Genomic DNA, 144,179 nt, shown 5'->3' with positions numbered 1-144,179 from the left:
CTGCGCCGGGCAGTGCGGCGTGGGGTGCTCGGCCCGCTCGCTGCATCAGAGCCGCCGACACACCGCAACGCGGTCACAGGGATGCACGGCGGCTCGCCGGCCTCCTGGCGAGCGCAAGAGCTAAGAAATAAATAAATAAAATTAAGAGAGGGAGAGAAGACAGGAACACGGAGACAAGCAGCAGCCCTCGGCAACGAAACCAGTGGGGGTGTTCAAACCCCCGCCACCCCCTGCCCGAGCTGCGCGTCCCTCGCCGCTCTCCGCGGTGCGGGGCCGGCCGGAGGGAGGCGTGCAGCCCCCCCGCACCACGAGGGTGGGAGGGCGGGCTGGGCAGCTTCGCCGCCCCCGGCTTCGCCGGGGGTCGCACTCTCCCCCCGCCACCCGCGGCGGCCCGGCGGGCCGCCCCCTCCGTCCCCCCGCCCGCCGCGGCTTCCATCCATAATTAATCGCCTCCCCGCAGCCGCCGCGATAAGAGAGGGCGGGCGGGGACGAGGAGGCGGCGGCGACCGGGAGGCGGTGGGGGGAGCGTTGCGCGCTCGCCGCGCCCGGCTCACTGCGGCCGGCAGCTGCCTGCCGTGCGGAGCGGAGCGGAGCGCAGCCGCCCCGTCGGGGAGCGCCGCGCTCGCATGGCCGCGCCGCGCCGCGCCGCCGCCGCCGCGGGGCCGGGGGGGGCCGCGGGAGGAGGATGAGGCGGACGGCGGGGCGGCGGCGGCGGCGGCGGCGCGGAGGATGAAGTGGAGCGTGCGGGGAGCCTGCGCCGCGCTCTCCAGCTGCCTCCTGCTCGCCTGCGCCCTCAGCGCCGCCGCCGTGGGCCTCAAGTGCTTCTCGCTGGGCTCCGAGCTCAAAGGCGAGCCCTTCCGCCTGGGCACCGCCGCCGGCGCCTTCTACTCGGGGCTGCTGCTGGCCGCCGGCCTTTCTCTGCTCGCCGCTGCGCTGCTCTGCTGTCGCCCGCCCGACGAGGCGCCCGTGGCGCCGGCTCCGGCACCGGCCTCAGCACCGGCACCGGCCTCTGCTTTGGCCCCGGCCGGGGACCCGGACCCGGCGAGCGGCGGCCCCGGCGGGGCGGAGGCGGCGGCCGCGCCGTCGGGGCCGGTGGAGAAGGCGTCGCCCGGGGGGCGGCAGAACTTCCTGCTTCTGGGGGTGCTGGTGTTCATGCTGGGCGTGCTGAGCGCCTTCGCCGGCGCCGTCATCGACGGCGACACCGTGTCGCTGGTGGAGAGGAAGTACTCGCACTATTGCCTGCTGCAGCCCGGCGGCGCGGCCCGCCCGCGGAGCGGACCCGCGGCCCCCGACGGCTCCGCCGCCGCGCTCCGCTGCCAGAAGCTGCGGGACTACCAGCAAGGCTTGGTGCTCTCCACCGTTTTCAACGCGCTGGAGTGCCTCCTGGGCCTGCTCAACCTGCTCCTTGTCAAGAACTACAAGGCCGCGCAGCAGCGCGGACGGAGGCGGCGGCGGCGGCGAGCGGCCCCGGCGGCGGCGGCGGCGGGCGGGCGGCGGCGGCGGCGAAGGGGCGGCGGCGGCGGGCGACGGGCGCCGCGCCAGAGCCAGGGCTCCCTCTTCTCCGGCGGCGAGCCCGAACTCAGCCCCGGGGATTGCCCCTTCCAGGCCGTCTCCTACATCAACGTGGGCGTCTTCCACGTCTTCGACGAGGCCGGCGTGGAGGTGCACTGCGGAGGACATCCCTCCGTCGAGCTGCCCGGCTATTCGCCCATGGACCCCGAGCTCAACGCCTCCTACCCCTACTGCTACCCTCTGCCCAGCGAGCAGCCCCCCGCCTACGAGGAGATCTACCCCGGGGAGCCCTGCGCTCACGGCACCTAGCGCCAACCTCCAGCGGGACGCCCAGCTCCCCGCCTGGCCCCCGGATCGCCGTGACAGCCGGGAGCGGGCCCGCCAGCACTTCGCAGACACGGGGTTCGGGGACAGTTCTCGCACTACCGACGGGATGGTCCCGCCGCGGCGGGCGCAGCGGGACACGGGCGGCGTGCCGCCGTGCCTCTGGCTCTGCGGAAGCTTCTCCTTCCTCCCTCCCTGCTTTCCCCTTCCTTCCCCCCCTTGCCTCCCCCACACCGACCCTTCGTCCGCCGGCAGCTGAATTTTCCGAAGGCTGCGCAAGAAACGCCTAAGGGTTGGTTCCTCCCGTCGCCTCTCCTCTGTAGCCAAGTTTAGTTCCCTTCAAGTGATTCATCAGTCTCCAGCTTTAGCAGTCCAGAGTTACCCATTTATGATAACCAGCCAGTGTAAGGAAAAGGTGTCATGAAGCTTCTTTACCTCTCAAAAGAGCTAAATTTCTAAACAACGCAGAGACATTTGTGTCACGTTTACTAGAGGTGTATTGGGGATCTTTAACGTTTACACTACTCCTTGGGAGAATTGAGTTCTGTTTTAAGATTTAGTGAGTTAAAACATTCGTTGGTCTTGTAAGATGCACATTGAGAAAAACCTGCACTTTGAAAAAGAAACAGGAAAAAAAATCAACAACGTTTTTGTACACTAACGTGCCTGCTTTTGTTGATAACTTCTTACTGTAAAAGCTTTCAGAAGTCTATAGTGAAAATGTTTGGTAAATTCACTGCAGTTTAAAAATCGATGATTAGTTCCTTTACTAAAATAACTGAGATGTTGCTAGGATATGGCAGTTAAAAAGGAAGTCCAAATGTAGTACACATTCCTTTTTGTAAACAGGTTCTGTGTTTTTAATGCAAGGCAGGATTTCTTTTTGTTTTGCACAGGTGAAGGGTATAATTCTATTTTGTACAACTACATGGTTTACCTTGTAAAGAGATCCATTTTACCTGTTACAGTTCATCAATCTGGTAAGCTTGAATATTAAAAGTTTTGTTTGAAAAATACATATATTGTAAACAGCCTTAACTGGTGCAGTAGTCACAGTTTTAAAGGATTAAAAAAAAAAAAAAAAAGGAAAAAAAAAGATAAACCCTCCTGGAAGACATCTGCCAAATGTGTCTTCAAAACAGTATTTATACTCCTATTTTAAAGCAAAGATTTGTTTGTTTGTTTGTTTTGTTTGTTTAAAGAAAGGCCAGTCTAATTTCTGAAAAGGGGGAGGGGATCGTAATGGGATCGTAAGCTGTTAACTCTTCATGAACTTCGAGGTATTAAAAAGGGTTTCTGCACAGAGAAAAAGTGCTAAATCCTCATTTTGGATTCTGCTGTGGAATGCCAGTACCAGATACTGTAAAAAAGTGCTAATTAAAGAGAAGCAGATTTTATTATACCATTTGGAGAACAGGCAAAGGCGTGATTTCATGTTGCAGGAAGAACCAAAAAGCAACTCTCCTGGTTGCATTTGGCTCAATACCCCCTCCTCCAGTTAAGGCATATTGAAACGAAGTATTACAAAATAACCTTTTTGTTAATCCTGTGTTTGGAGCCTGCTGCATAATGCCAGTGTATCAGCTACCCAGGGGCTGGGGGGTGGGGGGAAGGTGGAAGAGGAGGGGAGACAGAGTGGAGGGAGAGTTAAGAGTATGCAAAGTTACAGTCTGTTTCTGTGGTTCATGGAAAATTATTTTGAACTTTTTAGCTGCAGAGAGGCTGACGTAATTTGCAGCCTTAGAACTGGAGAGAGAGATTTGATTCTAAAATATTCAAATATCTCTGCACTGTTGTTTTCTAAAATGTTTTGACTTGCACACTTTGTGTAATTTAAAATGCAGAATGCCTGAGAAGTCTTAAAGTTGCAAAATGATGTCTGTGAAGCTCACAATTAAAGCTCTAATCTAGAGAAGAGCGAAAAGCAGCAGTTGCCAATTTGTCAAGTAGTTCTAAGTAGCAGAAATTTAAAATAGAGCTCCTTTTGGCCAGCAGATTTCCTGGTGTGGAATGCCAGTCTAAAACATATGCCCTAGCTAAGTCCCATTTTAGTGCTGAAGATTGGTTTTATGCTGCCTCTCTGCAGATGCACCTTCTTAACCCCTTATGGGAAAGTGAGAAGTCTGTAATCTTTGCCTGTAACATTGATTTAGGCACAAGACCAATCCCATAACTTACTGTATTGCTTACACAAACGAGATTTTCCAAAATGAGTAACTAAAGCAGGGAGGCTAAATCATTATGTAGGTCTCCAATTGAATGAGTTTATGAGACAGCATAGTACCTGATACTGAATTAAACGGGAACTGCTAGACTGCAGGGTGACTTTGAAAAACAGATGAACCAGGTAGGTGCCTAAATACAGATGCAGATGTGTAATAATAGTTGTTGGTTTTTAAAAAATTTGGCTATATACATTGTAGTTCATGGAAGTTGTATCCTAGTTTTACTTAGGGAATTGATTTTTGTCATAAAAAGGCAGCATTTTACTTAAGATAATTATTTTAGGAATTATGAACTAGACAATTCTGAAATTCCAGATGTTCCAAAGATCAGTGCTCAGGGAAATAAATGGAAAGTCAAGAAAGCTACCTATTATACTCAATTGTTTAAATGTAAACAATTTTAGACTACGGATTTTTAAGATTGTTAAAGTCATAACTTTTTTTTGTATGTATGTGTGTGTACACACCTGTGTAAGTGTGTTTGTGTTTTATTTAAGTCTTTTCAGGATGCCATTGAATTAGAATATTTATTTGCGGCTGGTTTAGTTCCCAAATTCTACTTTTCTTCATTTGGGCTTTTATCCCCTGGAATAGTTTAATTTAATGGTGGACAGATTGCCAGAATAATGTCCAAGTCAGACTCCCACAGAAGCCAGTAGGCGTCGTTTCATTGACTTCAGTGGATCTGGGCACAAATGATATGTAACACCTACTCTAAATAATCTTCAAAGTAATCTTGATCTTCTGGCATGACAGAATGCAGCAGTAGCATATTATTTCTCAGTTATTAGTGATTTGTATGGACAGCAGTATTAAGGGAGGTCACCTATGGTATTATACATATGTTTTTAAATGCAGGGAAAAGAATTGGCAGGCAGATTGACCAAACAAGCCATGTTTTCTTAAAGATGGTACATCAGTGTTTCAGGTATCTGGTGACTAACTTTTCTGATAAAACACAAAACACCACACAAATTTATTTCTCAGTGAGAAGAAACTTATAAACACAGGATACAAGATGAAGCTTCACAGGCATGATTGCAGTATTGTGAAGCTGTTTTTAGTAAACCTGAATCATCATTCTATCTTCTGAGCAATAATGTTAGAGTGTATAAACTATACTGTGCCGAAATTGAAAATAGGCTGGTGTGGGAAGCATTGGAGCTTTGGTTAATTACCTGAGAGGACTCATGCTGTCCCTTTATTTCCCATTCTCCATCACAGGATTGTCAAGGTGAATGCAAACCTGATCAGTTCATGTCACTGAAGGGTGGTAACTGCCAGGCTTCTGCCTTAAGTAGTAAAACCAGGGAGAATGGAAGAGGAACATGTATGTGCTATCAAATCTCCATTTTGCCTACCTGAAGAAATGACAAGACTTCTTTTTGCCCTATGGCTTGTTTTAATTTGTGAGCTTTACTCGCATCTGTTCAAAGGAAGGGAAGAATAGGTGCAATACTACTGTTTTGGTCACAGTGGAGTACTGATTTAGTAGCAGACTGCTCTCAGCTTTCGTGTCCCTTCTGCAGGTAATAGTGGCTAGTCAAGGGATGAAGCAGCGGAAAATCAAGTCTGCTGTCTTTGATGAGACAGCATTTGCCTTCATGTGGAAAAAATGTATTCCCACCAGCCTATTAGCAATTCACATGAATTATTTTCACACTCCAACATCCTTGCTTAAATCTTACTTATACTTTGCATTGTAATTGACAGACAGAATATACATGGATCTAAAAACAGGAAAAATTATGTTAGAGGGAAATTGTATTAAGGTAGTACAGATTTTACTCAAAGTTTGATTTCACTGTAGGACTTCTTTGGTTCACCAAAAAGCGCTATGGCGGCTGGTATAACTTAGATATATTTCAGACATACTGTTTAATAATCAGAAAAGGTTTCTGAATGTTCACATGAGAACGGCAATCTGTTTCTGCTTTTGGATATAGTACATATGAAAACCTTTTCTTCATTTTGCCATTTAATCCAAGATTGATCCTCAAGAAAATGTCAGTAATTGATCTTGTAACTTTAGGATCAATAAAATAAGTTTTAAAGCACAGCATATCCTATAAGAAAAGCCTAATGCTCTTCATTTCATATTCTTTATTGTCTTAGGTGAATGTCTAATAGTACAACTGAAACTAGTATTTAATTACCACTTTCATTACAAAAACTTGGTTTTCAGAGAGTTACAAGTGCTACAAGTGGAACCAAGATATATAATTCCAGGTTTTACTGTGAAGTTTCCATAAGTCAGGTATTTCTCAGTTACAAGATGCTCAAATATTTTAGATAAATTCTGCTGGCAAATATCTGTTCATTTCATTTTATGGCACTCTATATGTGTGTTAGAGTTACCTCTTCTTAATACAGGCTCATATTTCCAATTAAAATGCATAAGGGTAGGATTCGAATTCCTCATAATCACTGTCCAGTTTTTAAATTTCTTCATTGTCTCTCTGTAATTAATGGCATGGGACTAGGGCTCGGTATATGTTCCAGAATCAGCAAAAGATCATCTAGTAACAGTTTAGCAGATAACAGATGGACTTCAAGAAATCCACAGGCTGATGGAGTGCTGGGGGGCAACACTTCAATTACCTGTTGCAACAATTCAGCATACAGTGTTTCCTGCCACAAAGGAGGCCCAAACAAAATAACTAGCAGAAATCTGAGTTTTAAGTTGGGTGCATTATATGTTCTTATTCTTATCAGTTCTGAAATTCTTTCCTTGTGTAGCTTTTGAAAAGTGAAATCCTTAAACTGGTCTTCTAAAAATATGATTCAGGTAGCTTCCTCACTTTCCACTGACCAGGTGTGCCATGTACTTTCTAGCCAATGTTCAGGTGCAGGGTGAAGTTTAGTTGAAGTTTATGGCTGTGTCCCTGATGTCATCCTAGATAGTCTGTAATTGAAGATCAAGTCATCTAAGAAGCCATAAGACTTTCTTAGGTGTATTTCCTTTACAGAGGAAAGTCCTGCTGTCCTCTTTCATTCCTTCTTCAGACCCAGAAGCCTTAAACTTCAGTGAATTTACCTTGAGGTAGGAGTGGAGATGACATTACATTTTGCCACTACTTTGGTCGTGGAATTTTAGGTATCTGGAAGACCTCCATATGCTTTGTGGAAGGAAACACTTCTAGTGAAAAACACGTACTGACACCAGATCACAGAAAAGTCAAGTGTAGATGTATTCCCACAGCAATACAACACTACAGAAGTTCCCAGGGTTTCACTTATGGATTACTTCTGGCATGGGTCTCTCTGATGGGAAAGTTCATTTCATGGTCTTTGCAAATGAATCATTTGTTTCACTTCAGCAGGTAGGATTTAAACACATACTGAATACCTCAAGCATCCTTACCAGTTTGTCTCCTCTGTGGCCATTGTTAGCAGAGGATAAAGTGAAGTGTGGGAGGAGAGAAAGCTTATCATGATCCTCTTAATGGGTTCAGAGGACTAAAAGTTCCAAAGCATTCATTGGTTTTATATTAAGATGTGAGAATGGAAGAATACCTATAATATCTAGAAGGATTATTTTCCAGGGTTTATATTTTTGGAAACCTAATACTTAGGTTTAGAGAAGATTCTTTCAGAATTTGCTTTTTCTCCCAGGTTCTACATTTTAAATGAAAGCTCATCTCACAAAAATAGTGAAATCTCCAGGCATTTAAATTATTAAATTTAGGGAGATTAAGTAGAGCTGTCCTACAAATTACTGAGTGCCATCAATTCCTGTAGAGGTCATATAACGAATTTGACACATGGTGTGGGTGAGGTCTTATTTGCCAACGTTCACATTCTGGCATTTCCTCACAGATGAATGATGCAACAGCACAAAGTTGTGCTACAGAAAAGAAAGTTCCAGACAATCAGACAGTCATGGATTTTGGATGAGGTATGTGCAGTCTCAAGGTCTATGCAGCTGCCATCCATTCATGATAAAAATGTATGCCCTCACAAGAGATTGTCAGTTGTGGATCTGCATAGAGGCTGATCTTGCTACGTCTATGTCCAATGGCTCCTAGAAACGTGGAAAAGTCCTGCCAAAAGAAGCTCATACTTTCGCTGGAAAGGAAAGAGCCACTGAGAAATTTCTATTTCCTTGCATTTTGGAATATTTACCATTTCCTGAATGACAGAGAAGCTACCAGTATATGCAGATCATCTAAATTAGACTCCTGGGAATATAGGAAATGGAAATGTAAGTGCTGGAAACTGCTTAATCTGCCCAAAATCTTTTGATGTGTAATCAAAAATTACGTTAATTCCAGTAGCATATTCCAGTAGCATATCCTGACCTGGGCACTCAAAATCACCAGTGTTAAAAAAACTACTATGACCAAAATAAGATTGGAAGATTGAAAAAAAAAAATCATGTACTGCTTTCTGATTCATCTTTTGCTCTAAATCAAAAAGAAAGAAATTCTGATACAGCTCTTTGTGAAGCTGTTGCTAAGAAATATGGTTTGTTATCCTGAAGGGAACATAAGGGTGCTTCTCTTAACAAACTGGGAGAAGATAGCTGCACAGAAATGCATTCGACTAGCATAGAGACTTCCTTTCCAGTGAAGTCCTTGGAGAGCTACCAGAAATATGTTGAAAGGCACCGTTATCATCCAGGTTTACCTGGACCATTGTTTAGTTCATTGATCTTCATGTTCCCCTAAGCAATGGACTTGTCTTGTCAGTGGGAACAAGCAGCTGTCTCTTGTGACAGCATCAATCCAGGAGCAGAATATATGCAGGGAGCTTCCAAGCCCCTGAGAGTCAGTGTGCTGTGGCACTATTCTGTGCTTGTGTGAGAGCAGGTAAGGTGGCATGTGCTGCAGCCCAGGTGAAACGCTGCTCTGTGTCACAACAATGAGGAAGACAGTTTGCTGTCACAATGCCCAGGCTCCAGACTTGTTACTCAGTGGCCCTGGGGTGCAGCAGGACCTTGGCTGCATTTGGGGAACTGCTTCTGGGTCATTTCTGCTAAAGCAAGTTGTTCAAGTCAAGTGGAACGGGGAGAATAATAAATGTCTTTATTGCTGCCCCCTCCCTCCCCCTCCAACAAAACGGAAGTGATCAAACCACAGACCTTCACAACAGAAGTATTAAGTTGTGTCTTGTGTTCAGTATTTTTCCTCTGCTCCCTCTAGCAGCTTCTCCAAAGGAACAGCTCATGAATGCGAAGTGCACACTGCTTTCTCTGTGCTTAGGGGGAGAGCCTGTTAATGGTGTACTGAATTACTCAATCAGCTGGTGGGGCAATAAATAGAAATGAGCAACAAAGGATGTTTGGCACATTACAAGAACTATAAGCTGCTCTGGGCTGTCCTTCACTGAAGGGCTGCAGCAATTCTTATCTGCTTAAGGTCTGCAAGATCCAGAGGTCCTAGAATGAGGATCCCTGTTGGAAATTTTCCTGGACAAATTTATCTCAAAAGTCAAAAAGCAACTGTTCCCATGTTTCAGTAAATGCCTCTTGGCATCCAAGCATGAAAAGGAAAAAAGCATAAACAGGGCAGAACTGTTGATTCATTCATAGTTCATTAATTTTTCATCAAGGGCAGCAAAAAGACAAACATTAGTGTCAACATCTCAGATTCAGAGAATTGCTTCATTGTAAGAGGTTTTGAAGCTGACTGATAAGGAAGCAGCAGAAAGTACACCAAAAGAAAATTGATATTTCACAATGCTACTGTCAGACCATTCATAATGTTAGCAAAGGCTAACAAGAACATGAATTTCAGGTTACCTTATACATTCAGTTGGAAGTGCTGCAAGTCTCCAGATGATATTCAAAAACTTCTATACATTACTAGACTAGACTTGCAGTCCAGTAGCTTCTGTGTTCATTGCTACATGTTGGGAGTTTTCAGTTGTGTGTGTGTGTGTGTCTGCTGGCTGCGGACAGATGGCCATCTTCATCTTCCCTACTGCCACTGCAGAGCCAAGCTCATCCATTCTGTTTGGCACTGCAGCAGAACATCAGAGCACCCCCGCTCAGCCACTAAATCTCAACAGAAGTGCAGGCACTTCCAGCGTCATGAAGCCAAACCTGACTCTTCCGCCATCACACTCCATGCGGGGCCCCGGTGGAACCTGCAGGTCTGCGGGCAGGAAGATAGCACCACAGTTTTTCTCAAGAGAAAAAAGGCAAGCTGGTTACTCTTCAGATCTTCAGCTTCTCACTTTACGCTGCAGGCCCCTGAGAGCCTCAGCAACAGAGAGCCTCTGTGCACCCAGAGGTGTGCGCATCAGGTCAGGTGCCAAAAGAAATGCCTTTCTTCACTAGAGGAGGAATAACTGTCACAAGAACACACAGAAAAGGAACTAAAGCACTGCTGCCCCTAACTTACAGAGTTGTGTAGTTTGAGATAGAGAGGGCCGTGGTGCTGTCCTGTGATCCCCAGCCCCTACAGCTTATCACCTGGTGCACACTGACACATGGGGAAGCAGGGGGAGCGGAATGACAATTGCATTTAACCAGTTAAATACTGGTGGACCAGCCAAGGGGCAGATACAGAGTTAAAATACACAGAGGCAACCTAATCCTCATCCTACCCTCTTATGGGCACATACCTGGTATTGGGTAGGGATTTTGTGAGAGGAAGATGTAGTTGCATGAAGTGGAAAGAAGACCCCTGTCTACAGTGGAAATACCAGGGTATTTCCCTCCCCCAAATGGTCACCTTGTTACCGCAATATGGAAACCCACAAGAAATTCCCAGGAAAGGTAATTCAAATGGAGAAATCCAGCTAAAACCCACGTAAACAGAGTAGAAACTGATCTCTTAAAATTTCACACCTCTTCTTCCTTTTGGAACAGTACTGTCATTTTGTTCTTTACGTTTTCAGCTCCAGCTCTCAGGAAAGATAGAAGCTGGTAGGAGGCAGACACTGATAAAGGCTGTACTGGCAAAGTGTCAGGTAAAGGGAAACCATTTTTACATTTCTGCTCTGACAAGAGAGGACAATATATTCTAGCCTGAAAGCTTCGATGGCAGAAGCAGCAGTGATTAATTGCTCTAATTAGGGCTCCAAATAGGAAAGAGCGAGTTTCCTGAGCTATTGCGTGCTAAATTTCCTCGCTTCTATGAATAACTGTATTGCTCAGAGGAGATGGGCATCAGAGTACATCATCAGAACAAACATTTACCCACTTCAACTTAGAAATACCACTACAAGCTCAACACAAATAACTAATGCAAAGAGACAACAGTCCGTTTTGGCACCTGGGAGGCAGCATAACAGTCCAGTTCATCTTCTTCCCTAAAGAGATCGTAAGTCAGAGAATCACAGTATCATGGAATGGCCTGAGTTGGAAGGTACCTTAAAGACCAACTAGTTCCAACACCCCTGCCATGGACAGGGACACCTTTCACTAAACCCAGTTGCTCGGAACTCCATCCAACCTGGCCTTGAACACTTCAAGGGATGGAGCAGCCACAACTTCTCTGTTTCAGTGCCTCACCACCCTCATAGTAAAGCATTTTTTCCTTATATCTAATCTAAACCTACCCTCTTTCAGTTTGAAGTCATTCCTCCTTGCCCTGTCACTACATGATCTTGGAAATATCCCTCCCTTTCTTTCTTGTAGGTTCCCTTCTGTTACTGAAAGGCCACAATTAAGTCACCTTGAAGCTGCCTCTTCTCCAGGCTGAAAAATCCCAATTCTCTTAGCCTTTCCTCATAGGAAAGACGCTTCATTACTCTGATCATCTTGGTGGCCTCCTCTGGACTTGCTCCAACAGGTCCATGTCCTTCCTGTGCTGGGAACCCCAGAGTTGGATGCAGTGTTCAGGTATTCAAATGCGTGCGTGAGCAACCGCACTGAAAATGGGTGAGTTGCTGGCCTGCCACACCACCACTTGCTGGCTTCAGTGAACTATGAATTTCTGCTGGCCACCAAAACATTAACAGGAGATTTTTCTGTAACAGCGCTGGTATCTTAATCCTTTTGTGTTCTTCACTGATGTTTATACCCTTCTACCTGCACCTGCCTTTCAGCCACCAGTGGATAAATGTCAGGTCCTGATTCTGACCTCTCTGATGTGGACAAATGGAAATAAAATCACTACAGTCAATAGAATTACACAAAAAACTACCTCATATCACCAGAAGGAGAGAAGATCACATAAAGTGCTGACTGTCAGCTTTGCAAAATGCATTATGGGAAATTCTGAGTACATTTCTTCAAAAAAAAAAGCTGGAAAGTGTTTAGCAAAAAAACCCCCACAACATTATTGTTGGAATATATCCTACACAGCCCGGGAGTCAGCCAACTTTAGCAACACTCTTCTGTCATATGCAGGAAAAAGCTTTTGCTTCAGCTGAGTCCAGCTGCTTCTTATTGACAATCAGATGTACTGGCACAGAGAGCATCTAATCTGGATTGTGGCCATCTACAAGTAGCTAGAAGCACACAAATAATAATGGCTCATCATTGCACACTGATTTATATGAGGAGGACAGTGAGATGCGTATGCCCATTATTTTTCTTTCAGTCTTTGTTTGAACTCCTCACTCGCCTGACTAATAAAATGCACTGATAGAGGCCACCAGGGAAGAGGAGCTTAGCATAGGTGCGTGCCAGCAGCACCTCATATTCAGTAAGTACAAGGCTCCTTTCACTGCCTGTGCCTGTCAGAGGAGTTTCTACAGTGCTACATCACCAGAGAGCCCGCCATCAGGGCTGCAGAGGAGTGCAGGCTGGTCTGAGAAATGTTCCTGCTGGTGAAGCAAAGCAGAGCAGAAATACGCAAAGCAAGCCTCACTGCTGATTGTACCCTCTCATTTGTATGCTTGACACTCTTCCAGTAATGAATCATCAGCCCAAGTTCTGCTCAGCTCACCATGGCTAGAAATGCTGCAATAGCACCAAACTGGGTGGTGGGACACAGATTCATCTCCAAATAACTGAGCAGAGGAGATGGTGGATGCCTATGAAGCCGGCAAAATCATACCCTGCTGATGTTGAAAGTGTCATAATATACAGGTATCCATAGCAGAGTTGAATAGAGGAGAGATGCACCATGACAAGGTGTCTGCAGTGCATCAGTGGTGAAGTAAATGTTATTCCCCTTTAGTCAGAGTACTCTAGAGAAGAGAAAAATTACACGGCTCTGTCCATGCTTCCTTTAGTGAGGAAAACTTTTCATGTCAAGACAGGGGAAAGCAATGTATGCAATGTATGGGGAAAGGGAGTACTCCATCCCTTTCCAATCATCCAAACAATCTAGGGAAAAACCACAATGTTTTAGACAAAATGCTTCATACATTCCCAACCAGAAAGGCACACTCTGTTCCAAGTATCTGCAGCTCTTACCTTAACATGGTGCCTAGAAATTACACCCTGGTGAGAAACAGAAGGGAACTACCAGTCCCATGGACACCTGGGACCACCTTTGAACTTCTTCCTAGCGATCCCATCTCTGGAAAAAGATGCACCTGTGCCTCCCAAGAACAAAGCTTACACTAGGAGAAAACAGAGCAACAAACCAGCTTTTTTCAAGATTTTTTGATGAGAGGGTGAGGGAGTTTTTTGTTAACAGCTCAGTTTCAGCTACAGAGGTTTATGTGTCAACCTAGCCAGGTGGAACAAAGCAGAGAGCTGGAAGAACTAGAGGGACACACCAGGTCTCAAGTACTGCCTTTAGCTAAAGTTGAACTCATGCAAAATTCATCCTGTCTTGGTGCGTTTCAGGGGAATAGCATCAGGTGAAAAAATCCCAAATACAGAGGAAATTAAAGATGCACTGATGCCCTATATAATAAAGGGGAGACACGTCTAAGCACAATTTCAAAATTAAAAAATCTGAAATCCATCTTCCAAGGTGACATTTCGACATGGAGCCATTTGTCTCCAGTGTCAATGGCCTCTAAGTTCCTAGAGGATCTTAGTACCTTCTTGTTTTAGAGGACTACATTAGGCCTTTGAAAGCTTTGTAATCAAGGAAATTTGGGATCTATTATGAAGCCAGTCCTGAGAGAACATAGATAGTATGGTTTCCTGTTTTGTCATGATCCACTTACAGTAGAGCAGTAAGAGGAACAACAGCAGGATCACATATGTCATCTTCAGAAACAAGGAAGTATTAGATTTGGATAAATGGATGATTAAATGGTGATTGAAAACGAGGAAAGGAACTTGAAAAGGTGGATTTTTAGGAGACCAGGGGGAATGCAGAGGTCACAACATCTTTATTCTATAGAATATACAGACTGGCCATGCTTCTCAATTAATGACCAGAGAAGTTATTTCCTTCCTCATGGATCGACCATGGGGCTCCTTAGACTATGTCTGCTCCTCTTCCACTCTCTCAGTTCCAGAAATTTCTGCCTTTGACATTTTTGCTGCCTGGCAGTTCCGTGGAAGGAGGTGGCAGGTCTCCATGCCATTACAACCAGGACAGATAGTGCCCACAGGCCAATAGCCTTGCACAAACACATTAGCTCCAGGAATTAAGAACACTTCCTTTTCCTGCTATATTGTTGCTAGGGAGCTCCTGAGGTTCCCCTGGATACCATGCAAGGGATAATAAAATGCTGTCATCTGTCTGAACTGAACAGTAACTGCTACCAACAGTTTCTCTTGTGTTCTCTCCTTTTTTTGTTTGCTTTACCCCTCATTTGTCCCCAAAACCAAGGTATTGCCTAGGATTGGTTTGGCACAGCCAAGAGAGCAATAAAACCACGTGCATTCAGCCTTGCTTATTGTGCAGACACTGAAGCAACACTGAAGCTGCTGTGCATGTCAGCAGCTTAGTCCAAACCTGCTGGGAGAGGCAGGGATGTGTTCAAGGCTGTGACCTCAGGCTTACGTCCAGCCCTGGTCCTCATTACACAAGACATCAGCATTTCCAGGGTGCATCCACAGCACATCCTTGCCTCTTAGTCACCCTCCTTGCTTGCCTGAGGTATCTGCTGATGTGCACCTCAAAATCCATGCAGCAAATTAGCTTGTGAGTTGAAGCCAAAGAAATAAACGCCTTCTTGTGAACCACTGTGACCCATGTGTTGCCTGTGAGGATGCAGGCTGGGGAACAGCAGGCCTGAAGCAGAAGAAGAAATGTCAGATTGGCTGGAATTTGGAAGTAAAGCCAGAAAGGGAAAAGTGCGCCAAGTACAGCTGTGATTCCTCTGCCAGCAAAATTTGAAGAAGATGGTTTCATCTGTTGGATTTCCAAATGAGCCAAGATTCAAACATGAAGCATCACTGAAGTCTTGCTCATGTACCTTTCAGCCTCCTGAAAATTTCATTGTTTTTCTATACCCCCAGTATTTCATGTTCAAATCACAGCACAGATCCTATCTGCAGAATCTGCACAATGAAAAAAGCTGCACGACCAGAACAGTAGGTACAGACAGTCACTGTATCAGATCTAGCTGAGACCAGGTACCAACAGTGATTCATCATGTCAGCTTAAGCAATAATAAAAAAAATCTGCCCAAGGCTCTCAATGGCCTAACACATCTCAAGTATACTATAATCTCAGCAATATTAAAATAACTGTACCAGCCAGCTCCAAAACCTCCTCAATAATCATCCATTGTTACTGGGGCCACCTACAGCCCTTTCATGAAGGCAAATAAGAACATCTCCAGCCTTTCAGTGAGAGGAGTACTGCCTATTCTCAGCAGGTATTACTACTGGCATCCCTACTGAAAACTAATATCCTGGCTCCCTTCCAGGAAAAGTGAGCCTTGGAGTCCCCAAGATCAGCCGGAGGATAGCGGGGGGACCAAGGTGGTGTGTCTTCTCATTGGGCATATTTTTAAAAATCAAGGCAGAGATGCTGAGTGACTGATACTTGAGCATTTGTTTTCCTCTGCTTTTCATATGCTTTTCCTTCACCTGTGAGAGGAGTTCCTGTGGTTCTCCTTTTGCAGCAACTTGTCCTGCAGAGGAATGACATCAATCCCCACCTTGGGACTGCACAGAGCCCTTGGAGCAGAAGTGGGATGCAGCAGAAGGTCGTGTGCCCAGCTTCTGTCTAGTTATTAACTACTGGCCATAACACCGCTAAGCTGCCGCTGGTGCTCCAGAGGTGCAGGCTGGCTCGTCTGGTGCAGAAGGAAGGGAGTACAAGGTCAGAGATCCTAGCCGGTCCTGAGATGATGGTGTCTCTCAGCAATAAAAAGCAGCTGCTACAGCAAGATTACAAGCTCAGAAGGGTGTGTGGGGTGATACCCTTCCTCCTCAGAGCCAGCAGGTAGACAGCAGCTCTGAGCTCAGCAGGAGGTATCTACCTGCTGCACTCAGGTCTGCCTCAGTCGCTGCCAGTTGAAAGACCCAGAGCAGCAACTGGATAAATTGTCCAAATCCAGCTCAGCAGTTAGCCAAAAGCCAAGGGAGATATTGGGGGGATGTCTTGACTCTGACAAAGGCAAAGAGGCCCCATAGGGAGACGTAACAAATAACAGGGCTGCGCAATCACCAACTGTATGATGTTTAAGAAGGGAAGGTGCTGACTCTACACGTGGGGCTGGGCAACCCTGGATGTACGGACAGATTGAGGCACAAGAGGCTGGAGAGCAGTGCCATGGAAAGGGCCCTGGGGGTCCTGGTCAGTGTCAAGTTGAACATGAGTCAGCAGTGGCCTGGCAGCCAGGAGAGACACCTGTGTCCTGGGGGCATCAGGCTCAGCATCATCAGGAGGGCAAGGGAGGGGATTTTCCAGCTCTGCTGTAACTCAGCACCAGCTTATCCTTCGTCCCTTCAGATGGCTTCTGGGCTGAGCATTTGTTTTCACCATAAACCATACATACCCACAAGTGTAAACTACACAGGGACACCAGATACAGCAGGACGAGACGGGTTATTCTGTCACCACAGGTGCCCTGTGATGCTGAAAGGGCCCGCTCTTATTACAATCTGCCCTTTTAGGTTGTGGTCACCACATTCGAACCACTCTTAATCTGTAGGGGATGAATCAGCTCTGCCGCCTCCTAGGGCACCACCAGCAACAGTGCAATAACCCATGCTTGGCAAACCATGCAGGCCCAGCAAAGCCTGGCTTTTCATAGGCACAAGTTGAACTGCAAGGGATTATCTCAATAGAGAGACATGAAATCCCCATCCTTTGTGGCCCCCTTGTGTCCACCCTTTGTGGATAACTCAAAAATGCAAAACCGAAAATTAAACCTGATGACCATGTTTTGCATAAAAGATACAATCCTGGCAGTGGTGAATTACCTGCTACATTTCACCTCCTCTTCTCTTCACAGACTCTTAAAAAACGTGATGTTATTTCATCCATTTCTTCTTCAAACACCAGTTCCAGGGTTGTGATGAAAAAAAATTAAAGTAAAAAAAAAACAAGTAACAAAAATAATCTGTACAACTGACTTTTTATACTTCCCCACAGACCACCATCAATGCAAACAGCTCCTGAGAATACAACACCAAGAATTTACTGCAGAGACGGAAACCCAGGCCTTTGTAACTGTTATTAACACTCATGTCAGGACAGCCCTGATCTTCTCTCCCTTTATCACCCTCAGCCTTACACATCACCTCCCATCCTATTTGCTCAGCTAGGCACATCCTTGATCTGTATTTCTGAGACAATGACACCTCACAATGCCAGAAATAATCAGTAGTATATACACAGCATCACCTAAGTGAAGCATGTGAGCTGGAAGCAGGTACTCTGCAGTCATCAGACAGAGAAAAAGGCTCTTTGAAAGCACAAAGCAAGGCAGGAACCTAATTTAGCTGCACTGAATTGCTCTCTGGAAAAGAACGAGGTGCTTGATGATAAATCAGGAAGATAATCTCTCTAGATAGTTGAGGATTTACCAAATATACCCGAAATGATGTGGCATGCAAGCTCATAGGCACAGGGACTGCACAGAGTGCAGAAATGGAGACTGGCTGTGCTGCACGAGGCTGATAGGGAGCTCACCTGTGGGATGGAACACATCACTGCTCAGGCATAGCTGTCGTCTCCCAGAAAGCAAGAGGGGAGAGCCACTTGAAGCCCTCAATGCCCCAGTCCCCTGGGATGGCCAGCAGGTGCCCAAACATGGCCAAGTCCCTTAGCATTTTCATTTTCCTGAACTCCAGCTCAGGGGAGGTCTGTGCTGCAGCACGTGCCATCACACAGCGCCTGGAGATGAGCCCGACCAGCAGGCAAAGCACAGCCCTACTCCTGCTCAGTGGCTGCTCAGAGGGTGGTTTCCATTACTGCCTGACCCCCGCGGGCAGGGAAGTGGAGTAATTCAGCTGCTTGGCTAAAAATAGAAGGAGAGACTTCCCTTTCTCCTTTCGGCCTGTTCAGTGAAAGCTCTCCACACTGATTCAAGCCACTTTAACTCTTGTCTGCCTCTTTGCTTCCCTAGCCTTTCCCAGATCTGATATTCTCTACCCCTACATTTCATACCCAGTCTACCCACCTCTTCTCTGCCACACCCCTTCAGCCTTTTCTGTCTTCTTCTGCTTTTGCAGCTGCATCCTACCACTCTGTAAGTTCCCTTTCCCCATCAGGATTTGTACTGTCATGTTTACGAGGTCACAGATGCACACAGAAGGTATATGAAACCATAATTTTGAGTACAGCCACATTGCTACCGTGCCCTCTGATGGTGACAGCTGGCAGGAGTCAAGGTCTGCTGCAGGCATCTGGGCTGGTGGATTCAAAGCTCTGCAAAGCCGGAGAGCAAACAAAGTGCCAAGAAGTATGATCCCTCACACAGCATCCATCCTCCTGTTACAGCACAACAGCATCAGGCTAGCAGCTGCCTGAGCACTGGGGAGAAGGCTGAGGGGATGGACTGAGGCATGTGGCACCTTGGAGCAAGCTGAGACTCAGTTTACAGTAGCTGTACATGAACTATATTTGCTTAAATTCTTGCATTTGCTCCACATTAAAGCTAATCCAAATGAGATCAGAATCTGGCTTTACTTTTCATGTGTTCCATGTGCTGTTACATAATCCCTTCCAAAAGTCTTTGGTTGCACTTGTAAACACAGTGTCCGTGGTACTAGAAAACTCCAGTGGTGTACCCAGGTAAGATCCTTTGGCCAGCATCGACTGCTCCATGGAAAGACACAAAAGTCTTGGACATTAGGTTATTACAAAGCAAACTGCTTGTAGGTTGCCTCCAATGAAGCTGAAGGACAATCTCTGCCTGAAAGCCCAGGACTGAATGTGCCAATTGCTTTCTTGTAACTCCTTTTTGTCTTTTAAGAAAAATACCAGTTTTGAGCCTGTTTACAAAGGTTGTGGGCTAGATGCTAATAAACAGCTGGGAAAGAAGTCATCAGAACAGTACAATGCTCTTCTCACCAGCTTTGGCGCAAAGGAGTCATCATGGAATTTCACTGTCGCTAGAGCACCCAACATTAAAACTTGTAGGTAGAAGGATAACTTCACAGTATCTGGTCTCAAAGCAGCCGCATAACATTTATGTAAGATGTGGACTACTGACCACTTTTGTGGAAAGTAGTCCACACTTCTACTGTTTTTCAAAACACAATATTGTCAGAACTGGGCTATACAAAAGAAAAGAAAAAAAAAAAGAAAACAAGAAAGGCAAGTTTATTATAGTAACATTGGCAGAATAGAATTATTCTACTGAAAATATAAATCACTGCATATTTATTTTAGACAAACATGGCAGAATCTGTCCCACTCCTTTGCAAAAATTGCAGTGAAAAGCAGAATTTCAGTAGATGAAGCAAAGCATCCCTGGTGTAGGAGATGCATAACTACATAAATAATGTATCTCCCAAAGGGAAAAAATAGCCTACGACTTCTCATTAGGTAATTGCAGATACTGTCATGAGACGTGTTATCTACCCAGTGACTAAATGTCATTCATCCCTCCCAAAGGTAGCTTAATAGGTCACCACCTACCAGGAGAAAATGAAAGGCTACTCCTGTGTGGTCTGTATTGCTGACTCCCTAACACAATTTCCTGGAGTCTCCTGTACAAACTCTCCTTCATGCCTGATGACCATACACGGGCTGGCGCCTGGACTCATGCAAAACATGTAACTGTGCAGCAGGTTTTCACTGATTTTGGAAGGAAAAGAGTTTTCTGACAGAGGAGCTGTTGGCTGGCTTGTTTTTAGTTCTCGTGAGAATGAAGGTGTCCTGGGTTGCAGTGTATTCTATTACCATCCCCATCAGCCGTTGAAATCAGGTGGGGCAGTGTTTCCTTGCCTCCTCCCCCCAGGCTATCTTGCTGTTAATGGCCCATCATTGTCCTGCCGCATGACTCAGAGATAACTCCCTCTGGACTATCATCTGTTAATGAGCCTAATCAACACTTGGCCTCATGACTCATTACCCCATTGTGAGATGCTCCACCCAGAGGGAGGAACCAAGCATCTCATCGTGGATATAATCTGAGACTGAGCACCGGAGACAAGCCTTCCCACTGGATTTCCAGAGGACAGGAGCTACACAGCCACCACTGGACCTTCTGAGGAGGAGCAGACCCTTTTTCTACAGGATTGCCACTTCGGGAGGACTGCAGCCACCATTCTCCCAGACTGTCACCACCACCCTGACTAACAGGGTGCCAGGTTGTATCCTAACTCTGTCAGTTTAACCCAGTGTTGTCCACTTTTATTGGTTTTTTTTCTTTCCCCCTCCTTTTATTTCCCTATTAAATTGTTATTCTGACTTGGTGTCTCCCCCTAGTTTGTTTTCAAACTAGTACAGAAGGAAAATGAAAGTAAGAACAGAATTTGGTGTCCAAATTCTTTGTATTGTTCCAGAAAAAGTACAGTGCTGACAGCAACAAGTTCTGGTGCAGCACTTTTGCAGTGATGGTGGCAGTCACAGACTGTCTCCAGGCCCTGTTTTATCATTTTTCTCCAATGCGCTATTTCCTTTGCATCAGGTGGGACAGCCTGGGCAGCACAGGAGACTAGTCAGACTGAAAAGGAGTAATGTCCTCACTGGAAAATAGGTACAATCCAACCAAGGCTTCTCTGAGCAACCAGAGCTTTAGCAAGGGATCAGGTACCAGGTGTCTGGGGGAGAGAAGTCTCTTCAGCTAGAAGAGAAATACTGCATTAGAGATGAAACCACAGGCAATCCCAGCCAAGGCACAGGAGACTCGAACACACTGGTAATAGGACAAGGGGGTTTTTCACTTTGGTCTTTGAAGCTATTCTATGGCTGTGCTTTGGTCGTCTACAATCACCTCACAGCACAACCTGCAAACCTCAGGTCTTCAGCAGGTGAAAGACAGAATTCTGCTTTTGGAAAGTTGTCAAACATTACTCCCAAGCTCTTACTTTAACAACTGAAAGCCTGAGTAAAAGATTAAATTAAAGAAGGATAGTTAATCAACGTGAGACTTTTCTTTAGTTGAAACCAAACAAAACAACACTTTTTGGGAACTTGCAATATGATACCTCCTGCATAAAAAAGGTATTTTTACTGACACCCTTACAAATCCTGGGATTTTGTCAGGAGATTAAATGTTTATTTCATAGTTTAAAATTCAGGAATCACACAGATACAGCTCTTGGTCTCAAAGTTTCTAGCACTTATGGTATACATGAAAATTTTAAAAGCTCCATAAATCTCTTTCCCTGTCTTCTACCTGCCCAAACCTTCCACCCCCCTCCAAGAATAAAATAATAATAATAAAAAAACCAGGCCCACTATGATTTTTACATCTCTGCCATAATATTCAGATGTCACTTTAACAATATTTTTTTCATGGAAAATTTATGAAAATTTTCTGCTATCACTAAACTTACATTCCTTGATAATAATCTAAGCTATTAAAATAGATTTTTCCTTGCATGAAAAAGACTGGAGCATTTAAATTAGCCTTCAAGTATTAGATAGAGATAATTTTCTGTAATTAACCATTCCAATTTCTTCCTAAATGACTTCCCCCAGTAAGTCAAAGATATTTCCCTTCTTAATTCTGCTACTACTGTGTCTAAAATAAGTCTACACTCAGTTTTACATTTCATTTTCTGCTACAGTGAATCTAATAAAGCACCTGATTTACAGAACAGAATGCACAGTGCTTAGGGACTGCAGGGCGAGGTTGTCCAAGCCATTGGTTTCAAAGAGTAATTAAAATTTACCCTCTCTCCAGCTCACAGCAAATAAGAGACATTTTGCAAGCTCGCTTCCCAAAGGTCAGCAAAGACAACCATGACTGGAAGAAGATGCTTGAGGTGATGTGCTCTGAGGATCAGTGAGTCAGAGCTGGGAGAGAGAGTGAGAAGTGCTTGTGCTCACACGAGGTGACCTGCTTGGTGCTGTTGGGGTGGCCCCATCAGGCAGAATGGCCAGAGGCAGGCAGTGGGGCCAGTGAAAGGACATGTGACAACAAGGGGCACAGACCTCTAACGAGGAGGGATAGCTGGGGGATGTGAGGGCAGTCCTGGAGTGACAGAAATCACTACTCTCACATCACAGAACAGCAGCCATCACTGAACTCTGCAGCAGCCTAAACACAAAATGGGAAACAGTTTTTTCTCAACGTAACTTAGCTGCCAGAGGCGTCAAGAACAGGCTTTGTTAAATTGTCTCCAAATATTATCTCCCCTATTATCCTTGTCCAGAAGAGCATTTGTTGCTGGTCATATCCAAGACTGGATACTGGAGCTGGGTGATCTGTGGTCTCTGGTTTCAATCAAGCATTTCCTCCATTTCATTTATAGACTTCTCCAGCAAAAGGGAGATCTTAGTCTCAGGGGAAAGATAATCTCTTTTATCTTGTGAAGTAGAGGTTTTAGATATCCTGTTAATGATGAAAACATTTTAATCAGTCATTATCATACACATTCCCCCCAAACAGGCCTGCCATGTTTCTCCTCATGGAGGGTTTTCTGGGACAGAAATCATGCCCATGCATGGAGAAACTTTCTATAAGGGCATGCAGTGGTAGGATAAGGGGGAACGGTTTAAAATTAAAAGACAAGAAATTGAGATTAGATATTAGAAAGAAAATCTTCCCTTTGAGGGTGGTAAGGCACTAGAACAGCTTGCCCAGAGAAGCTGTGGATGCCCCATCCCTGGAAGTGTTCACAGGCAGATTAGATGGGGCTTTGAACAACCTGGTCCAGTGGAAGGTATCCCTGCCCATGGTGGGAGATTTGCAACTAGGTAATGTTCAAGGTCCCTTCCAACCAACACCACTCTGTGATTCTATGATTCTGTGACCAGCTCACTGGCACAAGTCCCATCACAGACAAAACTGTGCAATGAACCCCTGGGATCCTGAGTGTGTTCCTCTGCATTGTGTACAAAAGGTTCAACACATCCATTTCAGTGTGTAGCAAATACGGCACTTGCATAGGACACACCAGTGTGTCCTTCCTCTGCAGTGGAAGTGTCCAGCACTTCTCTGCTGTGCTTGGACTACAAATTTCTGCATAACAACTCTCATCAGGACACTGAACATCTGGAATTACAGGCAAACATCCAAATACGGCAGATTTCAACCAAACATTGTTTTCAGCAAAGATGGTGTATGTGGAAGAGCTGGAAGCATAACAGTTTTACGAGCCCAGAGCCAGCCCATCCTCTCAGAACTGAAGTCTCCTACTCACTTATCATAAAATCAGCTTTTTTTACTAAAGAAAGCAAGCCTTTTTGGCTTTTTTTACAGAATTTTATATTGAAGACATCAGAAAAGCCATCCCGTCTCCCTTTCTCTTCTCCCTGTGCTGCTCAGGTACAAATTCTCTGGTTTTCCTTGTTGTCACTATTGGCCTGACTTTATATGCCTTATTCAAAGCATAAGGAGCCACTGAAACTTCTTCTGCTGATTCAAGCCCTGAGCACACATGCAGACTCCAGAGAGATTGTCAGGGAAGGATTTGCCTTTATCCAGTCCAAAGCTGTTTAGATTGAAAACCCAAGAGAGGCCTCTGGAGTCAATAGGAAGCTGCAAGAGTCTCCCAAGGCTCACTTGCTGTCTCCTCCCTGCCTTGTGAAGAAGTGCAGACATGAGCAGGACAGTGGGGGAAGAAGGTTGCCACCATGGGAAACACCAGGAGTCAAGAAAAAGGAAGAAAATCCCAGGAGCTGCAGCCAGTCTCCCCACAGTCCAAACACCAGGGGAAACCGGGACAACAGAAAGTATGTTTTCCTCCAAAACACAGATTTGACATACACAGCTGTGAGGCCACTGGACATGCACATGCAGAGGGCACATCACCCGGGTCTGTAGCTTCTAGACTGAAATGTTTATGACAGAGGGAGAACCAGCATTAGACCTCTGGCTAGGAGAACATTATAAGTTTGGGTAATAGATAGTCTCTTCTTGTTACCATCTCCATGGAATGTGTTAAAACAGGATAAAAATTTAGGTATAAAAGCAACTTGTATCACGCATACAGTAGACTTCTCACCTTCCCCCAAGGGAAGAAAGGTTGAACCCAACTGACTCTTCAAGTTTTTTTCCTGGCAAATAAAAAATTTCATCTTTAGAGTACTTCAGTGTTGCAGTGCATATTTCACGAAGAGCAGAAAATCCTTTGCTAGGGAGAAGCAGTTTGCTATTAACAAATGCAGTGTGTTACTGCCCAGTGGAGCAGAGCAGCTCACAGAAAATCTCTGTGCTTTCCCTTTTTATACAAAAAGTCATACAGTGTCTCAGGGACAGTATCTATTACTTTTGTAGCTGCTTTCATAGCCAGGACAGAACTTTTTATAGCTGCCTGAACACTAGAATTAGTCCTTGCCATAACAGTGAGAATTTGGCCATTCAGCTAGCAAGGAAACCCTCTCTGAGCTTTTGTGCAAGGTCTTATAAAACATTAATATATTCAATAGCAGGACTAGCAGCAAAATAGTACTTCAATACAGCCATAGACAAAGCCACGTTAACAGCCCAGGTTCAGGCTCTGTCTGTTTCACTCCCAGACTGATTCCAGATTGATAGCAAAGACTTCATTCAATCTAACTCCCTCTCAGAATAGAAGTGCACAGCTAGCAGGATCATTTTCCCATTATTCTCTCCAGACACTATCATCTTATAGACCTGCACCCCTAAAAGTTATCCTGTTTCATGGTACACACAACAGAGCATGGAATCTAGAACATAGGAGAGTTGTCTGCTGTGAAATGGGGGTGTGCTAGTCCCAAGCGGGAGAAACACAGGTCTCAGTTAGCCTAGGATGCTGTTTGTCTTCTGCAGACCATCTAGAGTGGTGGCAACACAGATGGCCCAAACATACACGCTTTGACTTTACACTCGTAATTCCATGTGCCTTTCCAATTCTTCTGTCCATGGCCTTCCTTGTCTAGGGTAAGGAAATACTTTCTGCATGGTCTCTCCATTCCTGAGGTAGCACAGAGGAGAGGGTGATCTGGCATCCAGCTGTGGCCCTTTTCCCTCAATTCTTCCCTCTCTCCCTTGTGCTCTCAGCAGCATAAGACAAAGTAGAACAGACTTCCCTTGCACTTGGATCAGCCAGGTTTGGGGCCAAAGAGGAGTTGGGGGAGCAAAGGATTATGCTGAGATAAACGAGTGAAGGGACATGGTGTGAGATCCCTGAATCTGCAGGCAGTCCCCTCTCCAGTGTTCAAGTGGCTGCGCACCCTGGGCATTATCGACACAGAGGCAGCGCCTCCACCTCAGACCCCCAGCCAAGCAACCCGTGTCAGGGCAGTGCTTCCTGCAGCACCAGCACCATGGAGGTTGCCAATGGTCCAGCCTGCCCCGTGCCCCCAGAAAGCAGTAAAGCAAGCCCTGAGATTAACTGGGGGGTGAGGTACGGCTGCTGCATTCCTATGTGATTACTCCACTTTGGAGGATGCAGCACCTGCAAGTCACTCTGGGGGAGAAGACTGAGCCACAGTGGGGGTTAAAGCAAGCCCACACTGCCCTGCCAGCCTTCCCCAGATGAACTGCAAGGTGGGCATTGCTGCTCTACTAAATCCCCCTTCCATGTGGCAGGAGTGCTTATGTTCAAACACAGCCTGCAGAACAAGTCTGAGACTCCACTACAGCCCTCTATTAACCCAGATGGGAAAAACTACCCTTCATTTCTGCTTTGAATTTGTTTTGTTTTAAGCTGCAGCAACTGGGTCTTGTTATCTGTCTGCCTGGTTTACTGAAGAGTCCTCTGTCATCACATCCCTGTTTCCAGCACGTACTTACAGATTTGGATCAAGTCAGCCACTGGCCACCTGGGCGATAAGTCAAATAAATTGAACTCCCAACTCTTTCATTACAAAAGCAAGTTTCCTGGTCTCCTACTTGTTTTGCTTCCTCTTCTCAGAGCCTCCTCCAAATTATCAGCATGTTTCTGAGCTGCAGGCTCAGGGCTGGACACAGCATTTCTGCTGCAGTCACCCCAGTAGCAAGCACAGAGGTGACACTGTTGCTCCCCTTCTATCCCAATGCTGCTGTCTGTGTCCCAGCCTCACTCTAGGATGCTCCTCTGGGTGAATATCCAGCATAAGCTCTGTCATGCTGAATATGGGCTGCCTTCTTCATTGACAAGACCTTTGTCCAAATGATTTTTCTGCACCCAGAAAATGGGTTCCAGGTTCTTTTCTAGAGTAGTGACATACCTCAGTAATTCTTTTCCAATCTGTGTTTATTACAACCTCAGTACTGCAATTTCTTTTATTCTCCCCAATGCCTTGATCCAATCCAGCACCACATCCCACCATTACCTGTCTCCTTAAAGTGGACAGGAGGATCCCTTCTCTTCTTAGGAACAAAGGAAGATTTACCAATCAACGGGTGATGTTGGCACACATCCCAGGCCATGTCAGTCTGAGAAGGGCTCCTGGCTGTGTGCACACCCATGTCACAGTTGTCTGGAATATGGTAAACGAGCCAGAAGAACCTCCTGGAGGAGACAGTTTCTCCAGGGCAGAGTGGGATTCAGCCCCAAGCTCTGCACCTTGTGTAGCAAAAGCCAAGAGCTAGGAAGGAGGGAAGTGGTTCTGTGTCCATGGCCTCACCACCACAGAACAGCAGCATTGCAGGTAGGATCCATGCTCTGGTCCCCTTGCCATGTCTGCTGTGCCAGGCTGCAGCTGTTCCCTGAGCAGTGACACAACTCAGCAATTTCACATCATCATGTGAAGGGAACAGATCCCCCAGATCCCACCATTTTATATTCCTGCATCATGGCCAATGTGTATTCCTTGGCCACCTGGGGCAGCCAGGATTTGACCAAGGTGGCAGGCTGCTAGTCTCCAAACTTGTGTTGTTCCTTCCTCCAGCATCCATCTGCAGCAATGTCACAATCACTGCTGGAAAGTTCAGGGTGGCCCCCCGGAAGGAAAAGAAGGAGCACTAACATTGCCTCTCTCTGCCCAGCTGCTAGAGAAAAACTTGAAGGTATTTCCAGCTGTTTCAGAGAGAGTTTAATGCATGAAAGGGTCTGTCCCCGCTCTGCTCCATAGTTGCATCCTGTCCAAAGGAACAAGAGGGTGCCTGCAACTGCTGTAAAAGTAAAGTTATGCTTGGAAACCTGACCTAAGTCCCCTGGCCTGTCATCAGGGAGTGTTAAAAAAAAAGGACCACTCCATGAAGACAACCAGGGCATTTCTTCCTCATTATGTTTTCTCCAGGGTACCTATTTACCACAAATTTAAAGATTTTGCTTAGCACTTGTGTGAGCACAAAACACTCTGAGGCACTGGGGCATGAAGGGCACTGGGAAATGTTTTCTAAACAAACAATTGTTTAATGTATTTTCATTTAGAAGGCATTTTGATGACAAGTTCCACAGGGATGTATTCAAACACTCTCTCAAGATTCATTTAATGTGGGCCAGGTAAGGCATGAGCATAATGGGTTTAAATTTGATTTGGATTAATTTTACTGCCTTTTCAGAACTCTTGTTTGTTAACAAATGTTTGCTGTATGAACTTTTCGAACTAGAAGAGTATTTTAATACCCACCAGAAGCTGTTTGGCACAACTGTTACTCAAGACACTCTCAAAAACCTCACATTTCCTCTGATAAACATGGAGTCACTGTTGCAAGGCACTGAACACAACACAAAGGAGCTTGAGGCCTGAGGTAATTTTCTGTAAGGAGAAAACCTCAAGTGCAGACATTATCCTTCATTTCTAACAGCATATTTGTCAGCTCATTGCATAAGAAAAAGAAATTAACTCAGTAGACTACAGATCATTTTTTAGAATGAATGCAGATCAGACATGTTTAATTTTGGGTTTTGGATGAAGAGCCATGCAGAGCTGGGAAACTTTGTGTGTATGATATGCTTGCGGTGAATTCACTGACTGAGTAGCAGCCACTTCTGTAAGGAGGTAGACTGAGACAGATCTGCAGCAGTCCAAGCAGTGGACAGAAGCCTCTGTCCCTCAGGACTGAGAAGTCACAGAGTTATGCCTAAATTGATGGCTACAAGCAGCAGGACAAGCAAGGAGGAAGAGTGTACAGCTTTTGTCATGCTGTGGCTTATGCCAAGCTTTTCGTCATGCATGTTTAGGGTTTTGGGGAGAATTAGCACTTTATAAGCACACATTACAGGAAAAGGTCCATAAATGGGGACATGATTGCATAAATAGAGGAAGGTCCATTCTGGATGCTGCAAGAAGAGCTTCAGGGGTGGTCCCATGACTTACCAGAGAAAATGGGCACTAGTTTTATCATGCCTACAGGTTGTCCCTACCTTGCAGTACTTCCTTCTTTTCACAAAATAGCTCCCAGAATCTTGCAAGAATACTCTACATTGCTGATGTTCCAGCCTTTAACACAACTACCCGCCTCTCTTCCTCCCAGGACTCCTTCACCAGATCATCTGGGGATCTGAATCTACCCGAGGTTTTCAGAGAGAAGCAAATATTAATGCTTCCAAAATCACAGGGCTCCCCAGGGGCAGCAGGGTGGCCAAAGCTGTATCTGACAGAAGCTCACCCCTCTGCATCCCCATCCAGTATCACGTGGCTTTCTCTAGCACACAGTCTTTCATCCAAAATAAAGGCACAGGCAAAGGGTTGTTCTCCCTGCTGTGGCAGCAGTGGTAATTTTCCGACGGAAAGGAAAATTTCCTCCAAAAAGAGGAACAGTAACACCAGCTGTATGATAACAAATAACACTATTTGCTTTAGGTTGGCAGAACTTAGTTTAGCATCTCCATGTGAAGTTCTCAGATCACAGAAATCAACTCTTAGAGTGAATAACTTTTAAATCTGTTATGTATAAATGGATATTAATAATGCTAAAGCAGTAGGCTGTGAGAGTGCACACATAAACACATAATCCTAATCCAGAACACATACATGCCTCCAGCTCTCTACATTTCCCACTCTATATCTTTCAACGGCAAGAATTTCACATTATGATCACTTCCAACTCTAGGTATCTTATTTTGGAAATAATCTCTTCAAAATATGTTAATGCTTTAAGCATCCCACACAGAACTGTGAGCTCTGAGTTCTCCATTATTCTTTTAGCATAGTGAATGCACACTTAAAATTTCCTAATAGGTACTAAGAAGCTCAAGGCAGAAAAAGATTTCTAAAATAACTCATGCTATTTTCAGAGAATCCAATTTAAACAAGTGCCAGCTAAAATATTTCTGGATTGAAAAGTTTTCTATAGTAACTTGCAAACACAAAATCAGTCACCAGGACAGTTCTAGCTGCTATCTTTTTGTCACAGACCTAAACTTCTGTCCAGTTAAAAATTCCTAGTTTGAAAATAGGAAGGTGTGGGATGAGCAGTGATTTTTATCTAAGCATTTCAAAAACAGATTCATGTTTCTAAACCACAGATTAGGTCACAGGGTAAGTCAATCCCGGGGTTAGTACAAGGCTTGCTCCTGAAGCTTTGGGGAGGAGCTATAGCTTCTGAACACAGGATTGATGGTCAGGCTCCTGCCAGTGCAAGTTTGGGCCAGTTGTGTTCAAACACAGCCTTCTCTGTGGGTCTCACAGTCCCTGTGTTGTGGCATCCCAGACAAGTGCATTTTCAGGATCAAGACCAGAAGACCCAATGAACCTACCCTATTTTTCATCCTGGCTCCCCCTTTAAATTCTCACTGCAAAGAAAAGCAAAAGCTAGTTTGTGGCATAAAAGGGGGAAGAACTAGAGCTGGACACAAAAAGGAGGTGAAAACTTGATGTCAGTTACACAAGCCTATTGGGTAGTTCTGTTGTTTGGTTTCCAAATGGTTGCTATTAAAGCCTTTGGGATATTCTCTGCCCACCTGAAAGTCAGGCTGTAGATCTCAGCCTCTGTGTGAGGTTTTAAGTACCTGCCTTTCATCAAGTAGCTTCCAGACTCCAGGCTCTTGTCACAAACTCCTGTGACCCTTACTGTCTGCACCTAAGTCAAAGAATCTGTCAGAAGAAGGTACGGACATCCGGCTATGAAAGGTATGAATCATGTGCTTAAATGCCATGGGGGGCAGGGAAACATGGCACATCCTCTTCGAGATGTGGTGCTGCTGTGGACCCTCCTGTCCACATTGGTGCTGGGCTGGGGAGAGGGCAGCCCCTGCTCAGTGCATTCAGGTTCCTGGCCACACGCTCCTGCTTCTGCTCTGAACAGCTTGGAGACAGCTTCCCTCACACAGCAGCTCCCCGTGTCACTGCACCACTCCCCAAACTCCCCTCCCACTTTTTCATAGCTCGATCTTTCTGTTTAGCTTCTTTACTTCCGACACCAAAGCCTGGTCCCCCTGGGACAGCTCTGCAAGTGGAAGCAGCAGATAGAATTGACTGTGTCAAGAAGCAAGCAGCGAAAAACAGCTGCTTTACCCCCAAAGAAGTGGCTGGCAAGCATCTCACCGTCCTAGAGAGATCAAGACTGTATAGGTCTCTAGCACAACATTAGCTGCCACACAGCAGACCCCAGCATACAGGAAGATTTGAAAGCCTGCATCCTAGAAACTCAACGAGATCAATCCCACGGGGATGGGGGAGCCAAGGCAGAGCACTGAATAGCACCCACACGCATCACTTCTTCCTCTGTCTCAGTAGGACAGACAGCACGAGCCATCAGGAAAGTTCACACACTGCTGCTTTAAATAGCAGCTAATCCCCAAAGCCCAGAACTCGACAGAAAGCTGCCTGAGGAAAAACATTCAACAGCCTGAAAATCCCAAATTAATTCATTCTGATCACTGCTGCCAAATAAACTGAAGTGGATTAATGGCAGCAGATAGCAGACAATCAAACGTAAAGGCTGGTTTTTGGCTTGTTGCTCGGTTCTCCAGGAGACATCACAGCACATCTCTACGCGGGGAGTTCCAGCTGCTCTGTCCCCAAGCAGCCTTTGTAACACAGGAGGCCAGGGCTGGGGCCTGGATTCCACAATGTGTGTGGACATGCATCTGCTTTCAAGGACATGTTGAAAATACACCAAAATCATGCTGTGGAGGCCCAGGGCTGAGCTTACACATTGCCCCAGCAGGACCAGTGCAGCTGCTCACCTTCATACAGTCACAGTGCAACTGCCTCAGCATTAAGCACTGAAACCCCCTGGCCCATCCACCTCTGCAGAGGGTGGCCTCCTCACCAAGGATCTCACACATTCCCCTGACCTTCCTGCCACATTCTGCATATGTGAGGCCCTCGAGGTACACCCTCTCAAGGCAGAAGCAACAGTTACCTCCAGGCAGTGCTCGTGCCGACATCATGGATGTGGGGTTTCTGTCTTCCCTCATAACCCACCTGTGCCAGAACTTCATACCCTCAAGAATGAAATCTCCCAGGTCAGCATGTACACTCCTGGGAAAATGGTGGTGTCTTTCTGTAAATCAGAAGCTAACCACAGAAATCAAGAGCTCTCCATCTTCCATTTCATTTGGGAGTCTCATCCTTGTCACCCCTTGGCTCCTTGAAGAATGTCCCCAAGGAGCTCCACGCTCACCTGTCAGTACCTCATCAACTGACTTCTTGCTTTTGCTGGCTGCACCCGAGAGACCAACATGCCCAGAAAACTGCTCCCCTCTTAGATTAGACACTGGAGATCCATGCACACCTTCAGATAACTCTATTCTGGACAGTACACAAGTCCCTTGAAACTCTGTGAGGCTTTTCTTTCAGGCTTTTCATCTGGACAAGACAGCGCTGCTCACTTCACTCAGTTTAAGAAAGCTTTTGCCTTTTCTTCCCAAATTCTCTTTGAGGTCTGGAAAACAGTTGGTCTTCAGGTCAGTAAAGTCTCCAACAGCTGGAAGGAACCATTGAAATGTTGTTTTTCATACACCAGAGGAGCAGACTCACCAGAGCTGTCATTCCTGTCTAGATCTTAAATGAACATGGACATTCACAAGTCTGGATGGGACTGCTGAGCCCTAGCTTAAAGGACAGCAGTCTCAAACAGCACCAGTTGAAAGCTTTGCACAGAGCTGCAGGAATTGCCAAGGCCTTTCTTCCACACATCAGATGGGAGTGAGATGTTTTCAGGGCTTTGCCCAGCCGCCTGCAGTGTAGTAAGCTGCCTTCTTTCACAAGCCCTTGAGGATGGCCATATCAGTAAGTGTCATTAGCTGGGGTTTCTGGAAGGTGGGACATGTTTTCCTTTGGCTTTTCTACCTTTCATCACTGATATTTCCCTCACATGCATATTCTTTGTGCAGACATGCATACAAGAAGAACTTGCTTGATTTTTGTCTTAGCTAATAAAATTTATTCTCTCCCCCCGCAAGCCCTGCCTTTACAAGAAGTCACGTCCTTTGTAGATCTGACCAGCGGAAACTGTCTTTGTGCACAGTGACATCTCACCTGGCTCCCTGCAGGTCACACTGCAAGCTGTGCTGGGGGCAGTGCTCCTTGTTTTCCCTCTCGGTTCTTCAGCTTGCATAATTCATGTAACTATTCATAGCATACAGAGGAAAACAACTCATTAACTGAGGGAGGGACCTCAGCTCCAACACACGCTCAGCTGCTTCATACAAAGGAAAAGAGAGTCAGCAGAAGGGGGTTGTATTGGGTTTGTGTGGACAGCTTTTGTAGCAGGGGGTCTACAATGGTGGCCCCATGTCCGACAGAGCCAATGCCAGATGGCTCCAGGATGGACCTCCCGCTGGCCAGCGCTGAGCCACTCAGGAATTACAGCAATGCCTCTGTGATAACATACTTTAGAAGGAAAAAAAGTTACTCTGCAGGTGTAATTGCAGCCAGAGAAGGGTGGGGTGAGAATATCTAAGAGGAACACCTCTGCAGACACCAAGGTCAGTGGAGAAGGAGGGGCAGGAGGTCCCCCAGGCGCCAGAGCTGGGATTCCCCTGCAGCCCCTGGTGCAGCCCGTGGTGCAGACCATGGTGAAGCAGCTGTGCCCCTACAGCCCATGGGGATCCATAGGGGATGCAGAGATTTACCCACAGCCCATGGAGGAGCCACACGCTAGAGCAGGTGGATGCCTGGAGCAGGCTGTGACCCCTTGGGAGGCCCTGCTGGGGCAGGATCCTGGAAGACCCATGCAGAGATGAGCTGGAGCAGATTTCCTGGTAAGACTTGTGACCCTGCGGGGTACCCATGCTGGATCAGACTGTGCCTGAAGGACTGCACCCTATGGAAGAGTGACCCACATTGCTGCAGTTCATGGAAAACTGTCTCCAGTGAGAGGGATGCCATGCTGGAGCAGGGGAAGGACTCCTGTCCCTGAGCAGCAGCAGAAACAACATGCAATGAACTGACCCCCATTCACTGTCTCCCTGCTCCTCTGGGAAAGGAGGTAGAGCTGGGAAGGGACAGGGGGAGAGGAGGGGAAGATTGTTTTTGAAGACTTACTTTATTTCTCATTGTCCTGCTCTGATTTTGCTAGTAATAAATTCAATTAATATCCTCAAGCTGAGTCAGTTTTGCCCATGACAGTATTTGGTGAGTGATCTCTCCCAGTCCTTATCTCAACTCATTAACCCTTTGTTGTATTTTCTTTCCCCTGTGCACTGTTGGAGGGGAGTGAGAGAGTGCCTTTGGTAGTTGCCTGGCATCCAGCCAGGGACAAACCACTACAAGGGTAAAAACACACTTCAATTAAAGCTCCTGACTGCCCAAAGCTGAGGGGACTCAGACAACTGTCCCCTCATCTTGGCCATGTTGAAGCTCTAATCAGAGGGCTCTGGAGAAAGACTGCCAGTTTTCTGTTCCATTTTGTGATTGATCTCCAAATTTTCCACTTTAACCATAAAATCAGTGCTGTGAATTCAGCCTGGACTGGGGAAGCTAAGCATGGGTAGAAGCTCATTTTCCTGTGAAAACACTGCAGAGCAGAAGAAAGGATAGACTAAATCTTCCCCTTTTACCCTCCTCATGCCTCCTCCTGCAGGATCAGAGCTGGACCAGCTGCAGTTTCCAGGCCATAGCATGCTGCCAGCCTTATCAGTTACCAGACTGAAATACTCGAGTTTTCGTAAGTGTTGTTTCACACAACAGACAGCAGTTATGGAGAGGCATGCAGAAGAGGATGAGTTTGATATCTGTCATTTTATTTGGGAAAGAATTTAATTTGTCATTTAAAGGAGTAGAATCCCAAAACTTCCCCCTGCTGCATTTGTCTACATACCAACAAGGCAGAAATCTCCCTGTGAAAGTAGAGGCACAACACTACTAATCTAAAAGAGCTTTTTCCCTTCTTGAAGCGTAGTTTAGTTTCTCTCAACACAGCGATGTGAATTGCAGCAGATGGACAAACACATACACAGAAAGGCATGCATAAAGTTTTGAGATGCACCCTGAAAGAAGCACATGATACTGGTGTTCCCACAAGCTGGCTTGTGTGCAGCTGAGTGGTGCAAGGACTCAGCAGCTGCAGTAGTTACAGCAAGAGAGGGTAGAAGTTGCCTGAAAGCTAGAAGTGATGACACAGAAACAAGCAAGACAAGCAAAAACAGGTGCTGTCTTCCATTTGGAGCAGTCTTACATGTTCCTGTAAGAGGCTGTGTTCAGAAAATAAGGGATTTCCGGATATATACCTGTTCACAGACTTGCTGTGTTTTTCTTTCACCAGTAAAACCCTCTCTCTTTAAAGCAAAGAAATTCTCAACCGCTTTCTAGAATTTTGGCTTTTTCCTTCTTAACACAAGCTTCCCTCCTTCATTCACAAGCTGTGGAAGGACCTTTCTTCAGATGTTACTGTAAGGAGGCAAGCAGCTCTGTGAAGTAGGAGCCATAAAATGAGTGTTTTGTAAAACATTCATGCATGAAAAAGGAAATTGCTCAGTACTATCAATTCCAGCAATGCTCAGGGTGCAATGTCTATGGATATTTGTACATGACATTTACAGCTTTCCCGCCCTATTCCTGCTTTTTCATAGGATCATCGAAAGATTTCGCTTGTAAGGGATATTTAAAGATCCTGTGGCCCAAGACCCCTGCAATCAGCAGGGACATCTTCAACTCTACCAGGTAGCTCAGAGACCTGTCCAACTTGGCCTTCAAAGTTTCTGGGAATGGGGCATCCACCACCTCCGCGGGAAACCTGTGCCATTGTTTCACCACCCTCATCATGAAATATTTGTTCCCTATATCTAGTCTAAATCTCATAGAGTCATAGAATCATGGAATAGTTTGAGTTTGAAGGGATCTCAAAGATCATCTGGTTCCAACCCCCTTGCCATGGGCCTGGACACATTTCAAGAGACCAGGTTGCTCAGAGTTCCACCCAGCCTGACCTTGATTGCTGCCAGGGATGGGGCATCCACAGATTCTCTGAGCACCACCCTCACAGTGAAGAATTTTTTCTTAATCCCAAATCCACCTTCTTTTTGTTTAAAATCATTGCTACAGGCCGTACTAAAATGTTTGTCCACATCTTTCTTATAAACTCCTTTTAAGTACTGGGTGGCACTGTAAGTCTTCTTAAACTTCTCCAGGCTGAACAGCCCGAACTCTCTCATCCTGTCCTCCTAGAAGTGCTCCTCTGATCATTTTTGTGGCTCTTCTCCGGACCCAGTAGGTGGATCTGCTTAGGACCATGTTTTCTTGTACTGTCTTTCTGCCTCCACTACCTCAAGACACACTGCTCTGTGCAGGTCTGAAGCTGCAAGGGTGATCATGACAGGATCCCATGAAGTGCTTTCTAGTCAGCAAGCAAGGCTGAAGATAATGAGATCTCAGCACTCTAATATTGTACTGTGGGATGCTGCTCGTAAGAAGTCATCCAGCATGGAACAGAATGAATGTTCCATGAGATGGAGGGGGAGAGTTCTCAGTAAGAGCAGGTAGTTTGAACTGGCAGTTCTTAAAAATGCTACTGGTCTTCAAACTAGACTGATTTTCCAGCACTGGTCATTTTGTCCAGCCTATACTTTCAAGCCCCCTTTCATTTTCTCTGCATTTCAATTCAGAAATAGAGTGGATTGAAGTTAGTCACAAGCCCTCAAGAAACACCTTGAAAACAGATTTCAACCTAGCTTTTTTACATTGCCACCGATAAGTTAATAAGGATCCAATACGGATTGCTGCCAGACACTGGATTCACATATTTTAGTCTTCCTCTTTTTCCTCTGTTCATTTGCCTTCCTGGTGCTTTCTATGTCCCATCTGGCTACTTCCATCTGATTCCAAACACTCCATCCACACTGCTCTTTTCCTGCCTGCATTTGCTCTCACCACTTCTCTCCTGCCATGTCTCTCCCTCCAAAGACCAGCACTGCTCAGGGATAAGATGCAGAGTGCTTCTCCTAGTATCAGTCTACTACATGCAGACCCCAGCCTTGAAAACAAGAGTAGCTGGATGTCTGTGTCATCCCTTGAGAAGGCCTACTCCACATACTTAAGCATTTTCAGGAGCTGGATCTTTGATACCCTTGAATGAATGCACCATTCTCTTTGCACAATCAACAGCACTTAAGGCAATTACACTCAGAAAATAATACTCAATATGCATATGCCTACATAAAAGCAGCATGGCATTGACATTTCAAATGCAGAATTAAACTGATTTGGTCTTTATTTTCTAAGAGTACTTCATAGATCTTAAGCAATACAGCATCAGGCAAGTAAGAGATTTCAGTGATGGCAACTGGAAATGATTTGCACATTAGGGGTCTCTTGGTATGAGCAAAATTCCCCTGATTTCAGTGAGAATGAGCAAGGCTCAATTTAAAAGCCCATTCCAGGGAAAGAGTATGTTTAGAGGGGTTTTTGGGGGGCATGTCACATGTAAGCATGTAAGATAATCTAATTGGTCTGATGAAAAGAATCCAGCAATTTGATTTCAGCATCTAACAGCAGGTGAAACCCTTCCAGGGAAGTTACACTTGCTCTGTATTCAGCTAAGACATTTTCAAACCATCACATACCAAAATACAGACTAATTATAGTCTTTGCATAAAAGAGGAAAACTGCCCAATCTCTGTGCTTTTGTTTCATCTAATCTACGTTCATTGCACTCCTCATGCAAATGAGCACATTTGTTACAAATGGAGTAAAATTACTTTGCTAATCAACTAGTATTTTATCATCTGAGTTTCAGGCTTTAAATATCTTGTTTGTGTATACCTGTCTGCTAGCTGTGGTATAGCACATGGTATACTTTTGGTATCATGACGTTCACTCTGCAAAATTCACCCTAGGGCAAGCAAGCAGGCTCCACATAAGTTTTCCACAAAATGCAGAAGGAAAGTCAGACCTTTTTCTGTCTATCTCTGCTGATCTGTGAGCTAAGAGAGTGTTGCATGTCCCTTCAGGTAGCAGACAGCCCCCAGTCATGTCCCTACAGCATTCAGTGAAGAGGAAAAAGCTTTCATTCCCAACTCACAGTCCAAGTCTCAGGCAGGCTGCGTGACACTCCTGGCTCCCTTTCTGCTGAGATGGGAATCCAGTGCAGACAGTGTCACATACCCTGACAGATGCAGCAGTGTGAAGGAAAGAGGGAAGGGGTGACTCATTTCTATCCTGCACTTGTACTCAGGAATCAAAACAGGCAGCAGCTGTCCAGACTCCATCACAAGGATGCTAAGGCAGAGTTGCAGGTGTTGACCATGGCTGTAGATGAGAGCCTTCATCAAAAGCCTGGTAAAATTCTGCTACTGAGGCATGTTTGTCAGATGACAGTCTCTTTAGAGTGAGTAAGGAGGAACTAGTAGGAGCTTCTTCACTTTGCATTTAAATAAGGTTGCTCCAGGACCAGGAGAATGAGAAAAGCCAGGTTTCAACACCTGTTCTTTGCCCAAAGCCCATGTGCATGGACTGGTCAAGCTGCTGCTATGTGGAATGGACACCAGCCAAGTCTTGACTGTCCAGTCCTTACAGAATCACAGAATTTTTAAGGTTGGAAGGGACCTCAGAAGATCATCCAGTCCAGCCCTGCTGCCAAAGCAGGGTCACCCTGAGCAGGTGACACAGGAACATGTCCAGGTGGGGTTTGAATGTCCCCAGAGAGGGAGAATCCACAACCTCCCTGGGCAGCCTCTTCCAGTGCTCTGCCACCCTCAATGGAAAGAAGTTCTTCCTCATGTTGAGGTGGAATTTCTTGTGTTTTGGTTATGGCCATTAATCCTTGCTCTGTTGCTGGCACCACTGAGAAGGGTCTGGCACCATCCTCTTGGCATCTGCCTTGGAGATATTTGTATGTATTGATGAGATCCCCTCTCAGTCTTCTCTTCTCTGGACTAAACAGGCCCAGCTCCTGCTCTCTCTCTCTCTCTCTCTTCTCATAAGAGAGATGCTCCGGACTCCAAACCATCTTAGTGACTCTCCACTGGACCTTCTCCAGTAGCTCCTTGTCTTTCTTGTACTGAGGAGCCCAGACCTGGACACAGCACTCCAGATGTGGCCTCACTACAGCTGAGTATGGGGGACAATCACCTCCCTTGACCTGCTGGCCACACTCTTCCCGATGCCCCCCAGGATCCCACTGGCCCTCCTGGCTGCGAGGGCACTGCTGGCTCATGGACAGCTTGCTGTCCACCAGGACCCCCAGGTCCTTCTCCGCAGCGCTGCTTTCCAGCAGGTCAGTCCCCAGCCTGTGCTGGTGCCTGGGGTTGTTCTCCCCAGGTGCAGGACCCTGAACTTGCCCCTGTTGGACTCCATTAGGTTTCCCTCTGCCCAATTCTCCAGCCTATCAAGGTCCCTCTGAGTGGCAGCAAAGCCTTCAGGTGTGTCAGCCACTCCCCCCAGTTTTGTATCAGCTGCAAACTGGCTTAGGGTTCTTTCTACCCCTTCACCCCAGTTGTTGACAAACAAGCTGAGTAAGACTGGACCCAGTATTGATCCCTGGGGAATGCCACCACTCCAGGCCTTCAACCAGCTCCCACTCTGCTGATCACAACCCTCTGAGCTCTGCCATTCAGCCAGTTCTTGATCCAGCTCACTGTCCGTTCAGCTAACCCACATTTCCTGAGCTTACCTGCAAGGATGTTATGGGAGACAGCGACAAAAGCATTGCTGAAGTCAAGGTAGCAGAGGCCTGCCCTGGGGACTTTATAATTGAAATATTGTGGATGTTTAGCCAAGAGATACGGGAACTCAAAATATCCTGCGACCTCTGTTTTGCTCCAGGTTTGATTCAAACAGGTCAGCAGTACCAAAAAGGTCACACACATTTTGTTTCCTTCTGTTCCCTTTTCTCTCCACTACCAAAACTCTCCGAGTAGGATGTTGAAATGAAAGCCTATTGGAAGTCAGCTGTTGTGAATCTACATGTAGTTCCAGTCAGGGAACTGTCTTGATTATTGTGGTTGGGTTTCTCTAGTTGGGTTTTGGTTTGTTTTGGTTTTGGGTTTTTTGCTTAGTTGGTTTTTCTTTTCTTTTCTTTTTAATTCTGGAGTTTTCATAAAAGGGATTCATTTTGGCTCCCTCTGAGATGCTACATGTGTTGAAAGGGCAGATGGGATTGACAGCAAAGCCCACCCTACAAAAACTACCCCACAACAGAAAAATTAATCTCAGTTGCTCCCAGTAACTATGATTCTGTTTTGTCCTTGCACATCCCTTACCACAGCTATACTTTCCCTTAAGTGTTCTTCACATCCCATCAGGATATCATCTCAGTCTCAGAGCCTTGGGAAGGAGCCCCAGTGCCCTCACAGGGGTTCCCCAGGCTGCCCTCTGTGCACCCAGGCCTGCCAGGCATGGAGCTTCTAATCACACACAGCTGAAAGTGGCTCTCCACATATTAATCTTTCACACACTTCACACATCAGACTGTGCTTTGCAAACCAAAGCTGTGCCTCATGCTGCTGTTCACCAAAGGATTTATCACACGCAGGAATCTCAGTGTAAGTGCCAACATTAAGTGCTGTGCTGTGCTGTGGTCCCTGAGGCAGTGCCACCCGTTTCCCTCCCATGGTGGATCTCCACAGGGTTGCCCTGAACGCTTGTGGCAAAGCAGGAGGGAAGCCAGTACTTACGTGCTGTGGCACACTGTTGGGCAGCATTAAACAGGCAAGGTTGGAGACTTTCTGCCTACACAGAGCAGAAAGGAGATGTTCACATTCCCAGAAGCATGTCTTTGTCAGAGCTGTGGACAACAAAACCCCCGTCATAACTGTATCTCCAGCTGTGGAAATCCTCTCTATCCTCTGTCTTTTCTCGGGAGCTGCCTTGTGTTCCAGCTGTGAAAGGGAAGGACTAAGGATTTTAGTCCACTGACAAGGCCCCTCCAACATGGCTTTTGTGGAGGAACTAGGCCTTCAGTGCCACTGCCAAAAGTCCTGAGCAATGATGTGCAGGGTGAGTTCATGTGCAGCCAAGATCTAAGAAGCTGTTCACCCACTCCTAAGCCGTTTGCTGCTCTGGGCTGTTGACTCCAGTCATGTTAGTCTATTAAGGATTTATTCAAAACAAAAAGCCACCCACAATACAAACAAATATTGCCTCAAAATTTCCTTTCTGTTCTCACATCTTACATTTCTCATCAGTCAAGCACCTCTGGGAGTCTACAGCCAACATGCTAGGACCGAGGCAGAACTGGAACCAGTGGATCCATTTGTCCCTTTTCCTTCTAACTCCCACTTTTTATTTTCTCCAGAGAATAACATGTTGATTTCTACAGTCCAAGGTATGATTCAGCAGCATGTTTTCTTTAATGTGATTTTGTGCCCAGCCACTGGAAGATCTATGGACTAACCCTGCTCAACAACTGCTGTGCACCAGTGGTGACAAACCAACTCGTACCAAACCAGCAAGCCTGAACAACTGCAGGCACTACACTGCTTTCCAGTGCTGTCCCTGTGACTCAATGACCCCATACAAACAGCCTTTGCAGGTCAGCAAAAGCTTAAGACCAAGAAGGGCTATCATGTGAAGTTCTTCAGCCTCCAAAGACAGCAGCTTTCAGGAGTTTTTTTCTATTAAGAAAAGCTGAGCTCAAGTCTTCCTGTCTTGACAGATATAACCAGCTCTCAGAGTAACAGGTGCAGGGTCTTCTGAGTGTTTGGAACCTCATGTCTTCCTGCTGGTGAGCAATACACCAACATGCAGTACTGGGAGCACATTTGCTGCGTAAGTGCAGCTGGGTCAGGTTCTCCATCACCAGTGGTCTTTGCAACAGACATCAGCAAATACAACACATTGCAGTAGTAAAATCAGAGATCTAAAAAACGCATAGGGGATTAAAGTTTTGCTATGTATAGTTCTTCTTGAGACTAAGTCTGATGCTTAAGGCCCATCTCTAGTGGCTAGCATCCTTAATTCTTCAGATGATAATGATGTCACGCAAAAACAGTGGTGCTTTGAGCAACAGATGGAACATCCCACCGAGTTACACCTTAACCTAGTACCACACTGAAAATGTGTCCTCAGTACCCTGCAAAGGAGGGGAGGACAATGGTATTACACTGAGTGGGAGAGACAGATGCTGAAGGAACAGGGCTATTTCTCATGGCAACCCAAGCTTTTCATCAAATGTTGAGAGACAGATAACAGGTCCTTTGGGATGACCCTCTGTCCCCCATCAGGCAAAACAAATGGAATTAATGTCCACAGGCCTATTTCTCAATCTGAAAACAAGTAAACAACTTCAGAAAGTTAGTCACCTATGTGTGTCCTACCAAACATACCCAGCATGGACCTGCAGAAATCACAGCCAGGCCATAACTATCACTTCAGTCCTGATAGGCAAGATGAACATTTTGGGGAACCATCTGAATCATAACAGAGGAAATGGCAGAATAGGACACCTTTTGTCATCAAGTCTGGGAATCCTCAAGCTATGGAGGCACTGAAGGGCAGGTGACATTGCAACTAACATGTAAATGCATGGCTACAGTAAATAAAACCAGAATTAAAAACAGTTTTCAGCTGTGATGTTTATCTCTTTTAAAAAAATGACACAGACATTTTCTTTGTTGGTTTATTTTTTAAATTTTTTTTTATTATGAAATCAATTACAAAGCTTTTTTACTTCAAGAAATAACCTGTGAAATGGTCAGTAAGAAATTGCAGAGACAACTTCAAACACGACAAAACCACAGAATCCTTGCCGAACGCTGGCTGGAAGAGATCTTTGGAGCACACACAGTACAACTTCCAGCCCACAGCAGGGGCAATTAAATGAGGTTGCTCTAATGTTGGAAGATCTCCCAGGGTGGAGGCCTGGGCCCCATCCCCACAGTAAACACTCAGGTAAGAAAAAAATCTGACCTGGAAACGTATTGTACTGCAGCTTTCGCCTGTTGCCTTTGAGGCTCTCCCCGTGCCCTTCTGAGAAGAATTCACCTCCATTATCCCATGCCTCCCCTCCTTGGAGCTGACTGCAGCCAACAGGTCTCTGATGCTTCCTCATCCCCAGGCTGAAACAAGGCACAAATCACTGTCAACTTAGGTGACAACAGACTGTTCATGATTGCACAAAGGTCAGAAGGGTAAGGACTTTCTGAGGATCTCTGCTAACCTAATTGCTCAATCAGCAATTTATAGTTATTTATTTAGATGACAATATAACCACTTACTAAGCAACTGGACAATTACCCCTGGTGTGAAGTGCACCAAGATTAGTCAAAAAAAGAAACACCTCCCCCTAAATATCTTGCAGACTCAAGGAATTTACTTCCTGAAGGAGCATAGGACTCATGGGATGCACAGGGAAAAGCACTTCAGGATTCAGTAAAACTTATGGCATGTGTTTAAGGGGAGTGATGGAACACGCAAGTCATTACATAATACTTAGGGAAGAGACAAAAGGACAGGAAAAGGAAAGACCGAGATGGCTCAGAAAGGAATAAACACGGGAAAGCAGAGGAAAAAGTGGAGAAAAAGTGCTGGCTCCATATAAACAGGCCTCTAGTGTGTGTGTTTCTCTGTGTGAGTCCTTCACTTCATCACTGCTGAGTGCCTCATCCTCTCATTAAATCCTACTTCTTTGTGAGTGCATCCTCTGCTCTTGGTAGGTGTGTGTGAACAGCAGTGACCTTCAAACTGCACTCATTCGTAAGAGAAGAGGTCTGGATACCAGCAACAGAAGCTGGAAATCTCTGGGGTACCCTTGTCTGGGTGACAGCAGTAGGGCAGGCCACTGGGATCTGGGCCAGGTACTGGATAAACACATGGGGGGATGTTTTGTCCTTGAACAATGATGAGCAGGGCAACAGGATCAGGCTGTCAGGGCTGCTCAGCAGCCCATGGGCACCATCCTGCACCATCACCAGCCAGGGGCATGTGCCTAGGCTGTATTGCAGGTTGTCAGCAGCCCATTTCTCCAGTGCTCCCTCCACAGGGTGTCCTCCCCTCCAGCATATACACCACTCCTCCTATTTTTCATTTCCAGATTTGCTCTGGTCTCTCCCCTCATCCAGCTTAAGAATGATCCCAAAGGGCTTTGTCGTAGTATCACATCACTTCTTCTCAGCCAACTAAGACTCAGACCACTGAAGTCAGAGCCCAGAGATCCAGCCCACCTTGAAGCCCACTCATCTATTAGCTCAGGGTGTTGTGGCCAAGTACACCCTGCTGAAGGCCTTGCTGAAGTTGTCCAACATGCAGTGCTCTTCCCTTCTCCCCAGAGTCCGTCATCTCTTAAGTGAAGAGATCAGGTACCAACAGGCCAGGCACAAGTTGTCCTGCAATCTCCCTCAGTCATTTTCCCTCCACCTAGTTCTTGACTAAGTCTCCCTATATATTATCTGCCTGTGGACTGAAGAGAGGCTGTTTCCCAGACTTTCCTTACTTCTGCTGGATGGTGCAATGCCAGGCTCACAAGCACCCCCTGATCACAGTCTTTCATAGTCAGGAGAGTGGGAGGCCTATAATGACACCAGCCAGCTTCTTCTCCTGCCCCACTGATCAGTGGGATCACAGCTTCTTTCCCCTCCTTCTGCTGGTGAAGCAGCCAGGGAAACCTTGATTTTTCAGAGGAAGCCCTTCATGGTAACTTGCAACGATGGCCCCTCCTCCTGCAACTATGCAGTTGTGGAGCTAAATCTTGTTTCGTTTGCAAATGCCTTATGTGAGGGATTCCAGAAACTGTGCTGACCCTTAGAGAGAAAACTATGGAGGAACAGTGGCCTAGTACACATGCCCTGCCTGCTGGAAAGGCTGGGGCTCACGCTGTGGATTTTCTGCTGGCTTATGCAGAGGCAAGGAAAACAGAGGCTTTTCTTCCTAGAGAGCAGAAATACAGATATCTAGTATCTGAAATACAAATAGATTTAATAATTTTTTCTTAAACATGAATTCATTTACAAGAATGAAGCTCAAGTTTCACCACTGCGAATCTGTGGGACCATACTGGACATAGTTACAAGCTTTGAGCTGTGCTGACTGATGGTGATCTAGTGAAATCTAGCAGAGCAGGCTGTAGACCACAGTAACTGGATGAACCTGTCTCTGACCCACCGTGAAGGTGCTGAGCAGAAATATTTAACATGGCAAAACTTTATCCAAAGAGAGAAAACATCCCTGCTCAGAAGGTATTTAAGGACGAGTTTTTGCCTGTGCGCATAGCACTACCGAGGAAGCTGCAGCCCAGGCTGATCCCACACTGGAGCAGGGACTACAGATGACTTGGACAGAAGAAACTGGTATGCTCAGAATGGCAAAAAACATCCCCAGTACCATTCCTGCTTCCCACGTCACTTGTCTCCTTGTCTGAGGGTTTGAAACATGCTAAACATGACAAGAAGCGAGGTGGAACAACTAACTAGTAAGATAAGAATTTGTGTTCAGCATTTGCTTTCTCTGTACATTCAGATCAAACGCCAAAATTTTATGTAGATTTAAAATAAAATTATTGTAACATAATCCCCCAGTTAAAGCCTGTTTGCCTGCAGCAAGAACTAATTCATTTCTTCACTGCTTCAGCTTTGCAATGCTACAGCCCATAAGCTCATGAAGCTAAAATATTATTTCATTGCCTACACCCAAGGGGAAAGGGTGAAAAAGAATAAAAATGTCGATTCTGAAGTTGAAAGCACCATGCTTCTTTCACATATCATGCAAACTCATGAGTCACCTTGAGACAGACATGCAGTCTCTTCTTCTTCCTTCCTTTCCTGGTCTTGAAGACCTAAATAACAGGTTTCCCAAGCCATTTATTTTATCCTGGATCCAATCTGGACATCTTTCAACTTCGGAGGAGAAGGGGGACACTGATTATTTAACTAAGTAATCTGAAAAAATGCAATTTTAATACACACACACTAGCTTAGATTCCACTATTTGATAAAAGAGATATACTAGAAGAAAGAAAAGAAAAAAAACCCCCCAAAATAAAAAACAAAAACAAACAAACAAAAAACAAACAAAAAAAAAACAAAAACAAAAACAAAAAAACCCCACCAAAACACAAAAAAAAACAAACCAGAAGGAAGGAATAAAGGATCTTGTGAATGTCATCCCACATTCATTTAGGATACTCTATACCACAAGCAACTTCTGCTCTATTCCTTCCCCCTCTTTATTAGCACCCTTTCTCTCTGACTCAAATATCTTATAAACATACTCTGTATGAATTATAGGGAGGACTGCATACAAATTAACCATATAAGTAAACAGAGAATATGTTGACAATGCCAACACAGCTGCTAGCCAGCAGGTAACCAAAAAAATACTGAGAACTGTGAAAATGGTAGATGCACATTCACAAACTGCTTTAAATAACCATAGTTGGCAGTAAAAAGTGATTTATTAGAAGTATTTAATTTTCAATCTTCCAGCAGGTCACAGTAAATGACATTAAGATCCAGTAATCTCTCCTTCAGGTAAAGAGCAGTATGTTGCCAGTGTATTGAAAATTTTGGTTGTTTTATAGCTGAAAAAATATTTCATTATTAGTAATCAAGATGGAGTATTATTAATGTATAAAAACTAAAGGACTACATTTTGAGATTTGCATTGTCTGAAACATGAAACAAAAAGTGCATCAGTAAATTTAACAACTGTTCTGCCAGCTATATAGGTCTTGAAAGCTTTCTTTTTTCATATTTATAACAAAATTTAAAAGTTCTCTGTATGCTTCTCTTCTGATATACCTTGAACACATTTAGACTAACTCATATTAGCTACTAACATGGACAAAACTATCAGGCAAAAAAACCCCACATGAATACTGATAGTATAGTCATTAACATGTATCTTCTTGACAGAAGCAAGGAAAACAACATTGTTAGAACTTAATTACAGCATTCAAGTGAGATGGCTAGACAGGTCACTAGGGCGATGGTGATGCAAACTGCAAACACACCTTTTACACCTTTTATTCTGCTGGTAACTTAGTCCATTAAACTGTTTTCCTCTTCACTGCTCACAACCCTCTACCCATGTGTGGAAAACATGATCAAATGTTCAGTGTGGCTGCCACCGACCTGATTTATCATTTATACATTGATAAGAAGAAACAACATTTTAGCAGTGAATGGACTTCATAGAAGATTCATTACTCTGTTAGACAATAAGTGTTTCTTATTCAGTGTCTGAAGTGCAGATCGAAATCCATTACACATAATGACTGCACTCGTCTTACAAAGAAAATGCTGCTTTTAAATAGAAATGCTTGCTGCCTATGCAAAACAAACAAAATCTTTTACCTGAGACGTGTGTACAATAATAATTTAATAATAATTTCAATGCATCCATTAGAAAGAAAACAAACACAAAAACCCCCTGAGGCTAACAGCTTCAGGACCTTGCGAACAGCACCGAGAAATCCTGTACATTTTTAGGATTCTGTAGTCTAAGAAGGTAAAAAAAATGTATGCACAAAAGATTTTTTCTGTGCCCATGAGGCACTGGTCTGTATTTAAATTAAGATGTATATTTTTAAATTCAAAACATGTAATATCACCATTCTGTTATTTGGAGAGTGCTATAATGCCAGCTGCAGAACAAAAGGTATCAATGAAAAAACAGTTTATTTCAATTCAACACTTTAGCAAACTCAGTTTTAACACAGGACAGACCTTTCAAATCCTGATCTTGATTAAAATAAACAACCCTTTTAACAATTTACTCTTCAAAATCTGCACAACAATTTAAAGCTGGTATTTTCCTTCTTCCATTTCAGTGGCACACTGGACATTGCAATGCAGAACCACATACCACACACTTATTGTCAGTCTTGCACTCTGTAGGAGTGGTTCTGATCCATTGCTGTGAAGAACAGGCAGACAGCAGCTGTGATGAACACATGCACTCCCTCATACAGCAGCTTTGGCGAGAAGACGCTCCATATGAACAGGTGGTAGCGCAGACCTGTTACCAAAACAATGTAGATGGCAACTGGAATTGAACGCATTAGGGCGTAGCAGAAACAGCCATGACCCACTGCTGCAGGATTCCTGGTAACAAAAACAGAGGAGTTCATTCTCAGGCAAACTCAGACAAGACATTGGAGTTCCCCCACTCTTTAGCATTATTTCACAAGGAGTATTCAGAGATCTCCACTTTGTGTTAGAAAACTGAATGTTAATGTAACAATGAACTAAGTAAGTTTGTTCTTGTCACCTCTATATATCCTAGAATGTGTATGTCGGTGTAAGCATAGCAACTGTCATTGCAATAAAGGTGCCCCCAGTAGTTCACCTCACACTTCAATTGTTCTGTGCTTTAATATATTTTATTCTAATTGTCAAAGTCTCTATTAAGCAGTTTCTAGACAGCTTTGTCTCCTGTTGGCCTTACAATGCCTTTCCAGAGAACCTGAATGGTAAGAGGAAGAGAGGACTTCAATACTCTTCACAAAGCTTCCTAGCCCATTCAACAGATAATCGGAAGGAGTCTGCAACCCCCTTGTAAAGAGCATAAAATTTGTCAGAGTACACTGCTGTCCATAGCCACCAACACTGTACAAAACAACATAGAAATGGTGCTATTGGAAAACTTTGCAAAGCTAACTAACATGATATTCTCCAAAGAATACCATATTCTCAGGCTCACAGGAGTGATACACTGCATTCCTGTCACAGCCACTTAGCTTAGCTGGGTCCACTGCATCCCAAGAAATGTCAGCCCCATATGTAACCTACATGGTCCAAATTTGCCACACTGTTTTATTTTGGTGGGTGACAAGAATCAGGTGAAACTGGAAGTGAAAAGGTTTTCTGCACTTTGATTGTCCTCCCTCTCCTGAGGCACCAACCTGAAGCCATGATGCTGGGTTGGCACCTGTTCAATTTCCCCAAAATTCATGTGCAGAGACTAATTTACACCAAATTCAGATGTTTACCCCTTCAAACAAAAGGAAGGAAAAAACTGTTTCACTGGAATAATAAGCAGAACATTTTCCTCTCCCATCAAAATATTTTACATCATCAGTTCCCAAAAGAACACACTGGCAAAGAGTGGAAATGTTTTACAGTGAAATCCTGATCTGAGAATCTGTTCTGCTCCTCCCAGTTTTTAATACTAATCTTGTTCCAAGTAATAAAAATTTAACATGGCTAGCACTTCTGCAAGATGTTAATTAGTCACTTATGACTAAGTAAGCTACAGAATGCAGTATTTTACATAAACCACTAAACTTCTTACTCTTTGAATAAAAATAACTGGGATACAGCCCTATTTTCCAGCAAAGTCAAGATTTAAATTACCAAGGCTTTCAGTAGAAGGAAGAACAGGTCATGAAAGCAGAGTTATAAAATCAAGAACAGCAGGCATGAATGACTGAAAAACATACATTCAGTTCACAGAAAACTATCTCCCTTGCTGCTTAGCCAAGGAAACTGAGACATGGGACTGAACTAGACTGCTTCCTGCTTCTGCATAACTATCTTAATCGTCAGTGAACTTGTATAAATAACCAGCTTTATGTTTAATAACTGAGTCTGTTGGCAAGGATTAAACAAAGTGCAGTTCACTCAGTCTTAGCTGTTTTCATGCTGGTAATGAGTAAAAATAGTATTTGTAGTAAAAATAGTATTTGTAATAGTCAGATGACCACTGAATAAAGAGAGGAAATGGCTTTTCCATCAGACAAACAGGCATTTTTTAAACCATTTTCTAGCGTTAAAAAATGCACTTGATAGACCATATAGATGAATCCCCAGGTCAATGATACAATTCCTTCTGTATTCTGGTATCATAAAAATAGCTAACTGTTTTTACTTATAAGGTACCTTTACTTACAAAAGCTCTCAGTACTCACCTCAGCTCTCAAGATAACATCACACCTACCCTTCAGAGGGAAAACTTGGGCAGTTTCACAGTATAATGCAGTGGTGCAATTTAGAGAAGGCAACAAAAGCACACTGTATCCACAAAGTTAAACTGTTAGTGGGATTCAACAGCAGAATAATTGGGTTTATTTCAGAGCTGGTGAAAGCGTTCACACATGCATTGCTGCAGACAGATCACTGGAATGACTGAGCACAAGCAGTTAGACCTATTTGGCCATTCTGATCCTAAAGCAACAACTTAACTCTTCAAGCACATCATCATTCTTTCCTCTTGCTTCGTCCAGGGACAAAATTTGAACAGCTAAGAATTATGCCTTTGTGTGCTCCTTCTCCTCATCCCACAGACACAGTAACCACAGCATCTCCAGGCCACAAGGCAGGCAGCAGCCAGGGATCAGGCAGCTACCGATAACATGACCATGACAATCCGAGTTATTCCAAATGAATTCATCAGGAGAACAGAGAAGGCTGGATGTGGGATGCCACTCATGAATCCTAACATTTATGATCTGGATCAGCCAGTAATGAATAACCTTGCAAATTCTCAGTGCTGTTTCAATTAAAATAATGGAAGACTACAGGATACATCTAAAGTATCAACATGTAACTAGTCCATACTGAACTGTCTCTTCAGCAATTAATACCTTTCATTATTTAAAGGAGAAGAGCATAGAGAGATATAAACTGTGCACACTACCTCCATGTTCTGACAACACCAGCCCACTACTAAGGCCTCTGCACAATGCACGAGTAACAAAAAGGAATATTCAGCCTCTAACATTCAGCTCATTTAGGAAGTTAGCTTTATGGGGACTTGAAAGAGAAATCCATATGTGTTACAGCTGACAAAGCATATCCAAACTTCATGTGAGATACAGGAAAAAACAATGTCTTTGGAGACTTCTGAAGCAAAGAACACTACAGACACAAATCATTAAACATGATGTAATTAGAATGCAAACATTAAGCACGGCCTAGAGAACATACTGGCTTTAAACAAAAACTGCCTCTTTTAATGGAAGATATTTAATATGTACAAAACTATGGCCCAGAAACTGTTACATTAATAGGTTTGCTGCTTCTTTGGATATCCTAAACCCTAAATGTCGATGTTTTGTCAACAAATCTTTCACCTCTCAATCCATCTCTAAGGTGCCGCTAAAATGAGTAAATACAAGGCTTGCAAAATGAAAAATTATGATGCAGAAAGAAAGAAAGAAAGAAAGAAAACTCTTTTCTTGTGAAAACATGTCTCCTAGTTATATAGGATACTTGGCAGCTGATGGCAACAAGTTTTGTAGCTTAAAAATCAAGGAAAAAATCTCCACAGACAGCCCTACAAGCGCATCCACACGGATTTTAAAATACACTAGTTTACAGTGTTCCAACCCTTCTTCCAACACACCATATCAAATAAACAGTTTAGAAATATGCAAGTATATGAGGGAGGAATACCCCAGTATTGTCACTTTCCTAGGTTGGAGGAGGAGGGTCATGTCTGGAGGGTTTCAGTATGAAAAGTGCTGAACCCTTTCAATGCAAGTTACCCTCCAGCATTTTTGCCCTTCCATCCCCCCTTTTCTAGATGAATATCACTGCCGAAGTTATCTCCTACTGGAGATACTGAATTTGCCTAATTGAAGGCAATTTTTACTGTATTAACATTTTCTACAGTATTAAGCATCACTTTTTTTTCTAGGCATTCTGCAGTTTCAAAGATCTCCCTGTTTAGTGCCCTCTGAAAAATACTTGGCTTTTTGGTCATCTGCCCTGTATATACTTATGAAGGGTTGCACTCAGAAACAAACTCTGTAGCACACCAAATGTTTCCAACATCTTAAGAGTATCTGCAATGTGTAAGAAATTTCTCTCATCTAAGCAAATATCAATCAGTTCAGCAGCAACAATAAATTTGCTATGTCTCTCCCACATGTCCCACTCTCACCTAGTATAATTCTACAATACTATTTTAGATTATAGAATGCAATCCTGGATTGTCATGGAAAAACACTGTATTTTTAGCAGTTTCAAGGGAATCAACAGTCCTCTGGAAATTTACATAATCAACTCTGGTAGAGATTACCAATCAGAACAACATTTTTAATGCTATGAAGTCACAATTTTTGTCACCACACCCTATCAATGGATAGATGCCAAAAATGGTGGTTGCCAGCAAGATAAAAGGGCTGTAAAGTATATTCTGTTACCATGGAAATGATGGAACTTGGGGATGACTGATTTTTCTCTGCCCTCTGCATTCTCTCTCCCAGTAAGAAAGGCAGAGAAGGTACAACTACCCAAGCAAGGTCATGTCTGTGGCAGTTAAGTTATTGGGGACTGTAGCCCATGTGGACTGCAGGAAGGGTTCAGCAGGTTCTCACAAAGATTTAGCTGTAAAAAGCTATTAGGACTTGCAACTTTAATTCTCTTCATTTCAGCACCAAGAGTAGGAAAAATAGAATTGTATCAATGTTTTTTCCTGTTCTCACTGCTGGCATAATCAGTTGCACTGTGGGCTTCATGTCAGCAAAATAAGCTAAAAAAGCCATCCTAACATGAAAAACACAAATCTTAAGTACTTCAAAGCCCAGCACTGGGCAATTTTTTGTACTCTTCCAAAATTCACTTAACACTTTGGAAGTCTTCCAGTAGGAAAAAAACCCAAAGCATTTTACACTGGTGTCATACATGCAAGGAATAACAAGGAAATTTATAGCTTGATTTTCTGTTAAGGTGCATCTGCAGGCTTTCCTGCCCATCTTTGTAAACAAACAGTTATTCTTCATGATCATAGCTAAAAAGGTAAAGAAAAATTGCATCACACAATTGTTACTGACAGATGGGATCTGAAGAAATTTAACACAGACTGTTAGTGTCCACGTTATTCAATTAAATTCAGACTTAACAGGTTAAAATATACCAGTATAACAAGGCATTTCTAGAAAGATGAAGCACAATTTTTAAAGTATGGGTAGGAAACTGGCCAACAAGGCCACAAAGGGTGGTGATCTGTGCTTTTTACTCATTGTGGCACCCAGTCACAGGTGTAGGGTCCCACAGTGAATGTTACTGAACCCCAAACTGCTCAACATTTCCATAAATTATCTAGGTGGTAGGACTGAAAGCACCTCCATTGATGTGCTGTTGACACTAAACTGGGCATCAAGGTAGAGACATCAGAAGCTGTCTTACAGTGAGATCTGGTCAGGCTACCGAGACCCGTATGAAGCTTAACAAAGACAAATGCAAAGTCTTGCACCTGGTCACAATGTCCAAAGGGCCCAGTAGGAGGCCTAGGATGCATGTGGCTGGGGAACAGTGTTGTCGAAAGGGACCTGGGGGTACTGGGGGACAACAAGCTAAACATGAGTCAGCAGAGCACTGCTGCAGCAACAGGTATCATGTCCTGGGCTGCATCCTCAGGGGCATGACTAGCAGGGAGAGATGTGATTATTCCACTCAACAGAGTGCTTGTTGGGCCATGCCTGTAGTACTATGTTCAGTTCTGGTCCCCACCCTTCCAAAAAGACATGGACAGGCTGGAGAGGCTCTCAAGAAGGACTGGAGAGGATGAAAGAGCTCTGGTAAGACTGTAGGAGTTAAGTCTCTTCTTCATGGAGAAGGCTCAGAGAGACTTCATCACAGCATTCCAGTACTTAAGTACTTAAAGATGGCTACAAAGGATGGAGGTGCTCTCCTCACCAGGTAGTACATGGAAAAAACACAGGGCAATGGGTAAAGTTGCACTGGGAGAGGTTTCAGTGTAAGAAAGACATGTTCTAGAGTGAGAACAATCAATCACTGAGACAATCTTGCCAGGGATGCGGTAGAGTCCTCATCACTGCAGATTTTCAAGAAAAGACTGGACAGCATGCTAGATGATCTCATGGAGGCTCCTGCTCCCAGAAAAGGTTGAACCAGATGCTCTTTTAAGGGCATCTCCAACCTGGGGTGCCTTCTTTGGTTCTGTGAAGCAATGCTCACTTTTCTGCACTGAGGGCAGAGTCAATTCTTTCTTGTATTTTTCCACTACAGTAACTATTTTTAAACTTGCGACTTAAATAAAATAACAGCTCTCTCCTCAAATTACTCCTGCCATCCCAGTAACACATACATTCAAGAAGAATTTGTTAACTTCAAGAAAAGGTGTGAGAAAAGATAGAAAAATCCTAGATAAATGCAGAAGGACAGTATCTCATGTACAGTCCTATCCACAGCTACCAGAACCAAGCAGTCAGTTATGTTGGCCATAGAGCAGAGGAGAAAGAAAACTAATGGTGAAAAAGGAAAAAACTGTAATAATACTAGGACTAGGCCAATACCAGCAAAAGTACAGGTTACATCTAGAAACATTGCTACAATAAAGAAGTATGTAAGCAAAAGCCTACAAATATGACCCTCTCCTTCCAGAAGTGTTCTTCTGAATAACTCTGCTTCTGCTTGAGCAGCAGCATAAACCACTCAGAGTCCAACATCATCATGCAACTCTTGCTAATTTAAGAGGGGAAACAAAGTTGGTACTATGCTCCAATCTGTGTCAGAATAAAGAGGAAGGAATACACAAAGTACTGAAGAGAAAGGAGGTAATTTCTTCAGTGCACTGTGTATACTTCATGCATTGTATCAGAATATTGCTCCCAACTTTCTTCACAGCTTTTTCTAGCACAATGCACAGCACATTCATCTTCAGAGACTCTATTTCTTGTGGTGCAATGAGATATCTTCCAGGATTACACAGGAATACTCTTACTAAGCCCAAGCATAGCATCATACACACTTTTTACTTTGGTACGTTTATAGGAGTGTTGGACTTCTTAGTAATTCAGCTTTGTGCAAATTACTTTTAAGAACAATACTCAATTAGGATAAAGACTGGAGAGCCCCACGTACTTTCTCCTGAAGACAAAATGGATTACAGCATGACCTGTAAACCCATACCCTAAGATCTGTGCAAAGGATGAGATGATGCTAACACCATTACGCATAAAAGGAACAGTAAACAAAAATGGTTTCATCTCGGGAAGTAATTAATCGCAAGACAATCTGATTTTTGATGAAGATACCTTGATTTAGTAGCTGCAGACCCTCTTCCTCCCTGGACTCTAGCTGAGAGGACAGAAAAATCAGCACAGGATTTTTTATGCCATAGTTTTGGTGATACTGTAATTGTAATCCTGGCTCTGAGACAGAAAACGTAAAGCAGACAGGATACAACTTTCAGAAGATTGCAGATGTTAATTTGCACTTTGAGTATGGGGACGGACAGACGGACGGAAGGAAGGAAAAGAATGGAAAAGAGGCTAATACAAAGGTGGAAAGAATGTGCATGAAGGAAACTACACATGCAATGGAAGTAAGATAAGGAAAGTGGAGAAACTGGGCAAGTGAGAGGGTGGGGAAGAGCATTGGAGAGAGAGAGGGGAAGTTAGATGAGCAAAGGCTGGCATGAGAGGGAGATGACATGGAGGTGAGGTGGAGAAAGAAGGGAGTGCAGAAAAAAGGGAGAGAGGGACAGATAGGAAGAGAGCGAGGTAAGGAAAAGAATGGATGGCTGTGGGTGACATGACAGTGAGTAGAGGGAGTGTGAGAGCAATGAGGGGACTGAGGGGAAAGGAGGAGAGAAAACAGGATTGAAAAAGAAGGCACTAAAGAGGAAGATACAAAGGTGTAGTGGAACAGAAATGGCAGAAGGAGCGAGCAAAGACAACAAGACATGCAAAGGAAAGAAGGAAAGTGAGAATGAGAATTTCAGAGACTTGGAAAGGAGCATGTGGGATAGACAGACTGACTGAGATCCAAAGAAACATAAATAGAAGCAGGGCAAAGAAAGCCAGAGTGGAATTGGGAGAGAAAAAAGATCAGACAGAAAAGAGTGAGAAGGGAATAAAGTCAATCAGGCAGATGGGAAGAAAAGCAAAGGTAAGAGAGCAAGCAAGGTGGAAAGGAGAGTAAGAGGGAAAGGGCAAGCATAGGCAGAGACTGACAGGGGGGAAACAAGAGTCAAGGACACAGAAAAGAGGTAGCAGGTAAGACAGCAAGCATGACATGAGGTAAAGAAGGAAAGTTGCATGAGGGAGACATAAAAATGCCCAGAACAGCAAGAAATAGAAGCAAAAGAGGATGTGCACAGGAGAGAGGAAAGCCCTCACATGCAAGAAGAGGCAAAGAGCTTGACAAAAAGAAGAAAGAGGCACAACAGAGAGGGAGCACAAGAAAGAAAAAGAGGAAAAGTGCATGTAAGAGAAAGGGACAGCATGTGTATGTGCAAGAAAGTGCTCAAAATTAATGAAAAGAACACACAAGAGAGCAGAATTACACAAAATCTGTAAGAAACTAAAAAGCAGACACAAGAGAGTTAGAGAGAGCATGCATAAGGGGGGGAACAAAGCAAAACAGAAAGTACAAGAGGTAAACATGAGATACAAGGAAACTCTGACACAGAGAAAGCATTAAGAAGGGAAAGTGAGACTGTTAACAAAAGAAAGTGGAAGGCAGACAAAAAGTGAGACATCTGCCATGTAACACATGTGAAGTACAGGGGAAGGTGCAGACAGAGCAAGGAAACAGGCAAAAGAAATAGGGAAAGCATGATGAGACAGCAATTGTAATAAGGCATGTGACAGAGAAAGGATAAATGTGCCTTAGAGAAAGAAATCATAAGAAGAAAGTGCAGGAAAGCACATCAATGAGCAAGCAATGGTGCAGGAGAGAGGACATGTATTGTGTGCCAGGGAGGAAGGAAAAGCTCACACCTTAAAGGAATCCTGCATGACAGAAAAGTGGTTAGAAGAGAGAAAGCGGAAAAGAGAAATCAATAAATTATTGGAAAGTGTCAAGAGGGTCTGAGAGAGGAAGAGATGCACAGGACAGAGGTAAAGCACATAAGAGAGGACAGGAAACCTCTCATTACAGGAAAGTAGAGAAAGCATGCAACAGGGACTGAAATAGGATCAGACAGATATTGAATCAAGAAGGAAACTATGTGAGAGGGGAAATAGTCACAAGAGGGGAACATATGTTGAATGAGAGACACCAAGAGAACGCAAAAGTGATAAATATCCACAAGAGAGACAAGCGAGGCTTGAGCAAACAAGGTGAAGTGTGTATGAGAAAGTGAAAGAGCCTATCAGAGAGGGAATGTGCACGATAGAGCAAGAAACCGAGGAAGGGAAGGCACATGAGAGAAGTATGAAAAGTATGAGGGAAGATGAAAAACATCAGGGAAAAAGAGGGAAAGCATACCAGCATACTGAATGTGTCTGTGGGTGTGTGCATATGGGGAAGCAAGAGAGAAAATGAGAGTGTGCACAAGAGAGAGGAAAGGTGCAACAGAAAGAATGAAATGGTGTCAGAGGGGAAAGGCAGGGGGAAATGGATGAAAAAATGAGAGGGAATTTATGTATAGAAAAAACAAGATATTTTTATTAGGAATACACATGTGGAAAATCACAAGCATGTGACAGAACAGGAAAGTACACAAGTGAGAGGGAAAGTTACCAAGTCAGCACAGGGAGGAAGGAAAACAGCTGCATAAGGGAGGGAAACTATGCCCAAGAGAGGGAAAGTAAAAGCGAGAGGATAAAAATAATCAATAGAGAGAAAGCAGAAGGCTGTGAGGTGGAGAAAGTGTACCAAAGAGGAAAAATACATGCAGAAGAAGGGGGACGTGCTATAGAGAGAGAAGAAAGGCATGGATGCAAGGGAGTGGAAACTTGAGAGATGAGGAAACCAACAACAGAGTATGAGGCAAAGAGGGAGTGGAAGTATAAACAAGGGAGAAAAGTGTACAAGGGCATGGAAGGAAAATTGCAGTAGACAAAAGGAAAAGTACCTGCAACAAAGTAAAGGCATGAGAGAGGGAATATTCTAGGAACTGAAAGCATTAACTAAAAGGAAAGCATAAAAAATAAACAGGGATGGAATGTGTAAAAGAGGGACAGAAGGCACGAGGAAAGAGGAGAAGTGGGGAAGTGAAAGAGCAAGTGAAAGCATGGGGAAGAAAGGGGCAGTGGGCATGAACTTAGAAAAGTACAAGCAAGAGAGATTGGGATATTGTTCAACCGAAACTAAACGTGGTAAAGGGAAAGCATTAACGACAATGAAGCATAAAAGAGAAACAAAATGTGTGAGAGAACCCACAAGAAAAGGAAAAAAAAAAGTTATGAGCGCAGTAGTGATAAGGAAGAGCATATGCAGAAGAGTAGGAGCCAAGGAAAGCATGGTAGAAGGGGAAGCCCTGTGAGGCAAGTGCGAGAACACAAGCAAGAGATAGAGGGAAGTGTGTGAAAAAGTAAAAGAGGGTAAGAGTGTGAGAGATGTCTGATAGGGGGAGCCAAAGGTACAGTGGGTGGGAGGGAAAGGATGTCCAGAGGGGGGTGAAGGGAGTGCAAGGGAGAGGGAAAGACCCGAAGACAGACAGACGGGGAAGGAGCATGTGGGAGTGACAGAACCTGTGTATGCCAGTGAGTGCCAAGGTGCGTGAGAGGCAAGAGTAGGGAAGCAAGAGAGGGAGTGTTACGGCGAGTTTTGGAGGGAAAGTGAGGGGGCATCAAGATGAATAAAATTGTGGAGGAGAGGAATGCAAGAGAGAGGGAACTAGCAAGCAGACAGTGAGAGGAGTGCTACTGAGTGAGAGACACACAGGAAGCACAACCAAGAGTGACAGCATGTGCAGGGGGTAAAGTGCAAGTGAGTTACATGAAGCATGCAAGGGAAAAAACTACAAGCTGGCAAAGTGAGAGAGCATGGTAGGGGGAAGAGTGTGGGAAAGATGGGGAAAAACAGGAAAGCATGTGAGAGAGGGAAGGAAAACAGGAGGATGAGAAAGAAATAAAGAAGGGAGAAGAGGAAGCAAGTAGAGATAATAAAAGATCAAAAGAGGCAGCATGAGAGAAAGGGAGGAAAGGAAGACAGGAAATTGAGAGTATGAGAGGAAGTGCAAGCAGAAGAGAAAACTGTGTGCCTTGTACAGCAATGCAAGAAAGCGGGGCAGCAGAAGAGCAAAACAACAGAGAGGGCAAGGGTGTGCAAGAGAAAGATGACACACAGTTGAGCGAAGGCATGGAAGTGAGAGATAGCAAGCAAGAGAAGGAGTCAAAGTGCATCCAAGAGAGAGAAAATGCACATTCAAAAGAGAGGACATGAACATCCAGGACAGCAGTAAGGGCATATAGCACAGAGGGAAACATACTGTGAGAGATGTAAAGCTAGAGGAAGTGTGAAAGGCAGCAAGTGGGACAAGGACAAAGAGCAATAGGAGAGGGACGTAGCAAGCTAGAGGGGGAAAGCATTACCCAGAGACTAGAAGCGTAAACAAGAAGGAAATCCAAGAAAGAGAAAAAATATGAGAAAGGTGGGAAAGCATGAGAGAGAAGGCTAGTGAGAGAAAATGATTTGACACGAGATAAAAAAGGAAACAGTAAAGCACAGGGGAAAGAAAAAGCATGCAAGGGAAGCGATGTATTAGAGAGTGAGCACGAAGTGCATGCCCAAGACAAAAAAAACACATGCCAGACAATAAAACTGAATGACAACAGGAAGGAAGATGTGCGTGAGAGGGAGTATGAAGATGGGAAAAGGGTGTGAGAAAGTGCGAGGTGAGGAGAACATGACATCAGTTAACCACAGTAAGTTCAGGGGAAGCACACGACAGAGAGAGGCATGGCAGGTGAAAGGGAAGCAAATCGTGTGCTGCTGGGAAAGTGTGTAAGAAAGATGAGGCAAGTGACAGAGAGGGTGGGAGTTGAAGAAAGAGAGAGGTAAGGGGGAACTGAGGACAATAAGAAAGAGGGAATGACGAGAGAGAGAAAGCTAGAGAAAAAAAGAAGGAGCAAGATAGAGGGATAGTGAGAGCAAGAGAGAGGGAATAATGACACTAGACAAGACACCACAAGTGGCATTGGAAGTGCAAACACGAAGGGTAATTTTGTGAGATAGAAAGCATCCAAGAGAGGGAGGAAGACACAGAAATGAAGAACAGTAATACACGTGAGCGAGGGGAGTGCCAGAGAATAAGAACAAGCAAGGAAAAGCATGCACTGGAGATACTGTAAGCATGACAGGCAGAATTCATGTGAGAGGGGAAACACATGAGAGTGAGGAGGATGCGAGAGAGACAGACAGGCACAAGGTCCACCACACAAGGGTAAAGGGCACAACAGAGAGAAGTAAAGGGTGTGGGAAGCCTGTGAAAGGGAAACTGTGAGGAAAAAGAAGTGCAGAAGAGGGAAAGAAGCAAAGAACAAGAAAGGCAAAGCAAACAGGAATACCAGGAGGTGAAGGGAGGAAAAGAACAGGTAAAAGTGGAAGCAAGAGGAAAATGAAATCAAAAGAGAGAAGTGTGTGAAACAGGGATGAAGTACATGAGAGAGGGGGATGCGAGATGAAGAGATTACAACAACAGACACTGAGACAGGGAAGCACCTGAGAAAGGGTAACTATACAGGACAGCAAAGGCAAAAGAAAAATGCCAAGTGAGAGAGGCAGAGTGAAAGTGAGAGGGAAAACACTAGAAAGAGTGAGGTAAGGCGTCTCTGAGAAAGAAGACAGAGGGGTGAGATTCATGAGAGAGACATGCAGATGGGATGAAGGAGACATGTGAAGTGTGCCAGTTAGAAAGGTAATATATGTAGGACAATGAAGGGAGAGAAGACAGGTGGAGGGAAAGGAGGAGTGCTGATGAGCACTGGGGGGGAAAAGGAACCAGAGAGAACGTGGCAACAGATGCAAAGCAGGAGAGAAAGAAGAAAAGCACATGTAAGAGACTGAAAGCACAGGCGAGAGGGAAATCACATCAGGAATGCAGGAGCAAGCAGGAAATCACATCAGAGAGAGGGCAAGTATGCCAGAGAATGCAACTGCATGAGAGAGAGGCGAAGCAAACCCAAAAGAGCAGGGAAGCATCTGAATGAGGCAAGGCAGGAGCACAACAGGCAAAGTGCATACAAGAGATGAATCATGTCAGATGGGGTGACCAAGACGGGGAATGCTTGAGAGAGAAATCTGTGAGGAAAGGGGAAAACAAGCACATCGAAGAGGAAAAGCATGCCTGAGGCTAATGGGCAAATGACAGAGATGAAAAGAAAGGGATAACAAGGAGAAAAGACAAGGATACTTAGAGAGAAGTAAGGGTAGCAAGCAATGGGAAGAGATGCAAGCAACAGGAGTAGGGGAAGTATAAGCAAGAGACTGTAAACATGAGCAAGAGGGAAAGCGCACTCATCAAAGTAGAAAAATGTGTCTGAGATGGAAAAGCACCCAAAGGGGAGGAAAGAATGACAGAGAGAAGTAAGAGTGGGAAGAAGGAAGTGCAAAAGAAAGTAACAGCACTCAAGAAAAGCAAAGAATGTTGAGAGAGGGGACAAAGGACATGTCAGAAGCAGTGTGAGAGAGGCAAAGAAAGTAAAGAAGGAAGACCATGTGAGAGAGTGAATGCAAAAGGGAAAATGCCTGAGATGGAGTAAAGGGTAAAGAGAGACACAGAGTGGGAATATCAAAGGAGGGATAGAGTGAGAGGGAAGGGAGGGGAGGAAAAAGAAACAAGAGATTGAAAGGGGGAAAGTGAGAGAAAGAAGGGGGTTGAGAAAGAAGGATTGTGGGAGAGGGGGATAGCATGAAAGAAGGTGGGGAAGCACAAGAGGCAAAATATGAGAGGCAAGGTACTAGCAGGAGAGAAAGGGATTGTGCAATAGAAAGCATGTTAGGGAGAGGAAGAGAGAGGAATAAGCAAGGGCAAGAGAAAGAAGAAGCACATGCAAGGCTGGGAAACTACAAAGAGATGCAAAGTGCATATGACAGAAAAAAAGCACCTGAAAGAGGGTAAGCTAAGAGAGAAGAAAGCAGACAACTTTGGGAAAGTATGGGAAAGGGAGCAAAAATAAGCCAGGGGAAAGATTATACAGTTGAAAGGTAAGCCAGAGACACAGAGAGAGCAAATGAGGGGGGTAGTAAGAAAAAATAAAAGTAAAAGGAAAATAAATCAAGCTGGGAGAGAGAGAAGAGTGTGGGGGAGAAAGGAAGAGAGTGGGTGAAGGGGGGAAGCAAAACAGATATATGGATATAAGGGTTATATATAAGGGTTAGCAAGGACTCATGCAAGAAACGGAAGCACAAAGGAAAATCACCAAGTACAGGAAGCATGAGCAAAAGGAAAACTGAAAGCAGGAGATAGGAAAATTGTGTAACAGGGAGAAAGCATGCAACATGAGGAAAGTGAGACTGGGCATGCAAGGCAGAGAAAGACAAAGCAAAAGAGTGAGAAGGAAACGAGAAAAAGAAACAGACAAGAGAATCAAAGCACATGAGACACAAAAGGAAAGCATAAGAGAGTGTTAAAAGTATGTGCAAGAAAGTGACAATGCATCCAAGAGACACACGGATAGTGCGGGGCATGCTGTGTAGTAGAGGGAGGGATAACGGACCAAAGAGAGGGCAAGACATGAGAAAGGGAGACTAAAAGTATAAATGAGGACAATAAAGGACGTTTCAGAGATGGAAAAGTATGCAAGGATGAGAAAAATGAAAGACTGAGCAGCAGAGCAAAAGAGGGAGAGGGAAAGTGAAGCAGAACAAGGAAGAAAAATGCAAAAAACAGGAAAGACAAAATGGGGGGAAGAGTGTGTCCAAGGGAGAAGACAAGCGAAGGGAAGGGGGTCAAGAGAAGGAAAGTGCATGGAGACACACAAACACACACCACAATGATGCAACATTCAGAGAGGCATGTAACATGAGAGAGAAGTGAGCCATCTATGAGAAAGGGAATGTGTGACACGGAGGGGTACAACAGGAGGGGAAAACATGAAAGGGAGCAGAAGCACAAGTAAAGGTGAGCTAGCTGGAATGTGTGCATGGAAGAGAGGAGAGAAAATATGCAAGACAGGGAGAAAGTGAGAACCCATGAGAAAATAAGCATGCTAGAGGGAGTGCTAGTGAGTGTGAGTGCCTCAGGGAGATGAAGAAAGCCAGACAGAGAAGAAAAGCAAAAGCAGGAGGGAAAGCTTACCAGAGAGTGGGAAAGTACGTCCAATAGAATGGCAAAGCACATCCAAAAGAGAGGGAAAATGTGTCTGAGACAAATGGAAAGCTCAGGAGAGAGTAAACAAGAGAGGGGGGAAGTGAGCAATTGAGAATGAAATAGTGAACAGAGGACAAATAAGAAGCCACAAGCATGAGTGTGAGAGCATGCACAAGAAAGCAGAAAATTCTCAGTGATGGAATAGCACGTGAGTCACAGGCAAAGACAGTTTGAGAGAGAGGTACAAGGAGGTGGGGGAACGAGGCAGTTGAAGACAGAAAACCAGGCAAAACAAAGTGAGTAGGAAGGGCAAGGGATGGGGAAAGGGAATGAGAAGATGAAAGGGAAAGAGAGAAAAAAGGGAAACATGAGAGAGGGACAGCAACAGATAGTAAGGAATAGCACAAGAACAAGAAAGCACAAGTATGAAAGTGCAAGTAAAAGAGGAAAACAGCCAAAGAAGGAATACATTAGAGAAAGAGGAAAAACCTATTCGAGAGAAGGAAAGCACATCTCAGAAAGAAGGGGAATTTGGAGACAGAAGAGACAAAAATACATAGGTAAAGTGAGAGAAAAAGAAAGATAAGTCCATGGGATGACAACAGGGAAGAAAAGTGAGGAACACAGAAAAAATAGAGAAGAAACATACAAGAGCATGAATGTTCACAAGAACGTAAGAGAAAAGGAAACCAAGAGAAAAACAACATATGTGTGAAAGGTAACATATGTGAGAGAAAGCAGGTGTGTTTAAAGTTGTAGGAGAGGGGAGGGGTCTGTGAAAGAGAAGGCTGATCAGAATGGGAGAGAAAGCACACCTACAAGAAGGAGACAGAGTTTCTGTGAGAAAGGGGTGACATGGCCAAGAGGGAGGCAAAGGTTGAGAGGTCAGAAGGAACTGACTGAAAAAAGCACACTGCTAAGAGAGAAAACAGGGAGGGAGAGAGACAAGCAGAAGGGCAGAGAGGTGTCCAGAGAAAGCCTAAGACAAGAGAGACAAAGGCAAAAGCTACACAAAGAGAAGAAAAATAAGAGTGAGACTGGGAGGCCATTTGTGAGGAGGGGAGGGAGAAAAAACTCATCTAAGACAAAGGGAAAGACCAATAGACAGATGGATAGAGAGCAGAAGACAGTGGGATGCCGAGAGCAAGAAATAGCAAGCAGTGTAGGGAAAGCACAAGGGAATGAAAGCATGAAAGAGAGGGAAAGTGCATGCGAGAATCTGTCAAAGAGGTGAGAAAGCACATGAGGAACGGAGAAAGTGAAAGAGGCAAAGCAAGGGAGAATGTAAAAAGGCAAGCACAGGAAAATACATCATGTGAGAAGCAAAGTGAGTGAGAGGCAAAACATGTCTGGAAGACAAGAAAAGCTGCGGAGCAGGGACACAAATGAGAGGAAAAGCCCATCTCAGGGAGAGGGAAAGATAAGACAGAGCAGAAGAAATGAAGGAAGAGAAGGAAAAGAGGCCAGAGAGACATAGATTGATGGGGAAGAGGGAGGCAAAAAGAGATGCAGAGAGAGATGGAAAGTTCAGGAAGGAGAGGAATGGTTGGGAGGTGTGATTGAGAGGGAGGGACAGCGAGCAGAAGGCAGAAGTACAGTGAGGCAGAGAGTGGGACAGCAAGTGAGACAAGGGGGATAGTGAGAGACAGAAAGCTGTAGTGAGAGAGACAAAGTGCAAATAGGGAAAAACTGGAAGATGAAAATGCATGAGAGAGAAGAATGTTAGACACTACAGCAAGAGAGACTAGTAGAGGAAAGCGCCTAAATCAACACATTGACTGCAAAGCACAGAGGACAAAGCTGCAAAATGCATTTGAGGGAGACAGAGTGGCAAAGCATGCACACGAGACAAAATTCACATGCACAAGAGGTAAAGCAAGAGCACAAAACACTGAGGAGAGAGCAGCAGAGAGAAAGAGAGAAAAAAAGAGAGAAAGGCAAAGTGCATGACACAAGAAAGCTCAAATGAGGGAACAGCAGAGCATGTGACAGGTAAAGCCCACATGGAAGACAAAGTGTGTGAGAGAGAAGCAACATGCACATAAAGATGACAACACGCAGAAGGGAATGAAATGTATGTAAGGGGAGAAGTGTAAAAAGGAGGGAAAATGCGTGCAAGAAGAACAATACAAGTGGAGGGAAGTACACACAAGACACAAAGGTCAAAGCACAAGGACAAAGTGACAGAATGAGAAAGGGAAGTTTGGAATTAGAAGAAAAAAAAGGTATGTGAGAGAGGCCCAACACAATACACAGGTGAAAGGCAGGAGAGGCAAAACATGCAGGAGAAAGCAAGCATTGGAGGATAGCAGGGAAAGCATGAGAGGGAACATTTAAGCAAAAAGCATATAAACTCTCTTAGGTCGGAAAAGACTCTTAAAAGATCTTTGAGTACAACCATGAACTGTCAAGTCCACCCCTAAACCATGTCCCAAAGTGCCACATCTGCACATCTAAATACCTCTAGGGGTGGTGACTCAGCTACTTCCCTGGGCAGCTTGTTCCAATCCTTGACAATCATTTCAGTGAAGAAACTTTTTCTTAATATCCAATCTAAACTTCCCCTGGCACAACTTGAGGCCACTTCCTTTTGTCCTATGACTTGCTACTTGGGAGTAGATACTGACCCCCACCTTGTTACAACTTCCTTTCTGGTAATTGCAGAGAGCCTCCTTTCCTTTGGGCTAAGTAATCCCATTCTCTCAGCTGCTCCTCATAGGACTTGTGCTCCAGACCCTTCACCAGCTCCCTTGCCCTTCTCAGGACATGCTCCAGCACCTCTATGTCCTTCCTGTACTGCGGGGCTCAGAACTGGACATAGAACTCACAGTGCAGTCTCACCAGTGTCAAGTACACTGGGACAATCCCTGCCCTGGTCCTGCTGGCCGCTCTAGTGCTGATACAGGTCAGGATGCCATTGGCCTTCTTGGCCACCTGAGCACTCGATGGTTCATGTTCAGCTGCTGCCAACCGGCACCCCCAGGTCCTTTTCCATCGGGCAGCTTTCCAGCCACTCTGCCCCCAGCCTATAGCACTGCATGGGGCTGTTGTGACCAAAGGGCAGGACCCAGCACTTGGCCTTATTGAGTCTCATACCACTGGCCTTGGCCCATCAATCCAGCCTGTCCAGATCGCTCTGCAGAGCCTTCCTGCCCTCCCACAGATCAACACTCCTGCCCAACTTGGTGTCATCTGCAAATTGACTAAAGGTGACTTGATCCCCTTGTGTAGATCACTGATGAAGATACAGATGAGGAACAGGCAAAGCAAAGCACATGAGAAAAAGGCAAAGCCTATCAGAGAGAGGGAAATACGGGTGCAGAGAGAGAGAAGAAGCCTCACAGTGAGAGGGGGAGGAGATGTGGGAAAGGAATAACAGAGAAGAGGAAGAGGAACAAGTGGAGAAAATGAGAGAGGGGAGAGAGAAGAGGAAGCCACTCTGTTTTGGGAAGGACTCAAGAAAGATGAAAGACAAATAGGAAATCCCAAAGAGAGAATAAATGCAAATCTAAGAGGGAGGAAAAGCAGGTTCAACGCAAGCCGAAAGCAGCGTATGGCTGGGGGAAGCTCTACAGATTTAGAAGAACTATAGAGATAGAAAGGACAGAGAACAAGTGGGGAGGAGAAAGCACAAGTGAGAGACTGCAAGCTCAGAAGAGGCGGAGTGCATGCAAGAAAGTATGTCTGTCAAGAGACTGGAAAGCATATAGAGGAGAAGGTAGAAGACAAAGAGGCAAAGGGAATGAGGGAGGGAAGTGCTACAGGAAGAAAAGGCATGTGAAAGAAGAAGGGTGGGAGAGGAGGACCCAAGTAAAATATTTACCATTGGACAGAGAGGGAGAGTGCAAGCAATTTGCATTTGAAAGTATTTGAGTGCATGTGAGAGCTGGAAATCTGTGAAACATGGCAAAGCATGCAAGAAAGGAGAAAAGCCACAGAAGGGAAAGGAAGACACAAAAAGGAAAAACAAGAGACAGAAGGATGCACAAGACAAAGACACAAGAGACCGAACATGTACAAGAAAGCAAGAGAAAAACAAAGCACATTGAAATGAGAGCGGGAGAGAGCATTTGCATGCCTGAAAAAGGGAGAAAGTGCATGAGCAAGGAGAGTTGCATGCATGAGACTGGGAAGCACATAAGGGGAGAGCTGCAAGACGAGAACACACAAAAGAGAAGAGAACTGGGCCAGCCAGGGGAAGAGCATAAAGGTGAGGGAAGCAGATGAGAGGGAGGGAGAAAGGTATGTGAGAGAAGGTAGAAAAAGCACATAAAGCAGGAAGAACATATATGTGAGAAGAATATATGGGAGGTAGAGAAAGTGACCAAGAGAAAGGGAGAAAAGCCACGATGGAGAGTCAGGGAGCCATGAAGTGTGAGTGAGGAAGAGCACGGGGAGGAAAGCTCATGCAGATGCACAAGATGGGGGGACGCATGCTTGCAAGGGGTCAGAAGCATGAGAGTGACAGGAGTGCACAGAGGAGGAGAACACAAGAGTGGGGAAGCCCATAAGAGAGAGGTGAGCATGGCAAGGACCACAAGTTCATGCACAAGAGGCAAGAAGCACACACATGTGGCAAGTGGGAAAAGTCTGCACATTAAAAAGGTGGGAAACCCAACCACGAGGGGTGATGAAAGCACAGCCAGGAGAGACAGGCAAAGTGCACAAGAAGGGCAAGCATCTGACAGGGTAGGAAAGCAAGAGGGAGTAACAACTGAGGGGGGTGGACACAAGACAGGTGTAGCACTAGACTGAGAGAGAGACTGGGACAGTGAGAAAGGAGCATGAACAAAGGTGTTAAACCACATCCAGGTGCCTCAGTTTGACTGGGGCACCTCATATGCATAACTAAATATTTACTCTTGTAATTCTGTGCCTTCCACCTTGGTCTCTCAGTCTACATGGAACAGTCTTGTCTTGATGCAAGTGTGAGAGGGAGAGAGGTGATGCACATGCAAGTGAGACAAAGTAAGAGAAACAGGTACAAAGTGTGTCCAAGAGAGAAGGGAAGTTTGGAAAGGGATGGTGTGGTGGTGGCAAGAGGATAACAAGAGAGGGATAGGAAATCAAGGTAAAGAAAGGGATAGAGAGGAATGAGAGGAGAGATAGCAAGCAAGAGATAATGAAGAACAGTGAGTCAGAGACAGTGGGAAAGCACACAGGAAAATGAAACTTCATTTTACAGCAGCACCAATCTTCACAGTCCTTCATCTACTATCAGCTGGGCTGACTAATCAACATTTTCTTACATGGCAGTGTAGAAAAACCTAATCCCTTTCATAATAATTTACTAAAATTCTGTTTATTGTGGAATGATGTGGTTTTTGAAAATAACACGCTGCATTACCACCTATTATCCTGCAATTTTGATGAAAGTTAGCTTTCCTTTGTTAAGTTTCAGTAGCCATAGTTCAATAACAATAGGAAGGACTGCCGTAAGTTTATTTACAGACAAAAAAACAATGTTTCATTATTATCTTTTCAGCTTTTCAAGTCTTTTTAGAGTCCTGCTAACAGTTTCTGACTGGACTGTCATTATTCTTTGAGGATACTCTGCATGCTTACCATTGGAACACAAATTTCCTCTAGGTTACCCATGTCCAACATTGTTAATACTGATTGTCTTAATGTATTCAGTACGCTCTGCATGTATTAACATTTAATGAACACTTTAAAATGTTGCTCTTTGTAAGAAACATTTGGAAATCTAACCATACAGGATGGCAGAAAAACAGTGTCTCACAACACAGAGGTTCCAAACAAAAATAAAGGACAAATACTATATCCTTTTGCACAGCAAAGTGGTACTGCATACCTGCACTCTAGGTAGTTGCAGCTCTACAGGTGCAATGAGAACTGACAACTCAGCTATGTGCTCTTGAGCATAAGTCACATGAAAACCAGAAGAACAAGAGGAAGAAGACAATGTAACCATGACAACCTCAAATCAGAGCTTGGGCAGAAATCAAAAAGATTTTCAGAACCCTTTCAAATCAGTATTATCCACAAAGAATAAGTGTTAGACTACTTAAATTATAAAGTATAGCTTTTTTGATGTTATTCGAAGTGGTCTCTACCTCAGACTGCAGTTCTGCCAATGAGAATAAATCTCATAGTAATGGCAATAAATAGCACCAGTAAGAGCATTTAAAAGCCAAGTGGATAACTCTACAACAACTTGGGCAGTAGCTAGCACGCTGGAGGACAAGATCTCAATTAGGGTCATCAGTCACTACTGCAAAGCAAACCTCATGCTGGATATGCTAACTCTACTGAAAATTAGATCATTATTTTTTAAGTTCCAAATCTATTTGGATGCTTACTTTTATCTACATAAAACAAAAATAACCTAACCTACCCCAAATCTGTGTATTTATAAATTCTGTGCACACACAACATTCCTTAATATTTACACAGAAGTGCTTCAGTGCCTAAAATTGGTCCATGGAACAAAACGATGACATTTATGTTGCAAAAGGCTTTGAAGCAATTTGTTATTTATTTATAACAGAGGCAACCCTATTTTGCTGGATCACTTTCCAATTAGAAAATACTTTCCAATACTGAGAGTCATGGCTGCCTGGAGGAAGTCTCATAGGAAAAGTCAGGGTCTTGACAACATGAAAAAGGAATGAATGAACAGGCATCCATCATAGAGCAGTAACAAAGTCCAAGAGAAATCTTCAGCCATTTATACAACGACAGCATCTCAGGAAAAATCTAAGTGAGTAGAATACTCTTCCAGCTGGTGGCAATAAAACCCCAGCCCAGTTTTAGGCAATCACTTCCAAATTTCCATGCATATCAACAAACAAGTAGATGACCTCTGTATCTTTTTTAAACATTTATTTAGAGAATGAGACTGCTGGCAGTACAACAGATAACAAGGATTACAATTCTAGAGAATGCAGCAGCATACACTCTTAGATGCAAACATTTTTTCAGCTTTAGTTAACCAAAGTAAGAGAGAATGGAGTTAAATAGAAGAATTAAAATCTACTTGTATAAAATCCTGAAGGGTTCAGTGGAAAATGTTTGGATTGTTCCTTTGTATTTAAGGAAGGCTGCACTTTCTACCTAGGACTCAAAAAGAAAGGTATATTGAAACACTCACTGCATGTCCAGCTTACATCAGAAAGAACAATTATTAATGAACTAACATGGGTAGTGAATGGGGGACTCGATCAATCAAACACATTAGGCTGAAGATGGCAAAAGCTGACGTTAACTGCTGAAATTCCTTTAGCTAGCACACCTTCCTAATTCTGTTTAGATTAGCATTATAAAAGAATTCACAGCAAAATTTAAGTTTGCTGTGCTGGAGTTCTACATTAACAAAGTCAAGGCATAACATTAAAGTTATGCAACTATTAACACCCTCCTGTTGGGCATGCATTCATTTTCGGTATCTGAAAGCCACTTGCTAATGTGAAAACACTGTTACAACGTTTGATAACTGAAGAAGAAAAACGAACAGGCACACAGGCTTCTAGTGCTAGGAAACGCCCACCAGTTCACCCTGACACCTAACTAACTAAATCAACTAAAACACAGATTTTAATGTGCTGGTAACCTGAAAACTATCACGATGCCTAACTGAAGAGTGGTAATTACACAACACTGTGAACATCACCCACATGACAATTTTGTTTGGGTAGGAGCTTGGAAACTGAATCCATCTGGAGTGTACGCACAGTGAGGTCATATAATATAGGTCAAATTATCCAACAACATGGCCCTTTTCCAGTCATAAGGACCCAAAAATCCAAAATTCTACTTCAGACCAGAGCAATAGAGTGGTCACTGTAAAAACTACCTTCTACACGAACCAGGTGCTCACGGGAATTTATGCAAGTCACACACAGAACACTTGGTTAAGTTCAGGCATCAGTTTAATCAGTACTCCCCATCTCAAAAATAGTTTCAAGAGTTATTGCACAGTTTCCATGGAGACTGAACCTAAAGAGTTCTTTCTATTTCTGTCTGTGAAAATCCCTTCACATTTATGCTGCCAAGTTTCTCAGGAGAGCCTGAAGGATTAAAAGTGGCAGTAATATCCATGTTAGTGTCTATCACATGCCACTTAATTATTTTAGAAACACATTTACCTTTCCATATGAGGAGAATATCTTATAGTTTCACAAATTTGTTCAGATGAAAGCAAATTATTTAAGGACTTCCAAACTACATTTCCACAGCAAAAGTATTATCCAAAACCTCCTTACGTTCTATTCCACCTTACCATACTGGCAAAATACATACGGGCTACGTGTACCTAATGCACTTTCATCTCACAAGTAGGCTCTTAATGTCTCTCATCCCATCACATGCAAACGGATGCAATCCAGGCTAGGAAAAGTGGACATTCAGGTGAACTGAAAAACTATTTTGATGCTGCAAATTCCATCTGAAGGCCATTCACCGGTGATCAACCACAGAATATCACACAGAGGCCAGTACTGCTTAATGTCTTCACTAATAAACTAGGCAATGGGGCAGTGCCCCTCAGCAAGTCTGCTCACAATGCAGAACTGGGAGGAGCAGTTTGCGCAGGAACTGGGTCTGCAGATGGGTCTGCTGCTACTCAGGGGCATCTTGACAGGCTGGAGAAATGGACCGACAAGAAACTCAGTAAGTTTAACAAAGGGAGACACCAAATCCTGCACCAGAACAGGCTTGGGGTTGACCATCTGGAAAGTAGGTAAGTAGAGAAGGACATACGTCACTCCTGCTGGACAACAAATTGAGCACGAGCAAGCAATGTTCCCATGAACCAACCCAGGGCTGTAGTGCAAAAGGCAGAGCCAGCAGGTTGAAGGAGGTGATCTTTCCTCTCTGTTGAGCAGTTGTGAGATCACATCTGGGGTTCTGGATCCAGTTTTGGGGTCCCCAGTACGAGACAGACATGGGTGTCCTGGAGCAAATCCAAAAGCTCACAAAGATGTCTCAGGGATTGGAGCATCTGACAAAGTGAGAGGCTGAGAAAGCCGGGATTGTTTAACTTGAGCAGAGAAAGTTTGGCAGGGTTCTCACCAATGTTCACAAACGTCTCATGGGCGGAAGTAAAGAAGATGTACTCAGACTCGTCTCACTGGTGCTCAGTGAAAGGATGAATGATATACAACATATTCCCCTTAAAAACCAGTGAACAACTGTTAACTCCAAGTGTTGCTATATGCTGGAACAAGTTGCTCAAGAAGACCCTGGAGTATCTCTGCTTGCTCTGGCTGACCCTCCTTTGGACAGGAGGGTTGGACTCCAGACTCAAGTATTCTGCGGCTGCATAAATGCAAAGTGCCGAAAGGGGGAATGGTATGAGTGCATACTTGCCCCTAGGCAGTGATGCCCAATACAACGTGGCTTTAAAGAATTTCAGCAAGAAGCTCTGGTAAGCCAACCCAACTGAAGCAGCTGTAAATTACATGGGCTCTGCAAGTGGCTGAAATTAAGAAAGACAGCCCTGAAGCCAGGCCTTCCTATCCAGGCCAACCTCCTCAGATGCAACAGCTCTAAAACAGGCTGCAGAATGCAAGGCTTTTTGCTAAGAGTGACACTGCTGAGTGGCTCTGGGCACATCTTCATCTTGCTCTCAGGACCACAGTAAAAAGTAGGGGTTTGAATTCCACTGACCAAGGCACATTGCTATAATAAGAAGCTCTAATAAAGAACATCCTAAAGCATCTAGCACATTTTTTTTTAAAGTTCAGTCTCCCATATATTTAACAAAACACATGAAGCAGCAGACCCCCCACCTTCTGCAGTTTCAGCTTAGGTTCCAAGAAGTAACAACCAAGTAATAAGACAATTATTTGGACAGCAAAAGCACAAGAGTAAAAAAAAAAGCATACAGAGTTCTGAGCAGATTAACATACCAATTTAAGCAAGTCCCAGCAGCTAGAGATTCCAGTCCATATTTATGTAGGTTTGTTGAGGAAACAGCCTAACCACTTGACCCAAACGAACCTTAAAATGACTACAGACACAAGCTGCTTGATGGAATCTACTTACATAAGTGATGTGGGTGTTACAGGCCATAGCTACCCACTTGAGAGCAGGTTAAGCCAGCACTGTACCTGGCAACACTACTAGCTGAGGTTTAATCTGCAAAAATTCAACCAGGAAAACATCAGAACAACAACCAGCACTACTGTAGAGGCATATTATTTGAAGCACTATTAAACAAGTACAGATACTCAAAGATTTTGTCTCTGAAATTTTTGCATTATTTTGTTAGAAGAGCTTTCCAAAAACATGCTGTATGTTATCATTTTCTCTTCATTGTATGGTAGTGTACATCACTAGTGTTCATGCAGTCTAGATTTTAAACAACAATAAAACGGCAGTTCTTTAAATTACGGGAGCTCATTTTTTTTTTCTCCCCCTTCCCCATACAATGCCACCAAGGCATTGTTCTCTACAGTGCTCAGAAGCCTCCAAGCTCAAGCAAAAAGTGTCAGTTCCAAAGCACCTACAGTGTAATGATGAAGAACAGAGAGGGGGACCACTAAAAAAAACCACCACGGCAGAAACACTGATGTAAACAGTTAAATGGCACAGTGCTATTTGAAACAAATCATGGCAGAGGTATACAGGAATTGGGAAAAACAGGACATTCATAGAATGCAAGCAATACCCAGATTCATGGGTCACATATTTACCAGAAAACAAGTAGCAACACTTTTTATATGTACATGGTCACGCTTTTCTTAAATAGAGCAGAAAGAATGGACAAAACCTGAAGAGTTTGGATACTGGAAAAATTTATTGACTGAGCAAAGCAGTAACTAAAGCTAAATTGGGGAGCATTAGAAACAGAGTTAAAACTCAGATTGGTATCAAGTCAGCAGGTAGTAAGGAAAATTCAAGAAAGGGCTTTCTGAGATTACACAAATCAAGACATCAATAACTAGTGTACTCCACATCTACTCCTCCTGAAGCAAAAAAACAGAGTAAAGTCTGGCTTTCAGAAGTATTATACTCAAACACAAGTACCTAGACCGTATCAATCTATTTAAGACCAAAGATGACTTCAGGGTAACTGGCCTCAGACTAAGAGGTAAAGTTCTACAGGGCATCTCAATTTACACTAAGGAGTGCATGAGTAGATCAATGGCCCAGCACTAGGCTGCATAAATCCACAGCAACCAAGCAGAGTGCTAGACATCTTTAGAGAGCCATGTAGCAGACAGGCAAATCAGTAAACAAAGGTTAATCACTGTGAATACCTGTTAAATGAGCCTGTTAATACAGAAAGTGGACACAGTGACTGTGCAGGAATTAGTCTGTTAGAACAGGTGCCTCCCGGCTCAAAAACTTCCACTGGTCTGTGCAGCTTGGTCAGCTGGTGATCCCATCTCCTTACACCGTTAATGAACACAACCGAGCTAACACAAGTACACAGTGCAGGCATAGCCCAAAACAAACAAGCAAAAGGAGAAGAGAGAAGCCAGAAAACAAAAGTCACTGACAGGGTGAGACCAGATGACACTGTGTAGATAAAAAGAAGTCAGAGGTTTAGAGAGGATGAGAATGTGTAAAGCAAAAAGTTGTGATAAACTAAATATTGTCTAAAATCCCACCTGCCAAGCCTACTGCAATATTCTTTTCATCACTAAAAAAAAAAAAAAGTAGATTTAAATTTAAATTCCACAGATAATAGAGAAAAGACTCTGAGATGGCAAGAATTTAGTCACTGTCAAATGTTAATTCTGTGAAAATACATGAAGTTCTGGCATTTGTGCACTGATACGATACAATATGGAATTCACAACTCTTCTATTTTAACATATTGTATCACTCAGTTTAAATACCCCGAATGAGGAGGTAAAAGCAATTTTAGAGAGTCAAAGGATTTTATATACATACTCTTAAATTCCATTAGCATTTTACAACTGTCTTCTTAAAATTCCAATGCATTAATTCATTTTACTTTAACTCATTCACCACACAAGACACCCAGAAGTACAAATACTTCAGCTACAAATGACTGCAATAACCAGTAACATACAATAATATTAGTATGTTTTATTAATTAAACCTTGCATGTCACTCTGTCAAAGAAGGACATTCAAAGAACATCATGTTAGTTAAATTTGAATTCTATTCTGTTACTTTAAAAAGTCCTTCTCAGGTCTCTGACTTAAAAGGTTTCAGGAAAAATGTTTTTAGGCAGAACACGCTGTCATAAAAGCATAAGAAAATTTTAAGTAATTTAGCACAGCAAACTGAGAACTCATTAAGAAACAAAAGTAGTAAAACATACATGTAAATTCCCAGAGCAAAACTTCCGCAGATAAAATGAAACTGGAAGAGTTAGGTGATACAAACAAATACCGAAAAAAAGAACATGCATTTTTTTAATACAGAACTAACTTTCAGGGAAAAAGATTATGTGAACAAAAATTTCTTTGAAAAGGTATACATTTTAAGGATGGTATTTATATCTGCAGTACACAGAGAAGTATTACTTCAGTTCAAAAATTATTACCTGCTAACTTCAGAACTCAAGTAGCACAGCAGATGAATGGCCCAAAGCAAAGGTCCCGCATATGTTGCAAATGCTGTGAGGAAGATAGCTGGTATCTCCACATAGCTGTCTAGTCCCACAAAACCTGCTGAAACATCCACAGTAGCAATGCCATTGGAATTTCCCTGAAAATAGGGATAAAATAGTAAATATCCAAATATCTCCAAAGATATATTTAGAATGTATTAGAATAATATTAATTATTGCACCCATTAATGACTTACTCTTTAAATTGCTTTAGTGTACACTGACCGATATTCTTTACATCTGAATTTCCATAAAACAGCTTACCAAATCAGTGCTTTTAGTAACGATTTACAGATTAACAAAGGCATAAACAGCATGCTATTTTGCTTGCCTTATTTTGTCTGCAAGCTAACATGTCCATTGTTTAATAAGTTACATTTTAAATAAGAATTTAAAATAAACAGCTACACTTCAGTCACATTAATGAAAAGGATGCATTTTTCATCACACCATGTTCAAATACAAGATTTTAGGCCTGCTGCCTAAAATTACACCAGGAAATAAATATTTCTTGCCCTTAGACACAACAGGACTCTAAATTAGAGCTGTAATGGAACACTACATCGCCCACCTGCCTGCCTCACAGCACAAGTTCCCGCATGTACACAGATTAAGACAAGCAAATTTAGAGAGGTTTCTCCTTCCCAAGTCTCTATACCACATAAGGTTGCATTGAAATAGACCAGAAGTCAGTCTAGATAGCCTGAATCATCAATAAAAGGCATTTAAACCTACCAAGAGAAAAACAGAAGGAACATACAGCAATTAAACTATCAAGAGCTGTCAAAGTCCAGTACGTTTTACCTAGTTTTCTTTTCCAGTGACCAAGACCACTAAATAACAAGGAACAATGTAAAACTGAAGGAAGTGTCTTCCACTGAAAATCCCAAAGTATTTAACTTTACTCAAATATCTAAAGTAGCAAACACACCCTATGAAGACATAAAATTTCTTAAATTAACAGGTAACAGATAGGTTTCCTCAGACTAGTGAGAAAGCTCTCAGATATTCTTGCTGTACCGTGAGAAACTGATCAATTTCTGCAGCACTGATATTCTAACAGCCATAAACCCCTCTTTTCCACCTACAGAATTCCAGAACAACACAAATGTAAGGGCTGTCACCACCAATTGCCTCAGACTCAATCCCAGCTGAGCATATGAGGTGTGGTGGCTCCCCATTTTCTTCAAACCTGACCTCAGCTCACCTTAGTGGCAGCAGTCCTCTTGAACTGCAAGTTACCCTAGCAAGGAAGTGCTATCATCAAATACACACTTCTGTCACAAAGACCAGAGCACACAGGGAACCACAAAAGATAGGTAGCTTTTTCTGCTACACAGCTAACTAGGCACCAGCAAAAAAACTGTTCCTGAAACAGCTCTAAAATCTCAAGAGAAAAAAACCCATCTGTGTTGACAGAACCATTCAGAGCTCATTACAGGCAGCTACTGTCCCCATGAATCCCACCATGAAGGCATCCCCAGAATATAAGTCGAATCTGAAACTGTAAGAGGGCAATATGGCATGGATTTTACAAAGATATCATACAATAGAAGAATCTTGACTTATGGCAATTAGTCTTCCTCACTTTGACTTTCATCATGCACCACTGTAGTAAATCACTGCACCAGTGTAACCAAATATTGTTAAGCACTTAATGTAATGTCCAGCAATGCCAGGGGAGCAAAGCAAAGCACAACTAAGGATAAGCAGCTAAATAAAAGCATATCTGCGCCCTAGAATCCGTACTATGAGACTGGAAAAGAAAGCTGTAAGATAAGGCTACTCCTCAGGTTCAACTCCTCAGGTTTAACAAACTGAGGTCATGGGAAAGAACAGAAAGTTAAATGTAGCATTGAGTGCTGGGCAGGGTGCTGCTTCTCAACAAGCAAGAGTTTGACAGGGACAGGTAGGGAGGGAACCTGCTCTCTTTTCCCCCAGTCCCTGTCCACAGCAGCAGGTCTTTTGCCCATCATATCTATTTATTTTTCATTCCTCTCTTTCTCCTCTGCATGATGCGTGCAGAGTAGAAAAGCTGAGATATCAGGAGATCCTTCCTGCTCATGTCATGAAGAGCTGAAAGGTGTCTTTACAGTTTACTCCACGGGCATATGCACATGGTTGATCTTTGGCACCTTGAGGCAACTCCCCATCACACTGTATGTGAGAAGATGCAAGAATAAATATAGCACTGCAGTGCATGCCACTGGTCCTGCAGAAAAAGTGCAGGCAAAAAGATGTACTCCTCTCTGGAAGCACGTCAGGACAAAGTAAGAACCTGGAGGAAGGAACAGTGCTTCCCCCTTCTCCCAACTCCCTGAGTTGCCTCCCCACAGGGTTCACTCCATCTGGCTTTGACATTGTTTAAAGTGACACAGCTGTAGAACAAGGATGCACACATTTGGATCCACAAACTTACAACTCCAGTCACACTGAGAAGTGTCCAAACATCTTACTCCTACCATGAATCTACCAAGCCTGATGGATACTACTGCCACCAATACTACTGGGAGAGCCCTGCTAAGTGGTAAGAAGCAGTTTTTCTTCACATTAGGTATCTTTCTCCAAGACAAATTCCATGTATTTACACTAAATTTTCATAGCTTATAAACTCTAATACTCCACACAACGCATAAATAACTGACAATTCAGAGTGCCTCCTTTTATTTTAACATATCACTCTAGAATTTCAGAAAATGTTGGCCAGAAAGGTTCTCTGCCTCTGGACAGACCTTGGAAGTTTCAACACCCTGTGACCTCACAGCTGATGCTGTTGTGAAAATGGGACTGAACTGTGAACCTGCTGAAGTCCTTTCCAATGTAAATTATCCTACAGTGCTTTGAAATCATAACAAGAAAAAGTTAACATCACTTTAAAACATCACTCAGTCCATCTCTTTACCTAAAGGCAAGATGAATTAGATATAAATGATTCTAAAAATGTACAAATCTATTCTGGTTTCCTCCAGTGATAAAAACCACCAGAAACTGGAACTGTATTTTCCTTCTCCCATTCTGCAGATACACTGCTCTAAGCATGGCAACAAGTCCCCACAAGACTAATAAATAAATACATGGAATTTTTGTTCATTTATGAGTTTTCATGCAAGGTAATGAAAATATTTTTAGCAATATTTACTGCAAAATAAATTTTTTAAGAGCTGGTTTATTAAAGAGGAACCACCAAGTTATTTATTTCTATTCTCACTGCATTTTAAGGACAAATAGTAATGATAAAGATACAACATACTTTTGGGAAATGACTGCTGAGTTATGAGACACGGACAACTCAGGGCTTAGGAGAAGACAATCAATTATTCAAGCTCATTGAAAAATTCATCAAGAGATTCTCAAGCTTGCAATAATATCCTGATAAATAAGTAGCATTCTGACTAAATGTATTAATTTCATCTATTTTTGACAATACTGGAGTATTTTAGACTTTGCTTCTCTTCATCAATTTACACAAAGTGATAAATAAAGCAAAGACCTTAATTACTAAAACAAGACTAGAAAACAAATTGGGTTTACCCAGCTTCCACATTAATAACACAGCACTTTATCCAGACAATCTCTAAAAACCTCTAAGCATGAAGACCGCACAACCTGCGTGAGCAACCTTTTCCTCTGCTTACTATTCACAAAAATTTTGCTAAAATGCTGGAAAAATGACATCATGCATAGTCTACCCATTTAAGTTAAAACCGTTTAATAAATTTGCCTTTTAGATTCAAATTGTCAGCAGAAAGGGACAGCTGGTTCTGCCAAGGAAGGTAAGCTGGGAAATGAGTGTGAGAACAAGGCAGGTGAGAGCACTGAGTCAGGATTCTTCAGTGGCATGTCCAGGTCAGGGCTGGATCCAGAGACAGTGATCAGGGCTAGACACAGTCCAGGAATTGCAAGTCTGTAGTGACAAGGCAAGTCCAAGACTAGGCCAGAAAGGCCAGCCACCAGGTCCAGGTCCAGGTCCAGGTCAGGATCAAGAAACAACAAGATGGGCACACACATACCTGCTTACATAGCTGGGACACAACACAGGCAGTAAAGCATCGGATTAAAGCAGAACCAAACAGAAAGAAGGGCCAGGCCCCTCGCTCTGCTTTTCTCCCATCAGCTCCTCTCTCAGTCAAGGAGATGACCTTGAAGTCTGCCAACTAAAGTCTGAGACAGGAGAGGCACTCAGGGTTCTGGCACAGTGAAGTGTAGAATGCAAAAACAAGTGTAAGATCAAGGCATTTGTTTTTAACCCACCCTTAATTTTTTTTTTTCATACTTACATTCAAAATCAAAAGATTAGCTTCCACACCCAGGCACTTCATTTCTTTCCCCATGTTCATCAGCTACAGCAACTGACTAATGAAGAGTAGTATCCATTCCTATCAGCCTTGCTCACTCTGTACACTTAAGATTTTCACAGATCTACTTCCATAAAGTCTTGAAGGACTCTACAAAACTTTTTTGAAAGAACAGTGCCTCATTCATTAAATATGCTATCCTGAACGAGGCTATTTTTACTATCTTATTCAAAAGGCCATCACTTACAAGCCACACACAGCAAGCCAGAGTTACTGGTTTAATCATTATGTACCGTATTGTCTACCAAGATTTAATAAAGGCTCAGCAACATGGGCAAGTCTCATTTTCTTCATAATCACACCAAGATATGTGCAAAAAGTAGTTCTCCAAACCTCTCTCCTATTTCCAGATGGAAGTGTTCCACATTTCATTTATATTTCTCTTCTCCTGCCTCATTTAGCTAGCACAGTTTAAATTTAGTATCCAATGTGATCTGTATCACCAACAAATTTCACTGGTTTTCAATTTTTGTATTTCAACCATAAGCCTGCTATTTTTTTGAATGCTACATTAGAGCTTTACACCTGTCTGGAAATTAAAACCCTAGTACCACTCTGAACCCAGGCAGTTTAATAGTGATAGCTCTAGTGACCACAAAACTTAAAGAAACAAAGTCAGGAAAGACATTTAAATCTATGCCACCAGTACACATCATGCCTAATAATACAGTCGTGCTTCCTTCACATCTCTCCTCTAGAATTTTAGCATAGATATTGCTCGCTCCTGAGGAAGTAAACAAGTGACAATCTGTTACCAAGACAAGCTGAACAGAGGTCAATATGAAGGTGAGAATTTAATGGACTGCTCCAGCAGAAACAGCCCAGATGTGCTTCCTTAATATTTATTCAGTATCTCAGAACAAATCATACATGCTTTGTCTGAAACACAACCCTGTCCTAAGTCAGTCAAAATGTAAGTACCCAGCACTGATGGTCATGGACAGGACAGGTAGTTGCTAAACCTGGGACACCTGAACTTTACTCAGTAAGCACAGTGTCACTTCACTGGAAGGCACAGAAGTAAGGCGAGGATCTGGAAGCTGTCATCAAGAAAAGACCTTCCTGGTTTTCCCACAACATAAAGGAAAAAGATTAAATGGCTTATTCAAAAAATTAATATCTGTTACTAAACCAGTATGGGCACATCCAGAGCTCCACCGTTCATCACTCACTTAAGGAAAAGCTGGAAAATGTACACAACCATGCAGAATCATCTATAGCTTCACCTGAGTCACTTGTCTATGGTACTCTTAAGATATATAAAGACTTAAAGCTTGAGTGCCTGCACTTGTCACAGGAGGTGTGAGTAAACAGGGAAAACTGCATTGCCATGAGAAGAGACTGAAACACACCTCAAGGGGAGAGATTACCTCCATGTGTTTGGGAGATGGGTGTCCCAGTGCAGGGGAAAGGAGGTTTTTTTGTGCAGGTACACATGGGTAAAAGTTCACCTGTAGTGAAAAAGTTCTATCTGGTATGGGTCCTGCATCTATAGTTCAGTGACTGACAGTTAATTATCAATATATAGTTGTCAGTTAATGATGTGTTACTAATAAACCAAAGAAACATTTCAATCCTGATTTTAAGTTATACAAACAGAGTTTTCCCTTTGCAACAAGTCGTTCATACCCCAGACAGAACTCAAAGGAAAGGGATGGAGATACTTAAATATATTTTCAAAAAACCAATAATGAAGAATTCGGTTTTGTATGTTGTTAGCTTTTTGATTTTCCCAGATAATGCAGATCAGAATGCCACATACTGAGAAAAACAACATAAAAGAGGAACGAAATTACACATCATTTCTGGGAGAAGTTCCTTCAACCCTTGGAAACACCACCCCAGACTGGAAAAGCTATTCTCAGAATAAAATGAGAGAAATTTATGAATTGAAGAGAGAGCATTAATTAGATTTTGAGGCACCTCTGTAGCCTCTGTAATTTATGAATTATCAGCTCAGCCATTCTACTTTTCTATGCTAATATTTTGTATATCAGATAACTGCTTTCAATTGTGAAATGCAAAAAAAGAGGTCCGTGCTAGCTTTGTATGATTAGATTTGTTTCTTTCCATACCTTCAGAACAGTTTTTTCATCAGAGAATAAAAGAACAAGCTAACATCTAAAGACAAGTATTTTTGTCAAACTCTTAATCTCCATCCTAAAAAGGCATCTAATATGAAGGTACTTACAATAATTTTAAAAGAGAATCAAAAACTTGTTCTCTAAGGAGTGGGGGGGAGGGATTGTGAAAGAAAATTCCATCTGTCAACTCTTAAAAGCACTTTTTTCACTAGTAGAATTGATTTCTCTATTTCTGAAACATTTCTAAGATACTCTGAAAATAGAAAAACAAAAAGAGAAATAAAGAGAGAAAATGGAAGAAATCCTTCCTGTTCTATTATAATTCATTTGTCATTTTAATCAGTCTTGGGCATGGTGAACATGCACACACCTTGATTTTTCAAGTGGAGAAACACACAAAAAAATTCTGGAAGACTGTTAGCATGTTCTTCCACAACTGATACATTTTTAAAGGGTCCTGTGCTAAAATGACTTCTCAGAATTTTGCTAAGCCATTGCTAATTCAAAATAATCTTTCAAAGCTGGAGCTTTGGGACATGTGATGGGACAAAAAAGGCAGCTTCTTATCTGGACCTGCTCTATTTCATACAAACCAGCATGGGAGACAACATGGGGGGAAAAAGCTTTGCTGTGCTTCTAACAATAGTTTTGGTAAGTAACTATAACCCAGATCATTTTCCAGATCTTACAGTCTTACAAGATGCAGAAATCTGGCTCATAACAAAGCAATGGAAAATTTTTCATTTACAAGGTTTGGATGCTGCGACTTAGCAACACATTACATGGAAGAAATTCCCTTGTCAGAACTAATTTTTCAAATATCCTAAAGTTTATTGAAATCTGTATCATACTGGAAGTTATTATTTCCAAAGGAATCACTTCTAGAAGAAATGTCAAAATTGCCAGCAGAGTGATGGGGCCTAGCCAGATGCTCTGAAACTGCAGGATATCCAAAAACACAATTTGTAGCCAAGTAAAATGGAAATCACTTCTTCTAGTCTTCTAAAAACAAAAAAAATCCTCAATTGCAAGGGTAGTTGAAATTGCAAAACATTAGTCATGAAAAAGGAAAGTCTTTCCAATAACACCAGTTTAAGACAACTAGAAAGCCAAAACAGATGTTACCAGATCCTGTTACCTTCTATTGGTCTTGCATAAATACATTTTTATAGGTGTAAGAAAAAACCCTTTGACACAGCAGAGTCAAATAGAAAGATGCATCAAACTCTAGACAGCTCTAATAGCTTATTTCTCGAAAATGTTTACAGCTGCTTCAAAGTTCACGTAAATTTTTCCAGAAAATTTAGTACCACATTTTTGGCATCATTCAGAGTAGAAAAAACACATTTAACCTGACACATTACACTTCCAAAACAAAACTATTTCTTCAAGAAGTTCTTATTTTCTATTGCATCACGCTGTACTGGCTGAAGATACATGGGCTACATCTATCTAACGCGCTTTCGCCTCACAAGCACTTTTAAGCATCTCCTCAGGCAAACAAACGGATGCAGTCCAGGCTAGGAAGCTGGACAATCACGTGGATTTGAAACTGCTCAATTGTTGAGCTCACAGAGCTGCCATCAGCAGCTTGAAGCCCATCTGGAGGCCAATCACTAGTGATTAGCCACAAGGACTGACACTGGGGCTGATATTAACATCTTTATCAGTGATGTGAGCAATGGGACTGAGTCTTCTCAGGAAGTCTGCACACAATACAGAAGAGTGGTTGATATAGCAGATGGGTCTGCTGCCACTCAGAGGCACCTCGACAGGCTGAAGAAATGAAATGACAAGACATTCAGAAAGTGCACCAAAGGGAAATGTCAAATCCAGCACTTGGGGAGGAATAAAACCATGCCTTTGGTCACACCAGAAATCAATCATATGAAAAGCAGCTTGGAAGAGATCAGACAGTCACTGTCCTTTTTGTGCAAAGACCAACAGCACCTCGGATTCCACTAGGGAGAGCCTTACTAGCTGTTTAAGGGAGATGCTCCATTCTCTCTAATTAGCAGTGGTGAGATCCTCATTTGGGTGCCTGGGTCCAGTTCTGGGCTTGACACCACAAAAAACCCACAGTGCCTCAGAAAAAATCCACTGAAGCACCACAGATGATGAGGGGAACAAAGCACCTGTCATACAAGCAACTCTGGGTCTGTTTACTCTCAAGAGGAGAAAGCTCAGCAAGGATCGTAACAATGTGTATAAATACCTGATGTGGGGAAGAACACAAATTGTAGCCAGACTGTGACTTCCTTGGTCACCCAATAGTGACTAGCAAAGGGATAAAAAGTAACACACAGAAACAGAAATACAAGAAGTTCTAATTAAAACTAGAAAAAGCTTTTTTTTTTTACTAGCTAGGGTGGTCAAGCCCTGGGATCATCTGCCCAGAGATCTTGCAGTCCTCACCCTTTCAGGTATTCAAAATAGGGAATGGACACAGTTCAGACCAACCTGGTCTGTTTGACCTGCTGTTTCATGGGGTCCACTTGGATTGAATGATCTCCAGAGACATCTTCCAAATTCAACTCACCAGTAATTTCAGAGTTCTGTGAAATTCTCGGCCAAGTGTACCAAGAATTCAGCATCTCTGAAAACATTTATGAACCATTTGCTGCTTTATGAAAACATCTGAACCATTCTTTATTAGTCTCTTTTCCATAACTAGGATTTTCTTGCCAGCCTCCCCACCATTAAATTTCTGGCAGCTGTTTTAATTTGGTACCTCAGTACAGAGGGCTCCATCTTCAGCATTTTGCCAACTGCACCAAGGAGTGCTCTCAGAAGGCTATAATCAAAGCTGACTACCTGAACAGTAACGTTCAAAACATGCAAAAACCATTCAACCAAGACATGCTATGCCCCCTGAACAGGAAAAGTGGGTAGGAAGGGATGAATCATATGATCTTACCTGCATTAGCAATTCCCTAGCTGGACATATACTCTCAATCAAGCCGATCCTCAGTCTGCAGTTACCGGATCAGAAACAGAGTAGGAAGTACCCTAAGCTTGACCAGAGTTTTAACATCCCCAGCCATGCCTCAGAGGTAAAGTCAACACAGGTCCCACACCGAAATTTTGCAAACCCCACCTCTTAAATCTGATTCCCAACTTAACAAATGCCCTCTTTAGACAGCCTGCTACGGTAAGGTTCCAACAATACTAGAAGCAGAAAGAACCTCTCCAGCCTCAATGCAAAGTATAGTTTTTGTGGAATTGCAACCTTATTCGCAGTGCAGAGAACTACGTTATTGAAGCTAGTAAGGCTCCTCAGGAAAGAAGGTATCATTTGATATAATAAGAAGATTGGTTCTGGTTCTCATAAGAGGTATTACATGCCACAAAACTTTCCTTCAGTCTTAAACAGTATGTAGACCTACTGTAAGCCTCAAGAACCAGTGACAAAAGCCACCTGCCTTTTACTGGTATTAATCAATTCAGACAACATTTTTAAATTAATTATCACCTGAAAAGTACTTACAAGGCCCATTAACAGACCAAAATCATCCTGGTATAGGTCCCTGATCCTTGTAACACTTTTGGAAATCTACACTGAGGATAAGACACTAAGGTATGCATCTTTCCCCGATTCTGAAAACAAAACATTAGTAAAACATTTAGAAACTAAACCCTTCTGAGAACTCAGTAAAGTTTCCACTGTATAAATATTACAGTTTCCACTGTAATATTTAATTAGCATTTTATTTACAATGGACAATATTTTTTTGAAAAACTATTCCCTTTCCCTCCTAGGCAGCAGAGAGAACATTCAGCTTACCTGAAAATAGAAGAAAGCTTGGCCAAACCAGTAGTGCATGATAGTAATCTGTGCTGCATCAAATTTCAAAGGTCTCCAAATATATTTTGTCATCATTGTCTGAATCAGCAGACAAAACACCAAGACTGGTAAATTGTGAGGTCTAAATAGAAGAGCTGCTAGTAGAACCAATCCGCTATACACTTCCCATAATCCTGTGCTCTTCATGCTGGAGTCTGTAGAAATAACCTGTGACTTTAGTAAATCTTTAGTGCCAGTGAAGACTATGCCAAGAACAAAGACATAAACAAAACGAGCTTCAGTAATCCCCCTAAAGAGAAAATAAAATTGAAAAAAAAATTAATAAATAAATAAAACAGAAAAATTAGTTACTTACTAATATCTATTTCAGAGTCTTTCAAAAGAAGTCAAAACCAACCAGTTCTGCCTAACAGGTTAAAATCCAAGGCTGGTATTTTTCGAATCCCTAAGCAATTCCATTAACAAAAAAAAAAAAAACCAACCATGTTTTAAGTTGTAAGAGTAATTAGCAGTTACATTATCTTCAAACCCCCTATAAATTCATTTGCCTCTTCATTTCCCATGAAAGCAAGCTTCTGAAGGAAACACAAAACATTGGCCAAAAAAGCTGACAAGGACAAGGACCAGTAAGCTTAAACACTGTGACCTCGTATTCTAGAAGTGAAGGGTCTGAGAAACTAAGACTGAAATGGACTACAGCAAGTTACCTGGTCCAGTCTTCCTGCTCAAGGCTCAAGCAGGGTCATTCTAGAGCACATTGCACAGGATTGTGTTCAGACAGCTCTTGAGTATCACCTGTGAGGGAGATCCCACAACATCTCCATGCAATCTCTTCCCGTGCCTGGTCACCCTCACAGTAAAGAAGTTCTTCCTCATATTCAGGTGGGACTTCCTGTGCACCAGTTTCTGCCCATTGTCTCTTGTCCCATTGCTTGGCACTACCAAGAAGAGCCTGGATCCATCCTCTGACACCCTTCCTTCAGAGACATTACTGAGGTTGTCTCTCAGTCGTTCTCTTCCCAAAGCTGAACGGGCCCAGCTTCCTCATAAAAGAGATGCTCCAGTCCCTTAACCACTTTCAGAGTCCAGCTCTGGACCCGCTCTAGGACCTCCATGTCTCTCTTGTACTGAGGAGCCCAGACCTGGACACAGCACTCCAGATGTGCCTCACCAGGGCTGAGTGAAGGGGCAGGATCACCTCCCTCAACCTGCTGGCAATGCTCATCCTATTCCCCAGGATCCCATTGGCCTTCCTGGCCCCCAGGACACTGTTGGCTCACAGACAGCTTGTTGTCCACCAGGACCCCCAGGTCCTTCTCCCCGGAGCTGCTTTCCAGCAGGTCAGCCCCCAGCCTGTGCTGGTGCCTGAGGTTATTCCTCCCAGGTGCAGGACGCTGCACTTGCCTTTGTTGAACTTTGGACACTTCTCTGCCCAACTCTCCAGCCTGTCGAGGTCCTTCTGAAGGGCTGCACAGATCTGCCATTCAGCCAGGACCTCAGCGTCCACTCATCCAGTCCACATGTCTTGAGTTTGTCTGTAAGAGTATTGTGAGAGACAGTGTTCAATTCCCTGCTGAAGTCAGGGTAGACAGCAACCACTGCTTTCCCCTTGTTCAATCTGGTATTTGTTTCATTGCAGAAGGCAGGCAGGTTGGTCAAGCATGATTTCCCTTTAGTGAATCCAGGCTGACTACTGCTGATCATGTTCTTGTCATTCATGTGGATAGAGCTGGCCTCATTTCAGAATGAGGTGCTCCATCGCCTTTCCAGGGACTGCGGTAAGGCTGACTTCTGGATCCTCCTTCATGCCCTTTCTGAAGTTGGGGGTGACATTTTCTTTCTTCCAGTCCTGAGGCATCTCTCCTGATTGCTATGACCTTTCAAAGATGATCATTAAAAGCCTCACTATGTCCGTCAGCTCCCTCAGCACCTGTGGATGCTTTCCATCAGGACCCATGAGTTTGTGGATGTCAGGTTTGCCTACACGTTCTCTAACCTAATCCTCCTTGACCAAGGGAAAGTGTTTCTTTCAACATTCTTTTACCATGGTCTCCTGGGTCAGAGATCCCTGGCTGGTCTTGTCAGCGAAGACGAGTACAAAGAAGGCGTTTAGTAATTCTGATTTCTCTACGTTCTCTGTTACAGGGGCCCCTGCTCCATCTAGTACAGGGCCCACACTATCCCTGGTTTTTCTTTTGTTTTTCATGTATTTGAAAAAGCTCTTTTTGTTCTCTTTGACGTCCTCAGCCAGTTTTAGTTCCAGATGAGCCTTGGACTTCCTTTCTCATTTCTACCTTCTCTGACAACCTCTCTATACTCATTCCAAGTGGTCTGACCCTGCTTTCACCTCCTGTGTATTTCCTGCTTACACTTCAGCAACGTCAGGAGTTCCTTGATCATCCACACAGGTCTCTTACCCTATTTCCCCAATTTCTTGCTCATCAGGATGTGTCATTCTTAAGCCTGGAGGACATAACCCTTGAATATCAACCAACTCTCTTGGGCCTCTCTTCCTGGCATGGCCTGTTCCCATGGGATACTTCCAAGAAGATCTCTAAAGAGGCTAACATTAGCTCTCCGGAAGTCCATGACTGCTTGTTGCCCTGCTTCCTCTTTGCCCAACACTGAACTCCACAATCTCATGATCACTACAGCTAAGGCTGCCCCCAACTTTCACATCTCCAACAAGGCCTCCCCTGTTTGTTGTTAGGAAGTTGAGCAGCACACCATTCCTTGTGGGATCCTCCACTACCTGTGTCAGAATGTTGCCATCAGTGCTTTCCAGAAACCTCCTGAACTGTTTGTGCTTTGTTGTGTTGCTTATCCAGCAGATGTCAGGGTAGTTAAAGTCCCCCACAAGAACCTGTGACTTTGAGGCTGCTTCAAGCTGCCTGTAGAAATCCTCATCCACTCCTTCCTGATCAGGTGGCCTGTAGCAAACACCCACAACAAAATCATCCTAGTCTGCTCTTTTATCCTGACCCATAAGCTCTCGATTATCTCAACATCCACCCCAGATAGAGCTTGATATATTCCAAGTGTTTCCTCACATAGAGGGAAGTTCCACCAATGCACCTTCCTGGTCTCTTTGATAAGCAACGTGTGGCGCTTCATGACAATATTTCAGTCATGCGAGGTACCCCACCATGTCTTTGTAACCTTATCTCTGCCAAGCCTACGTCCACATCTGCCTTCAAATCTAGTTTAAAGCTCTCTCAATGAGCCCTGCTAAATTCTGAGCTAAGATTGCCTTCTTAAGGCAGTTGGACCCCATTTATCATCAGCAGGCTTGGCATCTTATAAACTGACCTGTGGTAAAAACCTTCAGAACTCTGCTGGTAATACCAGCTTCAAAGCCAGGTATTCATCTGCCTGGTTTTCCAGTTTCTTGCTCCATCAATCCCTGAAACTGGCAGGATAGAAGAGAACACAACTGGTGCTCCAGAGCCCTTGACCAGCTGTCCCCAAGCCCCTGAGGTCCCTTTTGATCATCTGCATCCTTGTTATTTGGACTTGGTTATTACCCTCCTGGAAAACCAGCAGTGGGTAATCATCAGTGGGCTGTAGCAGGCTGGAAAGTTTCTTGGTGATGTCCCTTACCCAGGCCCCAGAGAGGCAACACACCTCCCTACCGACTGGATCCAGCTGGCACATCAGGCCCTCCATTCCTCTCAAAAGGGAGTCACCAGTGACAGCTCTTCTTTTTCTTAGCTGAGGAGGCTGTGATGTGGGGGGTAGGCTGCTGTGCCATAGGCAGCCTCATCAACCCGGATGGACTGTCACCCACATTCTCATTTCTCCGGTCCTCATTTCCCTGCTTCTCCGATTCCAGGGCCTCGTATCTATTGCATATGGGCATTTGAGGAGGTGAGAGAGGTCAGGAGGGGTTTCACCTGCCACCCAAAGCAGAAACGCATTTTCACTCCCCTCCACCCCGAGGGTCTTTTCCTTCTGGGTGGTGGTGAGAGGGTGGGGGGTCCATTGCTTCTTGTGAATTGGATGTCAGGTCTGTTTGTCTGAGGCACGGCAGAGTGCGCCTCCACCAGCCAATCTCTTATTACCAGTCTTCCCTACATGTGAGTAATGAGTGAATATGGTCTCCTACATAGTTAATATAATTCACTCAGAAGTGAGGATTCCTGAGTCATCTGCACTCAGCAATATGTAGAGGATTAGACCAGGACTCTAAAAATAGTAAAAGCATAGTTATACTCACATAACCAATGTAACTAACTGACCACAAAAAGATGCCACTAGTCAAAACTTCTAAAAGAAGTTTTATAAATAAATAATAATTAAAGTTAATTTTTTTTTTCAGTCTTAGAAAGGTCACGATCCTTCTCAACCAATTATTAAAAAATAAGCATGAATTCAATCTTTCATTTCAAATACAGGAAAGAAAAAGCAAGAGGAGAAATAATAAACAAGAGCATTTACATATTCCATTTTCTTTTTGCATGTACAGAATCAAGAAAAAAGGCAAAACCATGACACAACAGTAATGTGATTTTCCTAAACCTGAATACAGTACACTGTTCTGTTGTTTACCTTTCAACGGTTCAAAATTATACTTAACAGCCTATGCAAAAGGGCTTTACTATTTTATTCCCTTACATAGCAACCTTTGTAAAAACCCTGTAATGACCATTGCATTTTTCCTTTAGGGAAGAAAAACTGAAGGTAAAAGCCAGTAAAGTTTAGAGAATTCCTGTGTTTCTGGCTAATGCAGAAATTCAGTGCCCCTTTTCAGTGTCTCTGGTAAGTCTGATGTCATTATTACCACATATTTACTTTATAAGTAAAACTTTAGGAAATAGCTTGGGGTATTTCCCTATTCAGTAAGTTGAGTGAAAACTGGAATTAACCAGTTGATGGTTAATTCAAACTAGAAAAAGTATCCCTCAGCAAACGCACTACTATTATTTTGTTTGTTTTAGTACACTACATACTCATCTTTTTCTTTGTACAGACTACATTTTTTTAAAAAAATAACTGAGGTAAAAAGAAGGCCAAATCACTTCTTCACATTTTTTAATTTACAGGTTTTCTTAGTGTAAGCCACAAAAAACACAGAACTCTTAAAATGCCTCTTCTTCCTCATCCACCTCCCAGCAGTTGTCACATTCAGAGAAAATCTTCAGAGAGGGAGCAGAGCCTCAGAGCAAAGATTCTCCATCTTAGAGAAGAATGCACTCACTATGCATGGAAAACACAGTGGCTGCCTACAGCTTGCTCTCATATTACACAAAAATACCTCTACCTTGCACCTGGTTCTGGAGCTATTCCAGATCATGAAGACACTGAAGATACCTCTAAACCTATTTAAAGGAAAGTTCTGTGGTTTTGGGGGGCATTTTAAACAGGCTTTTAACACATATATCACATCAACCATCTAAAAAAGACAAGCTAGTATCACTGTGTCAACATGTCACCTATCAATCTACTAAGATTTGCCTACCATCTCTTTTGACTGAGACTGGGAGCCTTGCTGAAGATAATGTTTGATGAGTCAGTGATCTTGGGCAAACCATGTCTCCTTATCAGGACTTGTACTTTACTCCTGAGAAGCCCACATGTTAGCACGAGTGGCCACTGCCAGGGAGCATGCTGGAAGCCCTAAGCCAGCCTGTGTTGTGCACTGGTAGGTATTATGGCAGAGACAATGTTCTGATCTGGCAGGCATAGACACATGAGTTCATTTTGGAATGTTTGCTCGTTCATTTTTATGTGAAATAAAAGGCACCATGGTATGGGAGGGAAGCAGAACCTCTCTTCAGATGGGACCCATGTGCCACAGTGTGCCATGGGAAGGTTCACTTGGGGTTTATATAGAGCTCTGACATAACTTAAGTAAATCACAGTGTTCGTTATTTATTTAATGATAGAAATAATACAAAAAGCTTTGTATCTTGTAATAATTGAGATTAATATGCTGACTATAGAATGAACAAGTTTCAAGTAAATGTTTGACTTCAGTATTTAAGTACAGCATTTATTTCTCTTATTGCATTTTATTTGTGGCTCAATTTCTGTATTTAATGTTCTGTCCCATGCTGCAAGGACAGTATTATTCTCCAAGGATTTTACTCAAACACAAAGCAAAACTAGAGATCACACTCAAAAATCAGGCATATTTCAAGCATAGACCCAAATCCTGCACACTAAGTAAAGATTATCATTACTTTCTCATGCAGCATAACTAACACACAAAGTTAACTTAATTCTAGTCGTATACTTGTGTTATCTTCAGTATTTGGAGAGATGGAATGTATGTAAATATATCCAGATACACATACAAACAAATATTTCTTGTAAAAATGCCATGTTAGCAAACCTGATCTTCTTTATGTCCTAAGATCTTACCCTGCAGGCCTTTTTCCATCTCTACACATCTTGTGAATCTCTGGCCTCTGACTAAGAAGCTCCAACAGAAACCATTTGTATTGATATAAAATTCAAAACAAGTGTGAGAGAAAGTTTATTACATCCAGAAGACAATGGTTTCAACAGCTTCTCTTCCATAATCTCCTACTTCTCATCAAATTTTCCAGCTGACTCTGGAAGTTTTCCACAACTCTTTGACATTTAGTAAACCCTGGGGCTGCAGAGCCAGGTGTAAAGCCACTTATCTACATTCCAGAAGTAGTCATTAGTGAAAGAATTAATAACTTCCTTACAGTTACTGAGTAGCTCTTTAGGAAACTTAACATCAAACCAAAAATCCTAGTATGCAGTGTGCTGCACAGGTGAAACCTTGAGAAGCACATGGTTACATCTTGAAAGCCCATGTTATAGAATACTCAACTGCAAAAGCAAGGTATGGAAAAGCAGCTCTCTGAACTACTGCCTAAGCACTTTCAAAACTAAGAAACAGCTAGATGAGCTTGGTTTGCGCTCTGCTAGATGGGGCAAGTCCATCTAAAACAACAAGACATGGCACAGTTTCTTTGTAGCAAAAACATAGGGTATAAACACTAGATTTTCCTCATATTAATTCTTATCTGACTGGCTTCTCATCTGTCACAGTCAAAAGACACTTCATGGGGCTTAAAATTAGGCACACATCACAAAAATTCAGTGCTGGTCACCTACAAACTACAGTTCTATTCGTAAGAATGTAATTCCAACCTAGAACATCCCATCCACCTCATCCCCTGACAGCCAAAGTGCTCAACACCTCACTAGAAACAGTTACTTATCTGTTGATTAACTTACTTGGAAATATCTCTGCCACCATGTTGCCATGGAAATATGACATTTCCAATAGCTGCCCGGTAACTGTAGACTCCCAGGAGCCCGAGTGCCATAGCAATTTTTGAAACTAGGGAGCATCTTCTCTGAACCAGAAAGAAGATCATAAGTAGGGAGACTGCAGCCAGGAAGGAGAGTTCAGATTTATGTTCAGAGCTGGGAAAAAAACAAACAAAAAAACCCCTTTTAAAACAGTAATTAGTGCCAAATGCATTTGATAGAGGCTTAGCTACAGCACTGTATTAAATAAACCATATTAATTGATGCAGGAGCAAATTAATCACTGCAGTGGTACCTGTTATGAACTTTCTAAGAGGTATGGTAAAATATTTTAGTATTTTTAGAAAAGCAGTTTTATTAATGAGGTTTTCTATTCGAGCATGCATATTTAAAAGTGTAATTATTGTGTTCCACCATATGCTAGTTATTTTGTTAATTATATAAAAAACTGAGATGCATATTGCATAATGGAAAAGAGTCTACTACTTTTAAACTAGGGGCTTGTTATTTATACATTTTTTTTAAGTGTGTTTTGCTTATACTACAGCATTTCATTTTCTAGCACAACAGAAAAGATTTTTGCACTACAGGATTAGAACTATTCTGTCTTTTGAATTAACTGCATATGAATTTGTTTAATTTTAGACACATTAGCTACCCTACTACCTATAGAATACACTACCTACCCAAAATGACCAAAAATACATAGTTTAAAACACACACACAAGCTCATTAGCACAATATGATTCCCTTATGCAACTACGGCACCTTGTACTGTGTCAATACATACAAGAGATAGACACAAAATCTGCATCACTGGCAGAGAAGATTACAGATACAGTTTGTTTGTTTGTTCCCCTGCATCCTAAATAGGCAACACTCGTTCCAGAATCAAGGGCATTTCACTGAGCATGCTGCCAGTGTTATGTATTTAAATCTTCAGTAATATGAATTAGCACTGCAAAATGTAAGGGGTAAGGCAAAGATCTGCAACCATCCCCTAACACGTAGTTTCAGTAAGCCTACTGTAGTACAAGAATTGCCAACCCATGCCTCCTGAAAATACTCCCAGTATCCCAAATGATATAAAACCACTAATTTTGTTACATTTGCTTTGAGTTAAGAACATCATGTAGATTTTGAGAGCTAAGGGCTCCATCTTCTGTTTTCCACAACTCAAAATCCCATGATAAAAGATCACTAACTTCCGGAAACTAACAGTGTGCCTGGGCTGTTACCTGCATTGAATCTAATTACACCAAATTCCAATTTTATCTCTGATTTAATAAAAATTACTGTACTTCAAACAGGTTTGCTTTCCTATTCCCTAGTATACACTTTATCAGGAGCTTGATCAATGTATGTTCCAGCTATCGTGCTTGAAAAGTCACAGAGGAAAGGTTGTAGGGCAGATAAATTGTCACATCAGTTCTGCATGCAGGACCCAGTCACGTAGTTCATACACCTTAACAAGATTCCCAAGAGATGCACTGCTCTCTGAAAGCCAGGGGTAAAAAGTGAGAGGAATAAGATCTAGAATGCTATGAGATAGAAAATGTAGTCTTGATGTTTCTCCTCGCAATTGTTATTCCTCTACAGAAGGAGACAGCAGAAGCAGTGAAGAGATTCCTGCAGCAAGCTGTGAAGGTAACTCAAGCACCACCTCCTTTATGATCAAAACATAATTAACTAATCTAGTAGACACTAAACCTTTCAAATGAGCATTACAGAAAATTTTAAGTCTTCAGGTCATATTCTCCTTGGCTATTCATTGTATGAGAGCAAGACAAATCAGGGATAAATAACAGTACATCCTCATCATCATCATCTTTGTCTCTTTATCTAAAAAATTCAATACACATTCAGTTTGCATACTTGACCCCTAGCACAGGGACTAATACACATCTCATGTCCAGGTTTTCTGGTAACAGTCCTCTGTGATCTCCATTTGGAATTTTTTTGAGCCATACAATTTGTTTAAAAAACCCCTACCTGAGTGTTTCATAGCATTTGCTGAAGAAACAAGAAAAGGATTTACAGCAAGCGAAGTCAGGTCAGCACAAGTCACCTACAGTTTCAAAGTTTTCCAGCCAAGGTTCCGACACTTAGGCAGCTAAAAGCATATGTAATTAGCATATATTTTGAAAGGAGATGGTAGCTGCTGAACACAGAGTCCAGTCATTTAGCAAAGTCCTAAATGATTTTGATAGCCTGCTCACAAACACATGCACAAACAAGCTACTCTGATCTCAGCTGCAATGTAGTGGGTTTTGCACAAACCACAAAATTGAAAGCGAAGAACCAATAACTTCCTGAAGAAAACCTGTTGAGAAGTGAAGGAAAAAAGATAACTTTGGCTCTATCTTCCTACTGTAACAGCTTGTGGTCTACATTCATACTTCTGGTAATAGAATGAAGGTTGAAGACATTTTTTTCCACTGCTCGGACTTCACCTCATTACTGTAAATACAAGTAGAGTGAAAGGCATTACAAATGTGCATGATTAATAACTTAGGTATATATGGCCTTTTTAAATTGTTTCTTTCATTTTACAACTGGGTACATAGAAGTCACAAGGTGTGCTAGCTTTGAGGGGAAGGGCATTGGGGATGGTTAAGTACATTAGTAAAAGAAAACATTATCATCTTCCCATGCTGATGCTTCTTGTCACTTCTCTTCAAGCTGACACTGCCATGTAGCAGCTCTGACAGCTTTCAAGTATCAGCACTGACCAAGATTAACAGCCAAATAAAGCTGAGTACCAACCAATAAAAAAGAAAACCTGATTTCCAGTGAGATTTAGACTGCATGTTTTCTTCCACTTCATCTACTGATTTTCTTTTGCTCTTTTTCCCAACAAAGTATTTTTCAGGTTTCACAGTCTGTCTGCAAATAACAAAAGAACACTTTCCTTATTTCAGCACTGCTGAATACATTCCTAGTAGCCAATTTCAACACACTATAGGTAGGATTGATTTTCTGTGTTTTGATGCTTACATCAAACAGGAAAACCTGAACAACAGGGCCTCTGTCTCAAATGTTGAGCCTCTTAAGCATTGTCTAGTTAAGCAAAATATTAGTCTGAGCATGAGCACAGATGTCCAAAAGATCAATACAGGGGAATAAAAAAAGAGGGCCATTTGTTCATTAGTTTGTCTTTGAGACAAGGCTGGCTAGAAAAGGCCTGAGCAGCCTGAACTCAAACTGACAAGGGCTAAGTAAGGGCTAATGATCTAAGTAAGGTTCTAAATTCTTATTAGCAAAAAACACGCTATTAAGACATAACTATGCCAATTAAACTAATACTAAAAATAGAATAACTATCAACCTTACAGACTAGCAAAGCACTTTGGGAAGAGAAGTAAGTGCTTTATGCAACTCAGTTTATCACCAACTTTCAATTCATGCTACAAGGAAAACACATAATCTCAACCCTGATCAAATCACTAGGGAAACAGACATTTCTACAACCCTGTTATTGTGTGAAGGAAAAGGAACACAGATGTTAAAACCTGCAACCAAAGAAAATGCAAGCAAGCTGGCCAAATAGGAATTCCCAGACACTTTACAGACCACAGGATGTGTAAAGATTTAGTTGCATCATTGACTAATCTTTCTAAAGCTTGTTCAGTGAGCCATAACAGAGACAAGAACTCAACTACATCCCATTACTCAAGTCCAAAAACTGTAATACTTCAAATACTACTCATCTTTTAACCCTATATTGCAACTGAAGTATCTGTCAGCATGGAAACATACATAATATTCTCCTGTTAGGCTGAAAACCTGCTCCTTTGTTCTAAATCAGGATGTAGCTCCACAGCAGCATGAGCCAACCTGTGCCAGGGCTGCCAGGGTTCCATTCTTTCACCTGCTCCCTAGGCACAGCAGTAGTTACACCTGTCTTGGGTTGCAGTGTATTCTATTACCATCCCCATCAGCCGTTGAAATCAGGTGGGGCAGTGTTTCCTTGCCTCCTCCCCCCAGGCTATCTTGCTGTTAATGGCCCATCATTGTCCTGCCGCATGACTCATAGATAACTCCCTCTGGACTATCATCTGTTAATGGGCCCAATCAACACCTGGCCTCATGACTCATTACCCCATTGTGAGATGCTCCACCCAGAGGGAGGAACCAAGCATCCCAGAGTGGATATAAGCTGAGACTCTGAACACCAGAGACAAGGCCTTTCCACTGGATTTCCAGAGGACAGGAGCTACACAGCCACCACTGGACCTTCTGAGGAAGAGCAGACCCTTTTTTCTACAGGATCACTTCTCTCAGACTGCTACCACCACCCTGCCTAACAGGGACTCAGGCTGTATCTTGACTCTGTCAGTTTGAACCAGTGTTTTCTTTTAGTTTTTTTCCCCCTTTTTTTTAAATTTCCCCAATTAATTGTTATTCTGACTTGGTGCCTCCCACTGGCTTGTTTTCAAACTAGTACACATCAATGGAAGGGAGAAGGCAGAACTGTGACAGTCCTAATCACACATCCTCTTATCCTGCCATGGCACAACACTTTGGACTGTTGCATAATCTTTTTAAGCCTCCCAAAGTACAGGGTCAGGAATCACTGCTTCTTTCTCAATTAGATTTGAAAGGCAAGGGGTTTTTTTTAAGGAATGCTTGACAGTGGCAGAAAGAAAAATCTGTTTGTCTGCAACACTTCAAAAGATCCAGATACTTCCACGTTCTCTTCTTACAGTAATCTCAACAGCAGCACTGCTGACTTGTACAGTCTTCCCATCCTGCATTCCTGTTACCAAGCCAGCCCATTTGCCTGTGAAGACTGATGGTAAATCAGAGTGAGAAGTGATCCAACTGAAAGCCAAGAGTTTCTCATGCCATCTTGAGTTATTTTTCCAGACACGTCTATTCAGTGATTTATTTCACCATACTGACACAGGAACACATAAAATACAGGGCAAGTGAGGCAAGTAAAAAGAGAGCAGGTTCCTTGTCTTGTATGGCAAAAGCTCCTACAGTATACTGTTTCAGCCAAATAATCAGTCATAGCCTAAGAGTATAGCTGTAGAATCTTCTCTCTTCTACCTGCTTCAAGACCCAAGCAAATACACTCAATGTGAGGTCACTTTGATAGTGAACAGAGGAAGAAATTCGCCTGTAAAATTCTGATGTTTTTGTTTTGATATCTAGCTGCTGTACTTCAGCCTTACTGAAGGGGGAGGCAGACAGCTTTAATAATAGGGTTGTGATGGCTTTATAAAGGACAATACTTTATCAACCTGACAGATTTTTGTGATGAGATAAACTCAGTGGAAGAGCAAAAAGCAGGCATTGTTGTTTATCTGTGCTTTAACAAGGCTTTTAACACCAGCTCCCGTAACATCCCCATAGGAAATCTCATGCTAGAAAAGTGGACAGTTAGGTGAACTGGAAAGTACTCAAATGATGGATTCACAGGGTTGCCATAAGCAGCACGAAGTCCACCTGGAGACCAGTCACTATCTGTCAACCCCAGGACATAAGGGTTGGCCCCCACTGGGGCCTATACTGTTTGATGTCTTCACTAATGACATGGGCGATGGGGCAGTGCTCCCTCCACAAGTCTGCACACAATACAGAACTCAAAGGCCCCTTGACAGGCTGGAGAAATTGACCACCAGGCATCTTACGAAGTTCAGCAAGGGCAAGAAGCAAGTCCTGCACCTTGGAACAAATAGCTATACACATCAGGACAGACTAGGGGCTGTCCAACTTTTCAGAGGTGACTCTGAGTGCCTGGGTGGACCCCAGCTCGACAGTCAGCACACAACATGCCCTTGTAGCAAAGGCAACCAACAGCATTTGGAGCTGCATATGAAGAACATTACCAGAAGACAGAGAAAGGTTATTTCTTACTCTGTGTTCAGCCAGGGGTCCAGTTATGCATTACCCAATACAGAGAAAGATATGGACATAATTCAAATCCACATGAATTCCAATCCACGGGGACAAAAATCAAACACAAAAATAACCTCCTCCCTTCCTTGTCCCTCCTCCTTCCTCAACAACAACAAAAAAAACCACAGAGTAAGACAGAACAGGTGTAAAAAACCTTGGGTCTACCTGAGCCGGTTGCTTCTAAGTTCCTGACAGGCAATAGTGTTACAGCTGGGCACACAGGATTTCCCACTTCCGTTATAAATCAGGAAGCACCTGGTCTACCTGCAGTCTACACTCCACCTGTGTTATCTCCCTGAGGCGCCCACAGCCCAAGGCTGTAAAACGTTTCACTGCTCTATAGGCATACTTAGCGCCACAAAATCAGAGGTGGGAGCGTATTAAAGTGAGACAGGATCTTTGAAAGTTAAGTCCATAAATGCACACAGAATTATTAGAAGTCTGGTAACATTTCCAAGAGTCAATAAACATCTCTGGGGGACCACATGAGTAAAAGCATATATTTGATATATTTGAAACAAACCAAATTTTTCAGCTTTATCAGGTCCTTGTTTCATGGCTTTGTAGCACCAGCACACTCCAAAGAAAAGGACTGACAGTCTGAAGAAAAAATCTGGCTCAGGACATTATTGGGCAAATAAATCTTTCACAGATGCTCAGGATTAATTGTAAAAATCCTCACAGTCACACCAAATCACATCTCATACTGCTCACACATTGGCTTAGCTCATAATGAAGGAGTGAATTACCTGTCACACAGTCTTGATGTAGGAAACACAACATTTTTTCCTCATTTCCTCCCCTCAAGAGCAAAAATGCATGGTAAAAACTCTGGTATAGAACAATCGCTATAATAGGATAAATTCCCTCATAACTCATGTTTTTCAGCACTCATGCCTGTCACTGCAATTAGCATTTCATCTGTGAGGCTGCCAATAAAAAACAAGTCTCATATTAGTCCATTTGCTCATGTAATTTTTAATGAATGACGAATGACATTTCATCCAGGTATTGTAAGATACTGGCAAGAAATCTATTTATCTTACACAGCAGAGCCTCTTCATCTGCTGTTTCCAAAACCCTGACTAGACAGTCAAAAAGTATTGCTTCTCCATGTACCAACTGAACTACATGAGACAGTTCAAGTATCACTGAATAGTAACTGTAGTTCTCAAAAGTACTGAAATTATTAGAAAAAGCAGAAGCCCTTCTCCGCTGTACCTTCAGTTATAAAAAAGTCCTTTTCTAGTTTATCTTATTACATACACTCAAAAAATTCCTTCAGCTTTTCACTCACACATTACAAGCATGTGATAGACAAGGAAAAATTCTATGTGTGGCATCTTCTCCTGTGACTTCATAAAGTTTGGAATTATGCAGAACCTTACTGTCTTAATTTCAAGAGTTTAATTCTATTAAGTGATTTTTAATTTCTCAAACCAGACACTGTTGACTTATGTAAGGAAAATATTTACTTTTTGCTTCTGATAAACCTATCATGTATAATTGGCATTAATTAGATAAGTCATGGTGCAGGGCAAAGATTATAAACTATTGATAACACACAAGGAATTACTCCTGCATGAAATAGCAATGAAAAATTTCTTATGTCACTTCACTGTTTATCTGTTTTGTATGTTTGCAGCACTTTCCGGTCAGAGACCATACAGAAATATATACATATTTCACCAAATGAAACACACATTAATTTTTAAATGAGGCAGAAAGTGTGACAATAAATCAGATACCCACCTTGTCAACCAGTGTCCAAAGTCTGGCCGATGAGCCCACTGGACACCCGTCTGATTCAAGGATCGAAGCAGCCGACAGCAAATAAGGATGATCCATGGAGTTGCTACACTTATCCACTTATCTGATCCTTTTACGAATTCAGATGAAGAGGTGGCCTTGCCCAGTTTTGAATTACTTGCTGCTGGAATGTCTATATTCTTGTACTCAGAGGTTTCCCCAATACTATCAAAATTTTGTTTCACATTGCTGTTATGTTGAGGGTCACATTCTTTCAGAAGAAAATAATTTCTACAAAGTTCCTGACACAGCACCAAACAAAGAGTATTGATAAGGAAATACCAGGTTTGATGTTCCTCTTCTATAAAACTGCTTGCCCCCAAGCTCAAAACATGGCCAATAGTTCCAGCCAGAATCAGCACATCTATTTCTGACCAGCTAGAAGTGGACACAGTAGGATTCTGTAAACAAACAAACAAACAAACAAAAAAGCCATGGTGAAGGACTAAAAATTTCATTTGTAAGTATTCATAGAGTGCTTACAACAATGAAAACAAAATATACAGCAGGATAACATTGCTATCTTAAGAAATCTCAAAAATTTATAGAAGAATCATTTCAGTTAAGCATACTTAGCACTACAACATAGTAGTAATTTTTAAAACTGCATTTTGTTTAAGGAATAAAACTTCTCTATGAATAAACATCACAACTGTACAGATTAAGATTCCCTATCACCCTGTAAGTTCATGCCCTGTTGCATATTTGTAGAAGTAAAAATAGAAATCCTGCAGAAATCAAACCTGAGATATAGATAATAGGTAATTCTCTAGTAGTTCAAATCCGTGATATCTTCAACTCAATATAGTGACAGCCTTCACTATTCAAGTTAACAAAGTTACTGCCTGATGGCACTCCTTGACCTTGCTTAGCTTGAAATGAGTCTTTCATCATAAAACCTACTTTAAATCTTTACCTTTTTATTTTTTATTCACACACCATGACTATCTAAAACCACAATATTTTCTGTCTAATGCCTCCATTAGCTCAATTTTCTGTTCTCAGCGGCTAATTGGAATTGCCTTATCATCACTACCTTCAATGACAGGGCTTAAGATAAAGCATAAAGGCATGAGGAAGTTGAAAGCACCTGGTTCATTGATGTTATCAGGTAAAGAACCTTTTCAGCACACAGCGAGAGCTATAAAAAGACCACACAGAGACACAACCATGATAAGTAAGCACTAAGGGAGACCATAAAGATGACCAAAACTCTTCAGCCATTAACTGACAGGGCAATAAGAAATCACAGGCATAGCTCTGAAGAGCATCAGTCTGGACTCTGTAACAGGTAAGTGGGAAGTGACAGTACAAGGGTGTTACAGATATCCAATGGCACCTGTGGATCTGTACTCATAAAGCAAAGCTTCAAGAAAGCGTCAAGGGTGGGGAAGAGGAGGCGATGAGGAACATGCTGGAAACAGGGGCAAAGTAAGAGGAGAAAGGGGAAAGTTACATATAAGCAGGAGCCAGCGCACTTTTCTGACTGAGCCCTGTGCCTGGTCTCTGTGGCCTATCCTGTCTTATTAAATCTTCTCCTATTTTTCTGTGCAACTCCACACCCTGTCCCAAAGGTGGGTGTTGCGAGACACCACTGCAAGTAGCTGGGGACAAGCCTGCATGTCAGCAACCTGAGACCAAAGCAAGTAAAAGCAGGTGCCAGCAGCTGCAGAGTGATCATGGGTCACCGGACCCACACATCTGCAGTGCCATGACTGCAGCATGTGCCAGAGTCACTGGAGAGGGTACCACTGGCCACCAGGACCATAAGCCCAAGGTGCCAGCAGCTGGAGGGATCAGAGTACATACAAGACAGGTAAGAGTGTCAGCAACGGGAAAAGAGACAGTGGATCACCAAGCTTGTAGGACAGCATTATTAACTGGAGGGCCCAGAGTACGCACCTATGTGTGGGTGGTCACGGGGCGACTGACTGGAAACACCTGTCTGTTTAACCTCCCCTCAAAGTCAGAGCCAGAGGTGGGGACAGTGACCCAGGATGGGCATGCACAGCTGTGCTCCAACAGCAAGGCAAGACAAACACCCCAGCCCTAGAGGACAGCAGAAGCTTCCTAACATACCTTAACAAATAGGATAATATACATACTTGTGAAGAATTTTGGGAAAGACACTGTCGAAAATCATACATTACTATTTAATTTTCTCTATTTTTGCTCTATTAGAGAATATCATAGAGCATCTCTTAAACTCGTATTTTAAGCACCTAATAAAACAAAAATTTAAAAGCCAGATCTAAATTACTGCATGCCATTTTTACTCCAGAACAAAGATCTCTGAAACTACTTTCACATTTATTTCTTTAACTGTGTATTTTAACCACATCATCCTCCTACATTTGACCTATGAACAAACTTTTTAAAAAATCTTGAATATTCACAGGGATAAATTTCACAGAGAACATGCTACATTAAAAGATGCACAGTGTACTAAAATTCCTGCACGGTATAAATCATGTTGAAAGGAAATTGAAACAAACTGACGTTTGAGCAGGTAACAAGAGAGCAGGTATAAACAATATCAGTATCTCTGAGCATCTTAGATGCAAGTCTCACTTGTGTTTATGACTTACTGACAGCAGCATACATATTTTTGTTCAATAACCAAGAGTATGTAATACAGAGAAGACAACAAATACACAATGCAAGAAGATAGTTAACATTACTAGAAAATTTTGCTTTAGGGGAAAAAAACTTTTGCAAAACCGAAATTTTGAGACGTGAAAGAATGCAGGAGCTATAGTTACAAATATAAACTATTCACATCTCCTTCATTTCTTGTGCTGTTAAAGAATACATGACACCAAAGTCATTTCACTTAAAAGAAACCAACAACACAAACAAACACACAAACAAAACCCCACACAACCAAAAAAGCCCCTATGAGGTTACACACAATAATGGGGGAAAAAATACTAATAATCTGAAAAAATGCCCAGTTTCAATCTAAATTTACTAGCATTTGAAATTTCTTTGCTGTTCTAAAGACCACTCAGGTTTGTTTAGTATGCTATTCTGAAAAGTAAATACCATACGCTGGTATTTGGAACAAAAGGACAAGGTTGTCTGTGCAAAGACCAAAGAGCATGAAATTCACAAAGCTGAGATAAGAACAGTACATGACTGATCTTCAGCAAGTTTAAATTCCAATAATTCTACCATGCTGACCTTAAAGATCTTGGCTAACTAAATAAATGAGCATGTAAGCACCACCTGCTTGCAGAGACAAAGGAATCTGAGATCCTAAATAAATAAGAATGAACAAGTCTGTGATATAATTTGTCTTCTTTGTAAGACAAAACATAAAATCTATAGAAGGATTGGTATCTTGTACCTGGTTGCTGTCAGCAACTGATATGAAAACTGAAGAAGTGATGCATTATCAATGGGGAACATACAAAAACCTCATTAAGATGATGGCACTAATGTGAAATGTCCCAGGATCAGAAATCTGTATTTCTTGCCTGGTTGTCTCTTACAACTTCAGTGAAAAGAGAAAAAAAAAGACTCTTACATTCACATCAAAGGATTAAAATTGAATGACATTTACTGATAAACCACATTTCAGATCAGAGTTAAATCACTACGCAAAATTAAAAATTATGATGCTATTATAATCTCCAGAGACTTGATAATCTTAAGAAATTCTGGAAATACCTCCATCAAAGTTTTCTAAATTTATGTCTAATCCCTTATATATGAACTGCGCCTTATTAGGAATGCCATGAGTATGGTGTCATATACAGTCTGACCCTAGATTACTTAGATTGTACCTAGTTTTTAGATTTGGTTTAAAGGCACTGAAACGTAGGTCTTACTCTGATACTCACAGCTCTGTTTTCCCAGCTGCTGAACATGTCCAACCCTCACGAAGTCAGCAGACACTCCAGATACTAAAAAACCTGTGTGACTCTCAGCTTGTTTGATATCTTGGCAAACGAACTTAATATAGAATCTTTTGTTTAAAAATTTTTAAATCTCAGGCTGCAAATCATATCCCAAACCAAGGCAGCTTCAACAACTGGTGTATGAGCACTAGTATTCAAGCAATACAGAAACTGACCTCTCTGCCCTATCTTTGAACATACCTTGCTAGCCTGCAGAAGTGCCAGTACATAAATGATGGAATATATGCACCTTTGACCATTAAATTTCGAAACTTCTTCACTTTGAAATAAGACCTACTGTAGTCTATGTTCTGAGTCTTATTCCAATTAACAGGTTTTTTTTTTTGGTTAACCATCTACAGTCAATGCCTGAGAAATTCTGCAACTACATTTCAGGTGAGAAACATTCTGTTTTTCATGCTCACAATTTAAACACTTATCAATATGTTCCCTTCTGATACTTGAGCTCCCAGAACCCAGTCTTGATTCTCTATGATGGTAACTTTTCCATGACAAAGTACTACAGACCACAGTTGCTCCTACATTTTCACATTAGTTTGGGATCATTTTTGAAAGCTATCTGGTAAAGACACCACCCAATCAGCTTTCTTCTGCCCAAGTCAAAAAATGCCAAAAATATTTTAGGTGCAATTGCATAAAAATGTAACATTGTTCAACTCATCAAGAATATCAAACAAAGGAGGAAAACCAAAAATACTGTTAAATGAACAGGTGCTTTAAAATAAACAGAAAGAAGGACATTTTGTAGATGTAATAAAAACCCACTAAAATTCTGCATAATGAAAATTCTCAAGACCTCTACTTGATAAGCCTTAACTTTCGTGTTCTAGTTTCAAAAAAAAAGTTCGTTTTTATTTCTATCAGAAATGGGGGGAAAAAAACACAACTACTAGTAGTAAATAACACACTTAAATCAACTACCAAGCAATTACACTGAAATTCTGAACAAGAAGTTAAAATTTTTAACATTTTCTGGAATTCATAAAGGGCTGCAGAACTATTTAAAGCCTGAAGTATCATTAAAAGAAGGGACTGGTGCTGCTAGAAACATAGCAATCAGAATCTATAAATAACAGTCAGGAAGCAGATGCTAACACTGCCTGCACTGGTCTTCAGAAAATTCATGAACTTGGTAATCAGTTTCTATATTCAGCCACAGTGGGGAAAAAAAAGCATTACAAATGAGAAGCACTTCAGAGAAATCTCTAGATGTGAACGGAAACAATTTGAAGGAAGAAAGCTCTGAAGCCATTAACAGGAGAGCTTATCTTAATTACTTTTAAAATACCTACATTTTATCGTAGAGCTTCAGCTTAGAAAAGGCTTTTTTGGCTTTTTTTTTTTAACCAGAAAGACCACGATTCAGGATTCTACTCTCACCATTAGAAGACCAGGGCTTCAGAATTCTTTCAGAAGTCAACCCCACACGCAGATTCACAATGTGGAGATGTACAGGTCACAAAACACTTGGATTCAGAGATATTTTAGCATAAGTGATACTCATAACTCACACCGAAGGCCCTTCGAGATCAACACACAGCATATAAAAACAATCTGTTTCTCCCCCAAAATCTAGGCATTCTACTGGAAAGGTGATGAAAGCCAGAGATGAATGTTTGGAACACATTTGCATTACGAGCAGCACCAGATTTATACACTGCTCCTTTCACCTTCTCCAGACTCCGTTTTTGTCTAAACAGTGACCCAAAACAACCCCACCATAACATTCTACAGCAGTCCTGAGACTGGTAAAAATATTAATGAGAACCAAGACACTGCTTTTATACATGTCTGGAATTAAGTTACATAGTAACTAAACCTACGAAATATTTCAAGCTTTCTTTGGAACTTGAACAGAGACAGCAAAGCCTCCCTGACTGATGAGATGAGACATACATTCAGAAATTCAGTCACCTATGGAATAGGAGTGAAGACAGGATGACAAAAATGTGTTTCTACAGGTCTGAATACAAAGTCATGTCTGCCTCAATCAGAATTACTATTGCCTATACTTCATAAGACATACTTAAGCTTCCCATATTTTCAGATAGACAGGAATATGATCACAGACCAACCAGGGATGGAGAATCCAGTATTTTTTATTTCTATCTGCCCCAGCCCTGAAAAAACAAACACACATACAAATCTGGAAAATGTTGCTGAAAATCTCATTTGTGTATTATCAACTTGAAGCAGATTATCTCAGCGTGGTGAGACACTACAATAGGTTGCCCAGAGAAGCTGTGGATGCCCCATCCCTGGAAGTGTTCAAGGTCAGGCTACACAGAGGTCTGAGCAACCTGGTCCATCAGAAGGTGTGCCTGCCCATGGAAGGGATTTGGAACCGGAGAATCTTTCAGATCTCTTCCAATCCAGACCACTCTAATATTCTGTGATTCTTTGAGACTATCCACCTGGAGAAGAAATCTGTTGTCATTGCTCTCCATGCTTTTGAATGTATGTAAATTTTATGCAGGTCTACAAAACTCAACATATCTAGATTTTTACTGCTTACTAAAATTAGAAAAACTGGTAACACAATGAAAAACAAGTTTATCTTTCTTAGTTGTGTTTGTTTGTCATTGCACACCAAGTACATGTGAGATCTCTACAGAATACACTGGGACATTAATTATTATTTCAAGGCTGTATTCATCTTCTTTTTCTAAGAAAAAGAACCAGAAATTACAGAAACAAAATTATAATCTGGTATAGTCTGGATAAAAAATATTAGCAACCTTACTTTTAAGAATTTAGATTTAAATCTACACTCAGAAATTACAGCACATATCTGCACAGAGTGCAAAATTAATCTTTACTCAGGAATACTGAATTTTCTGAACTGTAAGAAATACAGCTGTTTCTAAATGTTTCTTCAAGTCAGAAAGTTTGCTTTTTATCCTGACGGAATATGTCATCATATCATTAAAGCAATGTACTTGCCATACTTTGTCACACATTTTAAAAAAAGGTACTAAACCCCCAAGCATGATTCTAAGAAACACAGGTTGATGAAGGACTGTACTACACAGAGGCTGCACCATCCAACGGAGTACTATGAGCAGTGAAGCTATTGAACATCAGAGACCTTTGAAAAATATGACTAACAAACAGTAGAAAAAACAGCTAGAAGCTTATTTTATGGTGTGACTGACAGCTCTTGGCACACTAACATTCACAGTGGAAGAAAGGACATTGCAAATTCTATTTCCTTGGAATTACCTGTATTCTATTCAACATAACAATAAAACTCATCAAGTAACTTACAGAAGGTAACTCCTTGCACTGAGAACACTTTGACAATGCCAAAGTTTATAACAAACTCTATTTCTTAAACTTAAAAAGTAAAAAAGACAGATTAAATTAGCTCCCGCTGTTGCATTTTCAAAACTATTAAAAAAAAAAACAACCAAGCATTAATAGTACCAATATAAGAAAAGGTATACTGGCCGAATAAATTCTTCTTAGAGCATTACTGTCTGTTGAATATGGGAAAGGACAGATCATCACTGTCCTTTGTGCATATTGCTGTAAAGTACGATACATCTTGCTTTAATTACAACTGTGAAATGTAACTGTGTAACAGCATAGGATTTGTACACAGCATAACTGTTTCCAATCTCACAAAGTCAACTGAAAAATATTGTACAGTATTTAAAACATTTCTTCAATTATGTCAAAATAAGCACTTCTTAGATCTTCATCAGTAGGCATCATGCCACAGTGAAAGCAGCCCATTTCAATTACAGTTTTAAACTATTCTAACTACTTTACAAATAAGAATTTCTTTAAGCATACCCAGAGAAAACAAAATTTTAACTGACAGTATACCATGAAAAACAAAAACCTATTTAACCCTAATTAATGCATGCTCTTACCTTTGGTGGAGGTCTGGAATTCTCAAACATCTTTGCAATAGCAGATAAAATACCACACATGAGCGCAGAAATCAGCATCATCACTCCAACTGCTGTTAACCAGGACATACTGCAGAAATAGCACAAACTTTCTGCTGATGTGCATACAATGACATGAACAGCACACAGCAGCAGACACATCAAGTAAAACAGCAGAGAGAATAGTGGAGGGGAGAGGGGCACTTCAAATTCTGCCTGCTTGCTCAGGGCTTTAGGAACACTGAGCAAAAGCAGCAGCAGAACCTAGAAAAAAAACAGAGGATTAATAAATTTGAGTTAGCTAAAACATACAGTAAGAATTCATACAAAAAAATCATGCTGTTGTCATCCATGTCTCACATAGACCAAGCAGAACTCCAATCTTTCTCTTATGCAAGTGCTGCAACAGAGATGAACAATACAATGAAACTTTCTGCTACTTGTATACAAACCTTTACAAAAAAATGGGAAAACTCAGCCACATGCTAAAATGCTTTGCAAGCTGCAGAGATGGAACTAGGAGTAGACGGACCTCATCAGCTTGTGCTAGGGCAAGATTAAAACAAATCAAAATAAAAACAACTGTATCAGACCACTGTCGACCTGTAATCTTTCACTGCCACTTGCAATGACCTATGCCTAAAATTTTCCTCACACTACAGTGAGACATAGTAAAGTAGACCAAAAGAAGTCAAATGCTTTGCAGTAGTCTGCTACTTCTTTATATTCTACTTTGTATTTCATTTAACTATGAAAATATGCAGTTTTGAGTATCATACTGGCTTAAGTCTTACATTTCAGCCCAGCACTTAAAATTAAAACTAAGACAGCACTCATGGCAGGAAAATGCTCAAACTGTAGATATCTACCAGACTAAATTTAGGTCTTTTGAGCAAAAGCAGTGTTATCAGTTCATATCTCAGAGGTACTGTCCTCATGTAAAATACAGGATAATTGGCATTTATAGCATAGCATAGTTTGAAGTGACATGTGTACACTTATTTATTGAGTGAAGGTGGAAAATCGATATTAAGACAAAACATTTTAGAAAGCAAGGCAGTTTCCTGAGTATTGCACTGGAGAAAAGAAAAAACCCCAGCCATTTTGCTGGAGTCTTACAGTGGTGCTGAGCATACACTTCTCAATAGAAATTTCTGTGATTAGTGGCTGCATTTCTTAAATGAAGGCTGATTGCGTATAACACCTAAGATTTGTTTTCTAGAAATTATTTCAAGGCTATATATGTAGATGGCTATATATAACCATCTACAACTGCATTCCAGAAAAAAAAAAAATTCAGTGCTTCAGGTCTAAAGTAACTGTAAACACCTTGAATGCATAGGTTCTGAAAACAAAGGACTGAAGAAAGATAAGCACCTTCAGCTTTGCGCCGAACTTCATCCACCTCCAGATCTTTCAGCTCTGGAGCAGGAATAGAACCCACTGTCTCATCTCCCCAAGGGCACCGTGGAACTCATTCCGGTGAAGCGATCAGCAGAGTGACAAACCCCACTGAGCAGTCTACCAGAATGCCATTTCAGAAGCACTCTGTATGCAGAGACCAGTGCATGGGAGACAAGGCTCAGAGCCCTGCTAGGACAAAGGAGACTCAAATATCAGCTGGCTGCTCACACTTTGTTATTAGTTCTAAGCCCTGAACGGGAACAGAGCTATAGCAAGTAGAGTCTTGTACAGAACTACACACATTCAAGGACTTAGTTAAGCTTCTGGTAGGTACTTCCATCCTAGAGAACAGTGTTAGAAAAGTTGGCAATCCTGTAATCTAAAAGGTCAGTACAAACTTTGGCACTTCAGAGTCCAGACATGGTATCATGGCATCCCTTCTGAAAGTTCTCAAAGCATTAATATTTCCAAGCTTTTGAGACTATTTCCAGCACTTGAGTTTTGCCCAAAACATCAGCTGGAGAGATCCTCTTATCCTTGTAACTACAGGAGATATGAAAAGGTGACCCTAAAGCAAGCATTTATTTCAAGGCTCTAAATCTATCAGTACAAAGAACAATTCCTGGAACGGTGAAAGTTTTCCATATAAGGTATTGACTGTTTGAAGCAGCTATTCTCAATGTTAGATAAAGAGGAACAGCTAGGAATTTACTTGCCAGACTTTTTTTTTTCCTAATGCAATAAAGCTATTCAAAAATAGAAGACTAACTGATATGGGAGTAATTTAAGTTGTAGCACATCTGCATATCTACTGTAACTACCTACACTAAAACTTAAGTAATTCGTATCAAAAGCACTCTTGAATCATTTTAAAGGCCAGATTTTACTTTTAAAAGAGTATTAATCTCATCCACGCAGAATGTCAGTCAACCCTAAAAATCCATACTCAGTAATTTTAAAGACCAGTAAGTGTATACATTACATATCTGAAATCAAGATACTTTTACTTTTGTGCACTTAACTTTTTCACAGAAAGATCTATTTTCATACCTCCATAATGATCACAGTCCCCACCATCATCGAATACATGTCATATTGTGCCACTTGTTTGCTTAATGAAGAACTCAAAGTCTTGAGGGCCTCCAAGTATTGCTTCAGGACCTTCTTGCCAAGATTTAAGAGTATTTCTGAATTATTCCCCTCTAAATACAGTTTGATCCAATTACCATGGGATTTTTCTGCTATCTTAAAATGTTCATATCCAGGATCTGAAGAGAAGGGGAGAAAAGAAAAGAAGCAAGAGGATCCATGAATAGAGAAAGATTACTTGGAGATGTGATCATATTTTTATATTTGCTTGTATAGCGTATAAAAATATATAATTGCTATGGCAGTTGAAACTTTTTTCACAGGTACAAAATTACACTATCTTCCTGCAGCAATACCACTTACTTGGAACAAAAGCAATTAATTCTAATCTAATAAACTGTCAAGACCTCTAACAATTGACGAACTTATTAAAATAACCATTCATTTTTACAGAGGGTTTCCAGTACAAGGAATTCAAATGCTTCAGATACTATGGGGGGAGGGCAAAAAAAGGAAGCAATGTTTTCCACTGGAACTACTCATTATCCAGAACACATTGTATAAGCTAAGTGGGAAATTACCAAATAGCTGATGCCTAGGGAAAACACCAGAGACAACACACGCATTGCATCACTTGGTAGTGAGGGCTGGATGAGCAGATGGTGAGGTTGACTGAGAACTGAATGAACGGCAGAGCTCAGAGGGTTTTAATAAGCAGTGTAAGTAAGATCTATCTAGTTGGAGGCCTGTTAGTAGCAGTGTCCCCTAAGGGTCAACACTGGGTACACTGTAGTTTAATTTATTCACCAATGACTTGGACGAAGGAACAGAGGCCTCCTCAGCAAGCTCCCCAATGACACAAAGCTGGGAGGAGTGGCCAATATGCCAGAGGGCTGGGCAGCCCTTCAGAAGGACTGGACAGGCTGGAGGGACGGGACGGCAAGAACCATCTGAAATTCAACAAAGGCCAGTGCAGGGTCCTGCACCTGGGGAGGAACAACCCCAGGCACCAGCACAGGCTGGGGCTGACCTGCTGGAAAGCAGCTCTGGGGAGAAGGACCTGGGGGTCCTGGTGGACAGCAAGCTGTCCATGAGCCAGCAGTCTGTCCTGGGGGCCAAGAAGGCCAATGGGATCCTGGGGTACATTAGGAATAGCATTGCCAGGAGGCTGAGTGAGCTGATCATGACCCTCTACTCAGCCCTGGTGAGGCACATCTGGAGTGCTGTGTCCAGGTCTGGGCTCCTCAGTACAAGAGAGACAGGGAGCTCCTGGTGTTGCCTTTCCCTGGTCTTAAAATTAAGAGCCAGACACAGTTAATGGAAAAAGGGGTTTTTACCTTGGTATTTAATAAGGATCCTTAAGGTGCACCACTTTGCCATGGTGGAATGCGCCGAAATGCACCCACATGATAGATCGCATATACAATTTATAGACCTTGCAAATTAGCATATTTATCAAAGATTCCCCAATGAGAAGCTTAAATGAATAGTGTGATACCCCCTCATCCCAAGGAATTCCCCCCTGGATGGGCCTATTTTAGTTTACAGGATGTGTTCTAGAGAAGACCTTGGTTTCTCAGGATAGCATAGGACTTTCTGGCCTCCAACCACGAGCCCTCCAGGATGTTTGGTCTCCTGGCTTAAGGAATATTAGGACTATGCTAAGTTATTGGACTGAAGGAATTATAAGTATGCATGCTAAAAGCACTGAGGATATATAAAAGGTATATTAAAAAAAAGGCAAAAAATCATAATCTAGTGATGCACTGGAGCAGGGCCAGCGGAGGGCAACAAGATGATTAGGGGACTGAAGCATCTCTCTTACGAGGGAAGGCTGAGGGACCTGGGCCTGCTCAGCCTCGAGAAGAGATGACTGAGAGGGGATCTCATCGATGTCTGTCAGTATCTGAAGGGGGGGTGTCAAGAGGATAGAGCCAGGCTCTTCCCAATGGTGCCCAGCAACAGGCAGCTGTCTGCCGGTTGACAAGAGGCAACAGGCAGAAAGTGGAACACAGGAAGTTTTACCTAAACATGAGGAAGAACTTCTTTACTCTGTGGGTGGCCAAGCACTGGAACAGGTTGCATGGAGAAGGTGCAGAACCCTTCTCTCAAAATATGCAAAAGTTGTCTGAACACATTCCTGAGTAATGTGCTGTGGGGGACCCTGCTTGAGCAGGGAGGTTGGGCTAGATAACCTGCAGTGATCCATTTCTACTTTATCTAATCTGTAGTTCTGCTTTTCAAATATTGGTCATTGAATACAGTATGCGGTCACAACACAAATTAAGTTTTCCATGATAACACATGGAAAGCAAGAACATAACCTTCAGAAACTTTCATCTCACTGGACATTATGCTATGAATGAATATTCACATTTATCTGCCTTTTTTTCAAAAAATAAATGTTTAATTTCGCTTCACACTAATAGTACTTGCTATTTCCCTGCAATTTGACTTGAAAGGTAATGATAACTTAAGTACAAAAGGTCAATTTGGAAATCTTTACATAACTTGCAGCTCTTCCCTTCTTAGCTGAAAGTAGAGTGAAACATTTGCTGTAAAGTTTCAGACAAGAAAGGTTACAACAATGACTGAAATAACACAGGTGTCACAAAGATTTCAGTTACAGTTCTTTTTCACTCCTCATAGATGAACAGTACATTCTACTTGGAAAAAAGTCTTTATTTTTTGTTAAGCCTTTTCAGCAAAAGTACATTATTAAATCCAGAAATGTTTTAAATTTTATTTCAAGTGAATGAAGATGAATGAAGTATTTCTATTCACAATTCTTGTATAGTCATGAAGGAATCATGCTTACTATTTCTAAGTCTCTTATCATAAAAGACACTTTGTCATCTACTGTGGACTGAATTCCAAGTGAGAATTTTAAAAGGCAATGTTTAACTCAGAATGTCCAGTCTGTTCTCCCAAGACTTCTAGGCATGCTGATCCTGCTATGCAGGGGGCTTGCAGGGATCTCTAGAAAGTACAATACAGCCAGCAGCAAACACTTGTATATCAAGACAGTTGCCAGTGCACACAGAGGATTTAATTTCCTTCCTGTAATTCTTTGAACTTTCCTGTAAAGTGACTTTTCCAGTATATTTGAAATAAGAGTTAAATATTCATACGTTTGAGGACATCCATAAAGGATCACCTAAAATGAGCTTTAATCAAACTGAGATTTGACATGACACTTTTTCATTATACAGAACACTGAAATGAGTTCAAGCTGTATTTTGAAACATAAATAAATTTCCTTCACATCTTCTCCTCTTCTGCTCCCTTTTCATGCTTCTGACTAGTCTCCCTCTTCATTCTTTTTAGCAATTTTATTTCATTCTCATCTACTGCTTGCCACGCTAACTGCTCACCAAAACTATTGTGTCCATGTTATGAAAGATGACTTCTAGTCAAACCCTCATGAGTGAATGATTTAAAGACCTTGCAGACAGGAATAAAGGACCATGGCTGCCAAATTTCATTTGAGAACTCCAGTAATATTGGTTCAGTGGCACATTTATATGCAGGAAGTATAAAATAAGAAGAGTCATGGACACTAAGTTGTTGGAGAAGCATTTTGGTAACAGGCAGGTAATATTGGCAAGTCACTCCCACGTGGGATACTCATAAGAAAAGTCAAAATTAAAGCAAAATCCAAAGCGAGCTTCCTCAGATGCACATTTCCCAAAGCACTGGCAATGTTTTACTTGCATAACACTACATTAGCAATTTGTGCTTCAGCATCACTACCACCTTATCACAAGCAGATGGATAAGCTTTGCAATCATCTGTTTGACAAAAACTTCACTTCGTTCCACAGTCACAGACAGCAATCATTTAAAGAGTTATAAGAAAAGAATGAATAATGTAAAAGTGACTTCTCCAGTTTCAATATATAAATGTCCCAGTAAAAGTCAAATTATTTCAGTCTAATACAAATTCAGGATCAGTCTCAAATTGATAAGCTTGCACTCATTTTAATAACAACACCCAACTTGCCCTCAAGCATGACTCTTCATTCCACTTTAAAACATCTTCCAAACAAACAGTCCTAGTTTACCATTCAGCTACTACTGAACTATTCTGAACATTCAACTGTTCAATGTTCAGAAGTTCAGAACTTGACGGAAGCATTGCTAGATACCTAGAGCTGCCTATCTCACACTGAGGTATGAATTTGCTCAAAAACCCAAAGTGTGTTTTTAGATACTTCTTCTTTCAGCTTCTTAATTTTTGTCAGCTATTTTCATCCTCGTTTTTTAGACTTTTTCTTTAGCTGCATGTATCCACATCTATCAAAACTTCATGCCTCACATTATAATTCATTAGCATGTTTCAAAAAGATATGTTTAAAATAATAAAGCCCTTAGTCCAGCTTCTAGTTTCTCATGTAAAATTTAATTTACTTGAAGATAGGTTTAACTGGGAGGATTGTTTTGTACCTCAACAGAGCAAAGCCCAAGTCCCATTAAATGTTGTACACCTCTTAGTTTGAAAATGCATGTATGTATGAACAAACACTGGGGGGGAAAAATTACTGACCTGCCTTCATTCTGCACTTCATTAACAGACACTTGAAGATGAAAACAAATTTTTGTGTACTGTTATGGTTTGTTCTTAACATTGGAGCAGCTGAATCCAGGGAACTCTATGGCTTCGTTATGAAACAGCTTGTAAAGGTCATGCTGCCTTCCCATCTGACTGCAATTCAACTCAACTGACATCTCACTGTGTTAAGAAGGAAACTAATATTGCACCAAAAATGAATGTGTATGTTATGCTATAGCTCACAATGGGTGAATCTTTTCCTCCTATGACTGACTCAGTCATCATCCTCATGGTCCCAACAGCTGGTGCTCTAACCCCTGTGTGTAAATTACAACACTGGACAGGAATGACATGTTTCAGGAGCTGAAAAAATATTTTTTTTTTTAAAAAAAAGGCTTATGCTATCTTTGCAAGTAACTTCAAGTATATCTTTCACTTTAAACTGAAGTTCCAGTCATAGGCATTTCTCTTAGCATTCAACTGAAATGTTATGATCCACCAGTTGTTACTAGTTGAGAATCTACATTGAAAAGCTTGAAACTACACCAGCAAATATGAGTGATGTCCAAGTGACTCCAACCATCTTCTGGGGTTTCTTTCCCTCAAAAAACCTGGCAGCAGACCTTGTCTGTGGAATTCAGGAATGATATAGCCCAAGAGCTGTCAGCACAACTCTGATGAATGTTCAAATGTTCTACAAATAAAGATCAAAAGGCTCTGAGCAGGGTGAGCTAAAGAAGATTGCTCAGATCTGTGTCCAGTCAGGTCTTGAACGTTTCCAGGTATGAAGTCTTCACAACCTCTCTTGCCAACTCATTCTAGTGTTTGACAAACCTCACCTAAAAATGTTTCCTCTAAATTTTTTGTGGGGACCACCAATTAGACCCCAGTTCCCTCTTTTTTATTCCCTCCCATCACATATTACCAACATTGATAAGATCCCTGCTGAACAGTCCTTGCACCCTCAGCCCCTCCTTGTATGACAGATGTTCCAATCTCTTCATCACCTTCACGGCCATGCACTGCACTCACTACATTATATTCACTAAATTATGGTACTGAGAAGCCCAGAACCAGACCCAAGACTCCTCATGTCGGCTCACCACAGCTGATACAAGAGGAAGGATTGACCTGCTGATGACTGTCCTCCTAATGCCACCTTGGATGTTACTGCCATTCTGTCACGACGGTGCTCTGCTGCCTGATGCTCAACTTGGTGTCTCAGTCACCCCCTGGTGGTTCTTCAGCAAGCTATTTCCAGTCAGTCAATATCTAATCTGCACTGGTATGTTGGGATTACTTCTTCCCAGGTGCAGAATTTGCCATTTCCCTTTGATGATCCATAAGAGCTTCCTGTCACCCCGTTCCTCCAGCTGTCAAGGTGCCTCTGAGAGGCAGCAGACCCACCTACTGCATCAAGCACTTCTCCAAGATTTCTATTGTGTCCTTCCCTTGCTGACGGGTCACTTTGTCCCACCACCCAGATCATTGATGAAGATGTTAAACAGTTCTGTCCCAAGTCAAGCCCTGTATTGATCACAAATGAGTAGCCTTCAGGTCAACTTTGTGCTGCTGATCACATTCACATGAACCCAGCAGCTGAGCCACTTTTCAGTCCATCTCACTGTCCAGTTATCTAGCCTGAAATGCAACAGGATGGCTGAAGCACCCTATGAGCACCATGGATGGTGAACACAGGACTTCCTCTAGTTGTCTGAAAATCTACGAATCCCTTACAATCGGACTGTCTGCACTAGACACCCATAACAATATTGCCCTTGTTGGTCTGTGCACCAATCCTAAGCCAGAAGTTCTCAACTATTTCACCATCCACTCACAGGCAGAGCTCCATGCCTGTCACCACTCTCTCACATAAAGATCAATTTTCCCTCCTCAGATTCCCAATGCACAGTCTTAGAATTGTAGAATTGTTCAGGCTGGAAGGTGGCTTTAAAGATTATCTCATTCATCTGCAGCACTGTTAATGGCGACATCTTTCACTAGATCACCACTCATTACTGGTTTCCAATTAGACATTATGCCACTGACTTTACAGACATGAAGTCAATTTCTTATTCATTAGAGTCCATTTGTCAAACCATATCACTCTAACAACAGCAGCAGGAATGTTGAGGGAGGCCTTACCAAAGGCCTTACAGAAGTCTAAGTAGATGACGCATCTTCTTTTGTCCACTGATGGATTTACTCCATCACAGAAGGACACTAAATTAGTCAGGCACAATGTGCCCTTGGCAAAGTAGTGTCAGGCATCTCTAATAACCTTTTTGTCTTCCATGTGTTTTGATATATCTTCCAGGAAGATCTGTTTTGTGATGTTACCAAGCACAGAGGTGAGGCTGACTGGTTAAGCAGTTCCCAGGATCCTCCTTTTTACCTTTTTTAAAAACAGGGCAACCTTCTTGAACATGAATCATATTACTGAATATAATGACTTCTCTGCAAGGTAACCTCTTTCTAGGGGAATCCTGTCAGATGTGTATGTGCCTGTAGTGGAGTAGTGGGATGGCATTTATCTTCACTTAAAAAACATGCAAAATAAATGGCCATTCATGCATGCTCTTAAGTTACATATATTAGTCACTGAGTTAGTGACATTTTCGTTAGTATTTCTAAACCTGAAGTATCCACATCAAGCAAACAACGCTAAACAAACAGAACATACTGTTTCCCTGCCAATCTTAAATGCACAGACCAAAGCATTAACCTATAGTCTTGCACATCTAGAGCACTCCAAGAAAAACAAGACCCCTCCAAGAAGTCTACAGTGTAGATATAAAAATGCTGCTAGCAAGGATTTTCTTGCTATTTTCTAAGTCCGTGAGAGACTTTTCTCTCTCACAGAAAAGGTAGCAGAGTTATGTAAACAACCAAACACCTGCAACCTTGAAAAGTCTTGTTTATGGTATAGTAGAAAAATATTTTGACAATGGATGTTTTAGGATTTTTGCCAGTCACCCCAGGGGGTGGCTGGTCCTTTGTCCAATTAGACTATTAAGAAAAAAGTCTATAAAGGAGTTTGTAAAATAATTAAATAAATCAATCTTGCTGCACAATTCCTGCCTGCTGGATCTTCTCTCCTCCTCCCTATGGCTGCGGGACATGGTGATATACCCTAGGGTTGCAGTAGTACTACAGAAACAGGGGATATTTACATTAAGACTCTGGAAAAAAAGCTACCATGACTTGGACCTAGACTTGCACCACGTTACTGAGACTTTCAGAAAAGGAGAGAAAGTCAGTGTGGATGCTTTACCTCTCAACCTCATCTCAGTAAAGCAGCACCTCTATTAAGTTTGCAGTCACAAGCAAGCAACATAAAAAAATCTCACCTTTTTATCCTCAGAATTTTAACTTTCATTTCTCAGACAAAAGCTACAAGTTAAAAATTAAGCTGCTCCCAGACAAAAAATAAAATGAAAATGAAGATATAAACCAGAAGCTGGCAGAAACTTCAGTCTGTTTCATCAGTGTTTGCAGAAATACTGTCAGATGGACTTTTGTGATGGCATTTTCAGCAACACAGTCCTATACCACCCAACAGGGCAAGTTTCCTCACTTGACACAACCGGGTTAAGTGAGGAAATCTGCAGAAAAAAATATGAGAAGAGATGGAACATGGGTCCTGCTATATGCATGTTGCTGCAACAAGCAGAATTTGTTCTGTTGAGATTCCTGGACGAGGTTTAATTATGATTAGAAGCAGTGATGTTGAAAGATAATTGATTCTTGACCTACAGCAATCATCTTGCTTAAATTTATGTTGCTATCCACTTTAATTATTCCTAGCTGTAAAACAACTCTGCATTCTCATCTAGTTATTTTAATAATTCAACAGATTATAAATCAATTGACAAGCTTCACAGTCATTTTAAGACAACAACATCTTCTAATGTCAATGGTAAAATATTCTCCTTCACCCCTGACTCAATTTTTTTTACAAAATTATCATATTAACTTCATTATTTATACTGCAGTTTGTATCACGTTTCCTAATGACATATTAGGCTTGGTGTATTTTTTCTACTTGTTTTTTATTCTTTCCTCCAGATATACATACATACACACGCGTTTTTAATAAGCAGTTCTCTAGGTTCTCACTCCAAGTAAATTCATACATAAAAAGTAAAAAGATTACTTACCCTAAATTATCTCCCAGCCTTACTTGAAGCACCTTTTTACTTAAACTAGAAAATTCACTCCATTGTGTTAAGTCTCCAAATAGCTCAGAGTCAGTGCCCTATGTAGGACACCTCACAAAGAGCAGTTATGAAACCACTGAGATTTAACTACACCGGCAGTTTTACTTTAATCTTACTCCATCATTACTTTTGTTCTTTTGCCTACTAGGAATATTACTAGTCATTAAAAAGACCTGTATTCAGAAGCAGTGTATCAAAGTAGGTTGCAGTAAAGATTGAATTCGGTACAATTGCTCTGAATACTGCTCTCAAAAGAATAGCTAATTTGCAGTGCAATGCCATCCTATTGAATTTAAAAGTCCAAACTGTTTTATAAACAATCTTTTAGTATATCTGTAACATTTTTTTTTTAGCTGATTTACCTTTTTCGTATGCAAGTGTATTCTGTTGCAGCAATCTGCTAAGCTGGAACCCATTCAAGTGCACAAAACGTAGCTGTTCTCTCATTGTCTTGCCTCCAACAACCGGCAATATGAGGTTCCCAACACTGTTTCTTGAAATTGGTAGACCAAGACCTATTGCCAGTGTGCTAGCTAAATCTGTTTGCTGCACATGTTCAGGTGGGGGCAGAGGACCTAGAGTCAACAACAAAAAACAACAAACAAACAAAACAAAACAAAAAAAAAAAGAAAAAGAGAGAGGAAAAGAAGTATTTCAGTAACAGGCCCATTCTATTTCTCCAGAGACAGCTGGTACCTTATTAGTTTCAAAATTATTTCATTGGTGTTAGATCAGCTGTTTTAAGTGGTCTGCAGAGAGCTGACTGATCTTTCTCAGCTGCTATCCTCTGCTGCTGTAAATCCAAAATTTATTAAATTCTTAGCCAGCATGACTCTTCAATGCTATCAACTACTGTAAACACAACATAAATGTTAAACAAGTACAAGTAAGGAAACAGATGGTCCACAAGATCACCTTACTATCAAGTTGCAGCCTACATCCTAAGAGAGTTTCATAACTTTCACATTAGAAATAATAGAAAGCACTACAGTAGGCTAATTTAATATATGAACAAAGAATTAGAATCTAAAATAATGCTGACAGCATTCTAGAAGCTTCTCAATATAATGACAACAACTCAAGATTTAATTAATATCAGGTTGCTAGGCAAACAGAATCAGAGATCAGATAAAGAATGTTGAGGCTCAAAATCCATGGCTACATGCAGGCAAACCCAGTGATTTTTAAAGTGTCCTGTGTAGGATTCTATTAACTTACTGCAGTTATCAGGATTAGCTGTCAGTCCCACAGAAATCTACACACTTTTCATGTTGAACTAGTTAGGTAGCAGTGTTTTTCTATTATGCTGTTATTTCATCCTCTTTGTAACTTCAGGCATTCAGTGTTTTGACTTAAATACTGTATAGAAAGAACTCTATATAGTCTTTATTCCTCTCAAGGCTCCCTTTAAGAGCATTAAAATTTCCCTCATTTCTCATCTAGCTCCGATTAATCCCACACTTGTACAGAATACCATCTATAATCCGTAAAGCCTCTTTGCATGAGTGCCTGTATGTCAGCAGTTTTCAGATTTTATCGTTAAAGGCAAGTTCTTAACTGGTTAAAAAAAAGCCGAACTACCAAACACATTTAGCCATTCATGGGTGACACATCTCTGTAGAAGGCTATACAAGTAATACTCTGACAGCATACTAAATGCAAAAAGCCCACAGGATTACTATTTTGAGGTCTACCAAATTAACCACAGAACATTTTGTTTACAGGAGGATCATAAGGAGTAGTCAATAGAATCCTGATTACTTTACCGATGAAAAGTAAACTGCTGGATATTTACAAAGGCATCAGAAATCCCAAACTCTATCCCAAAAGACAGGTAAATATGTCTATTTCACTGTACTGTAAAAACCGCTTGTTCAGTTTAAACCTCATAGAAACTAATTCCAATGAGCAGGAGACTGAATTTGCAGAATCTATACTCTTGTGGTCTGACTGTCAACAACTGCCTGTGAAATTCATAAAATAAAAACTTAGTCAAGAGCTTTGATCCATTCTTGACTTTGTTTTGTTTTCAGACCTGAGAAGAGATCAATGACTCCTCAAGCAATGCTTCCTATTGCAGCTGGATAACAGCTTTATAAATGACAGACAGAAAAATCTACCTCCACTGTGCTGCAGGAACCTCCAGCAAGATAAATAAATCAAGGTTCTGCACACAGCCTTCAGAAGAAAAGAAATCAGATGGAAATGAGCACGTGGCAGAATGAAAGGCAGAAGGGAGCATTATTTTCGGGAAAATATTCACTCTCGGTACAACTACATTCCACCGATTCACTCAGTCAAGGAGTTTATTTAAGCACGATTCTACAAAGTAGACCAAAGATTCTCTACCACTCAATTTCTTTATTGCCTCTTGCCTTTAACTACCTTGCTTTTATTTTTTATTATTATCTACAAATAGAAAATCAGCTTCAGAAACATGTAAACTCACATCAGTGATATAAAATTAACTGGCCCATACAGTAAACACACTCACGCTCCATATTCTGTCCTTAAGACTTAGTGATTAATAGTCATGTTATCACTGCCATCACCTCTCACACTTTCACAAGGGTCAGACAAATTTAATATTAAAAAATAATGCTATTTTTAATAGTCTTTAGTCTCCCAAGGGCTTTCTTCCTCTTTCTGGTTAACTCTGTGTGAGAAATTGTCATTCATTATTCCTCTAAACTAGCTGTGTGAGAGGGAAAAATGGAGGCCAAGGAAATATTCTGGCCATGAAAGACAAAATTTAAGCACACTTCAAAAACGATTTTACATCTAAACCTACTCATTTACAATTAGCCCAGAATCCTGACTACAGATCTCATTAGCTCTCAAAACTCAGATAGGACAGTGCTGTAAAAGATTATCATCTAAGAAATACACAATTCTCTCAGTGGTTACAAAGCTTGATTCATGGTTTCACCAAGAAACAGATGCTAACTTTGGCTAAAACCAGAGGTTTGGGTCACACAGAATGGGCTTTCCCAAATAGCTGTAGAACAAACCAAGGCACTTTTCAGAAAGAATTCTAGAATATCATAAATTAGAGTTGCCAGTGTGTTCTTGTCCTGGTTTCAACTGGAACAGAGTTACTTTTCTTCCGAGTTATCTAGTACAGGGGCTGTGTTTTGGATTCACTGTGAGAATAATGTTGATAAAACACTGATCATCAGTTTTAGCTGCTGGCAAGGAGGGCTTTCTCTAAATCAAGAACTTTTCTACCTCCTGTACTCTGCCAGTGAGCAGATGCATGAGGAGCTAGGAGGGAAGGCAGTTGGGGCAGCTCACCAGAACAGGTTAATGGAATAGTCTATACCAGAGAGCATCATAGCCCATATACAAACTGGAGGGAGTTGACTGGGGTCTGTGGATTGTTGCTTGAAGATGGGCTGGGCACCCATCAGCAGGTGGTGAGCAATAGTACTGTGCATCACATGTTTCTCTTGGGTTTTATTCCTCTCCCTCTCTTAGGTTTTATTCCTCTCTCTCTCCCCTTTCCATTACAATAATGACTACTACAATCTACCTATAATTATTATTGCTGTTCTTGTTAGTTACAGACAGTAGTAATGTTCTCATCCTATTAGAGTACACTATGCACTGGTATCTACTGGAGCCTTACAACAAGTACGACGCAGCCACTCGCTCACTCATATCCCCCATCCTGGTGGGGAGGAGAATCAGAAAGAAAAGGTAAAGCTCATGGGTTGAGACTAGAACAATTTAAGAATTGAAACAGAATGAAATAATATTAATTAAAAAGGGGACAGGGAGAAGAATAAAACCCAATAGAAACAAGTGATTCACAATAAAATTTTAACCACCTGCTGACCGATGTCCAGTCCATCCCCGAGCAGCAAGTGGCAGCCCCAGTTTATACCCTAGGCATGATGTTCCATGGTATGCAATATCCCTCTGGCCAGTTCAGGTCAGCTGTTCTAGCGATGCTCCTTAAGGGCTCCTTTTGCACCTGCTCACTGGCAGAGCATGGGAACCAGACAAGTCCTTGATTCAGAGTAAACAGTAAAGTACCTGTGTGTTATCAACATTATTGTCATACTGAATCCAAAAAACAGCCCTGTACCAGCTACTAGGAAGAAAATTAACTCTACTCCAGCTGAAACTAAGACAGGTCTAGAAAAGGTCATGCTTCTTTGATCCTTACCACTTCTCTTTTCAAAAGCAGAGCTGATAAACAGCAGTGGTGTGCGCACTTCTCCTTCTGAAGAACCACCATGACTGCCTGTTTCAGACATCCCATGATCCCCACAAACAACTAGCAAATTGGGCAGAGAAGCTTCCTCCTGTAAATCACAGGAAAAAAATCTAAGTTATCATACAAACACAATTCATTTATATAATTTCACTATATCATCATTTTCAAACACTAATATGTCTCAAAATAATTTCATTTTTAAAACTTGCTCACAACACCCTGGAGCAGATAACAAGACGTGGCTGCAATTAGGTGTTACTTAGAAGTTAAGACATATACGTCTAACACACTAACAGTACCTTAGCCAAAAAAAAAAAAAAGCACAAAAAAGCTTTAAAAAACCCCTGAATTTATGGAGTCACTAGAAACTCTCTGGAAGATTAAATAAAGGCTATCCCACTGTGAGAAGAAAATCAAGAATCCCAGAACATTAACACAGAAATATTCTCCCTCTTCTTTTCTTCAGCCTCACTAAGTTTTAATATGACATGCTGAACTACTAATATTGTAAATATTAACATAATATCAATTCAATATTTTAAAATAATCCTATATCTAAATTTCTAACAGTCACTAGTTTCCCAAGGGCTTCAGGGGTTGAAATCTGACAGTCAGTCAAGGCTGATGTTAAACAATGCGTATGCTTCTGAATAAAGAGAATCAGAAACTTAAGTGAGGCCTGTCCAAGAATTTTGAGCTAACAAATTGAAGTGGCAGAAAATTAAGTCATTCAGCAACAGAGTAGCTTTTTGCCATCTCTAGTTACTACCAGTACCTGTTCTATCCAAAAAGTAAAGTGCTTTTATTATGTCTGTATTCTAAAACTGAGATAAAGGCTTGAATATAAACGGCAAAAGCAAACATACTAAAAAACAGCAGCAAAACCACTGTAACATTGATGGAACTTCCACACACAGGATTTAACCTCTCTTTTCATGTAATAGTATCCAGTTGACTAAAAATACTATTGAAATTTCATGATCAGCTATTCTGAATTGCAGTAGCCAAAAACAAATAACAAAAAAGCTTCAGGCCACTTGGAACTAGGACTTGGTATTTCAAAACCCAGGCTGCTTAGGTAAGTGACAACCAGTATTTACAAATCTAAAACCAGATTCAGATGTACCACATTTACCATCAAAAAATTGCAGTTTAAGACCACCACTTCCATTTGAATTTACCAAATATCTAAGAATTAGGTATGCTTTCACAATTCTGGACATCAGAGCCATTAGCTACACATGCCTATTACTCCTTCTGCTGAATTTCATTACCAGAAAGCACACCAACAACCATTTTAATTCACAAGTGACGAGAGAATTTTGGCAGGCATTCCTCTCATCTTCCCACATGCCAGGGGGGTGTTACTTCCCACAGCTGCCCAGAAGAGACAGATGTTACTAAGGTCAACCAGCAAATCCTTAAAAATGTTACACTAGGAAATGGCCCAGGAAGGCCAAGAATGGAATATACACTTAAGTCTAGGAATAAAGAAGCTACCAACAACAACCTGAAAGCATTTTAATGTCAGTCCACAACTAACAGACACTGACCCAAGAGGAAGTTGTATTACCTTTGAAAGAAGAGAAATATGAATCTTCTTCAGTATGTTATCCATTTCACGAAGTTTTGGTCCCACTAATGGGCTGTTAGGCCCAGTCATATGACCAATATGGTCCAACCCCAGGTAATGTAGAATTAGGAGATCCCAGTCTTCTCTCTTTAACACTCTATCCAAATGTCTGGTAACATTATCATCAACCTCAAAGAAAACGAAAACAACTATAAGGTAAAAAAAATTCCCTGATGTAAAAAGCACAAGAAAATCAACTACACTACCCATGAAAATTCTACAAAAGTTGATGAGAATTACAGTCACTCACAATGTTAATAAGAAAAAAAAAAATGTTTACTTCAATGTCAGGCAGCCAAATGTATTTGTCTTACAAAATAGATTCTTCACCCCATTTAATCTTTTCTGGTAACAATGCATCGGCTTACATACAGACAAGGTAGATGGGTTGCCAAGCTTCCACAGAACCTTTTAAATCTCTTTCTAGAACTTTTCAGTCACTTTCATCCTTCACACTCCAGATTATTACTTCACATGTGATACATCAAGTATCACAAGTACAATAAAAAGCCTCAGTTTAGCAATGGGAAGCTCAGGGGTACAACAAACCCTGGTCTTTCAACTCAATTTTTGCTAGTGTGCAAACACAAGAGGAATGTACTTGCTATGAGTAAAAGAACTGATGACATAGTGACAAAGAAAAACTATTTGAAAAGTACTACTTGGGGCCTAACTCACCTGTTTTCCTTCTTAGGTTGACAATATATTTTTAGTTGTGTATATTCTCTTCGGTTATTAAAAATCCCTACAATACTTCACATGTGACATTACTTTGTTGAGGCTGCATATAACTACCAAAAAAACGATAAAAAGCTGTGTTTTTAACAGACCATATTAAGAAAGCATAAGGACTGCATAAAGAGCTTGAGGGCCACATAACCACAGTTCCCATAGAACATTTGTCCTTTTCACTCCAGGTTGAAGCTTTTGTAAGTCTTATTAGCATAACCAATTAAACATGTCTTCCAATTCACATTAGACCTTTCTAACTTCCTCAGATAATAAAATACTTCAGTCAGCAGCAGCAGGCCAATGGCTCGAGGTTTTACATTTGCTTTTCTAATGTGACCAGAGCAAGAATTTTCAGAATTTGTTTCACTTACTTTCTATGCTCCCTGTTTGATAACATAAAGAAACATTACTCCCATTGCAATTACACAAGTGATGCAATACTATAAAAGTATGCCTCTAAGAGATCAAGGTAATATATCAATGGGCCTCTTACAGATTGCACTAACTAATAAAAATCTGACAGCAAACGGAAAATGTGTATAGTGGAATTTTTCAACAAAGCAACTGGTCTAACTTCCAACCACAACAAGTTTTGTGAGAAAATGGTATGTTTAAGAAAGTTATAGAGTAAGACATTGATGATTACTGTATCCTCCCAACACTTCTTACAGTATATGCATGAGGGACTGAAATGCTTAGCTTCACAGTGCCCATACTAAAAAGACATACAAATCCAATTTCTGTTTAATTGCCAGGTACATACTTCAGAACAAGGGTAGCTTTACTCATTCATTCTCAGAAACTGACACTGTTTGTTTGTACTCACTTTATTTAACTTGGGATCATACAAAGCCTCTCACCTCTGTGAAGTCTGACACAAAAAACGATGTTGTTCCATCATATTCCACAAAGTGCTTTGGGAACAATTTGACCCAAGTATCATCGCCGTAAAATATTATTCTTTTCCCAGCTGTTTTTGCCTGCCATATCAAATTGTCATCCAACAGAGCTGGAGAATTTAGGTTCACAACAACATCGATGAAACCAGGTATGCTACCTGTCATCAAAGCCTAATGAAACAAGAAAAGAGACACATTAAACACGAAACTTCCAGTGCTCAGAAGACAGCAGCAATGTAAGTGGGAGGAAGCAATAAGCCAGACGGCAGACAAATTATATTTTTGGTAAGGAAACATAACAAAGTAAAAGAACACAAGCTCCCTTGCCACATAACCTCATCTGCCACAACACAGTGCTAGTTGATGTCAGAGCTAACTGCTTTACAAAAGATAAAAATAATACTCTCTTAATTAATTGACAGAAAAAAGACTTTCTATGACAGTTGAAATTTGCTTCATTTACAGGTCATTAAACCACCAAAAGACAGTTTAGGTCTAAGTAAACTGACTCAACATTAACAATGACAGTACCTTCAAGACAGTAAGTAAGAAACTTCTAGAAAAAGCAATGAGGTCCACCTATAAAGAGTTACCAGACTGTCTCCCCCTCACTCTCTCACTCACGTGCTAATTGACCTACCAGTGATCCCTCCCTCAGCTTCTTCAGAGCAAAAGTGTTACTCAGATCTACCACTGACAAGCCTGGATGATCATGCATTTTGATGATACCACCACAACTCATCTTTTAGTTACCTGGAACTTGGCACAGTTTCCTTTTCAAGCTCTTCAAAAACATCCCTATGACAAAACCATTTTATACTAAACTGGATTTTCTCTTGGAAGTTACAAGAACACGGAGAAATACAATAAAAATATTCCTGGATAGAAGACAACTGGAAAACTCAACAACTAAGAGGCTACTGCCTTCCCATGATTACAAATAAAAAGGCTACGTCAATCATTTAAGCCTGCACTAGGGCCTTATCTGTCCTTAACCTCTTGGCCATTGCAAATCAGGACTCTATCACATGCACTACTACAGCAAAGAGAGATTCACCCATAGATTGCACTAACACCACAAACCTGCCCTTTATACCAACTTCAAGCATGTGAAACAACTCATATTTCAAAAGCTTCTCCAAAGAAACGACAGAAAAGAACCCCACTTACCTTAATTCGAGGCATAGTCACAGTGGGTGGCTTGGCTTCAGCAATGAAACTGTAGGAAGTCCCTTTTTCTACAACTTGCGTAGTATATGGCATGAACTGTTTCCCTTTGGATCCAAACACAAAGTCATCTCTCAAAGCATCTATCAGCACAATGACAACTTTTTTGAAAAGCGGTGGAGGAATCTTGGTCCAGTTAGAAACCATTCCTAAGCAACAAAAACAAGAGTACATAAAAGTCATCAACAAATTTTACCAAAGACTAGACGGAAGTTAAAGGACAACTTCACCACACAAATAAGTGTTTTCAACTTCTTTATTAATTTTACACCCAGAAATGAGAAGCTGCAAACAGCAAACACAAGAAGTAATCTGAGGAAGATGAGTTTTTCAAGCCATCCAGCACAGGAATAACACAACAACTCCAATACCACCTCTAGAAGTAAAACAAAATGTGAACGGAATATGTGATGTGAAATTGGGAAAACTAAGGAAAATCTTTGAAATGGAGAGTGTTCAAAGTAATAAGAAGGGATAGCTGCTACCTTCTCTCTTTTTAATTCAGTAGAGCTGAACTAATTGCATCTGACAGACAACTTTTGTTAGAAAAAAGAAATAGCATTCACTTGTGCTAATACCCAATTTTGCACATCACAACATAAACAATGCCTCTTTATCAAATCTCACCACAGGATAACAGGAAGATTACAAAGAAAGAGACAATTTCACTGAAACTTGTATGAAAAAGATTTGTGCACATTCACTCCCTTCAAGACAGAAGACTGTATGCCAGGCTAGTTCAGTGATGACAGCTGCAGGGCAAAAATACAAATCCAGAATTCCCTGGATAGAGTATATAGGTGTACAGAAAAACATGGCTGTGCATCAAGTAGGAGGCAATGTCATGCCTTCAAGCCAACCTCTTCCTTTTGCATGGACTTAATTCTGGCCACAGCAACTCTTCATCTGCAGCGAACTTGGTCCACTTACAGCAGCATTTTTGCCCCAAGCTTTACAGGTCTCATTTCTCTTTCAGGAAAAAATACAGAAGGGTAAAATGGAAGCAAAATGTATCCTACCCACAGACCTCTATCCAGACATCATTGTGTTGAAGCATGCATTATATAAAGTTAGGGTTTTACACATCTTTAGAGTAAACTGCGTAAGTGGTTGACAATTTGGAAATAATGGTGTGTCTAACAAAACAACCTCAGAAACGACCTCAGAAACTGTATTTTGGGGTACATAGATAAGCATCAACAAACTGACATTCACAGACTAGTTACTGCTACTGATTTTCCAGATCAGGAAATGGGGGAGGAGGACACAGCAGGGAGAAGCAGGAAATCTCAACAACTAAATGCTAACTGCAAACAATCCTAATTAAACTGATAATTTTGTTTTTCCAGGACTTGAATTATCAACTTAGCAGGCATACTTTGGCTCTCCATGAAAAACAAGAAGGCACCACTGGATGTTCTGTTAGTTAAACCTTTCTCCTATCCACTTGCTTAGTGAAAAAAAGCTTGCTGGACACAAAAAATGTTCAGATCACAAACACATACACCCTACTCCTAACTTCCTCCTGCAGTGTAATTTATCAGAAAGTCAAAGGTATTAAGAAGTTCAAATGAATCTGGAGTCATTTACAAGCCCCGTGAAAATAATTACTATTAAGACAGCTAAAGCAACACATTGTCCAAGTCTTGCCATGCAGCGTGCTTATCTACTTCTGCCAGGGTTACTTAGAAAAGTTACTTGAAATGAACCTAGACTTCTGTGAAGAAAACTGTAAGTTCTCTACCAAGAACTTATTACAACAATGTGCTGCAAGCATTCAGTATCACAACCTTCTCACAGCCAAGACAGCATGCACTCAATGGCAGTCAGGACTCACAAAGTAAAACATTCAGGAGTTACAGAAGAATTGGAGAAATATTATTTTCTGAATATGTCTAACATAGGTTGAAAGCCTTCTACATCATGGTTTAGTAGGCAATTCCCTGCCTTTAGACCTTATCATCCAGACATCACTCTGCAAGCAAATCATAACCAAGAACTACAGAAAGTAAGTATTCTTCCACTGTCACTCCATTTTTGCCTACTACACCTAGGCTTGCTAGTGACATGCCTAAATTTAAACTGCTCATAGAGCCCTGTGGTGCACACTTACACTCTTCAACACAAACCACTCCTTTCAAAATGAAATTGTCTGACATCTGCTTCCCACCTTAACCGTCTCCTTCTACATTAGTCTCCTGCTAATATCACATGTGAATGCAATACTTCAACTCACAGCAGCCTATCAAATATCTGTGACAATCTTGGTAAACTCCAGCTAAAAATCAACCTGCCATTCAGCAGAAACCACTCAGTATGTTAACAGATTAGATTCTTTCTGTGTTCCTGCTTAAACAATACCAGCAAACCACACTCTAAAATCACACAACCTTCTGTTCTCTTCACTGTGTCTCACAATTTAAGTAAGCGTGTCCCCACACGCATCACGTCACACACTTCAGAAGACCTAACAATAAATATCAAGCAGCTAAAGACCCAGTTTGGCAGCTACAGTCCTGTTCCACAAAGTTAACCACAGGAGGTGTCCCAAGCAAGAGCTTTCTACGAGCAAAATACTACCTGATCGAGCTGTCAAGTGAATCTGAAGTTTCACCCCACAACCTCCAAACACTGGTGAAGAACACTCCCTCAAGTACACAGTCCTCTCCACATTACTTTAATACAATTTGTGAGTGGACATATAAGACAACTACATTATTAGCACATCCTCTACTGACTCCTTAAAAAGAGTCTTGAAATTTCTAGTTTCGCAAATTCAGCTATGGAACACAGCAGGACCTGTAAAGACCGTGATTTCACGGAAACGGCGATACTGTGCATATTGCAACGTGCATTACTACCGCATTTGTCAGTAGTGAGGTGTTAAAAGTCTCCCTGAGGTGGCATTAAGACACTCAAACACCACCGAAACATCACGGAAACAATGAATCTCGGGCACAACACACCCAGCGAATTATCACAAGAAACGGGTGAGGCGTTTTAGCTGAGGCGACATCACTTAATGCAAACAACTTGCCATTAAACAAAACCGGGTATCCCGGCTCAATCAGAGTCCGGGAAAGGGAAATAAAACGACAGGAAAGCGCACCCTTCAAAAAAGTGACAGCTGACACTTGAGGCTTTTTGCGACTGCGAGCAGATTCCCCTGGCTGTGATCCGTAACTACGTGAAAAGCAGTTAAGTTCTAAACTACTCCGGAAACTGGTCTGGAAACACGAGGGCGCTACAGAAAGGTGTCCCGCGACGACGAGCGACGGGGCGCGCCCGGCAGCTGCTCGCGTTACCTGCGCCGGGCGGGGCCGGCTCGGCGGGAGGGTCCGCGCGGGCCTCTCTGCGGGGCAGGGACCTGACGGGCACCGGGAAGAAGCCGCGGAGGAACAGCGCGACGCCCAAAGCCTGCACAAGGAGGCAGGAGGAGGCGAACACCCCCGAGCGCAGCCGCATCCTGGCTCGGCCCCGGCGACAACAGCACCCACCCGACCCGGCCGGCGCTACGCCAGCTCTGAGGGGCGGCACCTGAGGCGCCCCGCCCCTCCCGCCTCGCCCCGCCCCTGCACGCCGCTGGCCAACCAGCGGCCACTACGCGCTTCCGCCAAGCCTCGCTATTGGCCAGCGGCCAGCCTGCCCCTCCGCGAGCGCGTAACGGCAGCACCGAACCGGAAGTACAGCCCCGCCTCCCGGCCCCGCATCCCGCGCCCGGGCCCACGGCCCGCCTCCGGCCCCGCATCCCGGCCCCACCTCCGGCCCCGCCTCCGGCCCCGCCTCCCGGCCCCGCCTCCCGGCCCCGCCTCCCGCCTCCCGCCTCCGGCCCCGCCTCCGGCCCCGCATCCCGGATCCGCATCCCGCCTCCCGGCCCCGCATCCCGCCTCCGGACCCGCCTCCGGACCCGCCTCCCGGCCCCGAATCCCGGCCCCGCATCCCGCCTCCCGGCCCCGCCTCCGGACCCACCTCCCGCCTCCCCCGCATCCCACCTCCCGCCCCTGCCTCCGGCCCCTCCTCCCGGCCCCGCATCCCGGACCCGCCTCCGGACCCGCCTCCGGACCCACATCCCGCCTCCCGGCCCTGCCTCCGGACCCACCTCCCGCCTCCCCCGCCTCCCGCCTCCCGGCTCCGCGTCCCGCCCCTGCGTCCCGCCTCCCTGCCCCATCTCCCGGCCCCACCTCCCGCTTCCTGGACCCACGTAAGGGCTCCGCGTTCCACCGCGCATCTCAGGTCTGCATTCCAGCCCCTGCTTGCCACTCCTGCATCCCGGTCCCGCGTCCCACACCTGCAACCCAGCCCCGCATCGCACCTCCAGCCCCGCGTTCCAAGCCCTCATCCCACCCCGCGTCCCGACCCGCGTTCCCCGGCGGGAGGGAAAAGGAGATTTGATGCAATGTTGCAGCAGAGTGCTTGGTAGGTGAGGGAGGAGTCTTGGACAGTGGCTGTTGCAGGTGTTTGACAAGCAGAATCTTTCCCCGCACAAGCACACACACTTATTAATAAAACTGAATAGTGATAGCTTTTAGTCCTTCAATTGGAATGGAAATAAACTGTAGCAGGCAGATCATGACAGAGGAATGAGGAGAAGTAAGTTTTAAAACTTAAATTTTCTGAGAAAGGAAACTGAAGACGCTCTGCAAAGTGAAGCAGAGTTTATACCAGTCTCGCTGTGTTCACTGAAACAGGAAGATAGCCTGAAAATGTCATTCTCCCAAACAAAACTGCTCCTCATTTCTACCCAGGCAGTTTCTGTATGGCCCACCACTGTGCTGGAAAGATGTGGGACGTTTCTGCAGCATACATGAGTCTGTTGCTTTACTTGTGAGCGGCACATTTTCACTGAGCCAACAGGCACAGCACCCTGCCGGCTGTGCTTACTGTAGCCGTTGCATTTTACTGCCATTTCCACCGGCCAGCCCAGTTAATTCTGGGCTTTTGCAACACCTGCCACAAGGCAAAGTTGCCGTGATGTGAGAAGCATGTGTGAGTGGGTTCAGGATAAAAGTTCTGTATTTGGCCTTTCCTAGAGTCTCCAAATATAGAGAAAAAAATCAAGGAGACGGGGTCCTGTGGATTCATGCTGTTTACCTTTCAGCATCTCTGAGCACTATGCTACCTTTACCACTTACCTAAGTGGTTTTTCTGGCCACTCTTACCACTTTATGCTTCTACTCAGAATGCTGTTAACATTTTCATTTCTTAAGATGATCCAAAACAATTATGTTAAAAAGAAATTGCATTTTTGCAATTCACTTGTTTCTTTGCAGAAGCATGACTCTCAAGGCCCATGAAAGTTAGAATTCAGTAATTAACTTCAGCTGACTATGAGCAGTGTAATGAAATTCAGAAAAAACATGCAAGGAATGTTGCTTGAATCAGCATGGAAGGGCAGAAGGAACTTTGGGCCATTGTATTCAAACTTTAAAATGGCTTTAGGTAATGTGCCTTAAAGTTACAGTATTTGTATGTCCAAGAAAAGCTGTATTTGTTGCTTTTTAGAGGTGTTTTTCCTCTCCTTTAAACCTTGAACTAGTGAGTGAGTCTCTCCAACCAGAAACTAGGAAAGGTTGCCTAACAAATACAAATCACCCTAATGTAGGCAGTGTTTATGAATCACAAAACAGCATCTAAGAAATGTCTGTCTTCTTTTTATTTCAGGCATGAATTTTACTTTTCCTTTCAGAAAGTCAAAATTCCCCAAACTGCATCTTTATCCCATCATTCAAACCTTCAAATTCCCACATAAGATCAGAATTTCTGTGTTCAGGCAAAAGGATTTCTCCACAGACATAAAAACACTGTCTAGCGTGTGATTCACACTCCCTGGGTCCTATCACTGGGTATTTACTGAGTACCATCACCATTTGGCAAGTTCTTGCAGCAACATGTTTTGAAGTCCATTACTGTAGCACTTAACTGCAGGGGTCAAATGCAGGAAGAATCTTGAGCATTGTACAAGACTTTAAGTCTGACTGTCTATGAGTCTACAAGCATGTTACAACATAATATATTGACAATCACTGCTGTGCACTGCTGTGGCCGTTTTACAAGCTCTTGGGTATAACCTCCTCTTTTGTGCATAACACATTTATGCCCTGAGAGCTGGTCATTTTGTGAGCATTTAGAGGAAATGTTTGTGTGCTTCCCAGTTTGTAAGCGCACAAACAGTGTTGTGTGCATCAATTTATGTCAAGGGGTGCTGGCCGACTTAAATAGTTTTTGGAAGGTTAATGGTTCATGTCAGAGTGTCAGGAAAGGTGCAATATAGTGCAATTCATGTGATTCAGAAGGCTTTTGTTTCATCGCAGCCAGCAAGCATTTTAGAGCACAGTACAACCCATCCCTGTGGGAGATGAATTTGCATCTTTCGCAACAAGAGAGCACGTTGCTACTGCTGCTGTTGTGAAGAGCCCCTCAAGCAACTTTCATCTCTGTGTGTTGAGGAAGAAGAAGGAATTTAAGGCTCTGTGCAAAGTCCTCTCTAGAGGCATTGTTCCAAATCTGAGAAATCAGCAGACCGAAAGCCATCCAAGCCTTGTCTTCTACAGGCATATGTACCACTGGTTCCACTAAACCAGTAGGAATCTGTTTTGGTGAGTATCTTTGCAACCGACATTTAAAGCAGCCAGGTGATATTGTTAATCTCTCTGGCATCCCGCAGGTCTTTTCTTTACTGAGGCAACTAGTAAAAAGCAGATACGGTAAAAATTTGGTGTGTCCCGTGAGGGAGGAGCAAACCCCCTTCAAACAGTCTCTGTGTCCTCTGCCAGCACTTAATGAAACACTAACCATTGGTCAGCACTCAGCATGTCTGCTTCCTCAACTCCTTTTCTCCTGATTCTTTCACTTCTTATGTTTCACAATTTGGCTAGAAAAACAGGCCCTATCTTCCCTTCTCGTCTAGTTTCAAACACAGACAATATGCAGCCAGTTTTCTCAGGTTTCTTTTCGTCTTTCTCATTCTCTTTCTTAGCTTTATTTTGACTGATTCCTTTGCAGTTTTGCTCTCAGGCCTGATGTTCATAAGTTCTGGGGATCTGCAGCTCACCACCTTGCTTTTTGAACTGCCTCGATTATTCTCCCTCTCTGGATCTAATTTAACAGGATTTCACATCTGAATATGTGTGTTTATTTGAAACCTGCACATCTCTTCTGACACTGACAATGTCAGATACGTGAACATCCCGTGCCAATGGTTTAAACAAACATCTCTTTTCTGTAATCAGTGGAACCTCTTAAACTTGTCTCTAATACATTTAATAATGTATTGGGGAACACGCAAGTGGAGCAGGAATATGGACAGTGACAAAATTGACATGTATAAGTAAAAGCAACCATTTTTACATACAGGGGGTGTGAGGCAAAATTAATTCAAAATTTAGTGAAGCTGTAATAAAAAACAAGACTTCCCAAGGTGGTCTGATACTCCAAAAGCACTGTGATATAGTTAGAAAATCAGAAGGACACATAGTAATTTTTTCTCTCTTACCATTTCTCCATTCTTCAGTACATGGCAATTTGAATGTATGTCAGGTCTCTGCTGTATTTAAGCCACAGTAAAACATCAGAAAAGGTTATAAAAGACTGTCTGCTGAAGTGTGACTCTCCCTCCTCCATTCTGGTGCACTGCAAAGCCTCCAGAGATTTGTAGTTGCTGAGGCAAAAGACAAAGCAGAAGCACTGCATTGTAAACCCAGCTTCTGAAAACCGAGACTGAACAGGAATTTCTTCATATAGAAAAAAAACATGTTAAGAAATAATTCAATAGCTTTATCCACATCAAATAATTGATTATCTTTGTGCACACACGCACATGTGCACACATGCACAGAAGTCTACCTTCAGATTTAGCTATTTTGGAAACCATGCTTGCAGAGCTTATGGGATTTGAGATTGAGGCAACCAAGGATCACTGAAGACGATAACCCCTGATAACCCCTGAGCTGGTGAGCTGTAGGGAGCCGAAGCCTGGTTTGTTTCTGTAGACTGCAAACTTGTTACTTGCTGCAGTATGAGATTACTTGCTTTTGAAGGGAAAGCAAAGCTGCAGAGCAAGAACTAATTGAAAAAAGAGGCTGCTTGTTAGTTTCGCCTAGAGCCTTGCACTCAAACCTTACATAGTTTAGTAGTGATACCTGCATTCCCCTTTCTCCTCACAGGGTTGTACAGAGATGTAAATAGTCATTCCTGCTTAAGAAAGCCCTGGCTTTAGAGCTGCATTTGTGCGCTCACCCAGGCCGGTTCTCTCAGAGCTGCAGCCATAAACTGGGATTACTGAGCATGAACCCCATATGTGCTGCTGATTAGAGCAGATCATGGGATGCTGACCCAAGGTTAGTTTTTCATCCAGTCTAAATGGACTGGTTAAAACATGAATGAAAAAGAGTAAAAGCTCAAGGAAAACTTCCAAAACCACTTAAGTAGATGGACTTATTCTGGCAGTACAAGTCTCTGAAACTCCCCCCAAATGTCAGCAGGCTCCACAAGTTAGAATAATGCCAGTCATCTAGACTTCAGGGCAGGCATTGAGAGCCAAATCAGGGCTCAGCTGAAACAACATCTTTTCATTACACATGAAAACTAACCATAATCTCGCCTCCCTACAATTTTACTCACTTATCTTGCTGTTCCTTCCTTTGATCCCATTTTCTTTCCTAATCTGCTTCTTCTTCCTAAAGTAAAAGCTTTTGCAGTCATGCTTTATGTTTGACAGTCTCTCTCTTGCTCTTCCTGACAGCCTTAGCTATTTTTTAGAGAGGTGATGAACAGGGAACCCAGTGATACTAGGTTTTTCCATATTTAATGAGAACTGCAAACAGCAATCAGACTTTGTCCATGTCCCCACCAAGGAAACTGTCTATTGTGTAAGATGACTCCTTATCAGGTGCCAAAACATCCCATCCAGAAACATGTGCAAAAACCAAATGTTTGCATCTTGGTTACCAGGGAATCCAGCAACTCCAGCCTGCAACTGCAAGAGAAACTGGGCTGTCCCTTTTCCTGCTTAGCTACTGCTTCTCCATGACGTTAGTACATTGTACTCAGCGTGCTGGTGATGACTTTAGCTCCCTCCAGTTCTCCTTGCTTGCCTGATCTGCCTAGTTCTATAGGGCTTTCTTTAGTCACATGGTCTTTGTCCTACTGAGAATTTCTCATGGTGCAGAAATCCTCTTTTCCTGCGTCCCTATGAGCAATAGTGATAAACAATTACAACGATGAAGTAGGAAATGTAGCTACATTCTTCCATGACATATGACTTTACTAAAATACCTAAATAACCTTCCTAAAATAACCTAGTAAAGCTTTTTTTTTATCTTCATAGACTTCTTGCCTCACATCTCTCTGTTCTGTAAGCCCAAGCCTTCTTTTTAAAGTGATTCACCTGCAGGTATCAGATGTTCAGTAACACTGCCTTTATTTACTTCAGGCCTAGATATTTTTTACTAGCCAAACACTACATTGTGTTAAAAAATACCAATGCATAATGTAAGAGCTTCTTGATATAGAAAGCAGCTTCTTCTCTGACACCTCTTACTGCACTTGTTTCCAGGAGAGAGGTCTTTATGTGTTGCTTTTACTGCAGGGAATTGCCATGCTCTACCAAGTCAGCATCATAAGCCTACTCAGCTTCATGTTCAGATGCTCTTCAGCTGTCTAAGCATCTAAGAAAGCAGAGAGTGAGGAAGGCTGGCAGGCGTTGAGAGTGCAGGCTGTTGGTGCGCTTGCTAACTGAAGTGTGTACTTTGTCAAATTTCACGCTGAATAGCCAAATCATCGCCAAGGGAGAAGCTGAAACTATACAAGGGGCCTTAATACTATGTGTTAGTGGCTGCAGAGAGGTCAGGGAAACAAGAACCTATCAGCTGGTAAATTATCCAAAGCAAAAGTGTTTGTGAGAGGGGAGGAAACAGCAATTTAGCTGTCTTTAGTCACCTAGGGTAATTAATCAGCATCATCAAGTCCCGGCATCAGTAAATTCTGAAAAAGGTTTTCAAGTGTTTATATTTTCGGGATAAATTTCTTCCAGTGCTGTGTACCTAGAATTTCTTGCTCTGACAGCTTTGTCATGGAGGAGCAGCCTGTCATGCAGATGTACCCATTTCCTTCCCTGGGGGAAATGGTTGGCTGCCCCTTCATGAGCCAGAGTCATCCCACCTGGGCCCTCTCCCCTCCACACCCTGAATCAACTAGCTCTCCAAGAACATTGATTTTGGGGTTTTCCCAGCTTGCTTCTGCAATGGCAGAGTGCTGTGTTTTCCTTGAGGGGAAGCTGTCGTTGTTGCATGCCCTGTGAAGGAGCATAGGGGATCAGAGGGAACTTAACCTGCCTGAGTGGTAGGTAGCAGGGAGCCAAGCCTGGTGTAGTGTCACCCAATGGAAGTAGGATCCTGAGACAGACTATCTGCATTACCACATTTGAGTCACCTGTCCCTGTGTTCACATCTGACCCCTGCAGCCAAGAAAACAGAGCCAGGCAGAAAAATGAAACCATCTCGGTTTTTTAGAGTTTCATTTCTTTATATGGCTGTACTTCTTGCTTCCCTGCCTCATAATTGACCCAATTATTAGGTCTCATGGATTCCTAAGGTCTAATAAGATGTAAGTTTTCTTTAGTGCTTCTCTTGTCTGGACCACGGACTTCTTCCCTGACGCACAGTGCCAACTCACACACCCAGGCGAGGTATTCCTACCTTTTATTCTGGTTTGTGCAAAGGAGGCAGCAGGGTGATAGCCCACAGAAGGCTGGCTCCCCGGTCATCAAAACTTTACACCATTTGTAAATTCTAACAAAGGCACCAGCATTCATTGCTTACAGATTACATGACTTTTTCATTAATTAGTACTCAACACCCTGTTTGCTCATTATGTCTCTTGCTCCTCATGCTAATCAGTCTGCAGGCACAGTTCTTCCCTCCGTCTGGCCCTGGGGTCTGTTTGGAGGAGGTGATCCTTGAGCTGGTGGTCGAGATCTCCCACTGCTGGAATTACCTTTCTCCCAGTTACTGCTCAGTCCTGACCTTACTCCTGGTGGCTCTCATCCAGGCAGCCCATTCATCTTGGGATTGTCTTCCCTTTTCCTTAAAACAAACATTAGCCAAGCATGTAATGTTCACAATGCAATTGCTTCATCATAACTGTCTAGCTACATCTACTGACTGACAGCAACAAAAAAATTTGTGAAGTTTGATTAAGATTTTGAGAGGTTCAAATCTTGAGGGACTCAATATCACTTCCAGCCTTTCATAGGTTCTCGCTACCTTATTCAGCCACCCGTCTCCTCAAGTCATGTGACATTGCTGCCTCTCTGCATGTTTCTTTGTACTTGATAAGGGGAATAAAATGTTGAGATGGACTGACAGTGATATATAGAGACATTATAAGCCTGTAAATCCTATTTCAAGAGGAAATCAGTCAAGAACTCCTTACATCTGATTGCAGGCTCCTTATCTTATCTGTACTAGTAAACTGCAAAAGTTTCCTTGTCTGAGCTTTTTTTTTTTCATTTCCAAAACAGCTTCAGGCATATCCCTCAAATTAAACAAATATTAAGCAGGATTTCTTCCTCACTTAGGCTCTTCTCAGTGCCTGTTTTCTCAAGAGGTAGATGGAGAATGAGACTTGGGTCTCAGCAACACTGGAATTGGCTGAGCTTTTGGAAGATGTTCAAAGATCACCAGTGTTCCTGACAGTAGAAAAAGAAAAAAAATGTACTGTTTTGTGTCCATTTTAATGAATTTTGAAAGCTTTCAATGAGCACCAGAATTACTATAACCAAGAATCAAAAACTGTCAAGAGAATGAGATTTCTATATAGCCCTTTGTAAGAAAGGTTTTCAATTCCTTGAATGCCTGTATTATTAGGACAGGTATCTGAGTATCCTCTTTTATTGGAGCCTTCCTTACCCACTCCATTTTAAACTGCGACGGACTCTACTGTGAGTTTAATTATGAACACAGGCTGAACACCAAAACTACACAGTGTAATAGGTACAACAGCAGGTCAAGATTTCTTTTAGTTGTTTTTTTCCCCCTCTGTTTTGTTTCTGGAGGATTTTTTTTCATTTTATTTTACTTGTAACAGTGATTAAGATCAATTCCAAAAACTCTACAAGGAAGAATGAACTGTGACAAATCACATCTGCTTTTTTCAAGCAAAATGGCACAGGGAAATAGATGAAGAGGGCACACCTTAGACACTGAAACCATCATTTTCCTATCATCTTACATGCTGGCTTCCTTAAACCTGTCACACTCCATCTTGTTGTTATTTGGTCTTTTAGGCAGTTCCAAGAAGATGAATTGCCATTGCTGGGAAGCTATGAATTTCCACCTTCAGCATATTGGTGATCCCTTGTTCATATGCCAGAACTTCATGTCATCCAGCTTAGCTCCTCTCACTCCCACCAGGTTTTTCATCCCCCTACACTGGTAACTTTGTAGAGAACACTGTCACTGCACTTTGACCCCTTTTGGCTGTGCTGCGCTCACCAAGATTATAGTTCGTCACATCGGGCCTCATTTCAGTATTGCAAGTGACCAGCATTGCCCACAGTGTTTTGAAGAAGGCCTCAGTAGGTCCTGAGGGACCCTGAGAGTCTCTTTCCTCTCTGCTGGCTGTGGCCATGATATATCTGAAGATTTCTCCCAGCTGTGCCCCACCAGTACTCTGATCATTTTGTAACTGCCATGCTGTCATGTATTCTGTTCCTCCTACATGACCTCTGATGTATTTCCAGCTGATCACAAAGATTCTAGCCACTGGTTCTCAAGACCATAATCTTATCACTTTAGGTTACTGAAACTCACATTTGTATAATTGCTCTCATCTCCTTAAATAATCCAGTTCTAGTTCTTGTGCCAAAAATCACCAGTAAAAATGTAAACAAGTTACCATCCACAGGACAGCACAAATCAATCCTGTCTCTGAATGGGCTATTGCAGTCAGCACCCACCACCTTTGACTTCTCTTAATCAGCTGCTCCTCAGAATCCCAAGCTGAGTACCAATAAATCTGTCTCCTTCATTTTGTTGGGTTAACATGACTTTACTGAATAGACATGCTCTTTCTTTCTGAAGCTCATCATTTCCCTTACTAGACGAGGAACTTAATTCTTTCCACCTGAGAACAGGTTTCACTGCCACTATGCCTCCTTCCCTGAATATTTCTGTCCATTGTGTTATCCTGTTTTTATCTAGTTCTGTGTCCCCTTTCTGAGTACTGAATGCAACAAGAAAAATTATACTTTGGCTTTTTCTCAAAAAAGTACCAATCTTACTAGTTATTAACAGTTTAGAAGTCCTTTATTAGCTTGAAAGTCTGGAGAAAAATGTATCAAAGTCACCTTGGTTTTCTTATAAGTAGCCGAAGTGTGACTTAACAATGGAAGCAGTCATAAAAAAAAGACATTAAAAGAAAGTAAAGAAACATAAACACCCTTGGCAGTGTAAGTATGGGAATCTGACACTGCAAAGAAGGATGGCGGGTTGTGAGTATGATGCTTCAGCATCTACCACCTAGCCAAGTACAGTAGGGCCTTGCTGTCAGCTTCATGCTGCCTGCAATACTTGAAGAACATTCAAAGGCAAGAGAGAAGATCTATCATGGGAGAAAGGGACTCCGGGAGAGCAGAGAACTGTGGAACATTGGCATTCAAAAAGAATTAAGCCATTTCAATGGGGGAGACTCTAAGAACAAGAAGAAATAAATAATCCCATCATCAAGCCACAGCTCCTAGGAAGCAGTCCTTTCCTTCTGTATGAAGGGAATGTATGGTATTTCTTCAAAGACTACACTGCATATGAACTTAAAAAAAAAAAAAGGCAGACAGGAAAAAATCACATTAAATGGCCAAACAGTGCCATCTGGGGACTACTCTCACAAGAATAGCATGGGCAAACGGCAGTAAAGTTAATGAAAGAGCTGCTTTTTTACTTGGAATGAGCAGAACTTTATTCCATGGGAAGTTCTGATTATTTGCACGGGGCCAATCTTGGGGTCAGGCACTGAGTGGCACACAATGTTCTATTAAGAGTCAGGACTGCTCCAGGAAAGGAATGCCGACATCTCTAAATTCAAGAGCTGTAGCCAAGCAGCAGCTTTGTTATATGTTCCTGATACAAAGAATTTCTTAATTTGAAGCTTGTAGAAACGGGAAATGACATGAAAAACAAGGAAAGGACAATATGATGTAGCACTGGTGGAGAAATTATTTCAGAGCTTCTTGTTTCACTATGCTATGCAAAAGAATTTTATTTCACAAAGCCTCCAGGGCACAGTGATCCCCCATTTAAAGCAAATATTTTCAAATGAGTGCCTGAGACTTTGCTTAAGGACTGCAGTGAAATCAGGGAATCATATCATCAGAATAGTTTGGGTTCAAAGAGACAGGAGAGATCATCTAGCTCCAACCCCCCTGCCGTGGGATGCAGCGAGCACTACCATGTAGCTGTTTGTACAAGCAGTGTGAATATGCTGCTTTCCAGGATGGTGCAGATGATACAAATGGAAGCGGAGATATCTTGTAAGGACAGCTGTGTCGTTTTCAGAAGTGGCATGAGGCAAAGGAGGGTGCAAGAGCAAAGCACCTGGTAGTGCCTTCAGGCAGACAGGTTCAGTCTGGGCTCCTGCAGGAATGCAAGTTTGATGGCTGCCTGGAAAATGCAGACTTTTCAGCAGAATATAGAAAACTCAGAGAGGGACCAAATCTGCTGATTTGGGTGTTGTGCAAACAAAACCAAAGAGCAGCTGCTTTTAATCCCAAGCTGCATATACAAAAAGGGAAGTAGGAAAGTAGCAAAGGCAGTAAATTTTTGCATTTCTTTCAGAGCCTTAGATTTCTTTGAAGGATTATGAGTATTTTGTTAAGACCTTCAGTTTAAGCTGGATCAAAGAGGAAAGAGGAACCAGAGAATGTGGTCTTCAGTAAGAAGCTATGGAAATAATGTAGACTCTTTTTTTATTTTTACCCTCAGACTGTCTACAAACCAGGCTAGTTCTTGTAAAACCAAAGTAACAAAACTGGGCTGCATCAGAAGTCTGTGCAATGTTTGGCTACCCATCCGTGTTATTTTAACATTTTCAAGATTTCAAAATGTTCAATACTTGTGTATTCTCTTCTGTTACATTTATAGTATTTAAATCACATGCTATTTATTCTATTTATTATTTATAATGCATTCATTTCTATTCACCTGCTGCAATACACAGTTGGTTTTTAATACATAATTTCTAATTTCAGTTTCATTGCAAAGTCTGCTTTCTCTTGAGCTAACCCCTGGAATTGAGTTCTTAGCCAGAGACCACCACCTGGGAAATCTGCTAAAACAACAGCACATGCTCTGCATCCTCATGAAACTGCCTGACATTTAGGGTCACCACCATGTTGATGTTAAGCCTGCTGAGACTGCAGCGAGGACAGTAGGCACCAACTTCTCTCCCTCTTACCTATGCAAGGGAAGCATAACAAGTCATCCAACCACTATGGTGGAGTGACCCCCACTTTTCCACCTTCCTACTCAGTCTGAACAAACATAAGTGATGTTTTCACCATCTCTGTGTTGTGGCTACACTCACCGTGGTGCATGAAGATACCATGAACCTTACTGGGGACAGATTTTTGTCAGAACAGGCACTGGACAATGTGCTCGAGATGAATAGAAATCAAGGCATAGTAAATGAATTCCCTCCAGCTTGCAGCAGTTTCCAGGCACAGTAGGCAGTTCCATGGCACACATGTCATACCAGCACTCAGTAATTCCCTTCAGCCTCAGCCAGAGGCCCCGTAGGTCCTTGGGGAAGTTCCTCGCAGCATCCTCTCTAAGGCACAGCTGTGGGTATGTTCACAGGGGCTCTTATGCTTGAGCTCTCTTGCACTCTCCACTGCTCCTCCTTCTTGCACCAGCTCCCTGGACAGTTTGACACCCCTCCCCTACAGCACATTGATGCTACATCCTCTGTTTTCTCAAAAGAGTGTTGTTTAAAAAGTGTGTTACCACGGGCAAAACAGATGCTGTACACCAGCTGGCAAAAGGTGCTTTTTGCTGGTAGAGCTTCTTTGCTTGCTGGAGTTGCAAAGTCCACACAGTGCAGGTATACCAGGGGAACTACACTAACAAGAAAGTT

At 42.4% G+C, this 144,179-nt stretch overlaps 2 protein-coding genes across 2 annotated transcripts; one reads left to right on the top strand and one right to left on the bottom strand.

Moving 5' to 3' along the window:
* Positions 1-729: 729 nt before the first annotated feature.
* TMEM271 (transmembrane protein 271) lies at positions 730-1,821 on the top strand (the record flags this gene model as incomplete). The annotated part of the gene is made up of 1 exon (XM_082300916.1): positions 730-1,821. The coding sequence occupies one exon, from the start codon at positions 730-732 to the stop codon at positions 1,819-1,821; it is 1,092 nt and encodes a 363-aa protein (XP_082157042.1).
* A 45,116-nt stretch (positions 1,822-46,937) lies between these two features.
* Positions 46,938-131,475, bottom strand: PIGG (phosphatidylinositol glycan anchor biosynthesis class G (EMM blood group)). The gene is made up of 13 exons (XM_082300915.1): positions 131,360-131,475; positions 127,998-128,203; positions 126,789-126,998; positions 125,137-125,325; positions 123,513-123,651; positions 119,704-119,916; positions 110,532-110,749; positions 108,060-108,341; positions 100,202-100,659; positions 92,507-92,698; positions 85,271-85,580; positions 74,982-75,145; positions 46,938-47,646 (listed from the first exon to the last, which is right to left on the bottom strand). The coding sequence occupies exons 2-13, from the start codon at positions 128,199-128,201 to the stop codon at positions 47,421-47,423; spliced, it is 2,805 nt and encodes a 934-aa protein (XP_082157041.1). The 5' UTR covers positions 128,202-128,203; positions 131,360-131,475; the 3' UTR covers positions 46,938-47,420.
* Between the last annotated feature and the right edge of the window lie 12,704 nt (positions 131,476-144,179).

Source organism: Coloeus monedula (genome assembly GCF_965178545.1).
Source record: "Coloeus monedula genome assembly, chromosome: Z".
NCBI classification, from domain to species: domain Eukaryota; kingdom Metazoa; phylum Chordata; class Aves; order Passeriformes; family Corvidae; genus Coloeus; species Coloeus monedula.
This window is presented reverse-complemented; position numbering and strand designations above follow the sequence as displayed.

What these genes read in the sequence shown, in the direction of transcription:
- PIGG (XM_082300915.1), bottom strand. Translation starts at nt 128,201, where the DNA reads ATGGTTTCTAACTGGACCAAGATTCCTCCACCGCTTTTCAAAAAAGTT. An exon ending in ATATTTCTCTTCTTTCAAAG is followed by an intron (nt 123,652 to 125,136) that starts GTAATACAACTT and finishes TGTGATTTACAG; the next exon opens with GAGGAAGCTTCTCTGCCCAA. An exon ending in TTTGGACACTGGTTGACAAG is followed by an intron (nt 92,699 to 100,201) that starts GTGGGTATCTGA and finishes TTTTTTTCCCAG; the next exon opens with CTCTGAACATAAATCTGAAC.